Genomic DNA, 144,179 nt, shown 5'->3' on the forward strand with positions numbered 1-144,179 from the left:
TTCCCCATAATTGACTCCTTCAAGGAGGGAATAGTGGTCCTGGGAGGAGACTTGAATGTAGCTTTACAGCCAGCACTAGATACTTCTGCTAAGAAGTCCCAACACTCCCCTAGTTCTCTCAAAAACCTCCGAGATAGTCTCTGGAATCTCCACCTAATTGATGTTTGGAGATTATTCCATCCAAACACCCGTGATTATTCTTTCTTTTCCCCAGTGCATGGTTCTTATCACCGCCTGGATTATCTCTTTATATCGAAGGAACACATCCAGTCATGCAGTCAGGCGTCCATAGGTTCCATGCACCTCTCTGACCATGCCCCAATTTTTCTTTCTATCCTAGCCCCTAATAGTACACCCTCACGTTTCAATTGGAGATTGAATGAATCCTTACTGGGACATCAGCCCACGATTGATCTGGTCTCCAATCATATAAAAGAATACTTTACTATTAACAAGAGTCCCGACCTTTCTGCTAACTTGCTTTGGGATGCACATAAACCCTATATCAGGGGCCACTTCATTAGCATTGGCTCTCACCAGAAAAAGATGAGGGAAAAAGCCATAGACGACGCCTTAAAAAACATCCACAAACTTGAATCCCATCACAAAAGCAACCCCTCAGATGCCCTTCTCCAAGAACTTTCAAAAACAAGAGCAGAACTCAAGACCCTCCTCCAAGCTAAATCGGCCAAATACTATTTGAATTCACAGCATAAATTTTTCGCCCATGGTGACAAGGCCACTAAATTTTTAATGTCTAGGATTAAGAACAGGTGAGCTGCAAATTATATACACCAACTCACTTCCCCTGAGGGTAAGCCCACTTTCTCGGCCACACAGATTGCCGACCAATTTCGAACTTTTTATGAAAACCTCTATAATCTCCCCCCTAAGGCTACCCCTGAAACTCAAACCACTCTTATATCTTCCTTCCTCAACTCCTCCAAGGTTCCCACCATAACACTGGAACAAAAAACGCTCCTAGAAGCTCCTTCTACCCTAGTAGAACTTAATAAAGCTCTAAATCAAATGCCAAAAGGTAAGAGCCCTGGTCTAGACGGTCTACCTGTACAGTACTATAAGACCTTTAGGGAGACCCTCTTACCATACCTTCTTGAGGTCTGTAACCTATCCCTTAAAGGGGTCCCTTTGTCCAGAGATATGACAACAGCTCATATTTCACTTATACCTAAAGAGGGGAAAGACCCCAAACAGTGCTCTAATTACAGGCCTATCTCCCTCCTGAACATAGACCTTAAACTCCTGGCCAAAATGCTGGCCAACAGACTAGCTGCTCTTCTTCCCTCTATTGTTCATAGGGATCAGGTGGGCTTTATCTGCAACAGGGAGGGTAAGGATAACACTGCCAGAGTGATCAATGCTCTTTGCCATGCCAACCGCTATTCCTCTCCCCTGCTTCTTCTCAGCACAGATGCCGAGAAGGCATTTGACAGAGTTAACTGGTTATATTTAAGACATGCCTTGATCAGATTTGGCCTCCCTGATCCCTTTGTTCAAGCTACCTTTGCCATGTATGATCAAGCATCTGCTCGAGTCATGGTTAGTGGGAACCTCTCCTCCTCCTTTGCCATAAAGAACGGGACAAGGCAGGGATGCCCTCTGTCTCCACTCTTGTTCATATTGGCCCTAGAACCGCTATTGTCTACCATCAGGCTGGACAGGAGAATTGGGGGTCTATGTTTGGGAGGCAGAGAACAAAAACTTGCTGCATTTGCAGATGATGTGTTAATGATGACGGTTAACCCCTCAGTCGCTCTCCCTTGTATTCAGTCACATCTCAACCTATATAGCGAGGTCTCTGACTTCAAGATTAATGCCAGCAAGTCCCTAGTTCTTTGCTCAGGTATCAGCTCTGCTACTAAACGGTGCCTCGAGGAAAACTCGCCCTTTAATTGGTCCTCTCCCACCATCTCCTATTTAGGGGTGACACTCAGCTCCAATATAAAAGATTTATTCTCTCTCAATTATGTTCCTCTTAGAGCTTCAATCTTCAAATCCATCGATAGTCTAGCTCAATCCAACCCTACTTTGTCCTGGTTTGGCCGAAAAAATTTGCTTTCTTCTCTATTCCTCCCACGCTTAACTTACCTACAACAGGTCCTCCCAATCCCTGTACCAAAACAATATTATACAGCTTTTCATAAAAAGTTTAGAGCCTTCATCTGGAATGGGAGGAAGGCCAGACTTGCTTTCTCCCTTCTCACTAGGTCTAGGGAAGATGGGGGCATTGGCTTGCCTAACCCAGAACTATATGGCAAAGCTATCCTTTTGGCTCGTGCAGTAGCATGGCTACATCCAAATACGCACTCTTCAGTGGTAGAAATGGAGTTGGAGATTCTGGGGAAGCCACCTAGAGCCCTCCTGTTAGGACACCAAAACGTAATAATGGAACCGCTTTCCTACTACCCTATTGTCAAAGCCACCCTTGAGGCTTGGAAGTGGCTCTCTACATCTCATTGCTCTATACCCTTCCCCTCACCACTTCTCACAGTTAGGGATGTTCTCGGCACAGCCTCCCCAGCTCTGAGATCAACTACCTCTGGAAGGCTGTCATCCTCAAACATAGCCATCTCATCTTTACTGGACCCCGTTGGCAAACCCCTTAGCATAGAGGACATGAAGAGCCTCCTTAACCCTAGCCCTTGTGATATGTTTTCAGTACTCCATCTCAGAGCTTACCTAAACCAACACATTCACTTAGGTACCCTCCAACGTCCCATTGTTTGGCTTGAGTCTGTGATCTCCCTTCCCTTTACCCCCAAGAAACCGGTATCGCAAATTTACAGTAGGCTACGCTCGGCGCCTATGTTGGCTAAACCAGCCTTTGTGAAACAATGGGAAACAGATCTTAACATTACTATCCCTTTCACATCCCTCCCCAAACTTCTTGAATCTCCTCACAAGACTTCCCGTTGTGTTCGTATCCAAGAAAATGGATACAAGATTCTCACAAGATGGTACCGTACTCCCGATAAGACAGCTCTTTATTCCCCCACCGCTACAAACATTTGTTGGAGGTGCCTACAGGAAAAGGGAGACTTCATCCATGTCTGGTGGTCATGCCCCTCCATATCCAAATGGTGGTCCGAAATATTTTCTGTAGCAAACAACATATGCAACACCTCTATTCAACCCTCTCCCCAACTGGCTTTACTATCAATATATTTGGGAACGAACCCTCCACGACTTCCTTTTGTTTTCTCCCAATTGCTACTGGCCGCTCGCCTCGTACTTCCCTGTTACTGGCTGCAAACCCAGATTCCTTCCATAGAAAAGTTGGTTCTTAAAGTAGATCAACTACATAGGTTTGAGGAAATGTCATCATGGGAAGCACGTACACATACTATATTTCTCAAGAAATGGCTCCCATGGTCGATCTATAGAGCCCCTAATAGGGTCATCCCCTCAAGTCCAACACCTCTGACTTTTGGACAAGTCTCTTCTGGCCATTAACCACACTCGTACTGACTCTCCTACAGAAACTACTACACCATCTTTTCGCCACCCCCTCCAACTCAAATTTTGACCTCTTATTTATACCCCTCCACACCACCTGTCCACTTCACAGTGATAACTTTTAGTCTAACGTGGGACATATACCTACCACCCCCTTTTCTTAATTTGTCTTTAACCCATAGGCCTTTACTCTTACTCACGAAATCCCGGCCTATCTGGCTATCATCACTATTCATGCCTAAAAATGCCATGTACTTGTATGTACTTGAATTCTTTGTATGTACTTACTTGGCCTGCGTGCCTGTACCTGTAACCCTGTTACTCCTTGTTCTTTATTGAAAACTAATAAAAAGTTTAAATAAAAAAAAAAAAAACACAAAGCCAGATATAATATTAAATTTCTCCAAACCAGGCTAGCGATGATCAGTCGCCACAGCCCTGGATGCATATGTATCAACACATAATCACATATAGTCACATGTAATTATAATCAATAAGGCATTGGCTCAGTGGTAATCAGGCACAAAAAGCCTAAATATAATACTTAGTTCTCCTTCTCATATGTCGATGAACATAGAACGGGGCTGGCATCCTGAGTGTGGCAGCAGCAAAGTAGGCGTCCACATTGGTGCTTTTTAAAACCAGCCTGGGTCGCAGATTCCGCCCCCTTGTCCGCGTGATTATCCACATGATCGGTCATGTGTTCTGGGTGGGTGACACGTGTGTCACATGACTACTGAGGGATGCGTCATGTGATCCCTGTATACATCCCTCTCGGTTTCAATATAGTGGGGCGAAGAGAGGGCGGGGTGAAGGAGGTGAGTAGGATGTACATCATTCTCAATCTCCACACTTATCAACAATGAACGCAGAAATGGCGTGCACTCCATGGCTGTAAAATGGCAGTCCACGGTGCCCATGGGGCTTAAACTAACAAAGGTGAGAAATTAAATATGGTAGAACATCTCAAGTTATTCTCCAAAATGTATATGTTAAATAGGATATCTCACATTTATTCTCGAAAAATATATACATCAAATAATAAAAAAACAATGTATAGAGACAAAATACAAATGAAAAATTAAAAAAAGGGAAGGAAAAAACCATGAAGAACATGATATATCGCATTTTTCGCCCTATAAGACGCACCTAGGATTTTGAGGAGGAAAATACTGTATTTTTCGCCCCATAAGATGCACTCCCCCCCCCCCCAAAGTGGGGTGGAATGCCCCTGCATCTTATGGGGCGAATGCTGCAATTTTACATCGCAGTTTGCGATGCTGCAGCATCGCAGACTGCAATGTATCAGTTGGAGGGGGTAGGAAGGAGCGGCCGGTGTCATGTAAATGCGGCGGGGACGGTGCGGTTACTGTACACTGGCCCTGCCGCTCAGTCACTTCCTTAATGCCTAAACCTTTTATAATAATAACTTGAATTGAAGTTCCGATCCCCAGCCCCATCTGTACTACTTACTAAATGTCCTGTAGCAGGCAGAGCAGGGCGGGCGGGCGGCTGTAACTCACTGATGTCACGTGCCTGCACCGCCAACTTCATTCATAAAGTAGGCGGCGCAGGCACGTGACATCAGTGAGTTACGGACGGCCGCCCGCCCTGCTCTGCCTGCTACAAGACATTTAGTAAGTAGTACAGATGGGGCTGGGGATCGTAACTTCAATTAAAGTTATTTTTATAAAAGGTTTAGGCATTAAGGAAGTGAGTGAGCGGTGGGGCCGGAGTACAGTGACCGCACTGGCCCCACTGCATTTGCATGTCACTGACCCCACCAACAGGTTTAGTTCCGGTATATTAGGACATCTATGGATGCCACTATTATGGGGTGGGTTATCTGTGGGTGACACATATATAGCAGTTCCATCCACAGATCCACCCCCCATAACAGTGCCATCCACAGATCACCCCCCCCATAACAGTGCCATCCACAGATCACCCCCATAACAGTGCCATCCACAGATCACCCCCCCATAACAGTGCCATCCACAGATCCCCCCTATAACAGTGCCATCCACAGATTACCCCCCATAACAGTTCCATCAACAGATACCCCCCATAACAGTGCCATCTACAGATCCCCCATAATAGTGCCACCCACAGATCCCCCATAACAGTGTCATCCCATAGTAGTGTCATTCACAGACCACCATTAGTTCAAAACCCGCCATAAGCACACCTTTTGGTTGAAAATATATTTTTTCTTAATTTCCTACTCATGGGCCTGTCTTATGGGCCTGTGCGTCTTATTGGGCGAAAAATACAGTAAGAAAACAAATATTTTGAACTAAAAGATGTGCTTTTGGTAGGTTTTGAAATAATGGTGGTCTGTTGAAGACACTAGTGTTGATCGAGCACCAAAGAGGTCCGGTGCTTGGATGCTCTGGCCAAACACATAGGGATGCTTGGTTGCTCTACCGAGCACCCGAATAATATAGAAATCGATGTGAGAACTCGAGCATTAAACCAGGCACCCCCTGCTCTGAAGAGGGGAGTCTGCCTGGTTCATAAGAAAAGGTCAGAAATTGATGGAAACACCACTGAAATGGTTCGGGAACAGCATAGTGAGGATGTCTGGCTGCATCTTGGACTTTCAGGTCGCTGCTGGGAACCATGTTGTCCGAGTAGTACACCAATTTTACAGATTGACAATAGTACATACAAAACTGGAAAAAAATAATCAATTTTAACCCCTTAAGGACACAGCCTTATTACACCTTAGGACCAGGCCATTTTTTGCAAATCTGACCAGTGTCACTTTAAGTGGTGATAACTTTAAAATGCTTTGACTTATCCAGGCCATTCTGAGATTGTTTTTTCATCACATATTGTACTTCATGACACTGGTAAAATGAAGCAAAAAAAATATTTTTTTTCATAAAAAATACCTAATTTACCAAACACTGGCAAAAATTTGCAAATTTCAAAGTTTCAGTTTCTCTACTTCTGTAATACATAGTAATACCCCTAAACATTGTGATGACTTTACATTCCCCATATGTCTACTTCATGTTTGAATTATTTTGGGAATGATATTTTATTTTTTGGGGATGTTACAAGGCTTAGAAATTTAGAAGCAAAACCCAATTTTTAGGGACCACTACAGCTCTGAAATCACTTTGCGAGGCTTACATAATAGAAACCACCCAAAAATGACCCCATTCTATAAACTACACCCCTCAAGGTATTCCAAACTGATTTTAACTGGTTTTCAAACTTCGTTAACCCTTTAGGTGTTGCACAAGAGTTATTGGCAAATGGGGATGAAAGTTGAGAATTTCATTTTTTTTGCCTAATTTTCCATTTCAACCAATTTTTTCCAGTAACAAAGCAAGGGTTAACAGCCAAACAAGACTGTATCTTATTGCCCTGACTCTGCCGTTTACAGAAACACCCCAAATGTGGCCGTAAACTACTGTACGGCCACACAGCGGGGCGTAGAGTGAAAGGTGCGTCGTTTGGTTTTTGGAAAGCAGGTTTTGCTGGACTGATTTTTTTTGACACCATGTCCCATTTGAAGCCCCCCTGATGCAACCCTAGAGTAGAAACTCCATAAAAGTGACCCCATCTAAGAAACTACACCCCTCAAGGTATTCAAAACTGATTTTGCTAACTTTGTTAACCCTTTAGGTGTTACACAAGATTTAATGGAAAATAGAGATACAATTTCAGAATTTCACTTTTTTGGTAGATTTCCTTTTTAATATTTTTTTTCCAGTTACAAAGCAAGGGTTAACAGCCAAACAAAACTCATTATTTATGGCCCTGATTCTGTAGTTTACAGAAACACAACATATGTGGTCGTAAACTGCTGTACGGGCACAACGGGCACACGGCAGGGCGCAGAAGCAAAGGAATGCCATCCGGTTTTTGGAAGGCAGATTTTGCTTTACTGGTTTATTTACACCATGTCACATTTGAAGTCCCACTGATGCACCCCTAGAGTAGAAACTCCAAAAAAGTGACCCCATTTTAGAAACTACGGGATAGGGTGGCAGTTTTGTTGGTACTAGTTTAGGGTACATGATTTTTGGTTGCTCTATATTACACTTTTTGTGCGGCAAGGTAACAAGAAATAGCTTTTTTGGCACCTTTTTTTTCCTGTTATTTACAACATTCATCTGACAGGTTAGATCATGTGGTAATTTTATAGAGCAGGTTGTCACGGACGCGGCAATACCTAATATGTATACAATTTTTTTTATTTATGTAAGTTTTACACAATGAATTCATTTTTAAAACAAAAAAAGTTTTAGTGTCTCCATAGTCTAAGAGCCATAGTTTTTTCAGTTTTTGGGCGATTATCTTAAGTAGGATCTCATTTTTTGCGAGATGAGATGATGGTTTGATTATTTTGGGGTGCAGATGACTTTTTGATTGATTGCTATTACACTTTTTGTGACGTAAGATGACAAAAAATTGCTTTTTTTACACCGTTTTTATTTTTATTTTTTTACGGTGGTCATCTGAGGGGTTAGGTCATGTTATATTTTTATATAGCCGGTCGATACGGACGCGGCAATACCTAATATGTATACTTTTTTTTATTTATGTAAGTTTTACACAATGATTTCATTTTTGAAACAAAAAAAATCATGTTTTAGTGTTTCCATAGTCTAAGAGCCATAGTTTTTTCAGTTTTTGGGCGATTATCTTGGGTAGGGTATGATTTTTGCGGGATGAGATGATGGTTTGATTGACACTATTTTGGCGTACATGCAAATTTTTGATCACTTTTATTACTTTTTTTGGGAAGTAAGGTGGGCAAAATTTCAATTTTCTCATCGTTTTTATTATTTTATTTTTATGGCGTTCACCCTGCGGGGAAAGTAACATGACTGTTTTATAGATCAGGTCGTTAAGGACGCGGCGATACCTAATATGTGTAGTGGATTTTTTTCACTTTTTTTTTTACATTTTTTTGACCCAGACCCACTTGGTTCTTGAAGATCCAGTTCGTCTGATGTCTGTATAATACAGTACAGAACACTATATAGGGTTCTGTACTGTATTTTACTTACACTGAACAGATCTATGCCTTCAGCATAGATCTGTTCAGCACCATGGACAGCAGGACGCCTGAGAAGGCGTCCTGTTGCCATGGGAACCTTCCCCGCCTGCTCAGTTGTAGCCACAACTTCGCAGACAGGGAAGGGTAAGGACGGGGCTCTCTGGGGGCTCTCTTCCTCTCCCAGCAAAGGCACAGCAGCCCCCCGATGGGAGAGGGAGGGTGCTCCCTGAGCTGTTAACCTTTTCCATACAGCGGTCCGTACGGACCACTATATGGAAAGGGTTAAACGGCTGACATCGCATCACCAATGTCAGCTGTTTATACCAGGGTGCCAGCAATGTGCTGGCACCCTGGTATACCCACTGTACACCAACAATTATTCAGTGGTGCACCGCCCGCAACCCTCCCCCTGCACCTCCCACCCGGATAAAATCACTCAGGGGTGCAGGGGGGGGGATAAATGTATTTTTTGTGAATACTAAAGTTTCTGATCCCTGCGGTCAGGGACCGCGGGTATCAGAAACTGCAGAAATCGCAGCAAACTGCAGGTCTGAATTGACCTGCGGTTTGCCACGATCGCCGACATGGGAGGATCACGGGACCCCCCCGCACATTTAGCCATTGAGCAGGCACCGGGTTCCGATCACTGCCAGCCGCACAGCAGTGATCGAAAATACACAGGGCGTACATGTACGCCCTGTGTCCTTAAGCACCAGGGCACAAGGCTGTGTCCTTAAGGGGTTAAAGTAAAAATTTTAAGAAACATTCTTTTCTGTATATTTACTTGTATAAAAAGTGCAAGTGCTGCCAACAATTGCAAGGAAAAGGTACTGTCACGGATGGTGTTGCAGAAAACTAGAAGATACAAATAAAGATCCGACTGACTTGATCCCCAACTAAGGAAAAGCCCTAGAGTAGAGTTGAGCGAACATCTGGTTGTTCGAGAGGTTCGGCCGAACTTCCCGGAAATGTTCGAGTTCGGGATCCGAACTCGACCCGAACTTCGCCCCGAACCACATTGAAGTCAATGGGGACCCAAACTTTTCAGCACTAAAAAGGCTGTAAAATAGCCCAGGAAAGGGCTAGAGGGCTGCAAAAGGCAGCAACATGTAGGTAAATCCCCTGCAAACAAATGTGGATAGGAAAATGAATTAAAATAAAAATAAAATAAATTAAAATTAACCAATATCAATTGGGGAGAGAATCAGGCTTCATGTCACCCACCACTGGAACAGGCCATTGTCAGATATTTTTAGGCCCCGGCACACAGACAGAGGAGAGAGGTCCCATAGCAGAGAATCAGGCTTCATGTCATAGCAGAGAATCAGGCTTCATGTCACCCACCACTGGAACAGGCCATTGTCAGATATTTTTAGGCCCCGGCACCCAGACAGAGGAGAGAGGTCCCATAGCAGAGAATCAGGCTTCATGTCATAGCAGAGAATCAGGCTTCATGTCACCCAACACTGGAACAGGCCACTGTCAGATATTTTTTGGCCCCGGCACCCAGACAGAGGAGAGAGGTCCCATAGCAGAGATTCAGGCTTCATGTCATAGCAGATAATCAGGCTTCATGTCACCCAACATTGGAACAGGCCACTGTCAGATATTTTTAGGCCCCCGCACCCAGACAGAGGAGAGGTTTATTTAACTTTGGGTTGCCCCGTAATATAATGGTAAAATGAAAATAAAAAAAGGATTGAATGAGGAAGTGCCCTGGAGTACAATAATATATGGCTAAGGGGAGGTAGTTATAAGTGTCTAATCTGCACAAGGGATGGACAGGTCCTGTGGGATCCATGCTTGGTTCATTTTTATGAACGTCAGCTTGTCCACATTGGCTGTAGACAGGCGAGTGCGTTTGTCTGTAATGACGCCCCCTGCCGTGCTGAATACACGTTCAGACAAAACGCTGGCCTCCGGGCAGGCCAGCACCTCCAAGGTATAAAAGGCTAGCTCTGGCCACGTGCACAATTTGGAGACCCAGAAGTTGAATGGGGCCGAACCATCAGTCAGTACGTGGAGGGGTGTGCACACGTACTGGTCTACCATGTTAGTGAAATGTTGCCTCCTGCTAACACGTTCCGTATCAGGTGGTGGTGTAGTTAGCTGTGGTGTGGTGACAAAACTTTTCCACATCTCTGCCATGCTAACCCTGCCCTCAGAGGAGCTGGCCGTGACACAGCTGCCTTGGCGACCTCTTGCGCCTCCTCTGCCTTCGCCTTGGGCTTCCACTTGTTCCCCTGTGACATTTGGGAATGCTCTCAGTAGCGCGTCTACCAATGTGCGCTTGTACTCGCGCATCTTCCTATCACGCTCCAGTGCAGGAAGTAAGGTGGGCACATTGTCATTGTACCGGGGATCCAGCAGGATGGCAACCCAGTAGTCCGCGCACGTTAAAATGTGGGCAACTCTGCTGTCATTGCGCAGGCAATGCAGCATGTAGTCGCTCATGTGTGCCAGGCTGTCCAGAGGTAAGGACAAGCTGTCCTCTGTGGGAGGCGTATCGTCATCGTCCTGCGTTTCCCCCCAGCCACGCACCAGTGATGGGCCCGAGCTGCGTTGGGTGCCACCCCGCTGTGAACATGCTTCATCCTCATCCTCCTCCACCTCCTCCTCCTCATCCTCATCTTCCAGTAGTGGGCCCTGGCTGGCCACATTTGTACCTGGCCTCTGCTGTTTCAAAAAACCTCCCTCTGAGTCACTTCGAAGAGACTGGCCTGAAAGTGCTAAAAATGACCCCTCTTCCTCCTCCTCCTCCTGGGCCACCTCCTCTTCCATCATCGCCCTAAGTGTTTTCTCAAGGAGACATAGAAGTGGTATTGTAACGCTGATAACAGCGTCATCACCACTGGCCATGTTGGTGAAGTACTCGAAACAGCGCAACGGGGCACACAGGTCTCACATGGAGGCCCAGTCATTGGTGATGAAGTGGTGCTGTTCCGCAGTGCTACTGACCCGTGCGTGCTGCAGGTGAAACTCCACTATGGCCTGCTGCTGCTCGCACAGTCTGTCCAGCATGTGCAAGGTGGAGTTCCACCTGGTGGGCACGTCGTATATGAGGCGGTGAGCGGGAAGGCCGAAGTTACGCTGTAGCGCAGACAGACGAGCAGCGGCAGGATGTGAACGCCAGAAGCGTGCACAGACGGCCCGCACTTTATGCAGCAGCTCTGACATGTCGGGGTAGTTGTGAATGAACTTCTGCACCATCAAATTCAGCACATGCGCCAGGCAAGGGATGTGCGTCAAACCGGCTAGTCCCAGAGCTGCAACGAGATTTTGCCCATTATCGCACACCACCAGGCCGGGCTTGAGGCTCACCGGCAGCAACCACTCATCGGTCTGTTGTTCAATACTCCGCCACAACTCCTGTGCAATGTAGGACCTGTCCCCCAAACATATGAGTTTCAGAATGGCCTGCTGAGGTTTACCCCGGGCTGTGCTGAAGTTAGTGGTGAAGGTGTGTGGCTGACTGGATGAGCAGGTGGAAGAAGAGGAGGAGGAAGCTGAGTAGGAGGAGGAGGCTACAGGAGGCAAAGAATGTTACCCTGCGATCATTGGCAGTGGAAGGACGTGCGCTAAACAGCTCTCCGCCTGGGGCCCAGCCGCCACTACATTTACCCAGTGTGCAGTTAGGGAGATATAGCGTCCCTGGCCGTGCTTACTGGTCCACGTATCTGTGGTTAGGTGGACCTTGCCACAGATGACGTTGCACAGTGCACACTTGATTTTATCGGATACTTGGTTGTGCAGCGAAGGCACGGCTCTCTTGGAGAAGTAGTGGCGGCTGGGAACAACATACTGTGGGACAGCAAGCGACATGAGCTGTTTGAAGCTGTCTGGGTCCACCAGCCTGAATGACTGCATTTCATAGGCCAGTAGTTTAGAAATGCTGGCATTCAGGGCCAGGGATCGAGGGTGGCTAGTGGGAACTTACGCTTTCTCTCAAATGTTTGTGAAATGGAGAGCTGAACGCTGCCGTGTGACATGGTTGAGATGATTGGTGACAGAGGTGGTGGTGTTGGTGGTACATCCTCTGTTTGCTGGGCGGCAGGTGCCAATGTTCCTCCAGAGGCAGAGGAAGAGACCGAGGCGGCAGCAGCAGAAGAGGTAGCAGGGGGAGTCTGAGTGAGTTCCTTGTTTTTAAGGTGTTTACTCCACTGCAGTTCATGCTTTGCATGCAGGTGCCTGGTCATGCAGGTTGTGCTAAGGTTCAGAACGTTAATGCCTCGCTTCAGGCTCTGATGGCACAGCATGCAAACCACTCGGGTCTTGTCATCAGCACATTGTTTGAAGAACTGCCACGCCAGGGAACTCCTTGAAGCTGCCTTTGTGGTGCTCGGTCCCAGAGGGCAGCGGTCAGTAACAGGCGGAGTCTCTTGGCGGCGGGTGTTCTGCTTTTGCCCACTGCTCCCTCTTTTGCTACGCTGTTGGCTCGGTCTCACCACTGCCTATTCCTCCGAACTCTGAAAGTCAGTGGCACGACCTTCATTCCATGTGGGGTCTAGGACCTCATCGTCCCCTGCATCGTCTTCCACCAAGTCTTCCTCCCTGACCTCCTGTTCAGTCTGCACACTGCAGAAAGAAGCAGCAGTTGGCACCTGTGTTTCATCATCAGAGACGTGCTGAGGTGGTATTCCCATGTCCTCATCATCAGGAAACATAAGTGGTTGTGCGTCAGTGCATTCTATGTCTTCCACCGCTGGGGAAGGGCTAGGTGGATGCCCTTGGGAAACCCTGCCAGCAGAGTCTTCAAACAGCATAAGAGACTGCTGCATAACTTGAGGCTCAGACAGTTTCCCTGATATGCATGGGGGTGATGTGACAGACTGATGGGGTTGGTTTTCAGGCGCCATCTGTGAGCTTTCTGCAGAAGACTTTGTGGGAGAAAATGTGAACGTGCTGGATCCACTGTCGGCCACCCAATTGACTAATGCCTGTACCTGCTCAGGCCTTACCATCCTTAGAACGGCATTGGGCCCCCACCAAATATCGCTGTAAATTCTGGCGTCTACTGGGACCTGAGGTAGTTGGTACACTAGGACGTGTGGCTGTGGCAGAACGGCCATGTCCTCTCCAAGAACCAGAGGGTCCACTAACACCACCACGACCATGTCCGCGTCCGCGTCCCTTACTAGATGTTTTCCTCATTGATACCGATCACAACAATAAGAAAAACATTATTTGGCCCAATGTATTGAATTCAAATTCAGGTCTTTTTTTACAGGCACCTAACACTATCTGGCTATCTATTTAGGTACCGTATAACACTAATACAGGCACAGCAGTAACCACAGATTTAGCTGAATATAAATTATAGGCCTAGTATTTAGGCCCTGGATGACACGTATACGTTTACAGACAGAATTAGACTTGGAAATGCACGGTAGCGTGTGAAGTTATTGAGGATGACGCTGTTCGCACCCTCAGTCTAACATACCCTTTTATGGATCGATTTAAACTTGGCCTGATACAGCAGAAACCACTGATTTAGGGAATTGCTAAGTTGGGAATTGTATTTCAACCTAGAACAAAAACTGTGCTTTGGCGGACACTAAATAAATTGACCAGCCACAGCAGTAACAACAGATTTAGCTGAATATAAATTGTAGGCCTATTATTTAGGCACTGGATGACAAGTATACGTTTAGGGACAGAATTTGACTTGGAGATGCACGGTAACGTGTGAAGTTATTGAGGATGACCCTATCCGCACCTTCAATCTAATATACCCTTTTATGGATCGATTTAAACTTGGCCTGATACAGCAGAAACCACTGATTTAGGGAATTGCTAAGTTGGGAATTGTATTTCAACCCAGAACAAAAACTGTGCTTTGACGGACACCAAATAACTTGACTAGCCACAGCAGTAACGACAGATTTAGCTGAATATAAATTGTAGGCCTAGTATTTAGGCGCTGGATGACAGGTATACGTTTACGGACAGAATTAGACTTGGAAATGAACGGTAGCGTGTGAAGTTATTGTGGATGACCCTATCAGCACCTTCAATCTAATATACCATTTTATGGATAGATTTAAAGTTGGCCTGATACAGCAGAAACCACAGATTTAGGGAATTGCTAAGTTGGGAATTGTATTTCAACCCAGAACAAAAACTATGCTTTGGCGTTACACTAAATGAATTGACCAGCCACAGCAATAAACACAGATTTAGCTGAATATAAATTTTAGGCCTATTATTTAGGCGCTGGATGACAGGTATATGTTTATGGACAGAATTTAACTTGGAAATGCACGGTAGCGTGTGAAGTTATTGAATTGCTAAGTTGGGAATTGTATTTCAACCCAGAACAAAAATATATCCTTTGCCAGACAGCAGAGAGTATTACAATTGGCTAGCCACAGCTGAAACACCAGATTTAGGGTACTGCTATTTTGACAATTGTATTTCACCCCTCAATAAAATAGCAAGCACAGCCAAGCCCCTGATGTAGGATATAGCAAAAAAAAAAAAAAAAAACACACTATTGATGGTTAAATGGACTTGGTGGCAGCTTGTGCTGGCGCACCACAAGACACATAATGGCCACCGATCACCCCAGAAAAAAGTGACTGAAAAACGCTCTGGGCAGCCTAAAAACAGTGAGCAATTCAATAGGAGCAGTTCAATGATCCACAGCTGTAGATCAATCACTGACTTAAGTATTTTGGAGGAGTTAATCACTGCCTAATCTCGCCCTAACAGCAGCAGCTGCATCCTCTCCCTACACTGATCAGAGCAGAGTGACGTGCGGCGCTACGTGACTCCAGCTTAAATAGGGGCTGGGTCACATGCTGCACTGGCTATTCACAGCCATGCCAATAGTAGGCATGGCTGTGATGGCCTCTTGGGGCAAGTAGTATGACGCTTGTTGATTGGCTGCTTTGCAGCCTTTCAAAAAGCGCCAAGAAAGCGCCGAACACCGAACCCGAACCCGGACTTTTACGAAAATGTTCGGGTTCGGGTCCGTGTCACGGACACCCTAAAATTCGGTACAAACCCGAACTATACAGTTCGGGTTCGCTCATCCTTAGCTACTACCCATTCTGACTCTGTGGAAAATGCCTGAGTATTTCATTTTGCACTTTTCTGTTTTCTAGACATTTTATTATGAGGCCAAAATAAATGAAAAGTCAATGGTTACCTATACAGTAAATAAAAAATCTTGGGTTTGATACACACAGATCATTAAATGGTACTAGCAAAATTGCAGTTTTGTTTTCTGTAATTTAAAGACAGGTGTGCAATGAAATGTCCCCCCGCTTCTACAAACATACTACATTTGTATTATCAATTTACTTTTTGCAAATGAATACTTTGCAATGACATTTTTGTACTAAAATGTCTAAACACATTGATACAATAATTTTTCCGCTAACACTGATATAACAATACAGTGCTTGTGGTTAAATGTTTTTTAACTATGCGTTTAATATGACAAGGTCAACAATGACATTTTTGTTCTAGAATGTCTATAAAACACACTGTTTGGTGCAGTAATGAGTCTACTAATCGTTAATTTCTAACAATAATTTGTTTTCCCTTAGTCCTAACAGCAGCACAGATGGGGTTAACTGCCCCCTGTGGACTGGTAGGACCAGCGGAATTTTTAATGAGCCCAAGAACCAATAAACGATCTTCAGCTCCCTGAAAGGGAGGAGATCGTCCCCCAGCCCAACGTGTTTTTAACAAGCATAATGTACTTAGGGTGGGATATTTGTGTGCTGCTGTTAGGACTAAGGGAAAACAAATTATCGTTAGAAATTAACAATTCTCTTACGTCCTATCAGCAGCATAGATGGGGAGATAGCAAGAAGAATCCCCTAGGGAGGGTCCTCATGCCTGGCAGAACTAAGAACTGTCTGCCCGAAGGCCGAAAACTCTGCCATCCTAGCATCTATCCTATAATGGGAGATGAAGGTTGACTCAGAACTCCAGGAAGCCGCCTTACAGATCAACTCTAAGGGGAGAAGTCTTCTCTCCGCAACAGAGGTGGAGACAGCCCTAGTAGAATGGGCTCTCACAAACTCCGGAGGATCTAGGGATTGGGATACGAAGGCCTCCCTGATGGCTTCCTTAATCCAGCGACTAATGGTAGCTTTAGACGCTTTATGGCCTTTAGACTTACAGCAAACAGGATGAGGAGATTCTCGTCTATCCTGAACTCTCTGGATCTATCTACATAGATCTGGAGGCATCTAGAAATGTCCAGCGGGTCTCTAGCTGGAGTATCAGAGGAGGAGGCTGAAAACAAAACTGGTAAAGAGATTACCTGGTTGATATTTTGGAAGGTTGGGACCTTAGGCCTGAAGTAGGGTAAAAACTTCAGGAGTACTCTGTTCTGCAGAAAAATGATATAGGGGTGAATTGCAGAAAAAGCCTGCAATTCAGATATTCTTTTGGCTGAAGCTACAGCCAGAAGAAAAACCATCTTTAAAGTCAAAAATCTGAATTCCACCTCTTCCAATGGCTCAAGGGGGGAGATGCTAACCCCTTGAGCACTACTGAAAGATCCCACTGGGGAATAGGTTTCAGTATAGTAGGCTTTAGTCTTTCAGCTCCCTTAAGGAAGCGTTTGATGAGTGGGTCCCGAGAATGTGGCCTGTTAAGACAGGCCGAGATGGCGCAAATCTGTACCTTCAAGGTAGCTGGGGAAAGACCTTTATCTAATCCATCTTGAAGAAATTATAATATCGCAGGAAGGGGCGGATCTACAGACGCCACCTGTTTGGAATCACACCATGACATGAAGATTCTCATGATCCTGGAGTAGGCCTTCTTCGTAGACTCTGCTCGGGAATGCGACAAAGTTCTCAGGACCGACTCGGAAAGCCCTTCTATGTTGGAAAGGGACTGATCAACCTCCAGGCTGTTAGGTTGAACCTGTGCAGATCTGGGCAGAGGTGAGTGTCCCACGACACCAGGGTCTGCTCCGGGGGGAGTCTCCAGTACTGTCCCCGACTCATCTGAATGAGCTGGGTAAACCAGGATCTCTTGGGCCAGAACGGTATGATGGCAATTACCGAGGCCTGATCCTGACGGATTTTCGTCAATACCCTTGGTATCATGGAAAACGGAGGGAAGATGTAAGCCAGCCTGAACCTCCACGGTATCGACAGAGCATCTATCGCCAGGGGGTTGTCTTCCCTGTATAGGGAACAGAACCTCAGAACCTTGGCGTTGAACCTGGTTGCCATGATATCCACCTCTGGCATACCCCATCTGTGAACTAACTGCCTGAAGATCTCTGGGTGCAGAGACCACTCCATGGTTGGTAATCCTTGACTTAGGCGGTCCGCTATCATATTGAGGGAGCCTTGAATATGAGTGGCAGATAGATGGGAAAGGTTCGACTCTGCCCACCGAAGAATTACCCCGATCTCTGAAAGAAGAGGCAATGATCTTGTGCCTCCCTGCTTGTTTATATAGAGAACCGCAGTCATATTGTCTGACTGGACTTTCAAAGCTTTGCCCCGAATCTGAGGGGCGAAGTGAAGGAGGGCTAGCCGGATAGCTCGCATCTCCCCACCAGCACTGAAGCAAAATAGAGCTGTGAAGAAAAATACCCAAGCGAATCAATATATCTATGATAATATATCAAGCACAGGGAACTCTGGAGCTAGCTTGTGAAAGCGATGCAACCAGAGCACTGAATGACAGGCTCTGGGCATTTAAAAAAGGGAAGCTCCTTGTCTCCCCAAGCTATCCTGACAATTCAATATGTATAAAAGGAGAAAACAACCGAGCGGTGAGAAGAAAACCCCACCGCATCAGAGATAGCAAAAAAAACGGAAGTGATGAAGCGCAGCTGGTGCGCGTCACTTCCGGAAGATGGCGGCGCCCATGGCGCCGCACACATGCGGCAGGGAGAGAACGGGACACTGCAGAGACGCCGAATTTCCTTAGTGTTTAAGAAAACCAGAGCCCCTGCATACTTCAGCTCCCTGAGGGGAGCGACACGCCAGTCCACCTGTCCAGAGGACAGAAAAAAACACGGTGGGCTGGGGGACGATCTCCTCCCTTTCAGGGAGCTGAAGATCGTTTATTGGTTCTTGGGCTCATTAAAAATTCCGCCGGTCCTACCAGTCCACAGGGGGCAGTTAACCCCATCTGAGCTGCTGGTAGGACGTAAGGGAACTCGGATATAACAATGCAGTGTTTGGGTTAAAATGTATTTGAACTATATATATTATATTTCTATAATGCAACTAATTTAATAGCACATATATAGTGCACTGAAAAAGTGCAATTTATCAATGTTTGCATAAGAATGCTATTGGGGTGCTGTGTTGGCAATAAGCTTATGTATAAACTTGAGGCAACTTTTGGGGAAAAAAGCTCTCTCTGATTGGCCGATGAGGCTGTCTTTTAGCCTCTGAGCCAATTAGGATACGCCCCCCACCTTCCTCCCATTGTCATGTAATCCTCCTTTGTCTTCTGCCTCCCTTGCTGTTCACCAACCCCCCAACAGTAAAAAGGCACATTTAATGTTATTCATCCCCAAAAAATCGCAATAGGTTCAGATTTGTTTGGCAAATTTTTGTGAATTGTGTAATGAATCTGATTCAATTAGAATCAATTTACTCATCTCTAATTGATTTAGACAATGGACTTATGAATCCAGAGGTCAGTTCCACTTAGTCATTCTTGTGATACGGACAAAAGGGTCAGGTGACTCACTACATTGACACTTTCATATAAAGCATATTGGTTAGTTTTCCTGTCAGCCATGATGGCATATTGTAGGCAGCATCATATCATTTACATCTATTTTAGATCAGTGTAGTGATTAGTGAGGCTCCACCACCATCTAGAACAGGTTGTTTACAGCCATTTAGCCACTTCACATCCACCCATAGGATATAAACGTCCTATAGGAGGATGTTTAACTCTGAATGGACATTCTGGAGCGTCCATTCAGAGATCACAGCTTAATGCTGATCGTGCAGCTTCAGAGTGGGTTGTCCGCTGTCAGTGACAGCAGGGCAACCCAGAGAGAAGGTATAGTTCCCAGGTGTCTCTGCCTTCTAGATTGTGGTATACACAGCGCTCAACTCATGCGCTTCCTGTCCCGGCCTGGCGGTCATGTGACCGTCAGGGCCGGGAGAGTGCAGGAGCTGTTGGGTCTTCTACAGACCTCGATCAGCCCTGCACTGAGGCTGTACAGTGCTGTATTGCAATGTACAGCCTCTCTGCGGGTGTATTTCCCCTGTAACTGGGGCTACGATGTCAGCCCCAGTTACAGGAGAAATCAATGGTGAAAAAAAAATATGAAGTCAAATGTCCTCCAGAGGTCTTGTATGACCTTATGGGGGACACAAAGTGTAAAATAAAAAAATAAAGTGTAAAATAAAAAAAAAATCCTCAATTAAGTAATAAAAAAATGTAAAATTGGAAAAAAATTAATAAAATAGACATATTTAGTATTGCCACGTCTGTGACAGCCAGCTCTATAAATATATCACATGATCCATTCTGTCCAATAAACACCATAAAAAATAAAAACTGTGTCAAATTTTTTTTTGTCACTTTAAATCTCAAAAAGTGCAACACGAGGTGATCAATAAGGCATATGTCCCACAAAATGGTATCAATAAAGCCGTCACCTCATCCCACAAAAAATTAGCCCCTACATAAGAAAATTGGTAAAAAAATGTAAAAAATATAGCTCTCAGAACATGGAGACATTAAAACATAATTATTATAAACAAAATGCTATTATTGTGTTACAGTAAAATAAATTAAAAGTAGACATATTAAGTATTGCCGCATCCGTAACAACTATCTCTATAAAAATATCACATTATCTAACCCATCAGGTGAACGCTGTAAAAAAAACAGTGCCACAAAAAAGCATTTTTTTGTCACCTTACATTACAAATAATGTAATAGCAAGCGATCAAAAAGTCATATGCACCCCAAAATAGTGCCAATCAAATAGTCATCTCATCCCACAAAAAATTAGACCCTAACTAAGACAATCGCCCAAAAAAATCAAATAAAATATGACTCTCAGAATATGGAGACGCTAAAACATGATTTTTTTTTTGTTTCAAAAATGCTGTTATTATGTAAATCTTAAGTAAATAAAAAAGTATACATATTAGGTATCTCCACGTCTGTAAGAACCTGCTGTATAAAAATATCACATGATCTAACCCATCAGGTGAACGCCGTAAAAAAAACAGTGCCACAAAAAAGCATTTTTTTGTCACCTTACATTACAAATAATGTAATAACAAGCGATCAAAAAGTCATATGCACCCCAGAATAGTACCAATCAAACCGTCATCTCATCCCGCAAAAATTGTACCCTACCTAAGACAATTGCCTAGAAAATAAAAAAAACTATGGCTCACAGACTATAGAGACACTAAAATGTTTTTTTGTTTAAAAAATGATATTATTCTGGTCAAAATAAGGGTAGCACTATGGACCCCCTATTGAAAGGGATAAGAGAGACATGGAAGGAGCTAGGTAAAAAGCTAGCACCCGACCCGTCCCCCCTAATGCCTGCAAACCTCATTCCAGACCTCTTAGGTATCAACGGAGATATCCACCAGGAAATATGGTCGCTTCTAGCTCAGGTCCGGCTAGGGGAGTTAACACCAGACACAGAAATGTCAATTTTAAGCAGGGTTCCAGAACGATTAAAAAACTCTCCTAGCTTTTTTCTCATAAGGGCATATATAGGTGCTGTGTGCGGAGGATTGAGAGAGAAGCTCAACTCAGCGAGGCAACTGACAGAGTTTGAAAAAACGCTCCTATCCACAATTCGTAAACAGAAAAATCTCAGCGATCTACACCTTGGTAGGAGCCGAGGGTGAGGCGAAAAAACCTTATATGTCAGAGAATGGGAAAGGGAGCTTGACGTTATTTTCTCAGAGCAGGAACTTAAAAAGCTCCTAGCTTTCTCGCATGGATCATCGCCGTGCACAAGATTACAGGAGAATCATTTCAAGCTCCTATCCAGATGGTATAGGACCCCTGAGTTCTTATACAAGTGCGGTCTATCCCCGGATCGGGCCTTCTGGAGATGTGGCGAGGGAGAGGGATCTTTGTCCCACATATGGTGGACATGCCCCCTAATCACTCCCTTCTGGGACGATGTTAACAAGACCATAAATAAAGTCTCGCCTATTGAGCTTAAAATTACACATAAGATGGTACTTTTCTCACTCCCAACCGAACTTTACAGACCATCAAAGCACAACCTAATAACCCATCTCATAGCTGCAGCCAAAGCCATCATACCTCTTCACTGGAAAGACACCAACGCTCCCTCAGTAAAAGAATGGATAGCTAAGGTAAACCAAATTTGCCAATTTGAACAAATGACCAGTTGGATTTACCGGAACCACGAGAAATTAATGAAAACCTGGCTCCCTTGGAGGCTGATGGGTGATGGGCAGGGTATAAATTAACCTGGTGACCACATGGCCAATTAATAGTGAATTAGCATCGCCTGACCGGTGCCTCAATTTAGGGGCTTGCCCTTTCACCTACATATAATCTCATTGTGTACTGAAGCTATATGACCATAGCCTATACTAACCCCCAACCCCCCCTCCCCCTCTTCCTCTCTTCTTTAACTAAACCCCCGCTCTCCTTTTCTTTCTCTCTCTTTCTCTGCCTCCTTCTTCTTTCTCTTCTCTCTTATCTTACCTCTATAATGTATTTTATAATTGTGTATATTATCCACGCAGCCTTAGCTTCCTTAGGCGCTCCACTAGACTACTTTCTAGTCAATACTTCACGCCTCTAGGAGCTAAATAGAAGTCTGATCTTGTTCCGATAAAATGAACTACCACATATGGCTGCATGATGTTACCTCAAGTTATTGCTATCTTTTTTGCTTATATACATGTACCATTGGCTTGATGTAATTATTTTTTTTTGTATGTCTGTTTCTTGACTGAAAAACTCTGAAAATAAAGAATTTACAAAAAATGATATTATTGAGTAAAACTTAAATAAATAAAAAATTTTAGATTTTAGGTATTGCAGCCTCCGTATGAACCTGCTGTATAAAAATATTACATTACCTAACCCCTCAGGTGAACACCGTAATTTTTTTTTATAAAACACCTTACTAGAGTTGAGCGAACACCTGGATGTTCGGGTTCGAGAAGTTCGGCCGAACATCCCGGAAATGTTCGGGTTCGGGATCCGAACCCGATCCGAACTTCGTCCCGAACCCGAACCCCATTGAAGTCAATGGGGACCCGAACTTTTCGGCACTAAAAAGGCTGTAAAACAGCCCAGGAAAGAGCTAGAGGGCTGCAAAAGGCAGCAACATGTAGGTAAATCCCCTGCAAACAAATGTGGATAGGGAAATGAATTAAAATAAAAATTAAATAAATAAAAATTAACCAAAATCAATTGGAGAGAGGTTCCATAGCAGAGAATCTGGCTTCCCGTCACCCACCACTGGAACAGTCCATTCTCAGATATTTAGGCCCCGGCACCCAGGCAGAGGAGAGAGGTCCCGTAACAGAGAATCTGTCTTCATGTCAGCAGAGAATTAGTCTGCATGTCATAGCAGAGAATGAGGCTTCACGTCAGCCACCACTGCAACAGTCCATTGGCATATATTTAGGCCCAGCACCCAGGCAGAGGAGGGAGGTCCCGTAACAGAGAATCTGTCTTCATGTCAGCAGAGAATTAGTCTGCATGTCATAGCAGAGAATGAGGCTTCACGTCAGCCACCACTGCAACAGTCCATTGGCATATATTTAGGCCCAGCACACACACAGGCAGAGGAGAGAGGTCCCGTAACAGACAATCTGGCTTCATGTCAGCAGAGAATTAGTCTGCATGTCATAGCAGAGAATGAGGCTTCACGTCAGCCACCACTGCAACAGTCCATTGGCATATATTTAGGCCCAGCACACACACAGGCAGAGGAGAGAGGTCCCGTAACAGAGAATCTGTCTTCATGTCAGCAGAGAATTAGTCTGCATGTCATAGCAGAGAATGAGGCTTCACGTCAGCCACCACTGCAACAGTCCATTGGCATATATTTAGGCCCAGCACACACACAGGCAGAGGAGAGAGGTCCCGTAACAGACAATCTGGCTTCATGTCAGCAGAGAATTAGTCTGCATGTCATAGCAGAGAATGAGGCTTCACGTCAGCCACCACTGCAACAGTCCATTGGCATATATTTAGGCCCAGCACACACACAGGCAGAGGAGAGAGGTCCCGTAACAGAGAATCTGTCTTCATGTCAGCAGAGAATTAGTCTGCATGTCATAGCAGAGAATGAGGCTTCACGTCACCCACCACTGCAACAGTCCATTGGCATATATTTAGGCCCAGCACCCAGGCAGAGGAGGGAGGTCCCGTAACAGAGAATCTGTCTTCATGTCAGCAGAGAATTAGTCTGCATGTCATAGCAGAGAATGAGGCTTCACGTCACCCACCACTGCAACAGTCCATTGGCATATATTTAGGCCCAGCACCCAGGCAGAGGAGGGAGGTCCCGTAACAGAGAATCTGTCTTCATGTCAGCAGAGAATTAGTCTGCATGTCATAGCAGAGAATGAGGCTTCACGTCAGCCACCACTGCAACAGTCCATTGGCATATATTTAGGCCCAGCACACACACAGGCAGAGGAGAGAGGTCCCGTAACAGACAATCTGGCTTCATGTCAGCAGAGAATTAGTCTGCATGTCATAGCAGAGAATGAGGCTTCACGTCAGCCACCACTGCAACAGTCCATTGGCATATATTTAGGCCCAGCACACACACAGGCAGAGGAGAGAGGTCCCGTAACAGAGAATCTGTCTTCATGTCAGCAGAGAATTAGTCTGCATGTCATAGCAGAGAATGAGGCTTCACGTCAGCCACCACTGCAACAGTCCATTGGCATATATTTAGGCCCAGCACACACACAGGCAGAGGAGAGAGGTCCCGTAACAGACAATCTGGCTTCATGTCAGCAGAGAATTAGTCTGCATGTCATAGCAGAGAATGAGGCTTCACGTCAGCCACCACTGCAACAGTCCATTGGCATATATTTAGGCCCAGCACACACACAGGCAGAGGAGAGAGGTCCCGTAACAGAGAATCTGTCTTCATGTCAGCAGAGAATTAGTCTGCATGTCATAGCAGAGAATCAGGCTTCACGTCACCCACCACTGCAACAGTCCATTGGCATATATTTAGGCCCAGCACCCAGGCAGAGGAGGGAGGTCCCGTAACAGAGAATCTGTCTTCATGTCAGCAGAGAATTAGTCTGCATGTCATAGCAGAGAATGAGGCTTCACGTCACCCACCACTGCAACAGTCCATTGGCATATATTTAGGCCTAGCACACAGGCAGAGGAGAGGTTCATTCAACTTTGGGTAGCCTCGCAATATAATGGTAAAATGAAAATAAAAATAGGATTGAATGAGGAAGTGCCCTGGAGTCCAATAATATATGGTTATGGGGAGGTAGTTAATGTCTAATCTGGACAAGGGACGGACAGGTCCTGTGGGATCCATGCCTGGTTCATTTTTATGAACGTCAGCTTGTCCACATTGGCTGTAGACAGGCGGCTGCGTTTGTCTGTAATGACGCCCCCTGCCGTGCTGAATACACGTTCAGACAAAACGCTGGCTGCCGGGCAGGCCAGCACCTCCAAGGCATAAAAGGCTAGCTCTGGCCACGTGGACAATTTAGAGACCCAGAAGTTGAATGGGGCCGAACCATCAGTCAGTACGTGGAGGGGTGTGCACACGTACTGTTCCACCATGTTAGTGAAATGTTGCCTCCTGCTAACACGTTGCGTATCAGGTGGTGGTGCAGTTAGCTGTGGCGTGTTGACAAAAGTTTTCCACATCTCTGCCATGCTAACCCTGCCCTCAGAGGAGCTGGCCGTGACACAGCTGCCTTGGCGACCTCTTGCTCCTCCTCTGCCTTGGCCTTGGGCTTCCACTTGTTCCCCTGTGACATTTGGGAATGCTCTCAGTAGCGCGTCTACCAACGTGCGCTTGTACTCGCGCATCTTCCTATCACGCTCCAGTGCAGGAAGTAAGGTGGGCACATTGTCTTTGTAGCGTGGATCCAGCAGGGTGGCAACCCAGTAGTCCGCACAGGTTAAAATGTGGGCAACTCTGCTGTCGTTGCGCAGGCACTGCAGCATGTAGTGCCAGGCTGCCCAGGGGTAAGGACAAGCTGTCCTCTGTGGGAGGCGTATCGTCATCGTCCTGCCTTTCCCCCCAGCCACGCACCAGTGATGGACCCGAGCTGCGTTGGGTGCCACCCCGCTGTGACCATGCTTCATCCTCATCCTCCTCCACCTCCTCCTCATCCTCGTCCTCCTCGTCCTCCAGTAGTGGGCCCTGGCTGGCCACATTTGTACCTGGCCTCTGCTGTTGCCAAAAACCTCCCTCTGAGTCACTTCGAAGAGACTGGCCTGAAAGTGCTAAAAATGACCCCTCTTCCTCCTCCTCCTCCTCCTCCTGGGCCACCTCCTCTTCCATCATCGCCCTAAGTGTTTTCTCAAGGAGACATAGAAGTGGTATTGTAACGCTGATAACGGTGTCATCGCCACTGGCCATGTTGGTGGAGTACTCGAAACAGCGCAACAGGGCACACAGGTCTCGCATGGAGGCCCAGTCATTGGTGGTGAAGTGGTGCTGTTCTGTAGTGCGACTGACCCGTGCGTGCTGCAGCTGAAACTCCACTATGGCCTGCTGCTGCTCGCACAGTCTGTCCAGCATGTGCAAGGTGGAGTTCCACCTGGTGGGCACGTCGCATATGAGGCGGTGAGCGGGAAGGCCGAAGTTACGCTGTAGCGCAGACAGGCGAGCAGCAGCAGGATGTGAACGCCGGAAGCGCGAACAGACGGCCCGCACTTTATGCAGCAGCTCTGACATGTCGGGGTAGTTGTGAATGAACTTCTGCACCACCAAATTCAGCACATGCGCCAAGCAAGGGATGTGCGTCAAATTGGCTAGTCCCAGAGCTGCAACGAGATTTCGCCCATTATCACACACCACCAGGCCGGGCTTGAGGCTCACCGGCAGCAACCACTCGTCGGTCTGTTGTTCTATACCCCGCCACAACTCCTGTGCGGTGTGGGGCCTGTCCCCCAAACATATGAGTTTCAGAATGGCCTGCTGACGTTTACCCCGGGCTGTGCTGAAGTTGGTGGTGAAGGTGTGTGGCTGACTGGATGAGCAGGTGGAAGAAGAGGAGGAGGAAGCCGAGAAGGAGGAGGTGGCAACAGGAGGCAAAGAATGTTGCCCTGCGATCCTTGGCGGCGGAAGGACGTGCGCCAAACAGCTCTCCGCCTGGGGCCCAGCTGCCACTACATTTACCCAGTGTGCAGTTAGGGAGATATAGCGTCCCTGGCCGTGCTTACTGGTCCACGTATCTGTGGTTAGGTGGACCTTGCCACAGATGGCGTTGCGCAGTGCACACTTGATTTTATCGGATACTTGGTTGTGCAGGGAAGGCACGGCTCTCTTGGAGAAGTAGTGCCGGCTGGGAACAACATACTGTGGGACAGCAAGCGACATGAGCTGTTTGAAGCTGTCTGTGTCCACCAGCCTAAATGACAGCATTTCATAGGCCAGTAGTTTAGAAATGCTGGCATTCAGGGCCAGGGATCGAGGGTGGCTAGGTGGGAATTTACGCTTTCTATCAAATGTTTGTGAGATGGAGAGCTGAACGCTGGCGTGTGACATGGTTGAGACGCTTGGTGACGGAGGTGGTGGTGGTGGTGTTGGTGGTACATCCTCTGTTTGCTGGGCGGCAGGTGCCAACGTTCCTCCAGAGGCGGAGGAAGAGGCCGAGGCGGCAGCAGCAGAATAGGCCGAGGCGGCAGCAGCAGAAGAGGTAGCAGGGGGAGCCTGAGTGACTTCCTTGGTTTTAAGGTGTTTACTCCACTGCAGTTCATGCTTTGCATGCAGGTGCCTGGTCATGCAGGTTGTGCTCAGGTTCAGAACGTTAATGCCTCGCTTCAGGCTCTGATGGCACAGCGTGCAAACCACTCGGGTCTTGTCGTCAGCACATTGTTTGAAGAAGTGCCATGCCAGGGAACTCCTTGAAGCTGCCTTTGGGGTGCTCGGTCCCAGATGGCGGCGGTCAGTAGCAGGCGGAGTCTCTTGGCGGCGGGTGTTCTGCTTTTGCCCACTGCTCCCTCTTTTGCTACGCTGTTGGCTCGGTCTCACCACTGCCTCTTCCTCCGAACTGTGAAAGTCAGTGGCACGACCTTCATTCCATGTGGGGTCTAGGACCTCATCGTCCCCTGCATCGTCTTCCACCCAGTCTTGATCCCTGACCTCCTGTTCAGTCTGCACACTGCAGAAAGACGCAGCAGTTGGCACCTGTGTTTCGTCATCATCAGAGACATGCTGAGGTGGTATTCCCATGTCCTCATCATCAGGAAACATAAGTGGTTGTGCGTCAGTGCATTCTATGTCTTTCACCACTGGGGAAGGGCTAGGTGGATGCCCTTGGGAAACCCTGCCAGCGGAGTCTTCAAACAGCATAAGAGACTGCTGCATAACTTGAGGCTGAGACAGTTTCCCTGGTATGCATGGGGGTGATGTGACAGACTGATGGGGTTGGTTTTCAGGCGCCATCTGTGCGCTTTCTGCAGAAGACTGGGTGGGAGATAATGTGAACGTGCTGGATCCACTGTCGGCCACCCAATTGACTAATGCCTGTACCTGCTCAGGCCTTACCATCCTTAGAACGGCATTGGGCCCCACCATATATCGCTGTAAATTCTGGCGGCTACTGGGACCTGAGGTAGTTGGTACACTAGGACGTGTGGATGTGGCAGAACGGCCACGTCCTCTCCCAGCACCAGAGGGTCCACTAACACCACCACGACCATGTCCACGTCCGCGTCCCTTACTAGATGTTTTTCTCATTGTTATGGTTCACCACAACAACAAATATATTATTTGGCCCAATGTATTGTATTCAAATTCAGCGGGATATAAATTTGAGGCCTAGTATTTAGGCGCTGGGTGACCGGTATGGATTTAGTGACAGAATTAGACTTGGAAATGCACAGAAGCGTGTGTGTGAAGTTATTCTGAATGACCCTATGTGCACCTTCAATATGATCTACCCTTTTAGGGATAGATTTCAAATAGCTCTGATATAGCAGAAACGACTAAATTATGAAATTGCTAAATTGGGAATTGTATTTCAACCCAGAACAAAAAATGTGCTTTGACGGACACTAAATAACTTTCCCAGCCACAACAGGACAGCGGTAACGAGAGATTTAGCGGGATATAAATTTGAGGCCTAGTATTTAGGCGCTGGGTGACAGGTATGGGTTTAGTGACAGAATTAGATTTGGAAATGCACAGTAGCGGGTGTGTGAAGTTATTCTGAATGACCCTATGTGCACCTTGAATATTATATACCCTTTTAGGGATAGATTTCAAATAGCTCTGATATAGCAGAAACCACTAAATTATGAAATTGCTAAATTGGGAATTGTATTTCAACCCAGAACAAGAAATGTGCTTGAACGGACACTAAATAACTCGCCCAGCTACAGCACTAGGGACAGATTTAGCGGGATATAAATTTGAGGCCTAGTATTTAGGCGCTGGGTGACAGGTATGGGTTTAGTGCCAGAATTAGACTTGGAAATACACAGTAGCGGGTGTGTGTGAAGTTATTCTGAATGACCCAATGTGCACCTTGAATATTATATACCCTTTTAGGGATAGATTTCAAATAGCTCTGATATAGCAGAAACCACTAAATTATGAAATTGCTAAATTGGGAATTGTATTTCAACCCAGAACAAGAAATGTGCTTGAACGGACACTAAATAACTCGCCCAGCTACAGCACTAGGGACAGATTTAGCGGGATATAAATTTGAGGCCTAGTATTTAGGCGCTGGGTGACAGGTATGGGTTTAGTGCCAGAATTAGACTTGGAAATACACAGTAGCGGGTGTGTGTGAAGTTATTCTGAATGACCCAATGTGCACCTTGAATATTATATACCCTTTTAGGGATAGATTTCAAATAGCTCTGATATAGCAGAAACCACTAAATTATGAAATTGCTAAATTGGGAATTGTATTTCAACCCAGAACAAGAAATGTGCTTGAACGGACACTAAATAACTCGCCCAGCTACAGCACTAAGGACAGATTTAGCGGGATATAAATTTGAGGCCTAGTATTTAGGCGCTGGGTGACAGGTATGGGTTTAGTGCCAGAATTAGACTTGGAAATACACAGTAGCGGGTGTGTGTGAAGTTATTCTGAATGACCCAATGTGCACCTTGAATATTATATACCCTTTTAGGGATAGATTTCAAATAGCTCTGATATAGCAGAAACCACTAAATTATGAAATTGCTAAATTGGGAATTGTATTTCAACCCAGAACAAGAAATGTGCTTGAACGGACACTAAATAACTCGCCCAGCTACAGCACTAAGGACAGATTTAGCGGGATATAAATTTGAGGCCTAGTATTTAGGCGCTGGGTGACAGGTATGGGTTTAGTGCCAGAATTAGACTTGGAAATACACAGTAGCGGGTGTGTGTGAAGTTATTCTGAATGACCCAATGTGCACCTTGAATATTATATACCCTTTTAGGGATAGATTTCAAATAGCTCTGATATAGCAGAAACCACTAAATTATGAAATTGCTAAATTGGGAATTGTATTTCAACCCAGAACAAGAAATGTGCTTGAACGGACACTAAATAACTCGCCCAGCTACAGCACTAAGGACAGATTTAGCGGGATATAAATTTGAGGCCTAGTATTTAGGCGCTGGGTGACAGGTATGGGTTTAGTGCCAGAATTAGACTTGGAAATACACAGTAGCGGGTGTGTGTGAAGTTATTCTGAATGACCCAATGTGCACCTTGAATATTATATACCCTTTTAGGGATAGATTTCAAATAGCTCTGATATAGCAGAAACCACTAAATTATGAAATTGCTAAATTGGGAATTGTATTTCAACCCAGAACAAGAAATGTGCTTGAACGGACACTAAATAACTCGCCCAGCTACAGCACTAAGGACAGATTTAGCGGGATATAAATTTGAGGCCTAGTATTTAGGAGCTGGGTGACCGGTATGGATTTAGTGACAGAATTAGACTGGGATATGGCCAAAAAATAAACAGACTATTGCTGGTTAAATGCACTTGGTGTGACAGCTTCACCCTGATGTAGGCTTTAGCCAAAAAACAACCACACCATTGAGGGTTAAATGCACTTGGTGACAGGCGCAGCTTGCCCCTGATTTAGTATATGGCCAAAAAATGAACAGACTATTGCTGGTTAAATGCACTTGGTGTGACAGCTTCACCCTGATGTAGGCTTTAGCCAAAAAACAACCACACCATTGAGGGTTAAATGCACTTGGTGACAGGCGCAGCTTGCCCCTGATTTTGTATATGGCCAAAAAATGAACAGACTATTGCTGGTTAAATGCACTTGGTGTGACAGCTTCACCCTGATGTAGGCTTTAGCCAAAAAACAACCACACCATTGAGGGTTAAATGCACTTGGTCGCAGCTTGTGCTGGCGCACCACAAGACACAAAATGGCCGCCGATCACCCCAGAAAAATGTGACTGACAAACGGTCTGGGCAGCCTAAAAACAGTGAGCAATTGAGGATCAGCAGCTCAATGATCCACAGCTGCAGATCGATCAGTTAATCAAGTCCTTTGGAGGAGTTAATCTGCCTAATCTCGCCCTACTGTCGCAGCCGCAACCTCTCCCTACGCTAATCAGAGCAGAGTGACGGGCGGCGCTATGTGACTCCAGCTTAAATAGAGGCTGGGTCACATGGTGCTCTGGCCAATCACAGCCATGCCAATAGTAGGCATGGCTGTGATGGCCTCTTGGGGCAAGTAGTATGACGCTTGTTGATTGGCTGCTTTGCAGCCTTTCAAAAAGCGCCAAGAAAGCGTCACAAAAGCGCGAAGAAAGCGACGAACACCGAACCCGAACCCGGACTTTTACGAAAATGTCCGGGTTCGGGTCCGTGTCACGGACACCCCAAAATTCGGTACGAACCCGAACTATACAGTTCGAGTTCGCTCATCCCTACACCTTACATCACAAAAAGTGCAATACCAAGCAATCAAAAAGTCATATGCATCCTAAAATAGTACCAATCAAACCGTCATCTCATACTGAAAAAAATTAACCCTTAGATAAGACAATCGCCCAAAAAAAATAATATATGGCTTTCAGAATGTGGAGACACAAAAAAAAATGCTTTATTATGTAAAACTGAAACAAACAACAAAAAAAGTAGTCATATTTGGTATTTTTGTGTCAACCTGCTTTATAAAAATACTGCATGATCTAACTTGTCAGCTGAACATTGTAAATAGCAAAAAATAAAAATGGTGCCAAAACAGCAATTTTTTGTTACCTTGCCTCACAAAAAGTGCAATATAGAGCAACCAAAAATCATATATACCCTAAAATAGTACTAACAAAACTGCCACCTTATCCTGTAGTTTCCAAAATGGGGTCACTTTTTTAGAGTTTCTACTCTGGGGTGCATCAGATGGTCTTCAAATGTGACATAGTATCAAAAAACAGTCCAGCAAAATCTGCCTTCCAAAAACCATATGTATTTCAATTCCTTCTGCAGCCTGTTATGTGGCCATACAGCAGTTTACAACCATATATCGGGTGTTTCTGTAAACTACAGAATCAGGGCAATAAATATTGATTTTTTTTTGTCTGTTAACCCTTGCTTTGTTACTGGAAAAAATGGATTAAAATTGAAAATTTTCCAAAAAATAGAAATTCTGAAATTTTCTCTCCATATTCCATTAACTCTTGTGGAACACCTAAAGGGTTACCAATGTTTGTAAAATCCGTTTTGAATGACTTGAGGGGTGTATTTTCCAAAATGGGTCACTATTTTGGAGTTTCTACTCTAGGGGTGCATCAGAGGGGCTTCAAATGGGACATGGTGTCAAAAAAATAGTCCAGCAAAATCTGCCTTCCAAAAACCATATAGCGTTCCTTTCCTTCTGTGCCCTGCCATATGGCCATACAGCAATTTATGACCACATATGGAGTGTTTCTGTAAACTAAAGAATCAGGGCAATAAATATTGAGTTTTGTTTGGCTGTTAACTCTTGCTTTGTTAGCAAAAAAAAAAAAATGATTAAAATGGAAAATCTGCCAAAAAAGTGAAATTCTGAAATTTCATCTGAATATTATATTAATTCTTGTGGAACACCTAAAGGGTTAACAACATTTTTAAAAATCAGTTTTGAATATCTTGAGGGGTGTAGTTTCTAAATTGGGGTCATTTTTGGGTGGTTTCTATTATGTAAGCCTCACAAAGTGACTTCAGACCTGAACAGCTCCTTAAAAAGTGGGTTTTGTAAATTTTCTGAAAAAATTCAAGATTTGCTTCTAAACTTCTAAGCCGTCTAACGTCCAAAAAAAATAAAATGAAATTCACAAAATAATCATGAAGTACAATATGTGACGAGAAAACAATTTCACAATGGCCTGGATAAGTAAAATCATTTTAAAGTTATTACCACATAAAGTGACACATGTCGAATTTGCAAAAATTTGCTCTGTCAGGAAGGGGTGAAGTGGTTAAAATCAAATGATTTTCATATTTTTTTTTTTTATAGTTTCGTTTTTTTACTCCTAGTCTTCCCAAAGCCATACTTTTTTTTCCCCTTCATTCAAATAGCCGTATGAGGGCTTATTTTTTTTGTGGGGCAAGTTGTATTTCCTAATGGCACCATTTACAATGTGCACCATTTTTAAATACCCAAATATCTAGTTAAATTTATGTGAGGCAGTTGGGAATAGATTATTATTATTATTATTATTATTTTATTTTTTTATATAATGCAAAGTTTAGCAACTGAGGAAAAATGTGAGACACAAGAATGGGAGTGTAGTACATTTTTAAATTAAAATAAATAACCTTATTGATTTACGAACTTGAAGGCCAGTGGAAATCTCTAATGGCAAACCTATCTAAAAGTAGGATGGTGATGTTTAAAAATTGCAAGTTGCTGTGATGATTATAGTTATTGGCAATAAGGAAAGGTCAGAAACTTTATTATATTATTGTTGTAAGGTGTTCAACATTGTTATGTGCATTTAATGTTTATATCTATGTTATCAAATTTTTCATTGCAACAGATTTTCATAATACTTAAAGATTTATATTGTATTATAATACAGTATTTTAACCTCTGGTATTTATTACATTTTGTATTACATTCAGTTGTCGCTAGCTGTCAGTATTGATTATAATTACCTGATTTATTTGCTCTGTATTCTACCTCAAAATATTTTCTACATGGTGAAATATGTAGAAAAAAATGTTCCAGAAGGAATAGCTTCAGCAGTTATAACAATAAACCCAGAGAATGACAACAATAATAGCCACTGGCATTCAATGAACAGCAAAATATTGTAAGCATTTTGATGGGAACAAGAATAAAAGAAAATAATAAGGGTAGTTATTTTCCCTTAGGGATGCATGTATTTTATCAGAGTCTGAAAGAACTTGGATTAAAATTAAAATTGGAGTAGTTTTACATACCATGATATCAACATAATATATATATATATATATATATATATATATATATATATACTACATCTTTTTCAGTAAAGAGAGAGTTAATCATAACCGGGTATGTTTATTTGTCTCCTGTCCATCCAAGTAATGCAGGTACCAACATGCATGCCGAGCCCACTCCACACCTCTCCTGGTGCCAAATGGCCACCAAAGAATGCAATGAGAGTCCACACTATACCTCTCCTGGTGCCAAATGGCTTCCATTAGAACTGATTGGACAGTTTTAGAATGCATATGAAGATACTCCCAAACTGGTAATACCCACTTATCGATAGTGGTGAGCGCGAATATTCTAATCGCAATTTTTTATCACGAATATCGTCACTTCGAGAATTTGCAAAGATCTAGAATATATTGCTATATCTTCGTAATAGCAAGTATTCAAGATTTTTTTTAATCATTAGATAAACCTATAATCTTTTTTCACATATTGTATACAACTACTCTAAATCTTTATTATGCTATCTATCATCCATACCTATTTTTTTATAGTTATTATTTTACCTATCATTAATTAACTTTTGTTATAAGTCTTTTCCTACCAAAGTTTCTTGTTTTTTGTTAGATGGCTTGGGGGACCTGTGCACCTAGATCATTATCATTAGGATGACAACAATTTTAAATTTTTCTTTTGGATGCCAGTTAACTCTTCTCTCACTACTTAGGAGGGCTGCCTAAAATTTTTCAGTTTTCTAATTGTCCTAACATTTATATTCATTAACCTTTCTATACTGGTTTGCATTTATATTCAATAACCTCTCTATACTGTTTTGTGATGTAAACTCATTTGCATAAATGGGTATATGGGTATATGGGAAAGACATGCAAATAGTGTTTCAGCTAAAAAACAAGTCAGATTCTGCTAATTTGCATGTCTTTCCCATATGCCCATGTTTATGTAAATGACTTTACATGACAAAACAGTATAGAAAAGTTATTGAATATAAATGTTAGGACAATTATAAAACTGACATTTTTTATGCAGCCCTCCTAAGCAGTTAGAGAATATTTAGCTGGCATAAAAAAAAAAGAAAATGACAATTTTTGTTAATGATAATGATCTAGGTGCACAGGTCCCCCAAGCCATCCAACAAAAGTCAAGTAAATTTAAGGCTCATTGGCTCTCAAGTCTGTGTGGATAGAGAGCTGGTCTGGCCTGGCTGGTTGCGCCTCAGCCTTTTGTCTGACATATCTGGCTTGACCGGACATGGGCAAGGGGTTGTCAGAGCTTCATAGCGATGACGTTGAAGGCGATTACTCAGTTAAAGGATGGCAGTATATAAGCTGAACGTTCGTTTCACAAACCAAGGCAAAATAAGGATCCGAAATTCCATGCAGATGGAAATCTCAAAAGAAGAAGAGAAGAAAGGCGAGCTATTTTTCTTTGTGAATGACATTCTACAAAAGACTTAGAACGTGAACAAGGGAAGCATTCTTGCTCTCAACGATTCAAGAAAAGGTGTGTACATTCTCACATTTGATAATCTTTCGGACTGTCACAAATTGTACGAGCAGCTGAAAATCCATCACGCTGATCCTATTTACATGGACTTAATTTTGTTTTACTCTACTCAACGGGGGAAATTCCACTAATGTACAACATGTACAATCCCTTTGTTTTCTTATGTTACATTTAATTTTTTCTTTCAAGATATTGTTTAAAGGGAGTCTGTCACCTCCATATGGCCATATGCAGTGCTTACATTGCCCTATAGCACACCTATACATGAATGTTATGGTACCTTTGTCTTTACACTTGCAGAAGCTGGAAAAACTAAGTTTGATTGATATGCAAATGAGCACTTGCAAGTGCCCAGGGGCGTCGTTCATTGTGTTGGTGCCCAGGCTGCTCTGCTTTTTTTCATTGTTCCCCCACCCCAGCCTCTGCATATGCCCACCCTCCTATTCCCTTGCGTCATCCTAAGGTCCGGCCGAGATCCCACGACTATGCACTGCCTCGCCGGGCCGGAGCATGCGCACTGCGATGCCCAACACAGTGAACACCGCCCCTGGGCACTTGCAAGTGCTCATTTGCATATCAATCAAAGTTCGTTTTTCCAGCTTCTGCAAGTGTAAAGACAAAGACAAAGGTACCATTACATTCATGCATAGGTGTGCTATAGAGCAATGTAAGCACTGTATATGGCCATATGGAGGTGACAGACTCCGTTAAATTTGACATCTAGCCGGAAGCTTATCAATAAAGCGTACTTATGGACCAAAAAGTATCAATGTTTTGTCACCTTCAGGGAAGACCTTGGAGGAATTTGAGGATTAAATCTTCCCCCATTAAGATTCACAATCGGAAGAGACAGAGGGTACATTTATTATCCAGCGATGCCAGAATTTTGTCGAAAGTGTCATCAATTTAGCCACGTACAAGCCAACTGTAAAGAGGAGGCAGGATTTTGTGGGAAGTGCCAACAAGCAGGGCAAAAAAGCGCCAAATGTCAGAATGTGGTTATGTGCAACCTGTGTAGGATGGAAGGCCATGCCTTTAAAGACTGTCCAAAGCGGGGTAGAGCTCGGTCCTATGCGGATGTTGCCCTAGGCAAGGGACCTACAAAAGAACCTTAGGCCCCCAAAAAGGCTGGAGCTACACCCGCTATTAAAGAACTGGAGAAACCTGAGACTACGAGCGTTCCTGAAACATCCAGAGTGCTGATGAAGGAGAAAATGGTGGATCCTTTGAAGAGTGCTCCTGGAAAATCTTCTCCTGCAAAGATGGCAAGGGGAACCTGCTACTGACGCAGGAGTGAAGCGGACGATCGCAGGAGATGAAGCAATGGATCTACAGACAAAAGAAACAAAAGGAAAAGAGAGTGGTCATGAAGAACAGGTTCTCAGTGTCAAAAGAGCATCCCGTCAAAGTGAAAATGAGAGAGACAGTCACTGTAATGTGACCTCTTATACCCTTTTATCCAGTCACTGTATGGCGGTGTTATCCGGTCACTAGTGATGGATGACCATCGGCCGGAACGTTTCGCGAACGTGTGTTAGCGATCAAATGTTCGCAAACCTCGCATTCACTGCGGGCCCCATTCACTTTAATGGCAGGCAAACCTGAAAAACCCTCAGGTCATATTTGCAGCCACCAAATACAAATTATGAGTGCACAAATAGTCCCACAACATAAATACTGACATACCAGAGAGCGGTCATTGGCAAAAATTTCCCTAAAAAAGATGTATTTTAATCAGGGGCCATTTTTATATGTCTTAAAGGGAAACTAAAAAATGTTATTTCCTATTGGTTTGATGTATACAAATGTGCTGCACTCCACATTTTTGTATCCTGCAGAGTCCAGTAAAAAAATGCATACGTTAACGTCATATTTTTTTCTACCATGGAACTGTATGATGAACAGACGCCACTGTATGGCATGAGTCTGATGCATTAAATGGATGGCAAAAATAGGATTTAAACCCAGCCTTAGTGTCAGAATAAGCACCAGTACACAGCGGAGCAGTGTGGCGGAGAGGGGAGGCCGCCATGTACTGACAGAGAGCTACCTAGTCCTGGTGGTCAGGGATGAGGACTGTTTTACCCAAGGATAATACAATTAGGTGGTTATATATTATATAGAAATACGTCTATATTAGGCGTTTTCTGACACAGATTGTGGCGCAAAGGCCCTTAGCACCACAATATTTTTCCTGCTCATGCCAAGTCTAAAAAAGGAAGGCATGGGCAGGGAAAGAGATACAGTTATGGCCATCTAGTAATTGCATACCATTGCCATACATTGAACAAATAACACCTCTGTACAGTGACCGGATAGCACCGCCATACCGTGACCGGATAAAAGGGTATAAATAGGCACAGTACAGGAAATAACTAGGGGCACTGCACAGGATGTGGTAAGAGGACAAAATGCAGGGTATAAGGGCGCACAGTTCAGAACGAGGGGCACAGTACGGGGGGGGGGCACAGTCACATGAGCCTATGAAATTAGAAGGTCCTTATTGTGACTGCAAATCATACACCATCATATTGGGAGGCAGAGAAGTGAGACAGGGGTGTGATTATGTGACTAGAGATTTTTTTTTAAAACTGTTGGCCAGTACAGGCCCCAAAAATTAGTCAATAGGCATTCACCTGACAGCAAAGAACCTTGGATTCTGTGACTAGAGGTATATTAGGCGGTCACAGGATAAAAATGTAACTGTCGGCCAGTACAGGCCCCAAAAATTTGGCAATAGGCACTCACCTGAAAGCAAAGAACTGTGGATTCTGTGGCTGGAGGTCAGGGGCGTAACTACCATAGTGGCAGACCATGCGACTGCTATGGGGCCCAGGGCAAGATGGGGCCCAGTTGGGATCACCCTCTCTTCTACGGGGGGGGGGGGTGAAACTTGGTCAGGACTCTACCCTCTAAAGGAAGAACTTTTAGCAAATGAGGCAGTGGAAAAATGGCCCACGGGTCATTGAAAAGGGTTTAGGCAGAAACCCTTCTGTCGTGTGCGGGGGGCCTGGTTCGATCCTTGCTATGGGGCCCCTACTTTTCTATGTACGCCACTGCTGGAGGTACAATAGGCGGTCACAGGATAAAAATGTAACTGTCTGCCAGTATAGGCCCCAAAAATTAGCCAATTGGCATTTAATTGACAAACAAAGAACTTTGGATTCTGTGTCTGGAGGCACATTAAGCAGTCACAGGATCAAAATTTAACTGTCGGCCAGTATAGGACCCAAAAATTAGCCAATAGGCATTCACCTGACAGCAAAGAACTTTGGATTCTGTGACTAGAGGTACTTTAGGCGCCACAGGAAAAAATTTAACTGTTGGCCAGTATAGGCCCCAAAAGTTAGGCAATAGGCGTTCACCTGACAGCAAAGAACATTGGATTTTGTGGCTGGAGGTACATTAGGCGGTTACAGAATAAAAATGCAACTGTCAGCTAGTACAGGCCCCAAAAATTAGGCATTGAACCAACATAAAAGGCCTTTTATGCCGCTGTATATGCATAAGGCAAGGACCATTCATTGTTCTGGGTGGTGGCAGATATGTCTGGGCTGGCATGAGGAAATTCAATTACACGTGGTCATCACAGGTGTTGCATTCCTTCAAGATTCATGCCTCATTCATTTTTTGAAATTTGAGGTAGTCCACACTATCGTGAGCTAGGCGAGTGTGCTTATCGGTCATGATCAACCCTGCTGAGCTAAATGTCCTTTCGGACAGGACACTGGACGAGGGACAAGCCAAGAGTTCCATGGCAAATTATGTCAGCTCTGGCCACAGGTCAAGCCTTCACACCCATTAGTCAAGGGGTTCCTCGATTCTCAGAGCACCCATATCGGCCGTTAACCCAATGTATTCGGACACCTGTCGGTCTGAGCGTTCCCTGAGGCTGGATTGGGAGGGAGGCTGTCGATGGGTTGGCTGCAAGAATGATCTCATATCCGAAGTGACCAACACAACTTCAAACTGCCCTCCTCTTGCATGTGCTGATGGATTTGTACCCACAACAGTTTCTCTGTGAGTAAGAATTCCTCTGTCAGCGCCTGCAAAAGTAGAATGCAGCATTTCTCGATGATAGGCCGGGAAGCGCTGCATTCTGACAGCCCTCGGTGATGCTGGTAACATGTCCGCCATTTTGTGTTTGTATTGGGGGTCTAAGTACGTTGCCACCCAGTACTGGTCCTTGCCCTTTATGCTTTTTGTACGGGGATCCCTCTTCAAAAACTGGAGCATGAAGGCCCCCCATTTGCACTAATCTAGGAGTGCTGGTGTGGCCTGGCTCCTGCTCATCATCCAGGATAATGTCATCCTCTGTCTCCTCCCCCCAGCCACGGAAAATCCCAGGGATCCCAGAAACGTTTATAGCATGTTCTTCTTGCTCCTCCTCCACCCCGACACTATACTCCTCTGACTCCTCTTCAGACTCCTGTTGACTTGTCTCAGATGGAGTAGCCCCACCAGAGAATACATCGGCTGTGACTGACCAGATTGGTGATCTCATCAAATGGCCGCAGAAGTCTGCATGCATCGCGCATGACCAGCCACTGGCATGGTGAAAAAGAAACAAGCTCCCCAGAACCTGTCCTGCCGCAGAGTTTGTACAGGTAGTCGTTAACTGCACCTTTCTGCTGGAGCAGCCTAACAAGCATATACAAGGTGGAATTCCAGTGCGTCGGGCAGTCACAAATCAGACGTCTGATTGGCAGGTGGTATCACCGCTGAACATCAGCAATGCGAGCCATGGCCGTGTTAGATCTTCTAAAATGGCCAGAGATTTTCCTGGCCTGCTGCAAGACACCCCGGGGTATTTGGCTACGATTCGCTGCATGACTAATTTCAGGACGTGTGACATGCACTGCATGTGTGTCATTTTGTCCTATTGCAGCGAGCTCAGCAGATTGGCACCGTTGTCGCACCCCACTTTACCAACTATCAAATTGAACGGGGTTAGCCACTGATCGGCCTGGGACTACAAAGCTGAAAGGAGTGCAGGACCGGTGTGGCTCTTAGCTTCCAGGCACAACAGCCACAGCACAGCACGGCAACATCTCACCACACGTCAAATAGGTTCTGGGGAGCTTGGAGGTGCAGCAGTGGAAAAGGAGGAGCCAGCCAAAGAGGAGACAAAGGATGGAGTAGGAGGACATTTAAAAAAAAAAGCCCACACTGTGGAGCCATGTGCCAGCGTCCTGGAAGCGCCAGATGTGACCGTGCATGGTGGATGGCTTGTTCCAGATACATTAGCAGTCTGCTTTTTGCCTCCTGTGCACTGTAAGTTCTGCCTGCTTCTGCTAATTCTCATCCCTATCTGCTGCTCAGTCTCTCCCTCTGAACTCCCCTCCTCTTCCTCTCTTGTGGGCACCCACTTGACATCCATCGACACGTCATCATCATCACTTTTACCACCACTGACATTAGAGATCTCGGAGTAAGGTAAGGTCTTGTAATGGATTGCAAAATAATTCCTCTGACTCGAGCGGAGGGGATGTGGTGGTGGTGGTTTCGTTTAGAGTGCACACAGCAGAGAGTGAAGAGGGTGCAGATAGAGAGTATGAAGAGGGTGGAGAAGGGGAAGGCTGAGTGAGCCCCTCAGCCAAGTCTGGTGCGTCCTTTGACATAGTCGCATGCACCTACTGCAGCTTTCCACTTAGGCTCCGGACTGGTGCATCTTCCTGACCCCTACCACCCCTGCGGAATGGCCTGCCTCTTACTCTGCCTGTCATTTTCTAAATGACCCTGTGACAAAAGTCCCCATAGAAGAGCAGTAGTTGTGGAAGAAGGTATATCACTTCCCTGCTACAGTTTTTTTTTGGGGGGGGGGCAACTGGTATATCACACCAGTAGAAATTATTTGTTCGAAAGGCATTTGTCACTCTATGTAGCTGTGGTAATGCAGCAAAACCGCAAACAAATGCTGCACTACCTAAATGCACTATATAGGAAGTATATTATTTGTATATTACATCCCTGCTTCAATCAGTTTTTTGGGGGGGCAACTGGTATATCACACCAGTAGAAATTATTTGTTCCAAAAGCGTTTGTCACTCTGTGTAGCTGTGGTAATGCAGCAAAACCGCAAACAAATGCTGCACTACCAAAATGTACTATATAGAAAGTATATAATTGGTATATAACACCCCGACTGCAATCAGTTTTTTTTAGGAGGGGCAACTGTTATATCACACCAGTAGAAATTATTTGTTCCAATAGCATTTGGCACTCTGTGTAGCTGAGGTAAAGCAGCAAAAACGCAAACAAATGCTGCACTACCTAAATGCACTATATAGAAAGTATATTATTGGTACGGTATATCACACCCCTGCTTCAATCAATTTGTTTTGGGGGGGCAACTGGTATATCACACCAGTAGAAATCATTTATTCCAAGAGCGTTTGGCACTCTGTGTAGCTGCAATATCGCAGCAGAACCGCACACAACTGCTGCACAATACAAAAGCACTATAATATACTTTCTATGTTAGAAAGTATATTATAAGTATATTACACCCCTCAGTAAGTCACACCTATCGATAGCACACCTATACCAGTGCTTAAAGTGAATTTTGTGGCCCTATTAGTGAGCGTTTGGTGTCCCTAGCACTCTGTCCCTGCTCCACAAAGCAACCTCTCACTACACTGACAAAAGAAAGAATGTAAAATGGCGGCCAGATCGGGTTTATTTATAAGGTAGGGGGTATGTCCATGTGCTGAAACGTCTCAATTGGCTGTTCTGTACCACCCGATGGATGTGTCATGGGTAAAAGTTCACCATAATTTAAAAGAATATGGTGCCGGTGGACAATCTGTATTTTGTAGAAGAAGGTATATAGCACCCCTCAATTAGTATTTGGCAGAATATGGTATATAGCACCCTTCGATCAGTATTTGGTGAAAACAGGTACATAGCACCCCTCAATCAGGATTTTGTAAAAGGAGGTATATGGAACCCCTCAATCAGTATCTGGCAGAAAGAGGTATACCGTATAGCACCTCTCAATCAGTATTTGTCGGAAACAGGTATATGGCACCCCCCCAATCAGTTTTTTGTGGAAGCAGGTGTATCACAGCCCTCAATCAGTATTTGATTGAAGAAGGTATATATCAATAGCACCCCTCAATCAGTATATTGTGGAAGAAGGTATATGGCACCCCTCAATCAGTATTTAGCAGAAACAGGTATATAGCACCCCTCTATCAGAATTTGGCAGAAACAGGTATATAGTACCCCTCAATCAGTATTTAGCGGAAACAGGTATATAGCATTTCTCAATCAGTATTCGGCAGAAACATGTATATGGCACCTCTCAATCAGTATTTTCTGGAAGCAGGTGTATCACAGCCCTCAATCAGTGTTTGGTGATAGAAGCTATATAGCAATAGCACCCCTCAATCAGTATTTAGTGGAATAGGGTATATGCCACCCCTCAATCAGCATTTGGCGGAAACTGGTATATTGCACCCCTCAATCAGTATTTGGCGGAAACATGTATATGGCACCTCTCAATCAGTATTTTGTGGAAGCAGGTGTATCACAGCCCTAAATCAGTATTTGGTGAAAGAAGGTATATAGCAATAGCACCCCTCAATCAGTATTTAGTTAAATAAGGTGTATTCCACCCCTCAATCAGTATTTGGCAGAAACTGGTATATTGCACTCCCTCAATCAGTATTTGGCAGAAACAGGTATATAGCACCCCTTAATTAGGATTTTGTGGAAGCAGATATATGGCAAACCCTTAATAAGTATTTGGCAGAAACAGGTATATGGCACCCTTCAATCAGTATTTGGTTGAAACTTTTATATGGCACCCCTAAATCTGTATTTTTAGAAGCAGGTGTATCGCAGCCCTCAATCAGTATTTGGTGGAAGAAGTTATATAGCACCCCTCAATCAGTATTTGGCTGGAACAGGTATATGGTACCCCTCAATCAGTATTTTGTGGAAATAGGTGTATTGCAGCCCTCAATTAGAGATGACGCGGCCATAAAATTTTCCGTTCGTGAACGGCGAATGCGAATTTCCGCAAATGTTCGCGAACGGGCGAACCGGGCGAACCGCCATAGACTTCAATAGGCAGACACATTTTAAAACCCACAGGGACTCTTTCTGGCCACAATAGTGATGGAAAAGTTGTTTCAAGTGGACTAACACCTGGACTGTGGCATGCCGGAGGGGGATCCATGGCAAAACTCCCATGGAAAATTATGTAGTTGACGCAGAGTCGGGTTTTAATCCATAAAGGGCATAAATCACCTAACATTCCTAAATTATTTGGAATAACGTGCTTTAAAACATCCAGTGCGTGTATTCGATCAGGTATGATGTTGTATCGATCAGGTAGTGTAAAGGTTACGCCCTCTTCACAGTGACAGACCAAACTCTGACAGACCAAACTCCCCGTTTAACGCACCGCAAACAGTCCATTTGCACAACTGCAAACTCTCCATTTGCACAAGGTTGGATACCAAGCTAGCCATGTCCCGTTCCTTGTCCTCACTGATGTAATTGAAGGTTTCTTCCTCCACCCAGCCACGTACAACACCAAGGGTCCCCGAAAGGTGACAACAAGCCCCCTGAAGCCCCCTGGGACGCCTGCTGTGTTTGGTCTTCCACCTCCTCAAAGCCACCTTCCTCCTCTGACTCCTCTTCTTCAGACTCCTCTCTCTGCGTTGCCGCAGGTTCAGCAATCAACGACGACAAGGCTGCTTCTGGTGGTGATGGTGACCACAACTCTTCCTCTTCATGCTCATCTACGGTCTGATCCAGCACTCTTCGCAGGGTTCATATGGATGAGGTCGATGATGTTGCCTTGGGTTTGCATGACCAGGTTTGTCAGCTCCGCAAAAGGATGCATGAGCCTACAGCCATTGTGCATGAGCGTTCAGTAACACGGCCAAAAAATACCCAGCTCCGCAGAGGCTGTCCTCTTTTTTTATAAAAAAAAATCTGTTCTTACCAGTTTAAACTCTGTTTTGTCTCCTATCAGGGGCTGGTGTATGGAATAGTACTATGCCACCAGATATGAGTGGTGTGTTTAAGTAGTACTATTCCTATCAGTTTAATCCCTGTTACGTCCCCTATCAGGGGGCGGTCTATGGAATAGATTTTAGGAACCGGGAGATGGAAAAAGATGCTTGGTCGGTCCTCCTACTCCTCCTTTCAAATTGGGGCACTACGTGTGCGCCGTGCAATGTACTGTGCCACCAGATATGAGTGGTGTGTTAAATAGTACTATTCCTATCAGTTTAATCCCTGTTATGTCTACTAGTATTATTATTATTATTATTATTATTATTATAAGGTGTGCTAAATAGTACTATTTCTATCAGTTTAATCCCTGTTATGTCCCCTATCAGGGGACTTGTATGGAATAGATTTTAGACAACCACAAAGAGTTGCCAATAGTTGACATACTCATGACATAAATTTTATTCCTCTATGCGTCAATCTTGGTGTAGTGATGACTGTGCTCGTGCAGGCAATGGGAGATTGCAGGCAATGTTTTTTTTTCAAAGCCTATGGTCGTGCTGAGGTAGTTCAGTGACAGTTAAGTGACCCAGAAAAGAATAATTCTGCAGTGCGGGCCCATTGTTGGCCTAGTAGGCTTTAATGATCACCTTAGATGATCACAAAGAAAATAAATGTTTTATCTATGCAAAATTATCCAGCCGATCGCTTTTGGTCGGTTCACAATGAAGCAACGACCTTATCATCTGGGGTGTGCCAACATTGCCATTGCCAACACACTCATAGAGGTGGTTGCTTCATTGTAATACGCAAGCCCCTTCACCACAACAAGGTAAAGATCACGAAGGGGAATTGACACATGCAAGTGCCTTTTTTTGTTTGTTTTTTGCAGCCAAAGTGCAGCACCAGAGGCCAGAAAAATTAGGCATGTACACATACCTGAAAAACTGGGTATTGTTGCAGCTGCTGCTACACATACAGCAGCGTGTGGACCATTTTTAGCCCAAGGCAACTCATCTCATCAGGCCTTTTTTAGTTGAATGTATCGCCCACTGTCAGTACCTTCGGGATCCATCCCTCATTCATCTTAATAAAGGTGAAGTAATCTAGACTTTTTTGACTCTTCTCAGTGACAATACCTCCTGCTGCACTGAAGGTCCTTTCTGACAGGACACTTGAAGCGGTATTTGGCAGAAACTAGTATATTGCACCCCTCAATCAGTATTTGGCGGAAACAAGTATATAGCACTTCTCAATCAAGATTTTGTGAAAGAAGATATATCGTAGAACTCAAGCAATTTTTTTGGGGGAAAACAGGTACAGTATATCACACCTGTTGCAATTAGTTACTCCAATAGTGTTTGTCCCTCTATCTAGCTGCGGTATCGCAGCAGAACCGCACACAACTGCTGCACAATACAAATACACTATAATTTCTATGTTACAAAGTATATTTTAAGTATTATACCTATCTATATCACACACAGGTTGCGGTGCTAAGGACCTTTGCACAACAATCTGTGTCAGAAATGCGCCTAATATAGATGTATTTCTATATAATAAATGACCCCCTAATTGCAAACGAGATGTGAACCTACTGGGGGGCGGGGGGTGTACTTAAATTTTCTGTTGGGCCCAGTTAGTTCTAGGTACATCACTGCACAGCTCCTTCTCTCCTCCAGGCCCGTCCCAGCAGTGACGTCATGCAGGGGAAGGCTGGCAGCCTTAGTCCTGGGGCTGTTAAATCCAGTCAAGTGGCCCATTTTTATTTTGCAGACATTTATTTTCTTTTATACAGGAACACATTGCATTTACTGCCCCACAATGCGGCACATGTAGCGTGCTGCACCGATTCTTTTGCCTGGCCATTTTTAAAAGCACTTTGGGAATGGAAAATCACTGAGTGCATAGTGCGCCAGGCATTTTTTAGCCCTGCCCATTATTAAAAGCCCCTCCTACATATAATAGGCCACTCCCAACAAACACTGCGCAGCTGAAATTCTATTGTTGAGGCCTGTCTCTACACATCATATGGAGAGGGGAGGGCGTGTCCTGGCTGCACTGCTGCTTCACATTATACAATAGACAATAGACAACAGCAGGCTACAGCCAGAAAGCTTCTCCGTTGTCCTCCCTCCCCAGATCCTGCTCAAGGCCTGTGGTTCTCCCCCACCATCTGCCACCCGCCCGTGGCCTACTGCCCCCTTTGTCCGTCCTCACCCAGCTCTGAATCCTCCTTCTGCAAATGGCAGGAGGAGGAGCTGGAGCATCTACTCTCCTACATAGCACCACATACCTCTTACATCCAGTGATTTCACCTTTGTTGTAGATGTTCTCCTTCTTTATATTCTACATTCAGACCAGACCGCCATAATGATTTTTTAGCCATCTCCAGTCTCTGCAGAGATTGACAAACAGACATTAGTTTTTCACATTTCCATCATCTTCACATCTTGTGAACACCCTTTTTTGCCACCCCAATACTATACTGCAGAAACAGACCCCCCGTGAATACTACTACCCCACAGATAGTGCCACCTTAAACAATTATTGGCACACAGTGCTCTAAAAAATAACTGCACCCAGACACTCATAGTATAAAGATAATGTCCCCCAAAAAATAATTGTGCTAAGCTGATACTATCCCAGGGTGCCCCACAAAATAACAGTGCTCCCCAAAATCCCTCCAATATAAATAATTCTCTGCCAGAGCACACTTAGTAGTAATAATGCCCCTATAGTGCCCATACTAGTAATCATGTTCCTCATAGCCCCCCAGTAGTAGTAAAGTTCTGCATAATACCCCCTAGTAGTAATAATTCTCCCTATAATATGACAGCACATGAAATACCCCCACTTAGTGCCCGCAGTTGAACTAATGTCCCCACACTGTATGCCAGTATAAAATACCAATATATAGGACCCCCAGTAAATGCCCTCATAGTGCTCCTCTCCCCCTTCCACATAGTGTCTCCATAATATGCCAGTAAAATTGCCTTTTCTTAGTTTAACCAGCAGATGCTCCTATAGTGCTTCTCTACCCCATAATGTGCCAGTAAAAAATGCCTCTTCTTAGTGCCACCAGATGCCCCAATAGTGCTCCACTCCCCAATAGTATCCCAAAATAATGCCTCACCGTGCCACTTTCCCCTATAATGCCTCCCATAATGTGCCAGTAAAAAATGCCCCCTTAGTGCCACAAGATGCCATAGTGCACCCCATAATGTGCCAATAAAAAAGGCCCATTTAGAGCCCCACTTCCCCATAGTGCCCCCAAATAATTCCCAACAGATGCCCCATAGTGTTGCTCTCCCCTATAGTGCCCCCCATAGTGTGCCCCCAGATGCCCCCATAGTGCTCCTCTCCCCCATTGTCCCCCCATAATGTGCCAGTAATAAATGCCCTCCTAGTGCTCACTGCCAAATGGGCTAGAAATAAATGCCCCCCAGAGTGCCACCCCCAAAAAAATGGGCTGTAAGAAATGCCAGATGCCTCCATAGTGCCAGCTCTGCTCTAAAGAAAAAAACTAAAACATTAATACTTACCTCCATCAGAAGTGATGCAATACAGTTCTCTCAGCCCATTACCCTGCTGTGTGCTGCCCGGCTCAGTCGGCGCGGTGATAATGAGCCTGCCGCCGGCAACTAGAACCAGGGCCGAGCTGCCTGTGGTGATCAGCAATGCGGCCCTGAGGAATAAAAAAAAAATATATATATATATATTATTTGTTAAAGACGGCCCAGCAGCCGCATTTAACAAGCTTTAGGACGGCCTGGGGGGCAACTGCATCACTGCCCCTCTTCCCAGCCTGCCCCTGTCTCCTTCTCTCTATTTCTGTGGATCTTGCAGAGATCTGTTAGTCTCAGTGTGTTTATTGGGCCTGAGAGAAGGGAGCATCAGGCAAAAAAAAAATCCTTGCTGAACTCTCACTAATCACCCCCTAACTGAGCTGGGGGCAGATCCTGGTTACCCACCCAACCTCCTGCAAAGGACTAAGCCAGGATTAATAAACCTTGGCTGGGCCATCCATACATGGCTATGCTGGGTTTTAATACATGGAAAACAATACTGTACATACCATAACATTAGATTAAAGAACAAATTATTGCCAGATACCCCCTGCTCTGGGGTATTGCAAGGACAAAGTGACATCACAAACAGTGTCTCAACATGACAGCGGCCATTTTGAATGTAATAATGTACAGACTATAGATAATGAGTTACATTATCTATAGTCTGTACACAGGGGCATAGCTATAGGGGTGCAGAGGTAGCAGTCGCTAACAGGCCCAAGAGCCTGAGGGGCCCAAAGACCCTTGTGCCACATAAGACACTGGCATTATAGAAAGCACATGCTGGTCAATTTACACCTCTGGCTGGAGGGAAGGGGTTAGGTCAAGAATTTGGCATGATGAGGTGCCCTTTCAATGCTTGCCTCAGGCAGCAGGAAGGCTACGTGCTCCCCTGTCCCTTTCCAACAAGCACTGAGGGAGGGGGGCCCAAGCTGAACTCTTGCACTAGGGCCCATGAGCTTTTAGCTACGCCCCTGTCTAACATTATTACATTCAAAATGGCCGCTGTCATGTTGACACACTGTTTGTGATGTCATGATTAGAATGATGGCAGATGACTCTCTTACCTGTGGCATCATAATGGGGGCCACGGCTCATTTTCATATGTCATAAAGGGTGGTGGGTATATATTGAGGTGACAAACTGACCCCAGCCTCAGTCTGCAGGGCTGGCTCTCACCTTTAGGGGCCTCTGATGAGCAGCACAGGACCAGATTGGGTAAGTTTGGCAGTCTTTTTCTTCATGTGTTTGGGAAATGTTTTTGCTGATCAAACAAATTAGTGATTTTATTTTTTATTTTTACCTGTCTACTAGGTATAGCAGTGGTATATCACACCCAAAAATTAGTGAATTTGACCCTAAAATATAACAGACAAATTAGTGCATTTATTTTTTTACCTGTCTACTAGGTATAGTAGTGGTATATCACACACAAAAATTGGTGAATTTCACCCGAAAATGTAACAGACAAATTAGTGTTTTTTTTTTTTTTACCTGTCTAAGGCTGAGTTCACACGAGCGTGACAGATTTGGTCCGGATGCGTTCAGGGTGCGTTCAGTTAAACTCGCACCATTTTGCAAGCAAGTTCAGTCAGTTTTGGCTGCAATTGCGTTTAGTTGTTCAGTTTTTTCCGCGCGGGTGCAATGCGTTTTGATGCTTTTTTCACGCGCGTGATAAAAAACTGAATGTTTACAAACAACATCTCCTAGCAACCATCAGTGAAAAACGCATTGCATCCGCACTTGCTTGCAGATGCAATGCGTTATTAACGCAGCCCCATTCACTTCTATGGAGCCAGGGCTGCGTGAAAAACGCAGAATATAGAACATGCTGCGATTTTAAAGCATTGCAGAAGTGATGCATGAAAAAAAATGCTCATGTGCACAGCCCCATTGAAATGAATGGGTCAGGATTCAGTGCAGGTGCAATGCGTTCACCTACTGCATTGCACCCGCGCGGAAATCTCGCCCGTGTGAACTCAGCCTAATAGTCATAGCAATGGTATATCCATTAGGCATCTTTCACACGGGCGTTGCGGGAAAAGGTGCGGGTGTGTTGCGGGAACATGAGTGATTTTTAACATGGTTATAAGGGAAAATAATATTATTCTGAATACAGAATGCATAGTACAATAGCGCTGGAGGGGTTCAAAAATAAATTAAAAAAATGTAACCACTTGCTCGCGCAGCCCGGCTTCTCTTTTTTGCTGTCTACAGGAAAAGGACCTGTGGTGACGCCACTCCGGTCATCACATGGTCTATCACATGATCTTTTACCATGGTGATGGATCATGGGATGGACCATGTGATGACCGGAGTGACGTCACCACAGGTCCTTTTCCTGTACACAGCAAAGAAGAAGACAGAAGAGAAGCCGGGCTGCGCAAGCAAGTGGATTAAGGTGAGTTAAATTATTATTTTTAACCCCTTTAGCGCTATTGTACTATGCATTCTGTATTCAGAATGCTATTATTTTCCCTTATAACCATGTTATAAGGGAAAATAATAAAGATTGGGTCCCCATCCTGATCGTCACCTAGCAACCGTGTGTAAAAATCACACCGCATCCACACTTGCTTGCGGATGCTTGCGATTTTCACGCAGCCCCATTCACTTCTATGGGGTCTGCGTTACGTGAAAAATGCACAAAATAGAGCTTGCTGCGATTTTCACACAACGCACAAGTGATGCATGAAAATCACCGCTCATGTGAACAGCCCCATAGAAATAAATGGGTCCTGATTCAGTGCGGGTGCAATGCGTTCATCTTACGCATTGCACCCGCGCGGAAAACTCGCCCGTGTGAAAGGGGCCTTAGAGTCTCGGCGGAATTTTTTCTTTTGTTTCCTGCGGTTACATTTTTTAAGGATAGATTTAGGAGTAGACTGGGTATTGGATAGCTTCCACCAATTGTAGACACTGTTCATCCTATAATCTTGTAAGCTATTGATTGCCAGAAAGAAGAGGCAGAACATATAAAATAGGGGTTGCACAACAGAAGGGAATATTGTATTTTATTATTGTTAGATTACAGAAGAGTGGTTTTGCAAGGGGAATGAAGCCTTTGAGTCCATAGGTGAGAGATTAAAGGACATGCAAAATTTAAAGAAGTTGGACACTTTTTGGCTACATGTGACCAATGTGTATGTAAGATGACTATATGGCACTTACCAATATAGGTTATTTCATAATCCATGTCCCTTGTTTGTGTATTTTTTTTTTGTGTGCTGTCTGCATAGAGGTTGGTGCATAAGATGGCTGCTAATAGAGTATCATGTGACCAGACACTTCATTCAGTCTTATTCTAACAGTGCACCTGAATGGAATTCCCAACAAATACAAGTGCACTGTATCTAAATGGAGGAGACATCACATGGAAGGGATTTTCCCGGTCACATGACTCTCCATCAGCAGTCATTTCATGGACAAGACCTCAGTGTGGACATAAAAAAAGACTTGGCAAACAAGGGGGAAGAAAATGGTGCAGAATTTTAAAAAGGCTACATTAGTAAGTGCCATGCAGTTATCATAAGGACACATGAGGCAACAGGTTAATTTTTTCTGATAAAAGATATTATTCCCAATCTTTTGTTAATAAAAAGATTAAAATAACAGGCTATTGTTATATACCAGAACATTAATTAGTGCTAATCAGTTGATCATTTCTGATAAGAGGACATTGCTAAGTGTAGTAAGAATTGTTTCATAAATCGGTTTCCAATCCTTATATATAAGTGCTTACCACTTAGTGAATTTAAAATATACACAGAAATGCTAGATTAAATGAAAATTGGGACATTGCAAATGTGATCTAATTCTCTAAATGGGATAACACATATAATTTCATACAAAAGCTTTGTTATAGTAAAATGACCATTATAATTTTAAGACCCTTTTTTCACCTCAACATAAAATGCAAATGCATGCTAAATCCCATTTGTGAAAAGGTAAAAATCCCATTTAGCCCTGTATTACCAGACCATCATAAACCACCTTCACCTACACCCAATGCTTTTTCATTGACATTCATATAATACATCTTTTTAAAGGCAATATTGAACTTGTAATTTCAGCTTTTTACACTGGACAGCAAATTTTCAAAAATGTATTAATTCTTTTTTATAGAAGATAATTATTTGAAAGATGAGGCAGTTACTTTGTCACTGAGCATACAGGAAACCTCCTGAGTTTAGCAATTACATTTACAATAAATGACTATATTGTCATAAATCTAATGGTCTAAATTGACAGAAATGTTTCTTTTCCAGTAGCTTTTATACTTAACTATTTTATAGTTAATAGCTGGCATAATCTGTACTATAATGTTAGCTATATTTTTCTTTTAAAATGTGAGTGAAACAGAAGGTTTGGAAGAAAAATATTAGGTTTTGTATTAAATATTTTTATTAAAACTCTTGGAGTGTTTCAGTTTTGTTGTTCATTTTGTCAATTATTTAATATTTATGTGAATCAACATCAGTATCATGCCAATATCCTCTATAAATAAAAACATTAACAGTTTTATTGCAAGATAATTAGAATCTAGGACAATCCTTAAAATCACTTAAAAAAAACAAAAACTCACCCCTTTCTCCAGGATGAACACAGAGGTTTCAGAAATATAGCACATTTATTAACAGAGTAGGTGGCTTCACCTTTCCAAAATTCTAAAGGTTTAATGTACTTTACTGGCTATGTCTTAACAGAGTGTTTGCCATTTTAAAGTATGGAAATATTTGTCATGAGTGGTAAACACTGCAGAAAAACAAATTAATATACACAATTCCCCCCCCCCCCCACACACACACATACACACACACACACATACAAACACACATACACACAGTGATAGTCGAACATCTGCCGGGACGGTTCGCGAACACAATTAAATATTTGCGAACCACAAGTTTGTGGCGGGTCACATTCATTTTAATGGCAGGCGAACCTGAAAAACCTTCAGCTCATATTTGCAGCCAAAAAATAATTACTAGAAGTGCACAAATAGTCCCACAACATGGACAGTGACATTCAAATTTGCGATCTCCATTCATAATTTTTTTCAATGCGAAATATCAGCAATATAATTTTCGCGTACGCACATGCGCAAATGCACTATACAGTACCCAAATGCACTATAAAGTATATTGGTATATAACATCTCGCTTCAATCAGTTTTTTTGGAGGGCGACTGGTATATCCCACCAGTAGGAATTAATTGTTCCAATAACGCTTGTCCCTCTATATACCTGCAGTATCGCAGCAGAACTGCACACAACTGCCGCACAATACAAATGCACTATAATATACTTTCTAACAGAAAAAGTATATTATAACATTGTACAAGGAAGGCAATCCATTAGAATATACATAAAGATAAAACGTAACCTTTAATAATGTTACTATGAGGGTCCATTCACACGTCCGTAAGTGTTTTGTGGATTCGCAAAACACGGACACCGGCAATGTGCATTCCGCAATATGCAGACCGCACATCGCTGGCACTATAATAGAAAATGCCTAATCTTGTCTGCAATTGCGGACAAGAATAGGACATGTTCTATTTTTTTTGTGGAAACGGAAGCATGGATGCGTAAGTGCGGATCCGCAAATGTGGATGCAGATCTCAAAATGCGGATGCAGATCTGCAAATGTGGATGCGGACAGCACATTCTGGCCCCAATGAAAATGAATGGGTCTGCACCCGTTCAGCAAAATTGCAGAACGGATGCAGACCCATTTTTGCAAAAAGCATAGCTGTGGTAGGCAATAACAAGTGCTCGGCGGTACTAAATCAATCAGAAACCATATGTCCTACCACAATCTGGGGGGTTTCAGTGCACATCCATGAATCCCGGAGGGAAAGCAAAAAACATCTATCCCTGGGCTAGATGATGATGTGGTATTGAAGGACAGGGTGGGCAAAGAACTGTCCCTGATATTGCCCTACAGGGGGGTGCTATTCTGGCCCTTATAGCCTAACCACAGAGCGAACCCGTCTGGAACCTTACCCCATATAAAAAAGCCTCTAGCCCCTAGGCCCCTGATTTCCAGGTGATCACTATTAAGATCTATGTGTTTTTGACTCATTATAAAAATATACTAGAAAAGCTACAATTTCTGGGGAAATTGTGTGAAGTGTTCTTGCCTCCACCAGTAGCTTACAACTGACCTTTGTCTCACACTGACCCACCCTGCCTAGTTTGGGTGCTGTGGCTTAAATACTGTGAGAATGACAGCTGTTAAAAGGTTTCTTATTGAAGTCAATAGGGAAAATCTGATTGGTTGTTTGTGGCTCCACCCACTTTTTAGCGTCCCCAAAAAATGAGAAATACATTGGCACAGTCCTCCAGTGACCAACTGTGCCAAGTTTCAGAACCCTGCCATTAACAGTCTAAAAGCAGCGGCAGTTTGAATTTTTCCCATTTAAACAAATGGCTGAAATTTGATTTGCCGTTGTAGACCCCGCCCACTTGTTAAATTTTTTTGACCCCAGTCACCCAATGACCTACGGTGCCAAGTTTGGGTATTCTGGCTTGAATACTGTGAGAATGACAGCAATTTAAAGGTTTCTCATTGAAGTCAATAGGAAAAATCTGATTTGTCGTTGTTGACTCCGCCCACTTTTTCAATTTTTGAAGCCAAAGTAATCTATGACCTGATTTCTGAGATTTGAAGCCCCTGACATCAATAATGGCAGGATTTTTCAATTTTCTGCATTTTTCAATTTTCCCAATGAAATCAATCAAAGAAATCTGATTGGTTGTTTTTGGCCCCGCCCACTTTTCTGAATTTTAATCCTAATCCTAAATTGTCCAACTGTACCAAGTTTGGGGATCCAGCCATTAACAGTCTAAGAGCAGCGGCAGTTTTAAATGTCCCCATTAAAATAAATGACTAAAATTTGATTGGCCGTTGTAGACTCCGCCCACTTTTTTATAATTTTTTTGAATCCAGTCACCCAATGACCTACGGTGCCAAGTTTGGGTATTCTGGCTTAAATATTTTGAGAATGACAGCAATTTAAAGGTTTATCATTGAAGTCAATAGGGAAAATCTGATTGGTTGTTTTTGGCCCCGCCTACTTTTCTGAATTTTAATCCTAATCCTGAATTGTCCAACTATACCAAGTTTGGGGATCCTGCCATTAACAGTCTAAGAGCAGCGGCAGTTTTAAATTTTCCCATTAAAACATATAGCTGAAATTTGATTGGCCGATGTAGACTCCGCCCACTTCAAACCATTTGAATTCTAGTTACCTATTAACCGAATATATTAAGTTTAACAACCCTGCCATTAACAATGTTGAAATGGCAGCAATTTAAAATGTTTTCATTGAAGACAATAGGGAAAATCTGATTGGTTGTTTGTAGCTCCGTCCACTTTTTAATGTCCCCAAAATGTGACAGAAATTTTCAGGTTGACCCCATGACTAAGTGACCCAAGTTTGGTGAGTTTCACTTCGAAGCTGTATGAGTGACAAACGTTTGCATTTTTCCAATAAAACTCTATGGGAGAAAAAAAATAGGTTTTCGGGGGCCCGCCCCAGGGGCCCGGAGGGAGGGAGGGATCGGTTAACAAAGCACAAGCAAGATCCTCGGGTATGTGCCGACCAAGAGTGCAAAGTTTGGTATTGATACTCCTAAATCTGTGGGAGGAGTAGGAATTTGAACGTCTCATTGTAGTCAATGGGGAGAATTTGATTGGTTCTGTGTGGCCCCGCCCACATTTTCGGGTCTCTGAAATGTTCTAACAAATTGCGCGTTGACCCCATGACTAAGTGACCCAAGTTTGGTGACTTTAGTTTAAAATCTGTGCGACTGGGAACGATTTGAAAATTTTCCCTGTCAAAGTCAATGGGAAAAACGTGGATTGCTTAGCCGTGGACATTTTTAGTGGCAGCAGGGATAGCTGAACGTTTTGATATAAGATTTGTGTAGGTGGGCCTGAAAATGAGGGAGTGGTGGCAGTTTAGAAATCATGTCCTGAGTTTTCAGCTTTTGCCAGCTCCCACTCTAGCTTTGCCATTCATTCCTATGGGACAACTTTCGCCACAAGAACCACGATATTCCGTGAACCATTCGGCGAAACGTTCCACAAAGTAATAGCAATCCGATCGGGAACAATCTGCACGTTTTGGTAAATTTTTGTCTATGTAGTGTAAAAACTGTGGGAGGAGTTAGGGTGGCAAATTTGGCTATAATAAGAATAAGAATATATATGCGAGATAACAATAAGTGGTCTTGCTATGCAAGAACACTTAATTATAAGTATATCACACCCCTCTGTGTATCACACCCCTCAGTATATCGCACTTATACTAGTCCTTAAAAGGACTTTTGTGGCCCTATTAGCTAGCGTTTGGTGTCCCTAACAGCCTGTCCCTGCTCCACACAGCAACCTCTCCCTACCCTGGCAAAATACTGAATGTAAAATGGCTGCCAAATCAGGTTTATTCATAAGGTAGGGTGTATGTCCATGTGCTGAAACGTCTCAATTGGCTGTCCTGTACCACCTGATGCATGTGTCATGGGTCAAAGTTCTTCACAATGTAAAAGAATATGGCGGGCGCGAATTTCCCCATATGTTCGCATCTTCGGCGAATCGCAAACACGCAAAGTTCGCCGCAAAACGAACGCAAGGCCATCTCTACACACACACACACACACATAAATCCTTAAAGACAGGGACTATTTTCTTATTTCCTTCCCACCTTCCAAGGGCCATATCTTTTAACTTTTCTATTTACATAGCCATATGAGAATATAAAAACGTATTCTAGGTGTAGTTAAATTGAAAAATAAACTACAATTTTGCCTAGGTTTTTAAAGTTTTAATTATTATACATTCACTGGGCATTAAATCTGACAACCTATTTTGAGGATAAGTACAAGTACACTAAGCCTGTCTGATGTCAGCAGAAGTAAAAAAGCTAATTTGCATTAGCTGGACTACAATACCACTTATGCATACTAGGTGGTTTCCCTGATAACAAAAGACAAGCCCCGAGGCCACCAAAGATACCACTTAGCTAACCAGGGCAATATTATCTTGAGATGCACAGTTTTCCCTTGGGATGAGAACTGGCTTGCACATCTCCTTTTTCGATAAGTATTACACATCGGTCTCTCTGTTATTTGCGCAAAATGAAGCACAAGAAAATTGGGATAACTTCTATATCAGTATAATCGATTTGCTCATCTTTCACATAAATAATGTATAACATATAGTGTTTGTGGACCCACTGCACCAAATAAGCAGTTTGACTTTCGGCTAAGCCTAAGGACTAGAGATGGCCTTGCGGTTCCCCTGACGGTCGTTTTGCGGCGAACTTTGCTCGTTTGTGTTTTGCCGAACATGCAAACATATAGCGAAGTCCGCTGGCACCATATTCTTTTACATTGTGAAGAACTTTGACCCATGACACATCCATCAGGTGGTACAGGACAGCCAATTGAGACGTTTCAGCACATGGACATACCCCCTACCTTATAAATAAACCTGATCTGGCTGCCATTTTACATTCAGTGTTTTGCCAGTGTAGGGAGAGGTTGCTGTGTGGGGCAGGGACAGACTGTTAGGGACACTAAACACAAGCTAATAGGGCCACAAAAGTCCTTTTAAGGACTGGTATAGGTGTGCTATCGATAGGTGTTACTTACTGAGGGGTGTAATATACTTATAATATACTTTCTAACATAGAAAGTATATTATAGTGCATTTGCATTGTGCAGCAATTGTGTGCAGTTCTGCTGCGTTACCGCATCTATATAGAGGGACAAACGCCATTGGAACAAATAATTTATACTGATGTGATTTACCAGTTGCCCCACAAAAAAACGGATTAAAGTAGGAGTGTTATATACCAATAATATACTTTCTATATAGTGCTTTTAGGTAGTGCAGCACTATATAGAAAGTATAGGCACTAGACAGCACGGTTTTGCTGTCATTTGTCACAGATGGTGACAAATGACATTGGAACAAATAATTTTAAATGGTGTGATTTACCAGTTGCCCCACCAAAAAAGTTATTGTGGCAGGGGTGTTATATACCAATAATATACTTTCTATATAGTGCATTTGGGTAGTGCTGTATTTGTTTGTGGTTTTGCTGCTGTAAAATTAATATCCAATGACCATGTCATCTACCTCCAGCCACTTACTTGTTCTATTCTCTACTGTAAATGCCTAATAGTTGGGGCCTCGGAGTAATTCAACACCAGCGACGACCACATGCTATCGAATTTCAACTATTATCATTATTTTATTTTTTCAAGAGGTGGATTTCATTAGCCATGTTTTTAATCCAATTTTATATGTTTAGTTATTTTAAATATATGTATTTGACCTATTTTTGTACTGACCTGCAGTAAAATTAATATCCATTGACTATGTAATATACCTCCGGCCACTTAATCACTTGATCTTTTCTGTCCGGTGAATGCCTAATGTTTGGGGCCTGTACTCCACTGGCCTGCAGTAAAAATTGCACATAATGTGCCACATAATCAGAATTTCTTTTATGTCAGGTGAATGCCTAATTTTTAAAGGGGCATTCCCATCTTAATGATCACTGTTAAATCTGTTAATGATTTAACAGTGATCATTTTTATAAATATATTGAATTAACTAATTCCCACCCCTTAGTAGAAAATAAACATATACTTACCTGACTGTTGTCTTCCGTCTCCCCTGGTTACGGCCACTGCTCTTCTCAGGAATCGTGGTGGCCCCGCTTGCGCAGACGACTTCTTCTCTTCTCCCGGCCGGCCGCGCGCAGTCCCCTAAAGAGTATGTGCATATTCCAAATAACAATTGCAAGCTTGTCGCAGGCAAAGACTCGATAGGCAAGGTACTTTACATGGGTAGTTAGATGAGAGATCACACCTTAGCTGGTTACTAGAGACTATAGAACCTCAAAGCTCAGAAGGAAAGGTGGATCCACAGCTTAGCTAAATAGGAAGGTTGATCAGACCCTTAATCAGCATTTGGACTCGGAGCGCTAGGAAAGGATTACAGGAGTATTCTGATTAGATTAAGTGTTCCCCTATTCATGTTCCCCTATTCATAGCATAGGGGATAACTTCTCGATCTGTGGGGTTCTACCACTGGGACTCACACTAATCATGAGAATAGGTACCCCATACCCCCTTCAGCCCCCCTGAAATTAACCACGCAGACGGTAGCACATCTGTTCTTGTGATCGGTGGGGGTCCCAGCAGTAGCACCTCTACCAGTCTAATAGTTATCCTCTATCCTGTGGATAGGTGACATCTTGATTTAACCAGAATACCGGCTTCATTCTCACAGTGCTCAAAGACAGTTCACTGAGCACTAGTCCCAATTCATAAAGGGAGAGTAGAGTGATGTCCACACCTGCCCGAGACAGCAAGACAGTGTCAGGCAGGGACCACCGGCATGACATAATAAATGGTCACATCAGTACAAAGATATCAGGTAATAGCTAGAAAGTATCCCATTAAAATGAAAGAAATTCCAACTAATTGAAACAATCAATACATGAATAAGGTGTGGGATACAAGAAAATAGACATGAATATACTATATATTGTTGCTAAAATATGAGTGAAATCCAAAGACTAATGGGTTTCATACTGAGTAAAGTGTAATGTATACAAGTGCTGATAAATATATATAAATATATATATATATATATATATGAAAAGCAAATATACTTAATAAAGCTACAACCTCTATAGCTTTGTCAAGGGATATTGAAATAATGATTTACGTCCACTATATAGCAACAAAAGGAATACATAATTGAATAGATAAACATCAAAATAACTTACATAATTAATTCGTAATAGTGCCATTGGTGTCCGCAAGAAACTCTCAGCGCATGACCAGTGTATGTCAACATGCCCAACCTTTCTTTTCTCAAACATCTTCCATTGCACCTTAAAGAGTTTGTGCAGCCTGTTTATGTTAATGACCTCTCCTCAGGATAGGTCATTAATATCTGATTGGCGGGGGTCTGACACCCGGGACCCCCACTGATCAGCTGTTTGAAGAGGAGGCGGTGCTCCATGTGAGCACCAATACCTGGTCTTTACATTATGTGTCATCTCCCCTGTAGCGGTGGAGTAGTGTAATTACAAGTTTACACTGCACTTGCACTTCTGAGATGACGGGCAGTGTAATGACGATTAAGCAGTGCTCGCATGGAGCCCCCACCTCCTTTACAAACATCTAATTGAATCCTAAAGTAGGTAATCAATACAAATAGGCTGCACAACCCTTATAAGGACAGGGCCAGGGGACAATATGCCAATTTAGTTGTACGGGGCCCCTTAAAGGAGGGGCCATATCACAAGCCCTTCTTCATCTGCAGTACATAGCTCCATGGACATTGCCCCTCAACATGTCTAGGAGTATGTGTAATACAGTAGCTTGAAGTTACTACACACTTGTGTTATACTTTTTGTATCATTAGCATTAGAGATTAGCGAATCAAAGCTGACTAAGTGGAATTCATTACAAATTTCAGGAAAAATTTGATTTGCACCGAATGTGAATTTCCTCAAGCTTCCTAGTAACAAATCACATTTTTCCTAAAATGGAGGCTGCAGGTGTGAGGACATGGGGAAAGGAAGTATGGGAAGGCGGGCTCACACATACTGACATGCATACAGCCAATCAGCAGCCAGCCAGCCCTGTGATGTCACAGCCATATAAATACAGAAGCCATCTTAGATTCTGCCATTCACCAGCGTACTTAGTGCAGGGAGAGAGGTGTCTGCAGGCGCTAGGGACAGTGATAGAATAATCATCATTGTGCTAAAAAAAATGATTTACAAGTGCAGGGAAAGATTATTCAAGGTGTAGGGAAATGATAGGAAGGAATCAATCCACTGCATTTACTGTATGTTGAACAGGGTTCAGTCAGGAAGGTGACAGCCTGGTTAACAGGAACAATCAGATTACACCTTGCTGCACTGACTGGCGATACAAATTGCCATTATACAGCTTTGTAATTCAAGCAAACCGTTCTTATTAGGGTGCAAGTGCTGTTTGTTACAGGCATTAACAGGGTTCATTACAAGGAAATATTTATAAGTTGTATTTGACCTTGTGCAGTGCAGCTATACAGACGTGGACAAAATTGTTGGTACCCTTTGGTCAATGAAAGAAAAAGTCACAATGGTCACAGAAATAACTTTAATCTGACAAAAGTAATAATAAATTAAAATTCTATAAATGTTAACCAATGAAAGTCAGACATTGTTTTTCAACCATGCTTCAACAGAATTATGTAAAAAAATAAACTCATGAAACAGGCATGGACAAAAATGATGGTACCCCTAACTTAATATTTTGTTGCGCAACCTTTTGAGGCAATCACTGCAATCAAACGCTTCCTGTAACTGTCAATGAGACATCTGCACCTCTCAGCAGGTATTTTGGCCCACTCCTCATGAGCAAACTGCTCCAGTTGTGTCCGGTTTGAAGGGTGCCTTTTCCAGACTGCATGTTTCAGCTCCTTCCAAAGATGCTCAATAGGATTGAGGTCAGGGCTCATAGAAGGCCACTTTAGAATAGTCCAATTTTTTCCTCTTAGCCATTCTTGGGTGTTTTTAGCGGTGTGTTTTGGGTCATTGTCCTGTTGCAAGACCCATGACCTGCGACTGAGACCAAGCTTTCTGACACTGGCTAGTACATTTCTCTCTAGAATTCCTTGATAGTCTTGAGATTTCATTGTACCCTGCACAGATTCAAGACACCCTGTGCCAGACACAGCAAAGCAGCCCCAGAACATAACAGAGCCTCCTCCATGTTTCACAGTAGGGACAGTGTTCTTTTCTTGATATGCTTCATTTTTTCGTCTGTGAACATACAGCTGATGTGCCTTGGCAAAAACTTCGATTTTTGTCTCATCTGTCCACAGGACATTCTCCCAGAAGCTTTGTGGCTTGTCAACATGTAGTTTGGCATATTCCAGTCTTGCTTTTTTATGATTCGTTTTCAACAATGGTGTCCTCCTTGGTCGTCTCCCATGTAGTCCACTTTGGCTCAAACAACGACGGATGGTGCGATCTGACACTGATGTTCCTTGAGCATGAAGTTCACCTTGAATCTCTTTAGAAGTCTTTCTAGGCTCTTTTGTTACCATTCGGATTATCCGTCTCTTAGATTTGTCATCAATTTTCCTCCTGCGGCCACGTCCAGGGAGGTTGGCTACAGTCCCATGGATCTTAAACTTATGAATAATATGTGCAACTGTACTCACAGGAACATCTAGTTGCTTGGAGATGGTCTTATAGCCTTTACCTTTAACATGCTTGTCTATAATTTTCTTTCTGATCTCTTGAGACAGCTCTTTCCTTTGCTTCCTCTGGTCCATGTCGAGTGTGGTACACACCATATCACCAAACAACACAGTGATTACCTGGAGCCATATATATAGGCCCAATGGCTGATTACAAGGTTGTAGACACCTGTGATGCTAATTAGTGGACACACCTTGAATTAACATGTCCCTTTGGTCACATTATGTTCTGTGTTTTCTAGGGGTACCATCATTTTTGTCCATGCCTGTTTCATGAGTTTATTTTTTTACATAATTCTGTTGAAGCATGGTTGAAAAACAATGTCTGACTTTCATTGGTTAACATTTATAGAATTTTAATTTATTATTACTTTTGTCAGATTAAAGTTATTTCTGTGACCATTGTGACTTTTTCTTTCATTGACCAAAGGGTACCAACAATTTTGTCCACGTCTGTATGTTCTAAAGCATTTGTTTGCTTTTATTAGTGGGAAAAAAAGGGCTCATTAGAGTAATAAATTAAGAGTGTATCTCACAATGACATATGCAGCAAAGGCTGCCAAATAAACTTTTTTGCCCAAACAGGTGTTTGTTTAATAACTCAATATGGCAGCAGTATATAACCCAGGAATTTCAAACGTGCATATGCTGCAAGGCTTGAAATATTGTGTATTTTGACCCAAAAAGGGTGTATTATTAATGAAAGAATATAAGCCCTGTATATACAGGGTGTATCTCCCACGGCCTAACCCACAGTAGGCGTGAATTAAAGATTGGTGCACCAAATGGCGGTATTACAAATATCTGAATCAAACCCATATGTATTAAGGGTGCATCTCACAATGACATCTGCCCAAACGAGTGTTTGTTTAACAACTGAATTTGACAGCAGTATATAAGTCTGTAACTTCACACGTGCTGATGCTGCAAGACCTGAAAATACAGTTTTTTGGCAAATAATTTGTGTTTTTAGAAACCCCAGAAAATGATGGGTGTATTTCTAGCTTAAATTGCACAATTACTAATCCAGATGTTGTATATTGCCCAAAAAGTGTTTTTTTTGTAACAGAATATGAAAGTTTTATATATTAAACTTGAGTTTAAAACTTGCAGATCAGGAAAATAGTGTTTTTTGGCAAAAAAAATGTGTGTTTTTAAAACCACAGAAAATGATGGCTGTATTTCTAGCTTAAATTGCAAACTGACTTATCCAGATGTTGTATATTGCCAAAAGAAAATGGATTTTCAATGTCCCAAAAGCTCAGATGCAGTGCTGGTGCACTGAACTTTCATAAAATGGCCGCCGCCGCCCACCTAACTGACTTATTAAAGTAATTTTTCTTTCGGTCACTGGGCTCAGGGCAGGATAAAAAAAAGCGTGCCCTGCACCCACAAAACACAATGTATGTAGATCGCTGAGTTAGATTCTGATTTTGACAAAGAGTCTCTCCTATTCTCTCCCTGAAATCACCAGCAGCATCATCTCCCTACACTAAGCACAGCAGAGTGACGTGCAGCGCTACGTGACTCCAGCTTATATAGAGGCTGGATCACATGCTACACTGGCCAATCACAGCCATGCCATTAGTAGGCATGGCTGTGATGGCTTCTAAGGTCAGACAGTTAAGTGCTTGTTGATTGGTTGCTCTGCAGAATTTCAAAAAGCTCCAAGAAAGCGCCGAACACAGAACCCAAACTTTTACTGAAATGTTCGGGTCCGGGGTCCAAAAATACTAAAGTTTGGTACGAACCCAAACTTTACAGTTCGGGTTCTCTCAACCCTAGTCCTGACTTACATTAAAAGTCAAAGGGGGACTGATCAATTTTCAATTGCACCATATTGTGCTAGTGAAAATTGATCCGTCCCCATTGACTTACATTGTAAGTGAGGACGGACCCGTTTGGCTCTGCATCATCAGGCGGACCACAAAACGCTGCAAGCAGCGTTTTGGTGTCCACCTCCAGAGTGGAATGGAGGTGCAACAGAGACAAACTAATGCATTCTGAACGGATCCTTATCCATTCAGAATGCATTGGGGACTGAACTAATCTGTTTTGGGCCGCTTGTGAGAACCCTAAAACGGATCTCACAAGTGGACACAGAAACGCCAGTGTGAAAGTAGCCTAATATACCTCCAGCCACGTAATCACCTGTTCTTTTATGTCAGGTAAATGCATAATTTTTGGGGCCTGTACTTAATTGGCCTACTGTAAAATTGTTATCCACTGAGAGTCTTATGTACCTCCAGCCATATAATGTAATCACTTGTTCTTTTCTGTGAGGTGAATGCTTAATGTTTGGGGCCTGTAATCCACTGGCCTGCAGTAAAATTGTTATCCACTGATTGCATAATATACCTCCAGTCACATAATTATTTGTTCTTTTCTGTCTGGACAATGATTAATGTATAGGGCCTATACTTCACTGGCCAGCAGTAAAATTGCTATCCAGTGACCGTCCAATATACCTCCAGCCGCATAATCACTTGTTCTTTTCTGTCTTTTCTGTCCAGTGAATGCATCATTTCTGGGGCCTGTACTGCCCTGGCCTACAGTAAAATTGTTATCCACTGGTCTCTTAATATACCTCGAGCCACATAATCACATGTTCTTTTCTATCAGGTGAATGCATATTTTTGGAGGCCTGAACTCCACTAACCTATAGAAAAATTGTTATCCACTGACCGTCTGATATACCTCCAGCCACATAATCACTTGTTCTTTTCTATCAAATGAATGCATATTTTTTTGGGCCTGTACTCCACTGGCATACAGTAAAATTGTTATGCACTGAACGCTTAATTTAACTCCAGCCACATAATAACTTGTTCTTTTATGTCCAATAAATGCATAATTTTTGGTGCCTGTACTCAACTGGCCTACAGTTATCCACTGACAGTCTAATGTTCCTCCAGCCATATAATTATTTGTTATTTTCTGTCCAGGTAAATGCCTAATGTTTGGGGCCTGTACTCCACTAGCTTGCAGTAAAATTCTTATCCACTGATTACCTAATATACCTCCAGCCACATAATCATTTGTTCTTTCTGTCCGGTGAATGCTAATGTGTGGGGCCCATACTCCACTGGCCTGCAGTAAAATTGTTATCCACTGACCATCTAATATACCTCCAGCCACATAATCACTTGTTCTTTACTGTCCAGTGAATGCATAATTTTTGGGGCCTGTACTCCACTTGGCTACAGTAAAATTGTTATCCACTGACCGTCTAATATACCTCCAGCCACATAATAACTTGTTCTGTTGTGTCCGGTGAATGTCTAATGTTTAGGGCCTGTACTCTGTTGGCTTGCAGTAAAATCGTTATCCATTGATTGCCAAATATACCTCCAGCCACATAATAACTAGTTCTTTTCTGTCCAGTGAATGCCTAATGTTTGGGGCCTGTACTCCACTGGCCTGCAGTAAAATTGTTATCCACTGACCATCTAATATATTTCCAGCCACATAATCACTTGTTCTTTACTGTCCAGTGAATGCATAATTTTTGGGGCCTGTACTCCACAGGCCTACAGTAAAATTGTTAGCGACTGGCTGCCTAATATACCTCCAGCCACATAATCACTTATTCTTTTCTGTCAGGTGAATGTATCATTTTTGGGGCCTGTACTCCACTTGGCTACAGTAAAATTGTTATCCACTTACTGTCTAATATACCTCCAGCCACATAATCACTTGATCATTACTGTACGGTGAATGCATCATTTTTGGGGCCTGTAATCTAATTGGCCAACAGAAAAATTGTTATACGGTGACCGCCTAAAGTACTCCACTGGCCTACAGTAAAATTGTTATATACTAACCGTCTAATATACCTTCATCCACATAATCACTTGCTCTTTTCTGACCATTGAATGCATAATTTTTGGGGCCTGTACTGCCCTGGCCTACTGTAAAATTGTTATCCACTGACCACTTAATATACCTCCAGCCACATAATAACTTGTTCTTTTCTGTCAGGTGAATGCATACTTTTTGGGGCCTGCACTCCACTGACCCACAGTAAAATTGTTATCTCCTGACTGTCTCATGTACCTCCAGCCACATAATCACTTTTTTTTTTCTGTGAGATGAATGCATATTTTTTTAGGCCAGTACTGCACTGGCCTACAGTAAAATTGTTATGCACTGACTGCTTAATTTACCTCTAGCCACATAATCACTTGATCTTTTCTGTCCAATGAATGCATAATTTTTGGTGCCTGTACTCCACTGGCCTACAGTAAAATTGTTATCCACTGACCGTCTAATATACCTCCAGCCACATAATCATTTGTTCTTTTTTGTTTGGTGACCGCCTAATATACTTCCAGCCACATAATCACTTGTTCTTTTCTGTCAGGTAAATGCCACATATTTTGGGCCCATATTCCCATGGCCTAAAATACAAATTTTCTAGGCTCCAGCAGGGCACATTTTTGAGAGTTTCCCTTCAAAATGCATAAAAATGGCCCCTGATTAAAATGCATACTTTCTGGGGGATTTTTTTTGCCATTGATCTACTTCTGGTATTTCTGGTACATGTTGTGGGACTATTTGTGCACTTCTAAAAAAAAACCTGAAGGTTTTTCAGGTTCGCCTGCATTGAATTGAATGGGGCCTGCTGAGAACACGCGGTTCCCGAACATTTGATCACGAATGCACGTTCATGAAATATCCCATCATCACTATCCACCATGAACGGTCACTCCTAGCGCACCCAGGATGCCGGCACATGGCTCCGCAGAGTAGGCTTTTTTTAACGCGTCATCTGCTGACAAGAGTGTTGCCATCTGCAGCCTGTGCTATCAACGCATAAGTCGCGTTAAGCCCAACACTGACCTATGGACGACCGCCTAAAGAGGACACCTGGCCTTTCATCACCCAGCCCAGTGGGAGCAACGTTGTCAGAACCCAAAAAGCCACACTCCCAGTGCTCCATATCCTGCCTTTTCTCCTTCTCCTTCTACTTTCGCCTCCCAGTTGTCCTCCCCTCCAATTTTCACTGTGCCATCATCACGTTCATCTGGCAGAAGGCAGGCTTCCCTGGCCCAAATATTCGAGTGTAAAAAGTTAATCACGCCGGCTAACCCTTTTGCCCAACGGCTGACCGCTGGCTTGTCGGAACTGCTAGCCCGCCAACTACTGCCATATAAACTGGTGGACTCGTAGGCCATTAGAAAATTTGGGGCCATTGGCACACCACAATGGAAGGTCCCGGAAGGAAATATTTCTCCCAGAAGGGCACCCCAGAGCTATATGGCCTCAAGTGAATATATCTCTGGCACACAGTGTCGGTGGCAAGAAACATCTGACCACAGACACGTGGTCAAGCAAACACAGGCGGGGAAGGTATATAACTTTCACTGCCAACTGGGTGAACCTTCTGATGGCTGTCAAGCATGTAACCCGTGGCTCCCATGTGGATTTGGTGTTACCACCAAGAATTGCATGCAGGCCTGCCTCTTCTTGTCCTCCTCCTACTCCATCCTCCATCTCCTCCTCGCTGACTCCTCCTTTTCCACTGCTACCACCTCTTCTGCTGCACCCCCCAAGCTCCCCAGAACCTATTTGACGTTCCAGGTGAGACATTGCCATGCTGTGCTGTGGCTGTTGTGCCTGGAAGCCAAGAGCCACCCCGGTCCTGCACTGCTTTCAGATCTGCGGTCACAGGCCGATCAGTAACTAACCTTGCTCAATTTGACAGTTGGAATAGTGGTGTGCGACAACTGTGCCAATCTGCTGAGCGCGCAAAAAACAGGGCAAACTTACACACGTAACGTGCATGGAACACGTCCTGAACTTAGTCGTGATTTGTTGCCAAATACACCGGGGTCCAGGATGTCTTGCGGCAGGCCAGAAAAATCTCTGGCCATTTTAGAAGATCTTACACGGCCATGGCTCGCCTTGCTGACGTTCAGCGGCGACACCACTAGCCCGTCTGATTTTGGACAGCCCGATGCGCTGGAACTCCACCTTGTATATGCTTGATAGGCTGCTCCAACAGCAACGTGCCATTAACGACTACCTGTACAAACTCTGCAGCAGGGCAGGTTCTGGGGAGCTTGGTTTTTTTTCACTGCACCAGTGGCTGCTCATGTGCGATGCATGCAGACTTCTGCGGCCATTTGATGAGATCACCAAACTGGTCAGTCGCAGCCAGGGCGACATAAGTGACCTCGTACCTTACGCCTTCATTTTAGAGAGTGCATTGCGTTGTGTCATTGATGGAAACCATCGAGGAGCAGTAGCTGGAAGATGAGGAAGTCGCAATGCTGAATTAATTCCCAGGGGGGTCTACTTCATCTGAGACAAGTCAGCAGTCTGAAGAGGAGTCAGAGGAGGATGGTGGCTGGGTAGAGGAGGAGGAGCAAGAAGAGCAGGGTTTGATGGGGACTTTAAACTTTTCGGGAATCCCTGGTGATGTCCGTGGATGGGGGAGGAGAACGAGGACAACATTCTCCTGTGCAATGAGCAGCAGCCAGGGCGCTTCACCGTTTCCAATTTAGTGCAAATGGGGGCCTTCTTGCTCCAGTTTTTGAAGAGGGACCACCTTATAAAAATCATAAAGAGCAAGGACCAGTACTGGGTGGCAACGTACTTAGACCCCCGGTACAAACACAAAATGGCGGACATGTTGCCAGCATCACAGAGGGCTGTCAGAATGCAGCATTTCCAGGCTTTGCTGCGAGAGATTATGCAATCTGCTGTTAAAGGGGGCTGGCAGAGGAATTTCCACCCACAGTGAAACAGGTGCGAGTACCAATCCTACCGCGCCTGCAAGAAGAGGGCGGTTTGAAGATGTGTTGGTCACTTTGGATATGAGATCATTTTTGCAGCCAACTGATCGACAGCTGCCCTCCTGATCCAGACTCAGGGAGCATCTAGACTGACAGATGTCCGACAACATCGGGTTAACAGCCGATGTGGACGCTCTGGGAAGCGAGGAACCTCTTGACAACTGGGTGTGCAGGCTTGACCGGTGGCCAGAGCTGGCACAATTTGCTCTGGAACTCTTGGTTTGCCCCTTATGGAGTGTCCTGTCCGAAAGGGCGTTCAGCACAGCAGGGGGGATCGTGACCGATAAGCGCACTCGCCTAGCTCAGGACAGTGTGAACTACCTCACATTTCTAAAAATGAATGAGGTATGGATCTCGGAGGAATTCTACACCTGTGACGACCATGTGTAATTGAATTTCCACATGCCAGCCCACACATAACCGCCACCACCCAGAACAAAGAATGGTCCTTGTCTTGTGTATATCCAGCGGCATAAAAGGCCTTTTCTGTCAGGTGATTGCCAAATTTTTGGGGCCTATACGCCATTGGCCTACAGTAAAATTTTTAGCCAGTGACCGTCTAATATACCTCAAGCTACATAATCACCTGTTCTTTTCTGTCCAGTGAAGGCATACTTTTTGGGGCCTGTACTCCAGTGTCCTACAGTAAAATGTTTAACCAGTGACCGCCTAATGTACTTCCAGCCACATAATCACAAGTTATTTTCTGTGAGGTGAATGCCTAATTTTTGGGCCTGTACTGGCCTACAGTCAAATTTTTATCCAGTGACCGCCTAATGTACCTCTAGCCACATAATTGCAAGTTCTTTTCTGTCAGGGGCCTATACTGGTCTACAGTAAAAATTCATTTTTTAGGTGCATCAGGGGGTCCAGCAAAATCTGCCTTCCAAAAAGCATATGGTGTTCCTCTCCTTTTGCACCCTGCCGTGTGCCCATACAGCAGTTTACGACCACATATGGGATGTTTCTGCAAACAACAGAATCAGGGCAAAAAATAAAGTTTTTTGTTTGGCTGTTAACCCTTGCTTTGTTACTGGAAAAAAATTATTAAAATGGAAAATCTGCCAAAAAAGTGAAATTCTGAAATTTAATCTCTATTTTCCATTAATTCTTGTGGAACACCTAAAGGGTTAGCAAAGTTTGTAAAATAAGTTTTGAATATCTTGAGGGGTGTATTTTCCAAAATGGGTCACTTTTTTGGAGTTTCTACTCTAGGGGTGCATCAGGGGGTCTTCAAATGTGACATGGTGTCAAAAACCAGTCCCACAAAATCTGACTTCCAGAAACCATATGGTGTTCCTTTTCTTCTGAGCCCTGACATGTGCCGATACAACAGTTTACAACCACATATGGGGTGTTTCTGCAAACTACAGAATCAGGGCAAAAAATATTGAGTTTTTTTGGGCTGTTAACCCTTGCTTTGATAGCAGAAAATCTGCCAAAGAAGTGAAATTCTGAAATTTTCTCTTCATTTTCCATGAATTCTTGTGGAACACCTAAAGGGTTAAAAATGTTTGTAAAATCAGTTTTAAATACCTTGAGGGGTGTAGTTTCTAAAATGGGGTAATTTTTGGGTGGTTTCTATTATGTAAGCCTCACAAAGTGACTTCAGACCTGAAGTGGTCCTTAAAAAGTTGGCTTTGGAAATTTTCGGAAAAATTTCAAGATTTGCTTCTAAACTTCTAAGCCTTCTAACGTCCGCAAAAAATAAAATGGCATTCACAAAATGATGCAAATATGAAGTAGTAGACATATGGGGAATGTAAAGTAATAACTATTTTTGGAGTTATTGCTATCTATTATAAAAGTACAGAAATGGAAATTATTATTTATTATGTTGTAAATTCTTTATAAATAAATTATTATTATTTTTACTCAATTTTACCACTGTCATGAAGTACAGCATGTGAAGAGGAGACAGTCTCAGAATGGCCTGGATAAGTAAAAGTATTTTAAAGTTATAAACACATAAAGTGACACGTCAGATTTGCAAAAATCGGCCTGGGATTTAATTTAAGGTGAAAAGTGGATTGGTAGTGAAGGGGTTACATATAATCTGCAGTTTTGCTGGATAGACAAACAAGTACTTAATGTCCTTTTCTTGCAGGCATGTTTTAACCGTCATGAAAGTGCATCTCTCTTCCTGGATCTCTTTAAAAAAAAATCTGGGAAAAAAAGACAATTTACTCCCATTATATAGAATGGTGTACATTCTCTCGCCCTCCTCAGAATCATGTCTCTATCTCGTGAAGCAAGTATCTTTGCCAGAATTATCTGTGGTTGCCTTCCAGGAATTGGTTTGCCCCCTGGAACCTGGTGCACCTTTTCCGCCAAAAATAATGAAGAAAATTTTTATTTTCCAAACTTCTCCAGAATTAAAGTCTGCATCATTTCAGTTGGGCTATTTTCCACAGCGCCTTCAGGTAAGCTCAAAATTCTTACATTAAATCTCCTTAACCTGTCCTTCAAATCCATCACCTTTTTTTTTTTAAAGTGTTTATATCCTTCTTCAACGTGGAGATTTCAGCTTTAGATATTTTAGCTTCATTATCCAAGGCCCCCACAGATTTTTCTATAGTTGTAACTCTGTCCCGTATCTTGGTAAGATTGTCGCTTATCCGGGTCACGTCTATCTGCCCCAAGCTGCGTCGAGATATTCTGTATTAATTCTTCATTATTTTTAACTGCAGCCAAGATTTATTTTAATGGAGAAGATTCCACAATAGACAGATCATTTAAATCTTCCTTCTCTGCTCTGCCCCCCCCCCCGTGATTAAAATTGATCAGTTTTTAAAATCCCCAAATGTAATTACAAGGGCAGGACAAAAATGAATGTCTGATTTAAATATATATATATATATATATATATAAAATATGCTGAATCTAGAGTGGAAGAAGTATTGGATGATTATCCTCAGGATAATGGCTTCTGCACTGTTTTTAAAGACAAGTGGTCCGCTGAACGCCTATTTTGCTTAGAGCCATGACATTATTCTTTGTTTTGGTTTCACTTTGTCATCTCCTTTCCTTCTCCCAGCTGTCACCTATTTACACTAATTGTCTCCCTTTATAGTCCCTCCCATACTGCCTCACTTTGTGGTTTATACTATATCCGTTTGACTATGGGTGACGCTCATGTTGAGGATATGTCATGTTTCGTATTAGGTGAATTACCTACTCCTCTAGTGTTGGGGCTACCCTGGCTCACTAAACATAACCCCACCATTGATTGGCAAGCAAGGCAAATAAATGGTTGGAGTGAGTTTTGCAGAGAGAATTGCCTCACGGCGTCTCTTGACTGTGCCATCTTTTCTCTCAGAATTTTCGGATGTATTTTCTGAGAGTGGTGTCCAGGAGTTGCCCCCGCATCGGGAGTACGAATGCCCTAATAATCTCATCCCAGGAGCCAAACTGGCAAAATCACGTTTATACAATCTCTCCCAACCTGAAAGAGTCGCTATGCGTACTTATATCTCTGAGAGCCTGAGAAAGGGACACATCCGACCCTTGAAGTCACCTGTTGCCGCTGTTTTTTGTTTTGTTAAGAAAAAAGATGATTCTTTAAGATCTTGTCTGGATTTCAGGGAGCTGTATCACGATTCGTGACCCATATCCGCTTCCTCTGATCCTGGACCTGTTTAACCAGATTGTTGGGGCTATGGTTTTTTCTAAGTTGGATTTAAGAGGGGGATACAACCTAGTCAATGTCAGGGAAGGGAACGAGTGGAAGACGGCCTTCAATACCTCTGAGGGTCATTTCAAGAATTTGGTTATGCCTTTTGGTTTGATGAATGCTCCGGCCGTCTTCCAACATTTTGTGAACAGCATTTTTCATCATTTAATGGGGAAATTTGTACTGGTGTATCTGGATGACATTTAGATTTTTTTCTCCTGATTTCAAGACTCGAGACCACCTACGTCAGGTCTTGCTGATTCTGCGTGATAATAAATTGTACGCTAAACTGGAAAAATATGTGTTTGCAGTTCTGGAGATTAAATTTCTTGGTTTTCTTCTCTCCGCTTCTGGTTTTTGCATGGACCCTGAGAAGGTCAGCTCTGTGCTTGATTGGGAGCTTCCTGAGAATCAGAAGGCTCTGATGCGGTTTTTGAGTTTTGCAAATTATTACAGAAAGTTCATTTTAAATTATTCTGCTGTTGTTAAGCCACTCACTGATATGACTAAAAAGCGGGTAGATTTTTCTTCGTGGTCGGTAGATGCGCTTAAAGCCTTTTCTACTATCAAAGAGAGTTTTTGTTCCACTCCCATTTTGGTACAACCTGATGTCTCTCTACCTTTTATTGTTGAGGTGGACGCTTCTGAGGTGGGTGAGGCGCGGTCTTATCTCAGGGTCCCTTTCCTGCCAAATGGCGACCGTGTGCCTTTTCTCAAGGAAACTCTCCTCTGCAGAGAGAAATTACGATGTGGGAGATAGGGAGTTGTTGGCCATCAAATTAGCTTTTGAGGAATGGCGCCATTGGTTAGAGGGAGCCAGACACCATATTACCGTGTTTACAGACCATAAGAATCTGGCCTACTTGGAATTGGCCAAGCGTCTGAACCCGAGACAGGCCAGATGGTCTTTGTTCTTTTCTAGGTTTAATTTTGTTGTTACATTCCGCCATGGGGTTAAAAATGTGAAGGCAGATGCCCTGTCATGTTGTTTTCCGGGAGCGGGGAACTTTGAAGACCCGGGTCCCATTTTGGCTGAAGGGGTGGTCATCTCTGCTCTTTATCCTGATTTGGAGGCAGAGGTTCAGGCAGCCCAGGCAGAGGCTCCTGATCTTTGTCCCCCTGGGAGGTAGTTTGTGCCTCTCGCTTTACGACACAAGGTTTTTAAGCAGCACCACGATACTGTCCTTGCTGGGCACCCGGGGAGCAGAGCCACAGTGGATCTCATTGCTCGGAGATTCTGGTGGCCGGCTCTTCGTAAGATGGTTGAGGATTTTGTGGCAGCCTGCGAGACCTGTGCTCGTGCCAAGGTCCCTCATTCACGGCCATCTGGTTCTCTCCTCCCGTTACCCATTCCTTCCCGTCCTTGGATGCATCTGTCCATGGTTTTCATTACAGACCTGCCTCGTTCCTCGGGGAAGACTGTGATTCTGGTAGTAGTGGACCGTTTTAGCAAAATGGCGCATTTCATTCCCTTTCCTGGGTTACCCAATGCTAAGACGCTGGCGCAAGCGTTTGTTGATCACATTGTTTAATTGCATGGCATTCCTTCAGACATCGTTTCTGATAGGGGCACGCAATTTGTTTCCAGATTCTGGAAGGCCTTCTGTTCTCGCTTGGGGGTTCGGTTGACGTTCTCTTCTGCTTTTCACCCGCAGTCGAATGGTCAGACCGAACGCGTCAATCAGAATCTGGAGACATATCTGCACTGTTCTGTGGCGGAGAATAAGGAGGATTGGTGTTCCTTTTTGTCCCTTGCTGAGTTTGCTTTAAATAACCGTAACCAGGAGTCCTCTGATAAGTCACCATTTTTTGGTGCATATGGGTTTCATCCACAGTTTGGTACATTCTCTGGAGAGGGGTCTTCTGGTTTACCTGATGAGGAGAGATTTTCCTCATCTTTGTCATTTATTTGGCAAAAGATTCAGGGTAATCTGAAGAGGATGAGTGAGAGATATAAGTGTGTGGCGGATAAGAGACGTGTGCCTGGTCTGGACCTGAGTGTGGGTGATCTGGTGTTCTTGTCTACAAAGAATATCAAACTGAAGGTTCCCTCCTGGAAGTTGGGTCCTAAGTTTATTGGTCCTTACAAGATCTTGTCCGTCATCAATCTCGTTGCCTTCCGTCTTGATCTTCCTCAGACTTGACCTTATGTCCAACCACTGTACCCTCCTCTTTGCCTCCTCCTCCGATGGTTGTTGATGATAATCTTGAATTTCAGGATGTGGGTCCCAGTGGTGGACATTAAGGCCACTCGTCTCATCAGGGATTTCCATAGGTCTCATCCTGAGAAGGTGGGCTCTAAATGTCCGGAGTCCACCCGTAGAGGGAGGGGTACTGTCACCACCAGTTCTGTGAGAAGGTCTGTTAGACGTTCTTCTCTACCTCTTGCATGCCGTTTTTTGTTTTGGTTTCACTTTGTCATCTCCTTTCTTTCTCCCAGCTGTTACCTATTTACACTAACTGTCTCCCTTTATATTCCCTCCCATACTGCCTCACTTTGCGGTTTATACTTCTTCCTGGATGAGTTGTTCACTGCTGGATGCTGGTTGTTCACTGCTGGATGCTGCTTCTGCTGATTCCTCAGATAAGTCTGTTTCCATTTTTTGTGTTTCCTTGCTGGCTTGATTCTAGGTGACCCTGACTCCGTCCGTATTAAGTGCAGGGAGCCGGTGGTCGTGTCCCCTCACTATTATAGGGTTTTCAGGTGTCACATAGTTTTAGGTACGTGGGCATGCAATCGTCTACCATAAAGACCTTTGCATGGGCATAGCAGTCAGGGAGAGCTCTAGGGGTTTTATAGGGCTCACCCATATGCTCCTTAGTTTGGGATCAAGCCAGTCGGATGTTTATTTATAAGTTCCAGCTTTCTGCAACACCATCCCTGACATTGGCCTTAGGGCTCTTTGAGCTCTCTCAATAACCACCCCGGAGGCTCTTTCCTGACCCTGAATGTCCTCAGGTACACCTCTAATCCAAATGTTTTTCCTCCGACTTCTTTTTTCTTGATCTTCGAGATGTAGAAAAGCTGTGTTTAACCACCTCCGGACCGCCTAACGCACATGTGCGTTCCGGAGGTGGCAGCGCTGCGCACAGTCACGCATATACGCGTCATCTCGCGAGACGCGAGATGACGCGAATATGCGCGCGCGCATGCGCAGTTCGCGCCGGCATTTCTTCGAGAAGCATTTCGTCAGCAACCTGCCAGCCAATGATCGTGGCTGGCAGGTTGCTGATTTTTAAAAAATCCAATCAAAGTGCCAGATAGCAGATCATATTTGTAAATATGATCTGTTATATGGCTGCCTGCTCCTCTGCTGGTTCTTTTCGTCGGTTGGATCCAGCAGAGGAGCAGGCTTCACAGTGAGTACACCAACACTACACACTTAGCCCCTGATCACCCCCCTGAACCCCAATTAACCCTTTGATCACCTCTTTGATCACCCCCTGTCAATCACAAGTGAAAAGAAAAAAGTGATCAGTGCAAACTGTCACTTTTTTTTTTCACTGTTATTGACCGTTAGGTTTTAGGTATAGTTTAGGTCCCTTGGTTAGGTAGTTAGCGATCAGTTAGCGCCCAGCCCACCGCACCGCAGTCCGTTATTCGCTGATTAGCGTATCGCTAATCAGCATTTGTACTTTTATAGTATCTGAAAGTGATCAAAACTGATCACGGTCAGATCTATAATAGTACTAGTGTCACTTTAGCTCGCCCTCCACCCAAAACGCAGTGTTTGCCCGATCAGGCCTGATCGGTCGCCCACACGTGCGTTCGCCCACACCCGCCCCACCGCAGTGACAAAAATAAATTTTTTTTTTGATCACTGCACATTCACTTTACACGCACTGCGGCGATAAAAAAAATCAGTTTTGATATTTTTTATCAACCGCAGCGGCCTCTGGTACTTCGCTAGGCTCCCCTTTGTAAGACAGGCTTGCTTTTTTTTTCTTGGGTAGTCTCAGGGAATACCCCTAAATTTAGTTGCCCACATGTCAAACAGGGGGTATTCCTCTGAAGAGGCCTACAGGCTTCTGACCCAGTCGGATGAGGAGTGGGAACCCTCATCTGATGAATCCAGCGGGTCAGAATACGAACCTGTAGAAAGCAGTGGCTCTCTGACCCAAAGTTCGGACGAGGAGGCTGAGGTCCCTGATACCACCAGGCGTACCCGGCCCCGTGTCGCTAGACCGCAGGTTGCGCAGGATCCGCTTCAAGAGCAGCAGAGTGGGGCTGGTGCTGTCGGATTACGTGGTGAGGCATACACCAGCAGCCCAGCCCTCCCTGGACCTAGTACCAGCACTGCCGTACAACCTGGTGAAGTAGCGAGCACCAGAAGGGCAGTTGAAGCTGGTACGGTGGCACGTGCAGTAGTGACCCCGTCGCAGCCACCGCAAAGACGTGCCCGTAGAGCCCCTAGAATCCCAGAGGTGCTGGCAAACCCTGATTGGCAGTCCCCAACTTCAGCCGCACCTGTAGTTTTCCCTTTCACTGCCCAGTCTGGAGTTCGGGTTGAGACGGCTCAGATCGGTTCGGCCCTGGGATTTTTTGAGCTGTTCTTGACTGCGGAGCTTTTAGACTTAGTCGTGGCAGAGACAAACCGGTATGCCACACAATTTATCACCGCTAACCCGGGAAGCTTTTATGCCCAGCCTTTCCGGTGGAAACCAGTCCAAGTTTCCGAACTTAAAACTTTTCTGGGCCTCCTCCTCAACATGGGCCTGACAAAAAAACATGAATTGCGGTCATATTGGTCCACGAACCCGATTCATCACATGCCCATGTTCTCTGCTGCCATGTCCAGGGCACGTTTTGAGGCCATCCTGCGGTTCCTGCACTTTAGTGACAACACCGCCTCCCGTCCCAGGGGCCACCCTGCTTTTGACTGGCTCCACAAAATTCGGCCCCTCATAGACCATTTCAACCAGAAATTTGCAGATATTTATACCCCAGAGCAAAACATCTGCATAGACGAGTCCCTGATACATTTTACCGGGCGCCTTGGCTTCAAGCAATACATCCCAAGCAAGCGCGCCCGGTATGGGGTCAAATTGTATAAGCTCTGTGAAAGGGCCACAGGCTATACCCACAAATTTCGGGTCTATGAGGGAAAAGATCAGACCCTGGAGCCGGTCGGTTGCCCTGACTACCTGGGGAGCAGTGGGAAGACAGTTTGGGACTTGGTGTCACCCTTATTCGGCAAGGGGTACCATCTTTATGTGGACAATTTTTACACAAGTGTGGCCCTCTTTAGGCATTTGTTTCTAGAACGGATTGGCGCCTGTGGTACCGCGCGAACTAGTCGCGCGGGCTTCCCCCAACGGCTCGTTACCACCCGTCTTGCAAGGGGGCAGAGGGCCGCACTGTGTAACGAAGAACTGCTCGCGGTGAAATGGAGAGACAAGCGTGACGTTTACATGCTCTCCTCCATTCACGCAGACACGACAATACAAATTGAGCGAGCAACCCGTGTCATTGAAAAGCCCCTCTCAGTCCACGACTATAACCTCCACATGGGAGGGGTCGACTTCAATGACCAGATGTTGTCTCCGTATTTAGTTTCCCGACGCACCAGACGCTGGTATAAGAAGGTGTCTGTATATTTAATTCAATTGGCTCTGTACAATAGTTTTGTTCTCTACAGTAAGGCTGGGAGAACTGGATCCTTCCTCAAATTTCAGGAAGAGATCATTGAGAACCTCCTGTATCCAGGAGGTTCCGTGGCCCCAACCACCAGTGTAGTTAGCCGTCTACACGAGCGACATTTCCCCAATGTCGTTCCTGGTACCTCAACCCAACCGTCACCCCGAAAAAGATGTCGTGTCTGTAGCAGGAGTGGAATAAGGCGTGACACCCGTTATTTCTGTCCTGACTGTCCGGACCACCCTGCCCTATGCTTTGGAGAGTGTTTCCGGAAGTACCACTCACAGGTACACTATTAGCATAGGGATCATCTCACCAGGACAGGCACACAGGGCTATTAGGGCCCATTCACTCACTGCTGCTGCAAACGTCTCCTTTCACATGGGACAAAGTGCATAACGCACTTCGCCACATCTTTGGGCGATTTGCGCTTTGCACATTGACCCATGGGGAAGGAGAGGTTTGTTCTATAAAGGTAAAAAAACAAAAAAAAAACAGGTAAGCAAACAGGTTAATGTTTAGTTCCAAAAGTTAAAGTTACATGTTCTGTTCCAAAGTTAATAAAATTATTGCGTTGTGGCCTGTTTTTTTCTTTTTTTTTTTTTTTGTCTTTTTACCTTCCAGGTGGACCAACCGATCTACTAGCTGCAGCACCGATGTGCATTCTGACAGAAGCATTGCGCTGCTGTCAGATTACACGCAAGTCGGTGTATGCGGCGCTGCAAGACGAGATTTCTACTCTGCAGTGACAGATACGTTTGCCGAGGCATACGAGCTGAGGAGGAGGCGGCGTTCCTATGCTTTGGCAAGCACTTTGTATGTATATATATATATATATATAAAAAAATATATCCCGGCAATGATTTATTCATCCACATCGATTGATGCTAATGGAGAAATCTGGTTTGCCAGGGCATACGAGCTAAGTGGGTATGGATGTAGGGCGGAGCTCCTATGTCCTGGCAGACGCCTTTCCCCTCCATTTTTTTTTTTGGCAGAGATTTTTTCATCCACATTGATCGATGCGAATGAAGAAATCTGTGCCGTTCATTTTTTTCTTTCAGCCCAGAGGCTGAACGGAAAAAAAAAACTCATTACCTGTATGCTCAATATAAGGAGAATAGCAGAAACTCCTAATGCTGGCCATACATGTAATGATTGCGGAGACCCTCAAATGCCAGGGCAGTACAAACACCCCACAACTGACCCCATTTTGGAAAGAAGACACCCCAAGGTATTTGCTGAGGGGCATATTGAGTCCATGAAAGATTGAAATTTTTGTCCTAAGTTAGCGGAAAGTGAGACTTTGTGAGAAAAAACAAAAAAAAATCAATTTCCGCTAACTTATGCGAAAAAAAAAAAAATTCTTTGAACTTGCCAGGCCCCTCATTGGATACCTTGGGGTGTCTTCTTTCCAAAGTGGGGTCACATGTGGGGTATTTATACTGCCCTGGCTTTTTAGGGGCCCTAAAGCGTGAGAAGAAGTCTGGGATCCAAATGTCTAAAAATGCCCTCCTAAAAGGAATTTGGGCCCCTTTGCGCATCTAGGCTGCAAAAAAGTGTGACACATCTGGTATCGCCGTACTCAGGAGAAGTTGGGGAATGTGTTTTGGGGTGTTATTTTACATATACCCATGCTGGGTGAGAAAATATCTTGGTCAAATGCCAACTTTGTACAAAAAAATGGGAAAAGTTGTCGTTTGCCAAGATATTTCTCTCACCCAGCATGGGTATATGTAAAATGACACCCCAAAACACATTCCCCAACTTCTCCTGAGTACGGCGATACCAGATGTGTCACACTTTTTTGCTGCCAAGGTGGGCAAAGGGGCACATATTCCAAAGTGCACCTTTCGGATTTTGCAGGGCATTTTTTACACATTTTGATTGCAAGGTACTTCTCACACATATGGGCCCCTAAATTGCCAGGGCAGTATAACTACGCCACAAGTGACCCCATTTTGGAAAGAAGACACCCTAAGGTATTCCGTGAGGGGCACGGCGAGTTCCTAGAATTTTTTATTTTTTGTCACAAGTTAGCAGAAAATGATGATTTTTTTTTTTTTCTCTTTTTTCCTTACAAAGTCTCATATTCCACTAACTTGCGACAAAAAATAAAAAATTCTAGGAACTCGCCATGCCCCTCACGGAATACCTTGGGGTGTCTTCTTTCCAAAATGGGGTCACTTGTGGCGTAGTTATACTGCCCTGGCAATTTAGGGGCCCAAATGTGTGAGAAGTACCTTGCAATCAAAATGTGTAAAAAATGCCCTGCAAAATCCGAAAGGTGCACTTTGGAATATGTGCCCCTTTGCCCACCTTGGCTGCAAAAAAGTGTGACACATCTGGTATCGCCGTACTCAGGAGAAGTTGGGGAATGTGTTTTGGGGTGTCATTTTACATATACCCATGCTGGGTGAGAGAAATATCTTGGCAAACGACAACTTTTCCCATTTTTTTGTACAAAGTTGGCATTTGACCAAGATATTTTTCTCACCCAGCATGGGTATATGTAAAATGACACCCCAAAACACATTCCCCAACTTCTCCTGAGTACGGCGATACCAGATGTGTGACACTTTTTTGATGCCAAGGTGGGCAAAGGGGCGCATATGCCAAAGTGCACCTTTCGGATTTCACCGGTCATTTTTTACAGATTTTGATTGCAAAGTACTTCTCACACATATGGGCCCCTAAATTGCCAGGGCAGTATAACTACGCCACAAGTGACCCCATTTTGGAAAGAAGACACCCCAAGGTATTCCGTGAGGGGCATGGCGAGTTCCTAGAATTTTTTATTTTTTGTCGCAAGTTAGTGGAATATGAGACTTTGTAAGGAAAAAAGAGAAAAAAAAAAAAATCATCATTTTCTGCTAACTTGTGACAAAAAATAAAAAATTCTAGGAACTCGCCATGCCCCTCACGGAATACCTTGGGGTGTCTTATTTCCAAAATGGGGTCACTTGTGGCGTAGTTATACTGCCCTGGCAATTTAGGGGCCCAAATGTGTGAGAAGTACCTTGCAATCAAAATGTGTAAAAAATGCCCTGCAAAATCCGAAAGGTGCACTTTGGAATATGTGCCCCTTTGCCCACCTTGGCTGCAAAAAAGTGTGACACATCTGGTATCGCCGTACTCAGGAGAAGTTGGGGAATGTGTTTTGGGGTGTCATTTTACATATACCCATGCTGGGTGAGAGAAATATCTTGGCAAACGACAACTTTTCCCATTTTTTTGTACAAAGTTGGCATTTGACCAAGATATTTTTCTCACCCAGCATGGGTATATGTAAAATGACACCCCGAAACACATTCCCCAACTTCTCCTGAGTACGGCGATACCACATGTGTGACACTTTTTTGCTGCCAAGGTGGGCAAAGGGGCACATATTCCAAAGTGCACCTTTCGGATTTCACCGGTCATTTCTTACACATTTTGATTGCAAGGTACTTCTCACACATTTGGGCCCCTAAATTGCCAGGGCAGTATAACTACCCCACAAGTGACCCCATTTTGGAAAGAAGACACCCCAAGGTATTCTGTGAGGGGCATGGTGAGTTCCTAGAATTTTTTATTTTTTGTCGCAAGTTAGTGGAATATGAGACTTTGTAAGAAAAAAAAAAAATAATAAAATCATCATCATTTTCCGCTAACTTGTGACAAAAAATAAAAAGTTCTATGAACTCACTATGCCCATCAGCGAATACCTTAGGGTGTCTACTTTCCGAAATGGGGTCATTTGTGGGGTAGTTATACTGTTTGGGCATTGTAGAACCTCAGGAAACATGACAGGTGCTCAGAAAATCAGAGCCGTTTCAAAAAGCGGAAATTCACATTTTTGTACCATAGTTTGTAAATGCTATAACTTTTACCCAAACCATTTTTTTTTTTGCCCAAACATTTTTTTTTAAATCAAAGACATGTAGAACTATAAATTTAGCGAAAAATTTATATATGGATGTCGTTTTTTTTGCAAAATTTCACAGCTGAAAGTGAAAAATGTCATTTTTTTGCAAAAAAGTCGTTATATTTTGATTAATAACAAATAAAGTAAAAATGTCAGCAGCAATAAAATACCACCAAATGAAAGCTCCATTAGTGAGAAGAAAAGGAGGTAAAATTCATTTGGGTGGTAAGTTGCATGACCGAGCGATAAACGGTGAAAGGAGTGTAGTGCCGAAGTGTAAAAAGTGGCCTGGTCATGAAGGGGGTTTCACCTAGCGGGGCTGAAGTGGTTAAGGCCTCATGCACACGACAGTATTTTTTCTCGGTCCGCAAAACGGGGTTCCGTTGTTCCGTGATCCGTGTCCGTTTTTTCTTCCGTTGTGTTTCCGTGTGTCCGTGTTTCCGTATTTTTTTGCGGACCGTCATTAAAGAAGGAATGGTGAAAAAAATGAAATTTTAATAACTCCACCCAGGATACTGGTATAAATGAAGGGCACCTGAGTTTGGTTTTGTGGACATTTTCTGTAGTCTTCACAGAGTACAGAGGTTATTTTACTGGTCGTAGTGTTTTGCTCATAGCCCCTAATTTTTGTTGTTAATTTTTGGATAAGTCCACAATGGACATAGGGTGTTTCAAATCTTATCTTGTGTACAACATTATACTTCATTCATGTATCTGATGTTCCCTTTGATTTGCTGGTGTCTGATTTTATTTCTTTCCATTTTTCAACAGATTCCTTGCAACGGGGAACTCATTTGCATCCCTGCATTTTGCGTTTCTTTTAGGAACCTTGACGATCTCTCGGATTGTACGTCACACTTGCCAGGTCATCTGGCAGCAACTCCGAGAGACGGTGATGCCGCAGCCCAAGGTGGACGATTGGCTTTGGATCGCTGAGGGCTTCCAAATTTCTGTGCAGTTTCCAAACTGCATCGGGGCAATGGATGGCAAGCACATCCGTGTGAAGAAGCCTCCTCACTCAGGGTCCCGATTCTTCAATTATAAACAATATTTTTCGGTAGTGCTGATGGCTGTTGCTGACAGTAACTACCGGTTTATAATGGTTGATATTGGGGCCTATGGAAGCACTGCTGATGCGCGCATCTTTAGTTCTTCTAGAATGTGTGATCGGCTTCGTGCCAACCAGCTTGCCCTGCCCGAGTCCAGAAGACTGCCCGGATCTGCTGGTCCGCCGGCTCCATTTGTTATCGTGGCGGATGAAGGGTTTGCATTAGCTCACCATGTTATGCGGTCCTTTCCAAAGCGTTGTTTGGATGTCAATGAGGTGTATTTTCAACTACCGGTTGACTCGTGCCCGTCGGTATGTTGAGTTGTCATCCATACAGATGGATCCGGAGAATGCTACCCTGGTGATTCAAGCTTGTGTTGTTCTACACAACTTCACCAGGATTCACAAGGCTTCCTCTTCTGTTGACATGGAAGACTTGCCCGCGTCATCAGGTTTGGGCTTGGATCGGACCCTGCATAGACGACCTGGGACTGCAGGCATTGCAGTTTGAGAACTCTATGCAGACTACTTTTTTAAGCCCAGAGGGGTCCTTGCCATGGCAGAGGGAAGCAATTCGTGGCAGTGTTTGATTTCTTCTGTGCTCGCTAGTTTTTTTTTTGTTTTCCAGATAGCTTCTGTAATTTCAGACATAGTTGAGTGTAGGGACTCGCAAGACAATGAGGACCCTTGACGTGGGCTTGCGGGCTGAGGTTTTTTAGAACTAAAAGCAAATCAATCTATTTTTTCCCAAAAAATATGTTTTGGTTTTCAATTTTGGAAACATCATTAATGGATTTGCTATATGTTTCTAAAAACCTTCTAATACCTCTATAATTCTTTTTTAATAAGTGGACCTCACCATGTAAAATAAACTTGGTTTACTACTACAAGTATTGTTTGTGTCTTTTGGAAGTGTCTTATTAAATTTTAATGTTATATATTAATTTAGCAATTAACACTATCACATTCTACATGCATTCCTGAAACATGATATGCTTTTTTGGCACCTGAAGACTCAATAGTAAGTGTTGTTAGGTGAAAATACACATAGCCAATAGGTTTTCAGTACAAACATTAGGATGATCTTATATTTCTCACCCACCCAAATTTTATAAAAAGGTAGGTTTGTGCATTTGTGCCTTCTACTCTCATCTATTATTAGTTTCCATTGCTCCCCATACAAACAGATGTTGGTACCAACACCAATTAAAAAGGTCTATATCAGTGATGGCTAACCTTGGCACTCCAGCTGTGTTAAAACTACAACTCCAAAGATGCCCCCCTTGCTTTGTTGATTTCAAAACACAATAGAAATAAATGGAGCATGCTGGGAGTTGCAATTCGATCACAGCTGGAGTGCCAAGGTTAGCCATCACTGCCCTATTGAATTTGTATTGCTACTTCTCCATCCAAAAATGGTTGAGAAGGTTGTAAAGCCACATCCCATAGTTATTTAGGTTTTGGTTGCAGTCACATATTTTTTTTTGCTATTTTAATAAATCCAAGACACATTTTGTTGTACTATTTTTTTAAATAACGAAACCCAAGGTCTCAAAAAAAATTATACAAAAAGTATGATGGCACAAATAAGCCAATGAAACTATAAAATAAATAACATAAAGTTTAGCAGGAAAACCACTAAAAGGCTACTGTGTATTTATCTGAAGGCTACCATTTGGGAAATCCCTACACTATGTATTATAGAAGTAGAGAAATTGAAACTTAGAAATTTGCAAATTTTCCCAAACTTTTCCAAATTTGGTATTGTTTTATAAATAAAAATGAGTTTTTTAAACTCCATTTTACCAGTGTCATGAAGTACAATATGAGATGCAAAACTGTCTCAGAATGGCCTGGATAAGTAAAAGCACTTTAAAGTTATTCACACATAAAGTGACACTTGTCAGATTTGCAAAAAATGGCCTGGTCCTTAAGGTGAAAATTAGCCCGGTCCATAAAGGGTTAAGGCCTTTCAGGGGTTGAACAGTTAATTTTATTTTATTGTACTTCCATTTGAGCGCAAAGAGGCCACCATGACCATCTTACTTCAATATCCAGTGAAAAATCTTGCGTTACGTCATCACACTGCCTGTCGTGGTTATGTCCTTCGGCACTGTGCACAAGATTTCACGAGGAATCTTAAAGCAAGATGGCTGCAGCTGTTTAAAATGAATGAAGTATGATTTTTTTATTTTATTTACTGCTCTTTCAGGGAAAATTGATATGTTACTACGAAACATGAGGAAATTCTGCTGTGTAACAAATTGAGTTTTCCCTGAAATTCGGATCGATGTCCACTTTGGATACTTTGAGTTACTCAACACTAGTTCTCAGTCGATTACTAATGGGTTGTTCGGTAGAGATGGCCTTGCGGTTCACCCTGCGGTCGTTTTGTGGCAAACTTTGCGCATTCGCGATTCGCTGAACATGCGAACATATTGCAATATTCACATATGCCATATTCTTTTGCATTTCTCCAAACTTTGACCCAAGACACATCTATAAGGTGGGACAGGACAGCCAACTGAGACGTTTCAGCACATGGACACACCCCCAACACTATAACAGTACCCGATCTGGCAGCCATTTTACATTATGTCTTTTGCCAATGTAGGGGGAGGTTGTATTTTGAAGCAGGGACAGACTGTTAGGAACTTAGGGACACTAAATGCCAGCTCATAGGGCCACAACAGTCTTTTTAAGGACTGGTAACGTTTTGCTATGAATGTGTGATACACGGAGGGGTGTGATATACATAAAATATACTTTCTAACATAGAAAGTATATAATAGTGCATTTAGTGCACTGGAACTACTCCTGGTATATGCTTGAAAGGCTGCTTCAGCAGAAACGTGCCGTTAACGACTACCTGTACGAACTCTGCGGCAGGACAGGTTCTGGGGAGCTTGGTTTCTTTTCACCGTGCCAGTGGCTGCTCATGAATGAATGTGCAATGTACTAGAGTATTATGTACATATTCACCAACTTTTTATTAGGGCACTCGTGCATATCAATACATACATATGACATACAGGACCGCGCGCCCGCGCCCCATAACCCGTGCAGACATATACCTTTTATGATCACATCGCCATAATGGTGCCAATATAATCCATGTAGCTATACACCATTGTTTGTGATCATATTGCCTCTATATCATGGTGCCTTTATACCATGGTGCTGATATAGTCCATGCATGTACATAACCCTTTGCCCTCTAGGCTGTGCGGCTACAAATTATTACCCCTGACACATAACCTCATTTTAATAATGCCATTTCCTATTTAGGCTATCCCACATATGTATTTCTCATCCACCATGCAATTTTTTTTCAAGTCACGCGAGTCTATTCATATTAGCCTCCAATATATGAGTAAACTTTCCCTACTTCAAGATGGCCGCCTTCTGTCCTCCGTCTCTTACGCGCATGCGCGCAGACATAGATGTACTCACAAGTCATTTGACCAGGCCGGCGCTCCGCAGTGACATACTCGCAATATTGCAAGATTTCGAGCGCCAGCCGATTACATGGCACCAAACCGCCTATTTAAAGAGCGGGCACTAGTGCCCACATTATGTCGGCCATCCACAACCTCATGTGCATCCTACTAGGTAAGCAACGTCACTTTGCACACAGCGTACAGTGACTCTCTTCCTGACCTTTACTTAACTATTATCGCCTGGTTCCCCTTCCCTTTTCTGACAGCGCCTCACCTTCCTTCATTTATCTCCAATATGATGAGAAGGTTCTGCCTCCCCCAATATGTACACCATACTTTTTTGTGTACATATTTAGTGCCCCCGTTTTTACTAGCTTTTTTCACTCTATCTGCTGTATACTTTTACTTAGTGGTCCTATTTTCCTGATGTTTAATGCATTTGATGTATCTAAGCTGATGCATGTTTCCTTCAATATGCAATCCTTTGTATCATGAACTTAAATTGCCATATTTAGATATTGTATCAGGAACTTAAATAGTCATATTTAGATATATTTGTCCCATGGAGTATATGGGATTAATGATTAATTTATTTATTTTTTTCCTGATAATCATGTATCTTATTAATTTTCATGAGAATCATGCATCCATTATTAATTTTCTTATTCATTTTCATATTTTCATGCGAATCATGTATCCAATTATAATTTTTTCATAAGAACTATGTATCATAAGAAGCATGTATCTACATACATTTCTCTCTCTTTCTCCTGTTGTTATCCTGTATTACAAAAATCATGTATTACACAAATCATGTATTTACAAATGTTTATTTATTATTTTTCACATCAGTCTGATGAAGGGCATCCTTTCTGTCTGAAACGTTGTAAAAATAAGGACCACTATGTCCGGCTAATACAAATAAAAACCACTTAAGCATAATCTGGAGTGCTGTCTAACTTGTTGAATACATGAATGAACGTGCAATGTACATGTCAGTGATATTTCTATGCTGTCCTTACGTACATGTACATGCTACAGACATAGTGCTGTGATGTTGCAACAATATTTAGTGCACCAATCAGTAATATCTACTAAGAACTGATAAAAAGTGAAGTTGTAGTTATGGCGAAAAAAGATATTCGCATCATAAGTGGCTACTTTAGCAATTGTGAATATTTTATAACACTCTATCTGCATATAAAGCGATTGGTGTGACATGCATGTGAAATGTAATCAAATACACTGGTGTAATGTGAAATTACTTACAGTTATCAGGAGTTCTTCCTTACTGTCGCAAAATTTGCTTCTAACCATCTTTTCCAATGGCAACAAACTTTGGGTAGTTCAAAACAGTTTTTTAAACATGCGCATTACACAAAATTTAACTATGCGATTTTCGCATAAAAAAAAAAAATAACAGAGATAGCTGCACATTTGTATACTTCAAACCAAATGGAAATAAAATTTTTCTAGGTTCCAGCAGGGCACATTTTTTAGAGTTTCCCTTTAAGAAGCATAAAAATGGCCCCTGATTAAATACATATATTTTGGTGGGAATTTTTGCCAATGATCCCCCTCTGGTATGTCACTGTCCATGTTGTAGAACTATTTCTGCACTCATAGTTTGAATTTGGTCGCTGCAAATATGACCTGAAGGTTTTCCAGGTTCCCCTGCTATTAAAGTCAATGGGCACAATGCGAACGCGTGGTTCGCAAACATTTGAACATTTGATGTTTATCCATTACTATTGTTGGGTTTTCAGCAGATTGAGATATCTAATTGTTTGTAGTGAAAGTAAGCTTCTTTGCCTATTATTTAAAAGACAAGAAAAGAAACATGCAATTTTAACCTCTTTCTCTAGTCACTCAAAACTTCTTACATGTTTAGCGAAAAATCTAAAATTTTGCAAGCATTATATCACTTCATAACACTGGAAATAATTTTTCTTGTTATAAAAAGTTGTTATGAACACATCTTCACACTTTTTTTGGCTGTATATGTGCGAACTGTTCTGAAAATAGGTATCTAGGGAATACAAAGCTTGGCAAGATTTTTATAAAATGATTTGCATGGGTCGTTTTATGAAGATTTCCAGCTTTCAATTTACACCGAATAGCATCTTTCATATATGTCACGCTTCTGCATGAAATGCATTCACTGTAGCTGGAGAAGTTTTTGTGCTGGCTGGATGTGTTTTAAGTGCAAATTTATGAAACATGGCCAAATAAATCAAGGATCCTGAGGGGTGAATACACAGGGGAGGTGTTGAGAATAAATATATGTACGTAGAAAATTTGGTAACTCAGCATCTTACAAACACAGTTGACTGATTATTTCAGCGTTCCACAGTGAAGTTTGCTTCTTGTTAAAATCATGATTAGCCTATTGCTGTAAGACTTTTGACATGTCATTGTATTCTCAGAAGCTGCAATAAAACTGATTTATACTGTATGTAACTTCAGGGTGACAAAAGGTATTAATGAGTCATCACAAATTAATCCAAACAATAACTGTTATACATGGCTCCTTATTATAACACAGAAAGATAATGAGTCACATTCTTACTCATTAAGGGTCGGTTCACATCTGTGTTCTGGATTCTATTATGGCTTTCCATTATAACATGATTATAACGGAAAATAACGGAATACATAAGACGGAAGGATGGATACGTTATACTGCCCATAGACTTGTAATATGATGGAATGCAAAACGGAAGCCTTTATAAGGCATTCCGCCTTAATAGAAGTCTATAGGAATTATAACGGATCCGTCCCATTTCCGTTCTGCAGAACAGAGAAAAAAGTCCTGTCTACAAGATCTGTTATGATTCCCATAGACTTCTATGAAGACGGATCAAAACGGAATGCCTCTTAAAGGCTTCGGTTTTTACTTCCGTCTTATGGATTCCGCTATTTTCCGTTATAGCCATGTTATAACGGAAAGCCATAACGGAATCCAGAACACAGATGTGAACCCACCCTTACACAGTTAGAATCCTATTGTAAACGTTTTAGCGCAATGTATTTGATCTTCATGTTTGTGCTTCAGTTTTATAATGAGATATGTACACTGTAGTGTCAATAGTTGCTTTTTGGTATAATATTTCATGTATACAGTACCTCTTTGTTCAGATACAGTTTGAAATCTGGCGGGTTTCTACATCAAAATGTGTTCTCCACCCAAGAAAAGCAGAGTTGTTGGCAACATCAAATGTCTGCTGGATATTGCAAGGAGTCTGGAAAATAAAGGGAGGGACAGACAGAATTTTAATGACAGACATACAGTAGATTATGATGTAATGATAATGTAAGAAATATGCAGGGTTATACTGTATTTAGAAAGGACAGAAATTATACAAAGGAAAGGGGTTTGTAAAATTGAATCTAAAGGAATTGTGTCATCAGAAAATGACCTATTGCTGAAATTTCTATATTTAACATATTTTAAAATAATTTTTGATGATATTTATATTTATATTTTTCCGTGTCAATGTCTATATTAAAACAAAAAACATTAAATCCTGCAGTTTTTGCACTGGTCACTAAGTCTAATAATACACAGGTCTGAGTCTAAAAAGCTGTTTGACTATTTTCATCTAATTTCTGTGTATTTTGGTGTGCTGAAAACAAATAAAATATTGAAAAAACTCCTAGACCTCATGATTTGCCACAAAATACAAAATTGTCTTCAAATTTATAATTTTTCTTTTAATTTTTGGTATTTTATATATTATGGGTTTTTAACCAAATTTAAAGTCCAAATTACTATTCTGCCCCCCCCCCCCCCCCCTGGGTGAATACAAGTGCTGCTCTGAGTGACATGTCTGACTACTGGGATACTCAGCAGCATGCTGTATGTGTAAGCTTCAGCCTTGAGTCTGTGCTTCTAATGGTGGAAGGGGTTAATCTTTCCTGAAGAATCTGACTTTGAAGATGATACAAGACCAAAATTGCTTTCTCAGGAGGAGATGAATGATTTGGTAAGAGACTTGAATCTTCCCAAAGATGCCGCTGAGTTGTTGCCAGGCGTGACATCTTCATGGTAACAATTCGTAAAATCACTTTCAAAAAAGAAGGGTGGATTGCATTTAAAGAAGTCATACAGAAATTTTTAGGCAATAACAAAGATCCTCATTACAAAAACATCGTCGGACGAATGCTGAAAGCATTTGAAGCTTTAGGTAGCCTGATGAGTTTTAAAATGCACTTTCTTCAGTCCCACCTTGACTACTTTCCTGAAAATTTGGGAGCTGTGATTGAGGAACAAGGTGAACAATTCCAAGACATTAAAGAGATGGAAAGGAGATACCAAGGAAAATGGAGCATTACAATGATGGCAGACCACTGTTGGATGCTTCAGAGAGACATTCCAGATGCTACTCACAAGCGTAAATGTACCAAGAGGAGCCTCACAGGGTAGAAGAATCGAGTTTAGTGTGTGTAGGTGAGATCATTTCAGTTCAAAAAAAGATTTTCATGAATCATGTAATAAAATTTTAATTTATTTAAATTAAGTCTCTTTCCATTTATTTGGAGGTATTGTCTTAAATAACATAGTCACCTAAATTGTCAGGAAACTTGATGTCCTATGACAAAATAGAGGTCATTTTCGGATTCAGCGCACCAAAAAACATAAAGATTACGTGGGATAACCAAAACAGCTCTTGAAAAAAAAAATGTTTTGCAGAGCTTCTTGGTCTGTACAATAGGTGATTGTCAAAGCTTATCTATTATTTCCTTGTACAATAACTTCTGCACAGGTAACAGGGCATGCCTCAAAAACCATCTTCTAGAAGTCAATGAGGTCCCCTTCAGATTATTGTGCCTATGGACCAAGTGGCTGCCATAAAGCAATTTTCTTAATGCTTTCTAAATGCTGTTAAGAAAAGCTCAGGCAAGATGGCAGCCCCATAATCATATTCAGGAAATAGAAGAAAAAAAATCTGTGATCAGAAAATAAAAATATTAGAAAAATGGATACATGTTTCTATTCGGTTTTAACTGGCAGAAAATAAAAATTTCCTTTAAGATAAGCGCTCAATAACAGAACTAGGTAAAGCTCTCATAGTGTGGGGTCCTTATAATGTAGGTTTTCAACTATCCCGACATTACTTGAGACATTGTCCCTGATTTGTCATGCCTTCATTGCAGAATTCTTGATTCAAAAAGTTGCAAAAGGGGGCCCTTTGACTTTTTGGGATCCCATGTGGGAAAAGTACTTAACTGTTCTGCCGGAACTGGGCTCGGACTGAAGTGGAAGGGGGAGGGCTGATTTAGCTGCTGATGTCTCCTGAACAGTAGCAGCTAGAAGCATGTAATTGGTCTTGTTTGAAAGCTGGCATTCATACTGGCTTTCATATAAGACCAAAATGACAGCATTAGTCCAAGCAACAGAGGAGATATCACTGTTAGAAATCTAGTCGGGAATAATCACAGGTAAACCTGCTTTTACTTTCACTTTTAGGTATATTTACTGCATCTCAAATTCTAACAGTGATATTGATGTCATACTGGTATTGTTTAGAAGCTCATACCTCTAGCTGGTATCAAACCAGATATATGAGCAACTAAAGCAGACACCCCTCCACTTTTATTCTGGAGGGGGATGATGAGCAGTTGCAGAGCTGACAGCCTGCAAGAGGAAAGGAAAAACAATTAAAAAAATATATAGAAATGTGGCATTATCATCATTGTAGTGGCCCACATAATAAAATGATGTTATTTTTACCACACAGTGAACACCTTAAATAAATAATTCTACAAAATAATGTTAAAAATGCTGTTTTTATTTTTCCTATTAAAAATAAAATTATAAGGGGTGGAGCCAGCGCCAGACCGACATGGACGTGTGCCTGAGCTCCGTTAGGAAGACGCAATTTTACAGCAGCTCACATCAGCTCTCGAACAAAAAAATGGGCAAGATTGGTCAGCAAAAGACCTCCACAAATAGAGGGGATATGGATCGCTTCATCAAGAAAGCAGCCGCTATATGCGCAGCTAAGGAGCCCAAGATGGCGCCGGTCCCCGACAGGGAGACAGAAGAAAACGATCCAGACATACAGGACAACACAAGCGATACTGAGGGTGCCAAAAGCCGTGAATACCTTCCGATATCGAAGAAATACCTGGATTAGATCGTCCAGAAAGCACTGGATCCACTGGTGGGTGAGATCTCTTCCTTAAGACAGGACATTAGACACGTGGGAGGCAGGGTAGAGGCCTTGGAAGACACGCAGGCCGCCATGCTGGACTTTCAGGCCGTGGCCTCTATTAGCATACAGAAATGCCAGACCCACCTAAATGCAGTGTTTACCACCTTGGAAGATCAAGAAAACCGCGGCAGAAGAAATAACTTGCGGTTCAGAGGCGTCCCTGAATCGGACCCCGCACATGAGATCTCGGACATCGTCAGAGCCATATGTTCAGATCTTCTAGGCCCAGATCGTTCTGATCCCATAATCATCGAAAGAGCCCACCGCGCTCGGAGGATCGCTGATCCGCCACCTAGATACCCCTAGTCTTCTATTTATCATCCTTTTTTGGGGACCCCAGATCTGAGAAGGAAACTCACGGAACACTTAAATCATCCATTCCATGAAACCACGAATATGGAATGTTCCAGTCGTCTTGCGATCTACCGCCTAGATGCCCGGAGAGTTTCCTTATCTCATATGTTTCATAAATTTCAGGAACATTCGAGACTCCCCTAGGTCAATTACAACACCCCTTGTCACATAACTCCAGTTTATTAGGTTTTCTTTAGACCCTTCCTCTTGATTATTTTAAATTGAGAACCGTGCCTGCATTTTCTCCCCACCCTTCCTCCTCCACCTATCCTCCCCCTCCTTACATGCCCCCTAATACTCCTAACCCCCCGTCCCCGTCCACCCACCTTCACTCTCCTTGTACTTCTATGGGCCCATACTAGTCCGACTTAGGCCAATAGATAGTTATTATCTTTTACACTATTTTCTATAGGCCTAATAAGCCAATCTTCTGGCCATCTCCCCCCTTCCTTCCTCTATGGGCATTACCGTGCCACTTTTCCACTCTTGTTTTCATGTTACCTTTGTTTATTGTGTTTTTCTTATGTTCTTTACTTTTTGGTCTTCCAACAGGTCGCACTGTCTTCGTCTGAGGCGGGTCGGTCTTCTCTGGCGCCGACATCGTGAGCTTCGTCTTGGTCCTTTGAAGGATGAGTATCACCAGGGGTTCTCCCTACATGTCTATCTCACCAGGGTCTTAATACAGCCTGTTGCTACCTCTAGAAATCCATATGATGGCTCTTAAGGTGGCCTCATTTATCGTGAGGGGTTGTAACTCACCGTCAAAGAGGAGCCATATTTTTGGGGTCCTGAAGAGGGACAAAGTGAATGTTGTCTTCCTTCAGGAAACCTATTTTAAACTCAACAATTTCTCTAACCTTTCCTTTCCCTTATTCCCCAAATGGTTCCATAGTGGATCCCTAAAAATGTCATAGGGATCGGGATTGGGAGGGCTCAAAATATGTATATAAACTTGGGAAGGGTCATCATTTGAAATGATGCCACTTTACCCACCCAGGATAATGCTTTCATAGAAAAGCTGCTAAGGTCTCTCGGCATGGTATCTAGAAGTGGAAGGTAGTTTCTACTCTAAAGCAAGGAGCAAAGAGAGGTAATCTTAACACCCAAGTATGGGATCTCTGAAGTTTGCCAGTCTAAGTCATGGGAGGATTTCAAAGAGGCTACCTCAGCTAGCGGAATGTTGATAGGTAAAGCTTGAGACTTGGCACTATTGATTTTATAGTAGGAAAGAAACCCATAGTGTGAGATAATAGTAAGAGCAGCGTCTAGCGAATTACTGGGGTTGGTTAACGTGAGAATGATATCATCCACATAGAGTGTAATCTTATGGGATCTACTCCCTATTTCCATTCCGGTTATTAAAGGCAAATTTCTTATGGACTGTGCCAGGGGTTCCAATGCCAGGATAAACAATAGAGGAGATAAGGGGCAACCCTGCCTGGATCCATTAGTAATTTCAAACGGATCCGACACCACACCATTAACCCAGGCCTTCGCGGATGGAGAGGAATATAAGCTGTGGATAGTCTGAAGTATTTGCCCCGAGAAACCCATTTGGCGGAGAGTAGAAAATGTGTAATCCCAATGCAGGTATTCAAATGCTTTTTCCGCATCTAGTGTGATCGCAAGCATTGGGAGGTTACAATCCATCTAGTATTGTCAGACGCTAGTCGGCCAGTCACAAACCCAGTTTGGTCAGGGTGGATCAGAGAGGAGAGGAGTGGAGCCAATCTATTGGCGATAATTTTGCCAAAAAATTTTATGTCGGAATTGAGCAGCGAAATAGGGCGGAAGTTCTGGGGTACATCAGGGACTTTGCCAGGTTTTGGGATAGTGACTATTAGTGCTTCCAATATATCTGGGGGAAAAAGATGACCGTCCTGTACTAACTTAAACATGTCAAGCATGTAAGGAGCAAGAATTCTCTGGAAGTGGCGAAAGTATTCATTGGAGAGTCCATCAGGACCTGGGGATTTACCCATCTGGAGAGACCTGATAACCTTATTAATTTGAACAAGTGAGAATGGTGCATTAAGGGACTGCAATTGTGTCCGAGAGAGAGCAGGGAGAGACGCCTGTGTGAGGAAGTTCTCCACCGAGGTAGAGTAATCGCCAGGGAGAGGGGTAGTCTCTTTCAGGTTATAAAGCGACTGGTAATATAATTTAAATTGGTTGGTGATCTCACGGGGATCCGTCAGTTTTGCTTTATTCCCGGGGTACAACAGGTGTGGAATTTTTGATTTTGATTGTTGAGTTTTTAGTTGTTGCGCAAAAAGTCTACCCGCTTTGTTGCCCTGATAATAGTATTTGGAACGAAGCCTTAAGAGAGACTTATGGTATGTAACGGACCGTTTCAGCAGACAAGGGGTTACGATCCGTTCAGGCGATATGCCCCTTTCCGAGATACAGGCACAGCTACTGCAGAACACCAACCTCCCGAACTGGATACAAAATAGCACTCCAAACTGGAACCTCGCGGATAGCTGCCAGCAGACGAACAGGAAAAGCATTCAGTCAGCTTACACTCCTGGCAATCAGTCTCCAACAGCATACAGGGAATCCCCCCAATAACGAGACAAGGCTCCGTGTTGAGGGTCAAGCAGTGGTCTCTTGTGCTGGCACACCCAGCCTGGTTTTTATTACAGTTTTGCAAATACAGAACAGATACAACATATCCACACAATGCATCATGGTTTCCTCCCCTCTGTCCCGGAGACAACCGAAGACAATCCAATTATCTCTCAGGACAAAAGGGAGATCGCCAATACACATGTGGAGACAACAGGACAGACATCACCATTTAAACACACAATGGGACAATAGAAACACACTCACACAAAATCCTCCCCTCTGCCGATGATGACCATTGAGCACAATGACGAATATAATTATCAAAGGCAGAGAAATACAGTTTTATAAAACATATCACAGGAACCCCAAAACATGCAATAACCCCATAACCAATATATCCTCGGAACCGGGGGATCTGGGTGAACCACATATCCAAAATTCACCCACATCCGTTCAGTAGTTTGGAAGATACAGTTTTATGCCAGTTACACTGAAAATATACAAGTTATACAGAAAATAGTCACTAATAAATGTGTCCCCTGTTTGGTAGTTTCAAACTACTGAATGATGTCTCTGTGCACCAAATACAGGCAAGATAGCACCGTGATGAAAAGTCAGAACAGTGTCTGTGAGTTAAAATGGCCGCTATCTATTGTTCTCACCATGTGCTCCATCCAAGCAAGTAAGGCAAATGATGCAATCCAGGGACAGAGGGCTCAGTCCCAAGTGCCTTAAGACCCAATAACTTAAGGGACCATAATCCCAGGGCAGGAGGCTGGTAAACAGCCCCCTCCAAAACACAGTGGCGAGGTTGGTTTCGCCACATGGTAGTTTTGGAGAAGTAGGCTACTAAGCTTATTTTGTGCTTCCCTAAGCAAATTGGAACATTGATAGGTTAGAGCCGACTTATTAGTTGCCTCCAATCTAGCAATGCGCTCCAAGGTTTGTGTAATGTCTCGTTCTCTGAGCCTTCTTACAACAGAATTCAGTTTGATCAGAGAGCCTTGCATATACGCTTTGTGGGCCTGCCACAAGACACATTTATTGGAAACTGAACCACTGTTAAACTGGAAGTATTCATTCAATTGTGCAGAAAGCTCAGATACATGTTTTGGGTTATTAAAGAGAAATGTGTTATTCCTCCAAATAGGGGGTCTAGTTGACTGAAACTGCTCCTCTACGGTAATAGTAATCGGGGCATGGTCAGACCACTTAATGAGGCCAATGTCAGTGGAAAGAGTATGAAGCAAAGCTGTGTGATCCACCATAAACATGTCGATTCGTGAATAGGACAGATGTATCGGGGAGAAGAAGGTAAAGTCTCTCTCAAGGCTGTGCTGTGCTCTCCACACATCCGCGAGGCCCTCAGAGTGCAGGAAGGTGGCAACTCCCGCATCTGAACTAGAATAATATATCGACCTTGTGAGTCAATTTTGGACTTAATAGGAGTGTAGGCGACAGTGTTTTTTACCGCAATCAGGGTACCTCTCTTTTTCTTGTCACAATGCGAATGCGGGATAGCAGGAAACAGGCGGTGGCACACTCTGTCAGCATCTGCTTGCAGTAGATGAGTTTCCTGAATACACAGAACATCAACGTTAGCTGCCAGAGCTTCTTTCCACATTTAAGACCTCTTCTGAGGGAAGTTAAGGCTTTTAACATTAAGGGACATGATCTTGAGACCCATGATGTTAAGAGGAAACTGCTAGTTTAACCCTTGGAGCGGGTGAAGAAACACAGTATTAGGATTCAATATCAATAAGACAGAGATTGCAGGCACTTATGGTTCTACAGTAGGGAAGAGAGGGAGGAGAGAGGGAGTTAGGGAGGGAGGGAAGAATAACAATCAAACAAATAAGACTTAAATATCCGTCTAAGACTCAGTAGGTGCTGAACAGGACGGATATAACCGTCTAGGTAGAGACAGGGCGAAAGTTCAATGCTAGATTGGAATAAACCAAGAGGGTAATGGTGACAGAGGGACCTGCACCTAAACATTTACATTGCTGTTTCAACGCCCGAATATGAAACACAGGGAGTCCCAATATGGTAGACAGAGCTATTCAGCGCCACTGCAGAAGTCCCTGTTTGTTAGTCATCGCTTGCAGGGGATCAGCCCTCCGATGTAAGTGGGGCATCAGGAACTACAGTGATGGGGTCAGCGCCCACGTTGCTGGAGGACAGTGGAATCTGCCAGAGGTGTAGTAATTGCTTCCCTTTTTCCAGGGTCTTGATGGCGTGTGTTTGTCATTCTTGCGGATGAGGATCTTTAGAGGATAGCCCCATTTGTATGGGAAGTCGTTATCTCTGAGGGCAGTTGTGATAGGCTGTAGAGCTCTGCGCCGTCGGAGGGTGACCATGGAGAGGTCTGTGTAAAGTTTAATCTTCTGGTACGGAGCAGGTAATGCAGTCTTGTTCCTTGCTGCAGCCATAATTGCCTCTTTGGTATGAAAGAAATGAATACGCGCTAGAGGCCCAGGCCACCAGAATCTCCGGGAAATAAGATCTACAGTGGATCTACTTCCAGGATGTCCCACAAGGACAGTATCATGATGTTCCTTGAAGACTTTGTACCGCAGTTCAGAAGGAACAAACAACTTGCCTGGAGGACAAGAATCAGGTGCCTCCTCTTGAGCCCCCAACACTTCCATCTCCATCTCGGGGTAAAGAGCGGAAACCACCACCCCATTAGCCAAAAACAGAGTGGGATCCTCTGAATCTCCCCCTCTGGAAAGCTACGTGACAGTGCTTCCGCTTTGACATTTTTAATCCCAGGGCGATAGGTGACCACAAAATTGAACCTGGTAAAAAACAATGACCATCTAGCCTGCCTAGGATTTAAACGTTTTGCAGATTGCAGGTATGTAGGCCAGGATCTTATGGTCAGTAAATAACGTAATCGGATGGGTAGCCCCTTCCAGCCAATGGCGCCACTCTTTAAAGGCCAATTTGATGGCCAACAACTCTCTATTCCCAACATCATAATTTCTCTCAGCAGCCAAAAGTTTCTTGGAGAAAAAAGCACACGGGCGCCATTTGCTAGGAGAGGGACCATGCAACAAGACTGCTCCGACTCCCACTTATGATGCGCCAACCTCCACAATGAAGGGTTGAGATACATCAGGTTGCATCAGAATGGGCGCAGAAGCAAAACTTTTCTTAATAGCAAAAAAAAGCCTGTAATGCCTCATCTGACCAGATAGAGAAGTCGGCGCCCTTCCTAGTCATATCTGTCAAAGGTTTGACAATGGTGGAATAATTCAGGATGAATTTTCTGTAGTAATTAGTAAATCCTAAAAACCGCATCAGGGCTTTCTGATTCTCCGGCCGATCCCATTCCAGTATTGCACGGACCTTTTCGGGAACCATACGAAAACCGGAGGCAGAAGGCAAGTACCCCAGAAACGGCAGCTCCTGAACAGCAAACACACATTTTTCTAACGTAGCATACTATTTATTCTCCAGAAGAATCAATAACACTTGTCTCAAATGATCCTGATGAGTCTTCATATCGGGAGAGTTAATTAGTATGTCATCAAGGTAAATAACCACAAACCTCCCCACCAAATGATGAAAAATGTCATTGATAAAGCACTGAAAGACTGCTGGAGCATTAGTTAAACCAAAGGGCATGACTAGTTTCTCAAAGTTACCCTCGGGGGTATTGAAGGCCGTTTTCCACTCATTTCCTTCCCTGATTCTGATCAGATTATAAGCTCCTCTTAAATCCAACTTAGAAAACACCTTAGCACCAACAATCTGATAAAAAAGATCTGGAATCAAGGGAAGGGGATAAGGATCACAGACTGTAATGAGAATCTTTTCCCGGAAATCTAATGGATCCGTCTTTCTTCTTTACCAGATGGTCTATTATGTCCCTTTGCCAAACTCTCGGCAATGTACTCCCGCATAGCTACTCTTTCGGGTTGAGAAAGATTATATAACCGAGATTTTGGCAATTTTGCTCCGGGAATAAGATTGACAATCATACTCCCGGTGAGGGGGCAACTCCTGAGCTACACCCTTCGAGAATACGTCCAAAGAATCGGAAATAAACTGAGGCAACACCTTAGTGACCACCCCCAAAATAGAGGCACTAAGACAGTTGTCTATACAAAATTCACTGATTTGTCTTGTATACCAGTCAATGGTAGGGTTATGTTTTATGAACCATGGTAAACCCAGAACCATCGGAGCAGGCAAACCTTTCATAACAAAACAAGAAATGAACTCAACATGAGAATCACCCACCCTCAAATGAATATCCTGAACAATATGAGCTAGACATCTTTGCGAGAGGGGGGCGGAGTCTATAGCAAACACAGGTATCTCTTTGCTTAATGCGGTAGTTTTAAAACCATGACTCTGAACAAACTGAAAATCAATAAGATTATCCCCTGCACAAATGTCAACAAATACCTTTAACTCAAGTCTAGCGCCACCATCGCTGGCAGGAGATATCGGGTACTGCAGGTAGGATACAAATATGCCTGCTCTGACTCCCGATTCAAACTACCAAGAGTAAGGGAGTATTTTTTTTTCTTTGAAGGGATCCCCTATTTGTTTTTCATTACTTCAAGGTTTAATAAAAGGGCACACATTAACGAAATGATCTTCTTTACCAAAGAAGTAACACAATCTATTCAGCTTCCTAAAATTCCTATTACCAGAGCAAGAAGTAACCTGACTGAATTGCATAGGCTCCTTTCCAACCCATAATTCAGGTGTCAGAGACAGGAGGGACTGATTCCCCACCAGACAGAACTGACTACGGAGTGCAGGATCATTCCACTCCGAGTCAGTTGCCCATCTTCTAAATTCAGCACAATACATCCCAGCAGTACGTTCTGCCTGGCACAAGCTGCGCAACATAGATTCAGTCATGGAGACCCGGTCAGAGTCATCATAAATCAGGCCCAGGGCTCCAAAAACTTTATCCACCAACCAGAGGGACTAAGAACTGGTCAGCAGAGAAAAAGCTCGATTGAGCATCACCTTTTAACAGAGAAATAATAATCCCAACTCTCTGGTTATCATCTTCAGATGAAATCGGACGTAGACGAAAATACAATATACAAGAATCCCTGAACTGGACACAGTTATCACTTGCACCGGAAAACCTATCAGGGAGAACGACCTTAGGTTCCAGGCAGACCTGGTTTTCCCCGGCGGTACCAGACGCCAAATTACTCTGACACTGTGCAACCGAATTGCGGAAGTCAGCTACCTCCAAAGACAATCCCTGCATGCAATCAACCAAAGCACTAATTGTCTCTATTTCCCCCAAATTACGGTAGGTGGGTTATAATGACACGGTAGTTAAGATAAGGGAAGGAAACAGGATACGGCAAAGCAAACAAAACAACTGACAAAGGGATCACCTCCTAGCAATCCCTAAAAGACTTTCCCTATGCTGCTATGCCCATGTGCATATCTCGATGGTAGTGTCACCGCCTGCTCTGTGAGAAGATCTGGCAGACGTTCTTCTCTACCTGTTGTATGATGTTCTTTGTTTTGGTTTCACTTTCTATCTCCTTTTCTTCTCACAGCTGTCACCTATTTGCACTGATTGTCTCCCTTTATATTCCCTTCCATACTGCCTCACTTTGCGGTTCATAATTCTTCCTGGATTGTCTTCACTGCTGGAGGCTGCTTCTCCTGATTCCTCAGATAAGCCTGTTTCCTTGATTTGTGTTTTCTTGCTGGCTTTATTGTAGGTGACCCTGACTCCGTCCGTATTAAGTGCAGGGAGCCGGTGGTCGTGTCCCCTCACTATTGTAGGGTTTTCAGGTGTCACATAGTATAAGGTACGAGGGCATGCAATTGTCTACTATAAAGATCTTTGCATGGGCATAGCAGTCAGGGAGAGCTCTAGGGGTTTTATAGGGCTCACCCATATGCTCCTTAGTTTGGGATGTTTATTTATAAGTTCCAGCTTTCTGCAACTCCATCAGTGACAGGTAGATATGCACATGTCCACAAACCTAAAGCTGTAACACACTGGACCAAACCCTCAGCAGTAGGAAAATGGGAAAGAGACTACCAGCTCCTTCAACCACCGAAGTAGCTAGCATCACACTAGGGGCCTAGTAAAAACAGACACAAAAGGAAAAGGGACTTATCTATAGACGAGTTGGAGCAGACGATCCACCAAAACTTCCAGCGCTCAAACAAGGAAGAACTATAACCCGCAAAGGCTATAGGGAGAGGGATGAATAAATAGCCTCCCCAATGACCAAGCAAACCACACCTGATAGGAGGTCAGGATTTTGTTCAAACCCAAAACAAACTGTCAGATCGAGTCACGTGCAGCAACTGACAGATCGTCTCAGAACACCGACAGTGCAGGGCATGACAGAAATTTGCTCATCCCTAACTGAGGCAATTTCAAAAAGACAACAGTATGCATGCAATCAGCTGAACATTCACCTAGCCAAGTTGATAGTGCTACAGTCCCTCAATTTCCATGTAGTTGACTCTGCACATTTCAAAGAACTCATGGCTTGTGAGTACCCAAGCAGGAAAGCTGACAAAACTTTTCTAAAAAAGATGTACCAGCCCTGCACACGTATGTTGAGCAGAAGGTGGCCAGTCCTTGGTAGAGTTCACACCAGCACTGATGTATGGAGTTATAACTATGGTCAGGGACAATATATGTAATTCACAGCCCACTGCGTAAATTTGGTTCCAGACCAGGCACACCAACATCTTGGCCAGGTGATGGCAATGCTGCTTCAGCATTGTAATGCTGAGATTTCTGCGCCAGTGTCCTCCTCTGCTTCCTATGCAGAGCTAGGCGTTGTCATGTGGTTCTGCACCTGCTCAGCGTCATCAATAGGAAATAGAACAATGGCTATCTCCTCGCCAATTGGAGATAGGAACTGTGGTTACTGACAACGGTAAGATTATTTTGTCTTTGCTGCATCATGGAGGGCTGATTGATCCGCCCAGCATGGCGCACTACTTCAATCTCTTTATCACACAGTTCCTCAAGTCTTCCACGGAACTGCAAGAGCTGTTAAAAATGTCCAGGAAACTTTGCATGCACTTCAACCATTCTTGCTGTGCAAAATGGGATTAAAAAACAAATTACGGGAAAAATAATTAATTTGCGGCCTTGTCTGGGCAAAATACTTAATTTGTGGCCTTATCTGCATCTGTACGTGTGAAATTCAAGCATTGTATACTGGTGCCATATTCTGTTATTAAAAAAAAAAAACATCCTTTTTGGGCAAAGTACTTAATATTGCAGTCTTTGCTGCATCTGTTATTGTTAAAACAAGCTGGAAATACTTCAATAATTTTCTAGGTTTTAAAAAACACCCATTTTTGGCAATACCCTCCATCTGGGGCCTCTGCCACAATAGTCAGTGTGCTATTTCAGCTAGAAATGCAGCTATAATTTTCTGGGTTTTAAAAAACACCCTTTTTGGTAAAAAAAAATCTAAATTTTACAATCCTTGCTGCATCTGATCATGTGAAATTCAAGCGTTATATACTGCTGTCATATTCTGTTATTCAAAAAACACCGTTTTTGGGCAAAGTACCTAATATTGCAGTCTTTTTGCTGCATATGTTATTGTTAAAACAAGCTTGAAATACTTCAATAATTTTCTGGGTTTTAAGAAAAAAAATCAATTTTTTTTGCAATACCCTCCATCTGGGGCCTCTGCCACATTAGTCAGTGTGCAATTTAAGCTAGAAATACAGCTATAATTTTCTGGGTTTTAAAAAAACACCCATTTAGGGCAAAATACTTAATTTGCGGCATTGTCTGCATCTGTACGTGTGAAATACAGGCTTTAGATACTGGTGTGCTATTCTGGTATTAAAAAAACAAAAATTTTTGGCAAAAATCTTATATTGCGGCCTTGTGTGCATCTGTACGTGAGAGATGCACGCTTTAGATACTGCTACGCTATTCTGGTATTAAAAAAAACACCCATTTTGGGCAAAAATCTTAATTTGCGGCCTTGTCTGCATCTGTACGTGAGAGATACACGCTTTAGATACTGCTGTGCTATTCTGGTATTAAAAAACAACCATTTAGGGCAAAAATCTTAATTTGCGGCCTTGTCTGCATCTGTCATTGTGAGATACACCCTTTAGATACTGTTGTTCTATTCTGCTATAAAAAAAAACTACTATATTTAGGGCAAAAATCTAAATTTTTCAGCCTTTTCTGCATCTGTCATTGCGAGATACACGCATTAGATACTGTTGTTCTTTTTGTTATAAAAAAAACACCCATGTTGGGCAAGATCCTAAATTTGAGAAATATAATGAGAGTTTCAATTAAGAGAGGTGGCCCCAGTCGAGGTGCTGCTGGTGGAGCAACTGTTTCAGGGAGAGGATGAAAAAACTTCCTCAAGTGCGAGTAGGCGACAGAACCTTCAGAGGTATTTGGTCGGGCCTAAATGGTGAGGCCAGAACAAGTACAGGCAGTAAAGTTGATTGGGTTGCTGACAGTGCCTCCAGTTCCTTTACATTGTCTCCCACCAAGTCTACTGCTGAAAGACCACAGTTGTCATCTGCAGCCAGTGTTCAACAGTTTTTCACCTCACCCCGTGGCAAATCAGCCAAGCAGTTTGAGCCCCAAGTCATGCAGCAGTCTCTTCTGCTTTTTAAAGACTCTACTAGCAGGGTTTTACAGGGCCATCCAACTAGCCCTGCCCCAGAAGTGGAAAAGATTGAGTGCACCGATGACCAACCACTTATGTTTCAAGATGAGGACCACCGCAGCAAGTCTCGGATGATGACAAAACACAGGTGCCCACTGCTGTGGCTTTCAAAAGTGTGCAGACCGACAAGGATGGCAGGGGAGAAGACTGGGTGGAAGATGATGTGTAGGGCGATGAGGTCCTGGACCCCACATGGAATCAAGGTCATGGGAGTGACCTGTGTAGTTCAGAGGAAGAGCCGGTGGTCACACAGAGCAACCAGCACAGCAGAAGAGGAAGCAGGGTGCAAAAGCTGAGCGGCCGTCCCCTAGACCGTACGCCTGCTACTGCCCACCGCAGCAAGTGACTGAGCACACCAAAGCCAGCTCCAAGGAGTTCCAAGGCATGGCAGTTCTTCAGACAATGTGCTGATGACAAGACATGAGTGGTTTGCACGCTGTGCAATCAGAGCCTGAAGCGAGGCATAAACGTTCTCAACCTGAGCACAACCTGCATGAACAGGCATCTAAGTACAAAGCACGAGCTACAGTCCAGTAGACACATCAAAAACCAAGAAAGGTCTCTGGCTCCTCCTTCTTCCTCTTCTGCTGCAGTCTTGGCCTCTTCATCCACCTCTGGAGTGACAGTGCCACCTACCACCCCGCAAACAGAGGATCTGCCAGCAACAGCACCACCTGGGTCACCAAGCATCTCCACAATGTCCCACGGAAGCATTCAGCTCTCCATCCTCCAAACACTGGAGCAGAAGAGGAACAAAAATCAGGTGTGCACTGCGCAACGCCATCTGTGGCAAGGTCCACCTAAGTACGGTTACGTGGACCAGTAAGCACAGTCAGCGATGTTATATCTCCATAACAGCACACTGGGTAAATGCAGTGGAGGCTGGGCCTGAGGCGGATAGCAGTTTGGTGCATGTCTTTCCACTACCGAGGATTGCAGTGCGCTTCAATTTGCCTCCTGTTGCTTCCTCCTGCTACTCCGCTTCCTCATCCTCTACCAGCTCCTCTTTCGGTCAGCATAACACCTTCACCACCAACTTCAGCACAACCAGGGGTAAATGACAGCAGGCAGTTTTAAAACTTATCTGTTTGGGGGACAAACCCCACACCGCGCAGGAGCTGTGGACGGGCCTTGAAAAACAGATGAGTGGTTGGTGCCAGTGAGCCTAAAGCCCGGCCTGGTGGTGTGCGATAATGGGCAAAATCTCGTGTAGCGGTTCTGGGACTAGTCGGTTTGATGCACATCCCTTGCCTGGTGCATGTGCTGAATTTTGGAGTGCAGAAGATCCTTAAAATTTACCCTGATATGCATAAAGTGCAGGCCGTCTGGCCATGCTTCGGCGTTCTCACCCTGCTGCTGTTCTCCTGTAAGCTCTGCAGCGTAACTTCGGCCTCCCCGCTCACCGCCTCATATGCGACGTGTAGGGTTGAGCGAACCAGAACTGTAAAGTTCGAGTTCGTACCGAACTTTAGGATTTTTGAACCCCAGACCCGAACCCGAACATTTCAGTAAAAGTTTGGGTTCAATGTTCGGTTCTTTCTTGGCGCTTTTTGAAAGGCTGCAGAGCAGCCAATCAACAAGCGGTTAACTGTCTGTCCTTAGAAGCTATCACAGCCATGCCTACTAATGACATAGCTGTGATTGGCCAGTGTAGCATGTGACCCAGCCTCTATTTAAGCTGGAGTCACGTAGCGCTGCATGTCACTCTGCTGTGCTTAGTGTAGGGAGAGGATGCTGCTAGTGATTTCATGGAGAGAATAGGACTGAATTTTTGCTCAAAATCTGAATCTAACTCAGCGATCTACATACATTGTGTTTTGTGGGTGCAGGGCACAATTTTTTTCCTGCCCTGAGCCCAGTGACCGAAAAAAAAATAACTTTAATAAGTCAGTTAGGTGGGCGCCGCCGGCCATTTTATGCAAGCTCAGTGCACTAGCACTGCATCTGAGCTTTTGGGACATTAATCCTATTTTTTGGGGCAATTTACAACATCTGGTGCATTTGCAGGCTTAGTCAGTGTGCAATTTAAGCTAGAAATACAGCCATCATTTTCTGGGTTTTTAAAAACACACTTTTTGTGCCAAAAAACACTATTTTCCAGATCTGCAAGTGTTAAATTCAAGTTTTATATATACAGCTTTCATATTCTGTTACAAAAAAAATAAAATAAAAAACTTTTTGGGTAATATACAACATCTGGATTAGTCAGTGTGCAATTTAAGCTAGAAATACAGCCATCATTTTCTGGGTTTTTAAAAACACACTTTTTGTGCCAAAAAACACTATTTTCCAGATCTGCAAGTGTTAAATTCAAGTTTAATATATACAGCTTTCATATTCTGTTACCAAAAAAAACACTTTAGGCAATATGCAACATCTGGATAAGTCAGTGTGCAATTTAAGTTAGGAGGAGGAGCATGCATGCGGACACCCGCAGGTGACATGTGCACCCCCTTCCTGCGTTCGCGCTCCCGGCCCAATGTGTACCAAGCTCTGATGCTGCTCCGACCATCACCTTGAGGCCGCCCTAGTTATCGCTTTGAAGCCGCTCCAGCTATCATACTGGGGCTGCCCCGGATATTGCCCTGAAGCCGTTTCTGTTACTGCTTTGGTGTCGCGTTGTTTACTGCTATCTGGCTGAATATCATCTTGCCGCACGTTGATGCCCTGCCGCCCGCTGGCTGCCTTCCCCCTCTGCACGTGGGTTAAGCATGCGAGGGGCTCTCCGGCTTCAGGATATCGGGATCTGATGAATCTGCACATAAGACTTAGGAGCGACAGCAGGTGATTTGGCTCGACGAGCGTAAGTGTTCCCTTTCCTCCCTCTGATCCTTGGCAACGTGTCCTCTTTCTTGATCGGAACTGTGCCACTTAAAAGTAGACACAACAGCAAGTGAGGGTGCGGGCTGGGGAGGGTGCCATGATAGCAGGTCCTAAAGTGTATATGTGGGATTTGAGTGGTCCCCCCACATCTATAGCAGGCATCTAGAATCTAGACCACAGCATAGGTGGAGGAATGCTATTGACTGTGGACTTCGGGCTATAAGGATTAAGCAGAGGCTGTGTTGCCTGTTCTGAGGCTCATGGCTGGGGAGTCTATAACTGGCGGGCCAAAGAATAAGGTGGGCTAATTAGGCCGGACATATACGACTCTGACTGTATGTACCCGGAATATTTGGAATAGTTGGAATTCCAATTGGAATAGTTGGCGGTACATAAAGGGTAAACTGCTAATCCAATTTACATAAGGGAAAGCTGCTAATCCACTTTATGGGCTAATCCCCAATGTACCTGGGGAAAATCGAGACAATTAACTGGTAATTGAAATTGATATAGCATGTGAGCGCCGCTAGTGGAATTGCAATGTCATATAAGAATGTGTGGGGACACTGGTAATAACGAACTAACATGAACTAATCCAAATAATACAACTAATTAAGGGATTGCCAGTGACCCTTGTGATACCAACTATCTGAAACTGTCAGCTTTATTAACTTCAGAGCTTCTAATCGACTAATTGTACTATACCACTAAAAGCAAAGATGAACAGGCTTCATGTCATAGCAGAGAATCATGCTTCACGTCACCCAAAACTGGAACAGTTCATTGTCAGATATTTAGGCCCCGGCACCCAAACAGAGGAGAGAGGTCCCATAACAGAGATTCAGGCTTCATGTCAGCAGTGAATCAGTCTTCATGTCATAGCAGAGAATCAGGCTTCACGTCAGCCAAAACTGGAACAGTCCATTGTCATATATTTAGGCCCCAGCACCCAGACAGAGGAGAGAGGTCCCATAACAGAGATTCAGTCTTCATGTCAGCAGAGAATCAGTCTTCATGTCATAGCAGAGAATCAGGCTTCACGTCAGCCAAAACTGGAACAGTCCATTGTCATATATTTAGGCCCCGGCACCCAGACAGAGGAGAGAGGTCCCATAGCAGAGATTCAGGCTTCATGTCATAGCAGAGAATCATGCTTCACGTCACCCAACACTCGAACGGTCCATTGTCAGATATTTAGGCCCCGGCACCCAGACACAGGAGAGAGGTCCCATCACAGAGATTCAGGCTTCATGTCAGCAGAGAATCAGTCTTCATGTCATAGCAGAGAATCAGGCTTCACATCAGCCAAAACTGGAACAGTCCATTGTCATATATTTAGGCCCTGGCACACAGACAGAGGTGAGAGGTCCCATAGCAGAGATTCAGGCTTCATGTCATAGCAGATAATCATGCTTCACGTCACCCAACACTGGAACAGGCCACTGTCAGATATTTTTAGGCCTCGGCACCCAGACAGAGGAGAGGTTCATTCAACTTTGGGTTGCCCCGCAATATAATGGTAAAATGAAAATAAAAATAGGATTGAATGAGGAAGTGCCCTGGAGTACAATAATATATGGTTAAGGGGAGGTAGTTAATATCTAATCTGCACAAGGCATGGACAGGTCCTGTGGGATCCATGCCTGGTTCATTTTTATGAACGTCAGCTTGTCCACATTGGCTGTAGACAGGCGGCTGCGTTTGTCAGTAATGAGTCTGACGCCCCCTGCCGTGCTGAATACACGTTCAGACAAAACGCTGGCCGCCGGGCAGGCCAGCACCTTCCAGGCATAAAAGGCTAGCTCTCGCCACGTGGACAATTTGGAGACCCAGAAGTTGAATGGGGCCGAAGCATCAGTCAGTACGTGGAGGGGTGTGCACACGTACTGTTCCACCATGTTAGTGAAATGTTGCCTCCTGCTAACACGTTCCGTATCAGGTGGTGGTGCAGTTAGCTGTGGCGTGTTGACAAAACGTTTCCACATCTCTGCCATACTAACCCTGCCCTCAGAGGAGCTGGCCGTGACACAGCTGCGTTGGCGACCTCTTGCTCCTCCTCTGCCTTCGCCTTGGGCTTCCACTTGTTCCCCTGTGACATTTGGGAATGCTCTCAGTAGCGCATCTACCAATGTGCACTTGTACTCGCGCATCTTCCTATCACGCTCCAGTGCAGGAAGTAAGGTGGGCACATTGTCTTTGTACCGGGGATCCAGCAGGGTGGCAACCAAGTAGTCCGCACACGTTAAAATGTGGGAAACTCTGCTGTCGTTGTGCAGGCACTGCAGCATGTAGTCGCTCATGTGTGCCAGGCTGCCCAGAGGTAAGGACAAGCTGTCCTCTGTGGGAGGCGTATCGTTATCGTCCTGCGTTTCCCCCCAGCCACGCACCAGTGATGGGCCCGAGCTGCGTTGGGTGCCACCCCGCTGTGAACATGCTTCATCCTCATCCTCCTCCACCTCCTCCTCATCCTCGTCCTCCTCGTCCTCCAGTAGTGGGCCCTGGCTGGCCACATTTGTACCTGGCCTCTGCTGTTGCAAAAAACCTCCCTCTGAGTCACTTCGAAGAGACTGGCCTGAAAGTGCTAAAAATGACCCCTCTTCCTCCTCCGCCTCCTCCTCCTGGGCCACCTCCTCTTCCATCATCGCCCTAAGTGTTTTCTCAAGGAGACATAGAAGTGGTATTGTAACGCTGATAACAGCGTCATCGCCACTGGCCATGTTGGTGGAGTACTCGAAACAGCGCAACAGGGCACACAGGTCTCGCATGGAGGCCCAGTCATTGGTGCTGAAGTGGTGCTGTTCCGTAGTGCGACTGACCCGTGCGTGCTGCAGCTGAAACTCCACTATGGCCTGCTGCTGCTCGCACAGTCTGTCCAGCATGTGCAAGGTGGAGTTCCACCTTGTGGGTACGTCGCATATGTGGCGGTGAGCGGAAAGGCCAAAGTTACGCTGTAGCTCAGAAAGGCGAGCAGCGGCAGGATGTGAACGCCGGAAGCGCTAACAGACGGCCCGCACTTTATGCAGCAGCTCTGACATGTCGGGGTAGTTGTGAATGAACTTCTGCACCACCAAATTCAGCACATGCGCCAAGCAAGGGATGTGCGTCAAACCGGCTAGTCCCAGAGCTGCAACGAGATTTCGCTCATTATCGCACACCACCAGGCCGAGCTTGAGGCTCACCGGCAGCAACCACTCGTCGGTCTGTTGTTCTATACCCCGCCACAACTCCTTTGCGGTGTGGGGCCTGTCCCCCAAACATATGAGTTTCAGAATGGCCTGCTGACGTTTACCCTGGGCTGTGCTGAAGTTGGTGGTGAAGGTGTGTGGCTGACTGGATGAGCAGGTGGAAGAAGAGGAGGAAGCCGAATAGGAGGAGGAGGCAACAGGAGGCAAAGAATGCTGCCCTGCGATCCTTGGTGGCGGAAGGATGTGCACCAAACAGCTCTCCGCCTGGGGCCCAGCCGCCACTACATTTACCCAGTGTGCAGTTAGGGAGATATAGCGTCCCTGGCCGTGCCTACTGGTCCACGTATCTGTGGTTAGGTGGACCTTGCCACAGATGGCGTTGCGCAGTGCACACTTGATTTTATCGGATACTTGGTTGTGCAGGGAAGGCACAGCTCTCTTGGAGAAGTAGTGGCGGCTGGGAACAACATACTGTGGGACAGCGAGTGACATGAGCTGTTTGAAGCTGTCTGTGTCCACCAGCCTGAATGACAGCATTTCATAGGCCAGTAGTTTAGAATGCTGGCATTCAGGGCCAGGGATCGAGGGTGGCTAGGTGGGAATTTACGCTTTCTCTCAAATGTTTGTGAGATGGAGAGCTGAACGCTGCCGTGTGACATGGTTGAGATGCTTGGTGACGGAGGTGGTGGTGTTGGTGGTACATCCCCTGTTTGCTGGGCGGCAGGTGCCAACGTTCCTCCAGAGGCGGAGGAAGAGGCCGAGGCAGCAGCAGAAGAGGTAGCAGGGGGATCCTGAGTGACTTCCTTGTTTTTAAGGTGTTTACTCCACTGCAGTTCATGCTTTGCATGCAGGTGCCTGGTCATGCAGGTTGTGCTAAGGTTCAGAACGTTAATGCCTCGCTTCAGGCTCTGATGGCACAGCGTGCAAACCACTTGGGTCTTGTCATCAGCACATTGTTTGAAGAAGTGCCATGCCAGGGAACTCCTTGAAGCTGCCTTTGGGGTGCTCGGTCCCAGATGGCGGCGGTCAATAGCAGGCGGAGTCTCTTGGCGGTGGGTGTTCTGCTTTTGCCCACTGCTCCCTCTTTTGCTACGCTGTTGGCTCGGTCTCACCACTGCCTCTTCCTCCGAACTGTGAAAGTCAGTGGCACGACCTTCATTCCATGTGGGGTCAAGGACCTTATCGTCCCCTGCATCGTCTTCATCCCTGACCTCCTGTTCAGTCTGCACACTGCAGAAAGACGCAGCAGTTGGCACCTGTGTTTCGTTATCATCAGAGACGTGCTGAGGTGGTATTCCCATGTCCTCATCATCAGGAAACATAAGTGGTTGTGCGTCAGTGCAGTCTATGTCTTCCACCGCTGGGGAAGGGCTAGGTGGATGCCCTTGGGAAACCCTGCCAGCAGAGTCTTCAAACAGCATAAGAGACTGCTGCATAACTTGAGGCTCAGACAGTTTCCCTGATATGCATGGGGGTGATGTGACAGACTGATGGGCTTGGTTTTCAGGCGCGATCTGTGCGCTTTCTGCAGAAAACTGGGTGGGAGATAATGTGAACGTGCTGGATCCACTGTGGGCCACCCAATTGACTAATGCCTGTACCTGCTCAGGCCTTACCATCCTTAGAACGGCATTGGGCCCCACCAAATATCGCTGTAAATTCTGGCGGCTACTGGGACCTGAGGTAGTTGGTTCACTACGACATGTGGCTGTGGCAGAATGGCCATGTCCTCTCACAGCACCAGAGGGTCCACTAACACCACCACGACCATGTCCGCGTCCCTTACTAGATGTTTTCCTCATTGTTACAGTTCACCACAATAAGAAAATAATTATTTGGCCCAATGTATTGAATTCAAATGCAGGCCTTTTTTTACAGACACCTAACACTATCTGGCTATCTATTTAGGTACCGTATTACACTAATACAGGCACAGCAGTAACAACAGAGTTAGCTGAATATAAATTGTAGGCCTAGTATTTAGGCCCTGGATGACAGGTATACATTTATGGACAGAATTAGACTTGGAAATGCACGGTAGCGTGTGAAGTTATTGAGAATGACCCTATCCGCACCTTCAATCTAATATACCCTTTTATGGATAGATTTAAAGTAGGCCTGATACAGCAGAAACCACTGATTTAGGGATTTGCTAAGTTGGGAATTGTATTTCAACCCAGAACAAAAACGGTGCTTTGGCGGACACTAAATGAATTGACCAGCCTCAGCAATAAACACAGATTTAGCTGATATAAATGTAAGGCCTATTATTTAGGCGCTGTGTGACAGGTATAAGTTTTACGGACAGAATTAGACTTGGAAATGCACGGTAGCGTGTGAAGTTATTGAGAATGACCCTATCCGCACCTTCAATCTAATATACCCTTTTATGGATAGATTTAAAGTAGGCCTGATACAGCAGAAACCACTGATTTAGGGATTTGCTAAGTTGGGAATTGTATTTCAACCCAGAACAAAAACGGTGCTTTGGCGGACACTAAATGAATTGACCAGCCTCAGCAATAAACACAGATTTAGCTGATATAAATTTAAGGCCTATTATTTAGGCGCTGTGTGACAGGTATAAGTTTTACGGACAGAATTAGACTTGGAAATGCACGGTAGCGTGTGTGAAGTTATTGAGAATGACCCTATTCGCACCTTCAATCTAATATACCCTTTTATGGATAGATTTAAAGTAGGCCTGATACAGCAGAAACCACTGATTTAGGGAATTGCTAAGTTGGGAATTGTATTTCAACCCAGAACAAAAACTGTGCTTTGACGGACACTAAATAACTTGACCAGCCCCAGCAATAACCACAGATTTAGATGAATATAAATTTTAGGCCTATTATTTAGGCGCTGGGTGACAGATATACGTTTAGGAACAGAATTAAACTTGGAAATGCACGGTAGCGTGTGAAGTTATTGAGGATGACACTATCCGCACCGTCAATCTAATATACCCTTTTATGGATATATTTAAAGTAGGTCTGATACAGCAGAAACCACTGATTTAGGGAATTGCTAAGTTGGGAATTGTATTTTCAACCCAGAACAAAAACTGTGCTTTGGCGGACACTAAATGAATTGACCAGCCTCAGCAATAAACACAGATTTAGCTGAATATAAATTTGAGGCCTATTATTTAGGCGCTGGGTGACAGGTATACGTTTACGGACAGAATTAAACTTGGAAATACACGGTAGCGTGTGTGTGAAGTTATTGAGAATGACCCTATCCGCACCTTCAATCTAATATACCCTTTTATGGATAGATTTAAAGTAGGCCTGATACAGCAGAAACCACTGATTTAGGGAATTGCTAAGTTGGGAATTGTATTTCAACCCAGAACAAAAATATATCCTTTGCCAGACAGCAGACAGTATTACAATTGGCTGGCCACAGCTGAAACACCAGATTTAGGGTACTGCTATTTTGGCAATTGTATTTCACCCCTCAATAAAATAGCAAGCACAGCTAAGCCCCTGATGTAGGATATAGCAAAACAATAACCACACTATTGATGGTTAAATGGACTTGGTGGCAGCTTGTGCTGGCGCACCACAAGACACAAAATGGCCGCCAATCACCCCAGAAAAAAGTGACTGAAAAACGCTCTGGGCAGCCTAAAAACAGTGAGCAATTAAATAGCAGCAGTTCAATGATCCACAGCTGTAGATCGATCACTGAATTAAGTGTTTTTGATGAGTTAATCACTTCCTAATCTCGCCCTAACAGTCGCAGCTGCAACTTCTCCCTACACTGATCAGAGCAGAGTGACGTGTGGCGCTACGTGACTCCAGCTTAAATAGAGGCTGGGTCACATGCTGCACTGGCCAATCACAGCAATGCCAATAGTAGGCATGGCTGTGACGGCCTCTTGGGGCAAGTAGTAGGACGCTTGTTGATTGGCTGCTTTGCAGCCTTTCCAAAAGCGCCAAGAAAGCGACGAACACCGAACCCAAACCCGGACTTTTACGAAAATGTGCAGGTTCGGGTCCGTGTCACGGACACCCCAAAATTTGTTACGAACCCGAACTATACAGTTCGGGTTCGCTTATGCCTAGTATATACCACCACCCTTTAAAATCGATGTTCTACTAAAAATACACTATTTTGCACTTATTGTGGGGATAAGCCACTTTTAGTTATGGGAGACTTTAACCACTACAGGACCGCCGCACGCTGGATTGCATCCTGGCGGCGGCCCTGTAATTCCTCCTGGAATATACCTGCTACCTGGTCCTCTGGTGGTCCCTTTTGCTTGGATCGACCACCAGAGGACACAGGCAGCTCTGTAAGTAGCACCAAACACCACTACACTACCCCTGTCACTTATTAACCCCTTGTTAACCCCCTGATCACCCCATATAGACTCCCTGATCACCCCCTGTCATTGATCACCCCCCTGTAAGGCTCCATTCAGACATCCGTATGTGTTTTTCGGATCCGCGGATCCGCAAAACACATACGGACGTCCGAATGGAGCCTTACAGGGGGGTGATCAATGACAGGGGGGTGGTCACCCCATATAGACTCCCTGATCACCCCCCTGTAAGGCTTCATTCAGACGTCCGTATGTGTTTTGTGGATCCGCGAATCTACGGATCCGCAAAACCCGGACACCGCGGATCCGCAAAACACAGACACCGGCAATGTGCTTTCCGCAAGAAAAGGACATGTTCTATAGGCTCTACAAAAAACACAGTGTTCACCGGATCAGGCCTGATCTTGCGCGTTTAGTCCGGCCCACCACAGTGACGGAATTATTTTTTTTCTGATCACTGCAAAAACACCGTAAAATCGCTGCGGCTCTATAAAAAGATCACTTTTGAGGGGCATGGCGAGTTCATAAAAGATTTTTTTTTTTGGGCACAAGTTAGCGGAAATTATTATTATTTTTTTTTCTTACAAAGTCTCATATTCCACTAACTTGTGACAAAAAATAAAATTTCACATGAACTCACCATACCCCTCACGGAATCCAAATGCGTAAAAATTTTAAGGAAATTTATATTACTGTCTGTGCATTGTAGAACCTCAGGAAACATGACAGGTGCTCAGAAAGTCAGAGCTGCTTCAAAATGCAGAAATTCACATTTTTGTACCATAGTTTGTAAACGCTATAACTTTTACCAAATCAATAAATATACACTTATTGCATTTTTTTTTATCATAGACATGTAGAACAATACATTTTGAGAAAAATGTATATAGAAATGTAGTTTAAAATATATATATATTGCAACCGAAAGTAAAAAATGTCATTTTTTTGCAAAAATGTCAGTACATTTTGATTAATATCAAAAAAAGTTAAAATGTCAGCAGCAATGAAATACCACCAAATGAAAGCTCTATTAGTGAGAAGAAAGGGAGGTAAAATTCATTTGGGTGGTAAGTTGTATGACCGAGTAATAAACCGTGAAAGTAGTGTAGTGCAGAATTGTAAAAAGGTTAATAACATAATGGATGGAAGAATGGATAGATGTAGAATAGGTAATACCCAAGTTTTTTGCACGGGATCTAACTTAAAAAAAAATATAGAAGAAATGGGTTGGATTGATATTTGAAGGGTAATGTATCCAAAATTAAGGAAATACTCATGTTTTTCAAAGACTCACAGGAGTCTATCACGGATTGATTTTGTTTTCACAAATACTAAAGGTGCACTAGAAATTAAAAGGGTTAAATATGGACAACGTTGAATTTCAGATCACAACTCAATTAATACAAACATAAAAAAAGAGGGATGAATATAAATATAGGATGGATAAATATAATGGGCATATATGATAAGTTATTGAAAGAGATTATGGAGTTTTTTTTACACGAATGACGGTTCTGCAGGAATCAATACGGTATGGGAGGCTACAAAGTCTTTTATAAGAGGGATTATTACAAAATATACAAATAAAGGTATAAGAAAGGAATCAGGGAAAAAATAATAAAAATGGAAAAAGATGTGGAAAAAAATGAAAAAAAAAAATTATATAGAAAACCCCACAGAGCAAAATTCTAAAATGCGGATAGAGAAAGCCTCTAAATTAGAGGACAAATTGTTCTTACTGGCAAAACATCAAAAAGAAAACTATGTAAGAGACAATTACATTTACGCACATACTGTATACCGGGTAAAAAGCTAGGAGCTTTGGTAGCGGCCCAAATAAAAAAAATAACTATATCCACTGTTTGGTTGATAAATTGGGAAATAAAATTATGAAACACGGCTAAAATAGAACTGTTTAAAGAATATTTTGAAGATATATATAGTAGTAAGATAAATAAGAACTTGGAGAAAATACAACAGTTTTTGGATGAAATTATTATTTCTAGACTAACAGCAGATCAATGTGAGAGCCTGGAAGTTCCCTTAACCTCTCTAGAAGTGGATGGTTTACTATCCAGGATAACAAAAAAATAAGGCCCCAGAAATAGATGGTATTCTGTTTGAGGCTTATGCTCAGTATAAGGAAATATTAACACCAAAATTGCTTACAATGTTGGAAGCCCCGAGAAAGGTAGGCAAATTGCCAGACTCACTGCGAGAAGCTTTAATTACACTCATCCTCAAACCTGGAAAGGATTCCGCCTTCCCAGACTCATATCGTCCTATTTCATTGATCAATACTGATAATGAAATATTGGCTAAGGTCTTGGCAGTTAGACTTAGGAGTGTGGTCCCAGTGCTTGTTCATAAGGATCAGACAGGATTCATGTCAGGAAAGACTACAACTGATAATGTCATGAGATACTTTGTGAACACTCAACTTGAACCTACAAACAGCAGTGAACGCATGATTGTAACTATAGATGCCTCTAAGGCTTTTGATACTGTAGAGTGACCCTTCTTAATTAGAAAAGAAGAAAATGTGCTTATTATCTGGCCTGAATTATATCTTGTGGAATACACCGGTGATAATTAGTGTTGATCACGAATATTTGAATTTCAAATTTTTAGCACAAATATAGTGATATATATTCGTAATTTTGAATATTCGTTTTTTTTTTTATCAGTACATATGATCCCTTCCTGCTTAGGAGTAGCGTTGTTTGCGAATTTTCGTAATGCGAATTTTCGTAATGCGAATTTTTATTGCAAATTTTTCAACTTACAACTATTAGACAAAGAAGATTATAGCACTATATTAGCTAAATTGCTCTATATTCGTTTTTTTTCAGAATATTTGCTATATTGCTATAACTTTGTCTTTTCGAATATTCGTAATATTCTAAAGCAAGAATATATAGCAATATAGTGAATATTCGAAAAAAACGAATATAGAGCAATTTAGCTAATATAGTGCTATAATCTGCTTTGTCTAATAGTTGTAATTTTTTTCTCATCTGAAGTTCAGATTGGAAAAAAATTACAACTATATAAAAAAAGATTATAGCACTTTAATAGCTAAATTGCTCTATATTCGTTTTTTTCGAATATTTGCTATATTGCTATATATTCTTGTTTTAGATTAGAATATTACGAATATTCGAAAATACAAAGTTATAGCAATATAGCGAATATTCGAAAAAAAAAATGAATATAGAGCAATATAGCTAATATAGTGCTATAATCTTTTTTTTAATAGTTGCAATTTTTTTCCAATCTGAACTCCAGATGAGAAAAAAATGACAACTATTAAACAAAGAAGATTATAGCACTATATTAGCTAAATTGCTCTATATTCATTTTTTTTTTTCGAATATTCGCTATATTGCTATATATTCTTGTTTTAGAATATTACAAATATTTGAAAAACAAAGTTATAGCAATATAGTGAATATTCAAAAAAAAAAAAAAATAATATAGAGCAATTTAGCTAATACACAGCTATAATCTTCTTTGTCTAATAGTTGTAAGTTGAAAAATTTGCAATAAAATTCACATTATGAAAATTCGCATATTACCCGATCATTACCTTGCCAATTTTTCGAGTAAAAGAAATCGTAGAATATAACGAATATTCGAATTTGCAAATATTCTAATATTCTACAAAATATTCACGAAATATTGCAAATTCGAATATGACCCCTGCCGCTCATCACTAGTGATAATCCCTAAAAGAGTTTTTAAAATAATAACTAGTTTATTAACGGATTTAATATGGCGAGGGAAAAAACTGAGGATAAAGGCACAAATGCTGTGCATTCATGAGAAAGAGGATGGATTATCAGTACCGGACTTGGAACTTTATTTTATTTCTGGCCATATAAAAAATATGTTAATATGGAGCAATACGGAAAGATACAAGAACAAGATAGTGGGGATTAATAAAAGATTGGAAAAATGCAATATTTGTCAAATATTGGAGGCAGGTACTATGGTGCAACAGGAACTTAAAAAAGATACCATTATTCGATTTAATAGCCAGAGTTTGGAAGGAAGCAAGAGAATTGTGGCCCCATACTGGGTTCCATGTTGACACCATACTGTGGGATAATATTTATCTCACAGAGCTAAAGTCAATTGAACAGAAAGTCTGGTGGAAACATGGAATATATAAACTGGGACAGGTTTGGGCAAAGGGGGATATAATTCTTTATGAAGAGCTCAAAGATAAATATTGTCTGAATAATATCGAGCTGAGGTTCTACTTACAATTAAAACAAGCACTGTGAAAGGTGCTAGGAAAAGGCACACAAATTGTCAACTTAACGTTGTCACTAGTCAATATTACGAAATTAACACCAGGGAGGAAATTAGTTTCCAAAATATATGAAGGCCTGATGCACCAAAAGACTAAGAGAATAGCAGTTAAAAGTTTAATGTATAAATGGCAAGGGGTCTAAAAATCCCAGCAGGAAGAGTTTTGGGAACTGGCCATACAGGCAAAAAACAGGGCCTCAAAGAACTTTTCCCATAGAATTATTCAATTTAATATATTGTATCGTCTCTACTACTCTCCCAAGACTTTAATAAAGTGCAATAAATCAAAAGTTTTTAGTTGTCAAAAATGTGGAGAGATAGGAGTGGATGATACACATATACTTTGGACATGTGTAAAAAAATTTGGGAAAAGGTCAAGGAGAAAATAGAGGAATGCCATTGGTTCAAAGAACCTAGGCAATTTGAAAATTGCATTTTGGGAGTGATGGACAGAGTAGACACCATGAGATAGCACTTAGACTCTTATTCCAGGCCAGGAGATGTATTGTTCGACACTGGGGGGGCAGTGCTGTCCCCACGGTTAATGAATGGGAGAATCTCACCAGAGTCTTGCTTGCCAGAGAGGAATTTCAGCTGGTAAATATTAAGAAAAAATACAGATTTACCAGACTATGGCAAAAATGGTTAAAATAAAACTAGATGTTCTTGAGGGAGGAGAGTGGGGACGGGGGGGACGGGGGGGAGGGGGAGGGATAGGAGGGAGGTCTGCAGGAGGAGTGGGGGAAGAGGAGAAATGTATTATTTATACATACATTTTTTTATAATATATATAATTTTTTTTTTTTTTTTTAGGAGCAAGCAGTGGGCAAAGGGAGGGAGGGGGGTGATGGAACGGTATGCAATGAAATTAAAATTGAAGGTTGAAGTACTTGTAAGATGTTTGTAAAAGATTTAAAAAGATTTATATTATATATATATATATATATATATATATATATATACACTCACCTAAAGAATTATTAGGAACACCTGTTCTATTTCTCATTAATGCGATTATCTAGTCAACCAATCACATGGCAGTTGCTTCAATGCATGTAGGGTTGTGGTCCTGGTCAAGACAATCTCCCAAACTGAATGTCAGAATGGGAAAGAAAGGTGATTTAAGCAATTTTGAACGTGGCATGGTTGTTGGTGCCAGACGGGCCGGTCTGAGTATTTCACATTCTGCTCAGTTACTAGGATTTTCACGCACAACCATTTCTAGGGTTTACAAAGTATGGTGTGAAAAATGAAAAACATCCAGTATGCGGCAGTCCTGTGGGCGAAAATGCCTTGTTGAGGCTAGAGGTCAGAGGAGAATGGGCCGACTGATTCAAGCTGATAGAAGAGCAACGTTGACTGAAATAACCACTCGTTACAACCGAGGTATGCAGCAAAGCATTTGTGAAGCCACAACACGCACAACCTTGAGGCGCATGGGCTACAACAGCAGAAGACCCCACCGGGTACCACTCAGCTCCACTACAAATAGGAAAAAGAGGCTACAATTTGCACGAGCTTACCAAAATTGGACTGTTGAAGACTGGAAAAATGTTGCCTGGTCGGATGAGTCTCGATTTCTGTTGAAACATTCAAATGGTAGAGTCCAAATTTGGGGTAAACAGAATGAGAACATGTATCCATCATGCCTTGTTACCACTGTGCAAGCTGGTGGTGGTAGTGTAATGGTGTGGTGGATGTTTTCTGGGCACACTTTAGGCCCCTTAGTGACAATTGGCCATCGTTTAAATGCCACGGGCTATCTGAGCATTGTTTCTGACCATGTCCATCCTTTCATGACCACCATGTACCCATCCTCTGATGGCTACTTCCAGCAGGATAATGCACCATGTCACAAAGCTCGAATCATTTCAAATTGGTTTCTTGAACATGACAATAAGTTCACTGTACTAAAATGGCCCCCACAGTCACCAGATCTCAACCCAATAGAGCATCTCTGGGATGTGGTGGAACGGGAGCTTCGTGCCCTGGATGTGTATCCCTCAAATCTCCATCAACTGCAAGATGCTATCCTATCAATATGGGCCAACATTTCTAAAGAATGCTATCAGCACCTTGTTGAATCAATGCCACGTAGAATTAAGGCAGTTCTGAAGACAAAAGGGGGTCCAACACCGTATTAGTATTGTGTTCCTAATAATTCTTTAGGTGAGTGTATATATATATACAGCTTTTATTTTCCGTTACCAAAAATCAGTGTGCAATTTAAGCTATAAATACAGCCATCATTTTCTGGGGTTTTAAAAACACACTCTTTTTTCCAAAAAAACACTATTTTCCTGATCTGCAAGTGTTAAATTCAAGTTTAATATATACAGCTTTCATATTCTGTTACCAAAAAACTGTTTTTTGGCAATATACAACATCTGGATTAGTCAGTGTGCAATTTAAGCTAGAAATACAGCCACCATTTTCTTGATTAAAAAAAAACAAAACACTTTTTGCCATATTCCACTATTTCTCAGGCCTTTAAAACACCCTTTTTGGGGCAAAATACACAATATTTCAGGCCTTGCAGCATCTTGACGTTTGAAATTCCTGGGTTATATACTGCAAACAAACACAGTTATTAAACAAACACTCATTTGGGCAAAAAAAAGTTTATTTGGCAGCTTTTGCTGCATATGTCATGGTGAGATACAACCTTTATACATTTGTGTTATATTCAGATATTTGAAATACCGCCATTTCATGCACAAATCTTTAATTCAGGCCTACTGTGCGTCAGGCCGTGTGAGATACACCCTGTATATACAGGGCTTATATTCTTATATTATATAAACACCCTTTTTGGGGCAAAGTACACAATATTTCAGGCCTTGCAGAATCTTGACGTTTGAAATTCCTGGAATATATACTGCTGGTATATTCAGTTATTAAACAAACACCCGTTTGGGCAAAAAAAGTTTATTTGGCATCCTTTGCTGCATATGTCATTGTGAGATACACCCTTTATACATTTGAGTTATATTCAGATAATTGAAATACCACCATTTGGTGCACAAATCTTTAAATGAGGCCTACTGTGGGTCAGGCCATGTGAGATACACCCTTTAAATACAGGTGTTTGATTCAGGTATTTGAAATACAGCCATTTTGGGCAAGCAAATCTTTAATTGAGGCTTAGTCTGGTTCAGGCCGTGTGAGATACACCCTTTACATACTGTCGTTCTATTCTTCTATTCTACTATTAATTAAACACCTATTTAGGGAAACATCCTAAATTCGAGAAATATGAGGAGAGCGTCAAATAAGGGACCCAGGTCGTGGTGCAGCTGGTGGAGCTCCTGTAGCAGGGAGAGGACGTGGTCGATCTGTACCAGCTACACGCACAAATGAAAACCATTCCTCAGGTACGAGTAGGCGACAGAACCTGCAGCGGTATTTGGTCGGGCCTAATGCAGCTCTACAAATGGTGAGGCCTGAACAAGTACAGGTGATAGTAGATTGGGTTGCTGACAGTGGCTCCAGTTCATTCACATTGTCTCCCACCCAGTCTCCTGCTGAAAGACCACAGTTGGCACCTGCAGCCGATGTCCATCAGTTTTTCACCTTACCCCCTTGCAAATCAGCCAAGCAGTCTGAGCCCTGAGTCATGCAGCAGTCTCTTCTGCTTTTAATGACTCTATTAGCAGGGTTTCCCACGGTCACCCACCTAGCCCTGCCCCAGAAGTGGAAGAGATTGAGTGCACCGATGCCCAACCACTTATCTTTCAAGATGAGTACATGGGAGGACCATCGCAGCATGTCTCGGATAATGATGAAACATAGGTACCAAATTCTGGGGCTTTCGAAAGTGTGCAGACCAACATGGAAGGCAGGGGTGAAGACTGGGTGGAAGATGATGTGGAGGACGATGAGGTCCTCAACCTTACATGGAATCAAGGTCATGCGAGTGACCTATGTAGTTCAAAGGAAGAGAAGGTGGTCGCACTGAGCCACCAGCTGTCACGGATGGTGTAACAGAAAACAATAAGTTACAAAAAAGGATCCGACTGGCTTGATCCGAAACTAAGGAACAAAAGGTTGAGCCCTATTTAAGCCCTGAAACTCTCCCTGTCTTCTCAGCCCATGCAAAGATCTCAATGATAGAAAATTGCATGCCCTCGTGCCTCGAATGTATGACACCTGAACACCCTATAATAGTGAGGGGACACGACCACCGGCTCCCTACACTTAATACGGAGGGAGTCAGGGTCACCTAGGATCAAGCAAACAGGAAAACACAAATCAATGAACAGACTTATCTGTAGAAGGATCAGTTGTAGCATCCAGCATGTACATACTCCAGGAAGTGATGCAGTATGGGAAGGGATTTAAAGGGATGCAATCAGTGCAACTACTGGACAGCTGAGAGAGGCTAACGAGATGACAAAACAAAAGCAAAACAAAAGAACCTCAAGCAGGAGGTTCTGAAGAACGTCTGTCAGAGCTTCTCAGATGTCTGGTGGTGACACCAGCACAGCAGAAGAGGAAGCAGGGTGCAAAAGCGGAGCGGCCGTCCACTAGACAGTATGCCTGCTACTGCCCACCACAGCAAGGGAACAAGCACACTAAAGCCAGCTCCAAGGAGTTCCCTCGCGTGGCAGTTCTTCAGACAATGTGCTGACGACAAGACACGAGTGGTTTGCACGCTGTGCAATCAGACCCTGAAGCAAGGCACAAACGTTCTCAACCTGAGCATAACCTGCATGATCCGGCATTTAAAGGGATTCTGTCACCAGGATTTCACTTACTGAGCTGTTAACATGACCACATCAGTCTTCACGATTTATACTACAATCTACTAGTATTACTGCGCTGTGTCTTGTAATTTGTCTGTAAAATCGCTTTCATTAATATGCAAATTACCTAAATAAGGAGCCCAAGGGGCTGTCCCTCTGTCAAATGGAGCCCAGCCACACACCTTCTCCTTGAGCCCAGCACCGCCCCACTGCTAATTTATTCACTCATCGCCGACCTCATATGCCTGGTGCGTAATCTCGTGCATGTGCCGTGGATAGACCTGTCAGCGCCCGCGCGGTGTCCTTGCATCGACCTCACAGAACACATTGTGCATGCGCTGACTGTGCTGAATGTGCTAAAATGTTATTAAAAATATTTATCTGCAACAGACTTGATGTGCCCAATCTTGAAAGTTCTATCAGTCAGAGGAATGTGTCGTGTCGTGTGTAGCTAATTTTGTACTTCTTTTTCTTGTTGTTTAAAAAAATTATTATTTAAACAAAAATTTTAGAAAGTCAAATAATGTAATTTTTTTCATGTTAGCCCATTCCTGCTGCACACTTACAACATGATGCTGTCAGAGGTGTCTTGGTTTATTTTCGGTGTTGTCCTGGTCTGGTAGGGGCCCATTCCTGGGAACAAATTCCTGCTGCACACTTTGAACATGCTGCTGGCTGTCATGCTGAGTTAGGCCGAGCTATGTGTAGCCCTTATACTGGACCCTTAGCATCTAGCTGGTGCTAATGCTGAAGTCTGTCCTGACCCTGATGACTTATATGTGGGCCTTATACTCCACCGTTACCGATACTTGCTGTTGTAGGTCCTGACACTGCTGAGTTATGTGTGGGGTGCATACTACAGTGTTACCATGTACCTAATGCTGTCTGTTCTGTTGTCTGTCCTGACCCTGGAATAAAGGGGCCTTACAACAAATTTCTAAAATTACACCGTAACATTACATAAAAAAAAAAAAAGCACGTTATCAAACTGAAAAAATGTATTTCTAACAAAAATAAGAAAGCAAGCCTCTAGGGCAACGTTTTTAGCTCCAATAATATTTTGTCAATTTTTGGAGCTGGTGAATGTGTTTTTACTCCATTTGACAAAACCTCTTATTGAAACAATCCTGCATTTTTTTAAGCTCCACAACATCATTGAGGAATTCCTTTTTTATTACCTCCAATTCCTTTATGGCCTTGTTCACTACTGGAAAAATATATATATATATATTAAAATTAGGGTTACTTACAAGACAATTAGTGCATTGTGTGTAGTATGAGTTTAAACACTGCAGATTTACATCTAAATACAATAAATATTGATATTTGCGTTAATTATATTTAGGTTTTCTTAGTGATAGTTATTTATTTTGTTAGTTAATAGTTTTTCGGTAGTTTATAACACTAGTTTCTGTTGTCCCCTCATTGTTACCACTTTTAACCACTTCATGGCTGGCCATTAAGAGTAGGCCTCAGCGAGACGTGACTTGATGCAGAGTGACAGTCTATTACGGACCAACAAACACCCTGCCCCCAGGCATAAACGTTTGTGAACCGGGGTGCAAATGCAACTCAGCTAAAAAGGCAGCCATGTTAACTAAGGGTTGCTATTTTTTAGATTAATTACACATGTGCATTACAGCTCCAGAGATGCAGGGTGGTGTGGGGATCTTGGGATGCTTGTGAATATGTTATGTATATCAAATTATAGTAATGTGTGCACATATTTACCCTCCCGATGGGGGGTGTAGACCACCTCTTTCTCCTCTTCTGGAGCTGGGGGGGCGGAATCAGGTAGCTGGGAAGGTCCGGCGTCCTCCTCAGTCGCCTCTGCCTTGCCAACATCTGGGAGTGAAGTGGTCTCCACATTTTCTCTCTCCTCCTCCATGGGTGCCTCCACATTTTCTCCCTCCTCCTCCATGTGTGCCATCTTTTTTTTTTTTTTTTATGGTGGCGGACCGAGGGAACAGGTAATAATGACACAATGTTAAAAATTTACACAAACAACTCATAAATCATAACAAAGGTAAAGATCAAGAAATTCCTATATGGTGGAATCTACATGGGATTATGAATTATACCAATAGTGTATTTACCTTATAAAAAAAAAATATGGGTTATAGATGGGTAAAAACTAGTCTAAGTTACAAGGTAGGATGAGGTAACATGGGATTTATTAGGAAGGTGCCCTATAGGGTATTGTGACTGGGTAATGGATGCTTAGGTAAACCAAACAACAGTTCAGAAATTAGATAAGAGGTTATTGGATGGTGTTATGTTGGGTATATAATTTGTTGTGGCTGACAGCATTAGACTGTCTGCCAAGCCGCATTTTGAAGATCTGCTGCCAACCCACCCTCCCTCCCTGTTGATTTAGTTGTCACGGTAACTTTATAATTACAAACCGGATTCCAAAAAAGTTGGGACACTAAACAAATTGTGAATAAAAACTGAATGCAATGATGTGGAGATGGCAAATGTCAATATTTTATTTGTAATAGAACGTAGATGACAGATCAAACGTTTAATCCGAGTAAATGTATCATTTTAAAGGAAAAATACAGTGATTCAAATTTTCACGGTGTCAACAAATCCCCAAAAAGTTGGGACAAGTAGCAATAAGAGGCTGGAAAAAGTAAATTTGAGCATAACGAAGAGCTGGAAGACCAATTAACACTAATTAGGTCAATTGGCAACATGATTGGGTATAAAAAGAGCTTCTCAGAGTGGCAGTGTCTCTCAGAAGTAGAGTTGAGCGAACACCTGGATGTTCGGGTTCGAGAAGTTCGGCCGAACATCCCGGAAATGTTCGGGTTCGGGATCCGAACCCGATCCGAACTTCGTCCCGAACCCGAACCCCATTGAAGTCAATGGGGACCCGAACTTTTCGGCACTAAAACGGCTGTAAAACAGCCCAGGAAAGGGCTAGAGGGCTGCAAAAGGCAGCAACATGTAGGTAAATCCCCTGCAAACAAATGTGGATAGGCAAATTAATTAAAATAAAAATTAAATAAATAAAAATTAACCAAAATCAATTGGAGAGAGGTTCCATAGCAGAGAATCTGGCTTCCCGTCACCCACCACTGGAACAGTCCATTCTCAGATATTTAGGCCCCGGCACCCAGGCAGAGGAGAGAGGTCCCGTAACAGACAATCTGGCTTCATGTCAGCAGAGAATCAGTCTTCATGTCATAGCAGAGAATCAGGCTTCACGTCACCCACCACTGTAATAGTCCATTTTCATAAATTTAGGCCCAGCACCCAGGCAGAGGAGAGAGGTCCCGTAACAGACAATCTGGCTTCATGTCAGCAGAGAATCAGTCTTCATATCATAGCAGAGAATCTGGCTTCCCGTTACCCACCACTGGAACAGTCCATTCTCAGATATTTAGGCCCCGGCACCCAGGCAGAGGAGAGAGGTCCCGTAACAGACAATCTGGCTTCATGTCAGCAGAGAATCAGTCTTCATATCATAGCAGAGAATCAGGCTTCACGTCAGCCACCACTGCAACAGTCCATTGGCATATATTTAGGCCTAGCACACAGGCAGAGGAGAGAGGTCCCGTAACAGACAATCTGGCTTCATGTCAGCAGAGAATCAGTCTGCATGTCATAGCAGAGAATGAGGCTTCACGTCACCCACCACTGCAACAGTCCATTTTCATAAATTTAGGCCCAGCACCCAGGCAGAGGAGAGAGGTCCCGTAACAGAGGATCTGGCTTCATGTCACCAGAGAATCAGTCTGCATGTCATAGCAGAGAATCAGGCTTCACGTCAGCCACCACTGCAACAATCCATTGGCATATATTTAGGCCTAGCACACAGGCAGAGGAGAGAGGTCCCGTAACAGACAATCTGGCTTCATGTCAGCAGAGAATCAGTCTTCATATCATAGCAGAGAATCAGGCTTCACGTCAGCCACCAATGCAACAGTCCATTGTCAGATATTTAGGCCCAGCACCCAGGCAGAGGAGAGAGGTCCCGTAACAGAGGATCTGGCTTCATGTCAGCAGAGAATCAGTCTTCATGTCATAGCAGAGAATGAGGCTTCACGTCACCCACCACTGCAACAGTCCATTTTCATAAATTTAGGCCCAGCACCCAGGCAGAGGAGAGAGGTCCCGTAACAGAGGATCTGGCTTCATGTCACCAGAGAATCAGTCTGCATGTCATAGCAGAGAATCAGGCTTCACGTCAGCCACCACTGCAACAATCCATTGGCATATATTTAGGCCTAGCACACAGGCAGAGGAGAGAGGTCCCGTAACAGACAATCTGGCTTCATGTCAGCAGAGAATCAGTCTTCATATCATAGCAGAGAATCAGGCTTCACGTCAGCCACCAATGCAACAGTCCATTGTCAGATATTTAGGCCCAGCACCCAGGCAGAGGAGAGAGGTCCCGTAACAGAGGATCTGGCTTCATGTCACCAGAGAATCAGTCTGCATGTCATAGCAGAGAATCAGGCTTCACGTCAGCCACCACTGCAACAATCCATTGGCATATATTTAGGCCTAGCACACAGGCAGAGGAGAGAGGTCCCGTAACAGACAATCTGGCTTCATGTCAGCAGAGAATCAGTCTGCATGTCATAGCAGAGAATGAGGCTTCACGTCACCCACCACTGCAACAGTCCATTTTCATAAATTTAGGCCCAGCACCCAGGCAGAGGAGAGAGGTCCCGTAACAGAGGATCTGGCTTCATGTCACCAGAGAATCAGTCTGCATGTCATAGCAGAGAATCAGGCTTCACGTCAGCCACCACTGCAACAATCCATTGGCATATATTTAGGCCTAGCACACAGGCAGAGGAGAGAGGTCCCGTAACAGACAATCTGGCTTCATGTCAGCAGAGAATCAGTCTTCATATCATAGCAGAGAATCAGGCTTCACGTCAGCCACCAATGCAACAGTCCATTGTCAGATATTTAGGCCCAGCACCCAGGCAGAGGAGAGAGGTCCCGTAACAGAGGATCTGGCTTCATGTCAGCAGAGAATCAGTCTTCATGTCATAGCAGAGAATGAGGCTTCACGTCACCCACCACTGCAACAGTCCATTTTCATAAATTTAGGCCCAGCACCCAGGCAGAGAAGAGAGGTCCCGTAACAGAGGATCTGGCTTCATGTCACCAGAGAATCAGTCTGCATGTCATAGCAGAGAATCAGGCTTCACGTCACCCACCACTGCAACAGTCCATTGTCATAAATTCAGGCCCAGCACCCAGGCAGAGGAGAGAGGTCCCGTAACAGACAATCTGGCTTCATGTCACCAGAGAATCAGTCTGCATGTCATAGCAGAGAATGAGGCTTCACGTCAGCCACCACTGCAACAATCCATTGGCATATATTTAGGCCTAGCACACAGGCAGAGGAGAGGTTCATTCAACTTTGGGTAGCCTTGCAATATAATGGTAAAATGAAAATAAAAATAGGATTGAATGAGGAAGTGCCCTGGAGTCCAATAATATATGGTTATGGGGAGGTAGTTAATGTCTAATCTGGACAAGGGACGGACAGGTCCTGTGGGATCCATGCCTGGTTCATTTTTATGAACGTCAGCTTGTCCACATTGGCTGTAGACAGGCGGCTGCGTTTGTCTGTAATGACGCCCCCTGCCGTGCTGAATACACGTTCAGACAAAACGCTGGCTGCCGGGCAGGCCAGCACCTCCAAGGCATAAAAGGCTAGCTCTGGCCACGTGGACAATTTAGAGACCCAGAAGTTGAATGGGGCCGAACCATCAGTCAGTACGTGGAGGGGTGTGCACACGTACTGTTCCACCATGTTAGTGAAATGTTGCCTCCTGCTAACTCGTTGCGTATCAGGTGGTGGTGCAGTTAGCTGTGGCGTGTTGACAAAAGTTTTCCACATCTCTGCCATGCTAACCCTGCCCTCAGAGGAGCTGGCCGTGACACAGCTGCCTTGGCGACCTCTTGCTCCTCCTCTGCCTTGGCCTTGGGCTTCCACTTGTTCCCCTGTGACATTTGGGAATGCTCTCAGTAGCGCGTCTACCAACGTGCGCTTGTACTCGCGCATCTTCCTATCACGCTCCAGTGCAGGAAGTAAGGTGGGCACATTGTCTTTGTAGCGTGGATCCAGCAGGGTGGCAACCCAGTAGTCCGCACAGGTTAAAATGTGGGCAACTCTGCTGTCGTTGCGCAGGCACTGCAGCATGTAGTCGCTCATGTGTGCCAGGCTGCCCAGGGATAAGGACAAGCTGTCCTCTGTGGGAGGCGTATCGTCATCGTCCTGCCTTTCCCCCCAGCCACGCACCAGTGATGGACCCGAGCTGCGTTGGGTGCCACCCCGCTGTGACCATGCTTCATCCTCATCCTCCTCCACCTCCTCCTCATCCTCGTCCTCCTCGTCCTCCAGTAGTGGGCCCTGGCTGGCCACATTTGTACCTGGCCTCTGCTGTTGCCAAAAACCTCCCTCTGAGTCACTTCGAAGAGACTGGCCTGAAAGTGCTAAAAATGACCCCTCTTCCTCCTCCTCCTCCTCCTCCTCCTCCTGGGCCACCTCCTCTTCCATCATCGCCCTAAGTGTTTTCTCAAGGAGACATAGAAGTGGTATTGTAACGCTGATAACGGTGTCATCGCCACTGGCCATGTTGGTGGAGTACTCGAAACAGCGCAACAGGGCACACAGGTCTCTCATGGAGGCCCAGTCATTGGTGGTGAAGTGGTGCTGTTCTGTAGTGCGACTGACCCGTGCGTGCTGCAGCTGAAACTCCACTATGGCCTGCTGCTGCTCGCACAGTCTGTCCAGCATGTGCAAGGTGGAGTTCCACCTGGTGGGCACGTCGCATATGAGGCGGTGAGCGGGAAGGCCGAAGTTACGCTGTAGCGCAGACAGGCGAGCAGCAGCAGGATGTGAACGCCGGAAGCGCGAACAGACGGCCCGCACTTTATGCAGCAGCTCTGACATGTCGGGGTAGTTGTGAATGAACTTCTGCACCACCAAATTCAGCACATGCGCCAAGCAAGGGATGTGCGTCAAATTGGCTAGTCCCAGAGCTGCAACGAGATTTCGCCCATTATCACACACCACCAGGCCGGGCTTGAGGCTCACCGGCAGCAACCACTCGTCGGTCTGTTGTTCTATACCCCGCCACAACTCCTGTGCGGTGTGGGGCCTGTCCCCCAAACATATGAGTTTCAGAATGGCCTGCTGACGTTTACCCAGGGCTGTGCTGAAGTTGGTGGTGAAGGTGTGTGGCTGACTGGATGAGCAGGTGGAAGAAGAGGAGGAGGAAGCCGAGAAGGAGGAGGTGGCAACAGGAGGCAAAGAATGTTGCCCTGCGATCCTTGGCGGCGGAAGGACGTGCGCCAAACAGCTCTCCGCCTGGGGCCCAGCTGCCACTACATTTACCCAGTGTGCAGTTAGGGAGATATAGCGTCCCTGGCCGTGCTTACTGGTCCACGTATCTGTGGTTAGGTGGACCTTGCCACAGATGGCGTTGCGCAGTGCACACTTGATTTTATCGGATACTTGGTTGTGCAGGGAAGGCACGGCTCTCTTGGAGAAGTAGTGCCGGCTGGGAACAACATACTGTGGGACAGCAAGCGACATGAGCTGTTTGAAGCTGTCTGTGTCCACCAGCCTAAATGACAGCATTTCATAGGCCAGTAGTTTAGAAATGCTGGCATTCAGGGCCAGGGATCGAGGGTGGCTAGGTGGGAATTTACGCTTTCTATCAAATGTTTGTGAGATGGAGAGCTGAACGCTGGCGTGTGACATGGTTGAGACGCTTGGTGACGGAGGTGGTGGTGGTGGTGTTGGTGGTACATCCCCTGTTTGCTGGGCGGCAGGTGCCAACGTTCCTCCAGAGGCGGAGGAAGAGGCCGAGGCGGCAGCAGCAGAATAGGCCGAGGTGGCAGCAGCAGAAGAGGTAGCAGGGGGAGCCTGAGTGACTTCCTTGGTTTTAAGGTGTTTACTCCACTGCAGTTCATGCTTTGCATGCAGGTGCCTGGTCATGCAGGTTGTGCTCAGGTTCAGAACGTTAATGCCTCGCTTCAGGCTCTGATGGCACAGCGTGCAAACCACTCGGGTCTTGTCGTCAGCACATTGTTTGAAGAAGTGCCATGCCAGGGAACTCCTTGAAGCTGCCTTTGGGGTGCTCGGTCCCAGATGGCGGCGGTCAGTAGCAGGCGGAGTCTCTTGGCGGCGGGTGTTCTGCTTTTGCCCACTGCTCCCTCTTTTGCTACGCTGTTGGCTCGGTCTCACCACTGCCTCTTCCTCCGAACTGTGAAAGTCAGTGGCACGACCTTCATTCCATGTGGGGTCTAGGACCTCATCGTCCCCTGCATCGTCTTCCACCCAGTCTTGATCCCTGACCTCCTGTTCAGTCTGCACACTGCAGAAAGACGCAGCAGTTGGCACCTGTGTTTCGTCATCATCAGAGACATGCTGAGGTGGTATTCCCATGTCCTCATCATCAGGAAACATAAGTGGTTGTGCGTCAGTGCATTCTATGTCTTTCACCGCTGGGGAAGGGCTAGGTGGATGCCCTTGGGAAACCCTGCCAGCGGAGTCTTCAAACAGCATAAGAGACTGCTGCATAACTTGAGGCTGAGACAGTTTCCCTGGTATGCATGGGGGTGATGTGACAGACTGATGGGGTTGGTTTTCAGGCGCCATCTGTGCGCTTTCTGCAGAAGACTGGGTGGGAGATAATGTGAACGTGCTGGATCCACTGTCGGCCACCCAATTGACTAATGCCTGTACCTGCTCAGGCCTTACCATCCTTAGAACGGCATTGGGCCCCACCATATATCGCTGTAAATTCTGGCGGCTACTGGGACCTGAGGTAGTTGGTACACTAGGACGTGTGGATGTGGCAGAACGGCCACGTCCTCTCCCAGCACCAGAGGGTCCACTAACACCACCACGACCATGTCCACGTCCGCGTCCCTTACTAGATGTTTTTCTCATTGTTATGGTTCACCACAACAACAAATATATTATTTGGCCCAATGTATTGTATTCAAATTCAGCGGGATATAAATTTGAGGCCTAGTATTTAGGCGCTGGGTGACCGGTATGGATTTAGTGACAGAATTAGACTTGGAAATGCACAGAAGCGTGTGTGTGAAGTTATTCTGAATGACCCTATGTGCACCTTCAATATGATCTACCCTTTTAGGGATAGATTTCAAATAGCTCTGATATAGCAGAAACGACTAAATTATGAAATTGCTAAATTGGGAATTGTATTTCAACCCAGAACAAAAAATGTGCTTTGACGGACACTAAATAACTTTCCCAGCCACAACAGGACAGCGGTAACGAGAGATTTAGCGGGATATAAATTTGAGGCCTAGTATTTAGGCGCTGGGTGACAGGTATGGGTTTAGTGACAGAATTAGATTTGGAAATGCACAGTAGCGGGTGTGTGAAGTTATTCTGAATGACCCTATGTGCACCTTGAATATTATATACCCTTTTAGGGATAGATTTCAAATAGCTCTGATATAGCAGAAACCACTAAATTATGAAATTGCTAAATTGGGAATTGTATTTCAACCCAGAACAAGAAATGTGCTTGAACGGACACTAAATAACTCGCCCAGCTACAGCACTAGGGACAGATTTAGCGGGATATAAATTTGAGGCCTAGTATTTAGGCGCTGGGTGACAGGTATGGGTTTAGTGACAGAATTAGACTTGGAAATACACAGTAGCGGGTGTGTGTGAAGTTATTCTGAATGACCCAATGTGCACCTTGAATATTATATACCCTTTTAGGGATAGATTTCAAATAGCTCTGATATAGCAGAAACCACTAAATTATGAAATTGCTAAATTGGGAATTGTATTTCAACCCAGAACAAAAAATGTGCTTTGACGGACACTAAATATCTTGCCCAGCAACAACAGTACAGCGGTAACGAGAGATTTAGCAGGATATAAATTTGAGGCCTAGTATTTAGGCGCTGGGTGACAGGTATGGGTTTAGTGACAGAATTAGACTTGAAAATACACAGTAGCGGGTGTGTGTGAAGTTATTCTGAATGACCCAATGTGCACCTTGAATATTATATACCCTTTTAGGGATAGATTTCAAATAGCTCTGATATAGCAGAAACCACTAAATTATGAAATTGCTAAATTGGGAATTGTATTTCAACCCAGAACAAAAAATGTGCTTTGACGGACACTAAATATCTTGCCCAGCAACAACAGTACAGCGGTAACGAGAGATTTAGCAGGATATAAATTTGAGGCCTAGTATTTAGGCGCTGGGTGACAGGTATGGGTTTAGTGACAGAATTAGACTTGAAAATACACAGTAGCGGGTGTGTGTGAAGTTATTCTGAATGACCCAATGTGCACCTTGAATATTATATACCCTTTTAGGGATAGATTTCAAATAGCTCTGATATAGCAGAAACCACTAAATTATGAAATTGCTAAATTGGGAATTGTACTTCAACCCAGAACAAAAAATGTGCTTTGACGGACACTAAATATCTTTCCAAGCAACAACAGTACAGCGGTAACGAGAGATTTAGCAGGATATAAATTTGAGGCCTAGTATTTAGGCGCTGGGTGACAGGTATGGGTTTAGTGACAGAATTAGACTTGGAAATACACAGTAGCGGGTGTGTGTGAAGTTATTCTGAATGACCCAATGTGCACCTTGAATATTATATACCCTTTTAGGGATAGATTTCAAATAGCTCTGATATAGCAGAAACCACTAAATTATGAAATTGCTAAATTGGGAATTGTACTTCAACCCAGAACAAAAAATGTGCTTTGACGGACACTAAATATCTTTCCAAGCAACAACAGTACAGCGGTAACGAGAGATTTAGCAGGATATAAATTTGAGGCCTAGTATTTAGGCGCTGGGTGACAGGTATGGGTTTAGTGACAGAATTAGACTTGGAAATACACAGTAGCGGGTGTGTGTGAAGTTATTCTGAATGACCCAATGTGCACCTTGAATATTATATACCCTTTTAGGGATAGATTTCAAATAGCTCTGATATAGCAGAAACCACTAAATTATGAAATTGCTAAATTGGGAATTGTACTTCAACCCAGAACAAAAAATGTGCTTTGACGGACACTAAATAACTTTCCCAGCTACAACAGGACAGCGGTAACGAGAGATTTAGCGGGATATAAATTTGAGGCCTAGTATTTAGGCGCTGGGTGACAGGTATGGGTTTAGTGACAGAATTAGACTTGAAAATACACAGTAGCGGGTGTGTGTGAAGTTATTCTGAATGACCCTATGTGCACCTTCAATATGATCTACCCTTTTAGGGATAGATTTCAAATAGCTCTGATATAGCAGAAACCACTAAATTATGAAATTGCTAAATTGGGAATTGTATTTCAACCCAGAACAAAAAATGTGCTTTGACGGACACTAAATAACTTTCCCAGCTACAACAGGACAGCGGTAACGAGAGATTTAGCAGGATATAAATTTGAGGCCTAGTATTTAGGCGCTGGGTGACAGGTATGGGTTTAGTGACAGAATTAGACTTGAAATACACAGTAGCGGGTGTGTGTGAAGTTATTCTGAATGACCCAATGTGCACCTTGAATATTATATACCCTTTTAGGGATAGATTTCAAATAGCTCTGATATAGCAGAAACCACTAAATTATGAAATTGCTAAATTGGGAATTGTATTTCAACCCAGAACAAAAAATGTGCTTTGACGGACACTAAATATCTTGCCCAGCAACAACAGTACAGCGGTAACGAGAGATTTAGCAGGATATAAATTTGAGGCCTAGTATTTAGGCGCTGGGTGACAGGTATGGGTTTAGTGACAGAATTAGACTTGAAAATACACAGTAGCGGGTGTGTGTGAAGTTATTCTGAATGACCCTATGTGCACCTTCAATATGATCTACCCTTTTAGGGATAGATTTCAAATAGCTCTGATATAGCAGAAACCACTAAATTATGAAATTGCTAAATTGGGAATTGTATTTCAACCCAGAACAAAAAATGTGCTTTGACGGACACTAAATAACTTTCCCAGCTACAACAGGACAGCGGTAACGAGAGATTTAGCAGGATATAAATTTGAGGCCTAGTATTTAGGCGCTGGGTGACAGGTATGGGTTTAGTGACAGAATTAGACTTGAAAATACACAGTAGCGGGTGTGTGTGAAGTTATTCTGAATGACCCAATGTGCACCTTGAATATTATATACCCTTTTAGGGATAGATTTCAAATAGCTCTGATATAGCAGAAACCACTAAATTATGAAATTGCTAAATTGGGAATTGTATTTCAACCCAGAACAAAAAATGTGCTTTGACGGACACTAAATATCTTGCCCAGCAACAACAGTACAGCGGTAACGAGAGATTTAGCAGGATATAAATTTGAGGCCTAGTATTTAGGCGCTGGGTGACAGGTATGGGTTTAGTGACAGAATTAGACTTGAAAATACACAGTAGCGGGTGTGTGTGAAGTTATTCTGAATGACCCAATGTGCACCTTGAATATTATATACCCTTTTAGGGATAGATTTCAAATAGCTCTGATATAGCAGAAACCACTAAATTATGAAATTGCTAAATTGGGAATTGTACTTCAACCCAGAACAAAAAATGTGCTTTGACGGACACTAAATATCTTTCCAAGCAACAACAGTACAGCGGTAACGAGAGATTTAGCAGGATATAAATTTGAGGCCTAGTATTTAGGCGCTGGGTGACAGGTATGGGTTTAGTGACAGAATTAGACTTGGAAATACACAGTAGCGGGTGTGTGTGAAGTTATTCTGAATGACCCAATGTGCACCTTGAATATTATATACCCTTTTAGGGATAGATTTCAAATAGCTCTGATATAGCAGAAACCACTAAATTATGAAATTGCTAAATTGGGAATTGTACTTCAACCCAGAACAAAAAATGTGCTTTGACGGACACTAAATAACTTTCCCAGCTACAACAGGACAGCGGTAACGAGAGATTTAGCGGGATATAAATTTGAGGCCTAGTATTTAGGCGCTGGGTGACAGGTATGGGTTTAGTGACAGAATTAGACTTGGAAATACACAGTAGCGGGTGTGTGTGAAGTTATTCTGAATGACCCTATGTGCACCTTCAATATGATCTACCCTTTTAGGGATAGATTTCAAATAGCTCTGATATAGCAGAAACCACTAAATTATGAAATTGCTAAATTGGGAATTGTATTTCAACCCAGAACAAAAAATGTGCTTTGACGGACACTAAATAACTTTCCCAGCTACAACAGGACAGCGGTAACGAGAGATTTAGCAGGATATAAATTTGAGGCCTAGTATTTAGGCGCTGGGTGACAGGTATGGGTTTAGTGACAGAATTAGACTTGAAATACACAGTAGCGGGTGTGTGTGAAGTTATTCTGAATGACCCAATGTGCACCTTGAATATTATATACCCTTTTAGGGATAGATTTCAAATAGCTCTGATATAGCAGAAACCACTAAATTATGAAATTGCTAAATTGGGAATTGTACTTCAACCCAGAACAAAAAATGTGCTTTGACGGACACTAAATAACTTTCCCAGCTACAACAGGACAGCGGTAACGAGAGATTTAGCAGGATATAAATTTGAGGCCTAGTATTTAGGCGCTGGGTGACAGGTATGGGTTTAGTGACAGAATTAGACTTGAAATACACAGTAGCGGGTGTGTGTGAAGTTATTCTGAATGACCCAATGTGCACCTTGAATATTATATACCCTTTTAGGGATAGATTTCAAATAGCTCTGATATAGCAGAAACCACTAAATTATGAAATTGCTAAATTGGGAATTGTACTTCAACCCAGAACAAAAAATGTGCTTTGACGGACACTAAATAACTTTCCCAGCTACAACAGGACAGCGGTAACGAGAGATTTAGCGGGATATAAATTTGAGGCCTAGTATTTAGGCGCTGGGTGACAGGTATGGGTTTAGTGACAGAATTAGACTTGGAAATACACAGTAGCGGGTGTGTGTGAAGTTATTCTGAATGACCCTATGTGCACCTTCAATATGATCTACCCTTTTAGGGATAGATTTCAAATAGCTCTGATATAGCAGAAACCACTAAATTATGAAATTGCTAAATTGGGAATTGTATTTCAACCCAGAACAAAAAATGTGCTTTGACGGACACTAAATAACTTTCCCAGCTACAACAGGACAGCGGTAACGAGAGATTTAGCAGGATATAAATTTGAGGCCTAGTATTTAGGCGCTGGGTGACAGGTATGGGTTTAGTGACAGAATTAGACTTGAAAATACACAGTAGCGGGTGTGTGTGAAGTTATTCTGAATGACCCAATGTGCACCTTGAATATTATATACCCTTTTAGGGATAGATTTCAAATAGCTCTGATATAGCAGAAACCACTAAATTATGAAATTGCTAAATTGGGAATTGTACTTCAACCCAGAACAAAAAATGTGCTTTGACGGACACTAAATATCTTGCCCAGCAACAACAGTACAGCGGTAACGAGAGATTTAGCAGGATATAAATTTGAGGCCTAGTATTTAGGCGCTGGGTGACAGGTATGGGTTTAGTGACAGAATTAGACTTGAAATACACAGTAGCGGGTGTGTGTGAAGTTATTCTGAATGACCCTATGTGCACCTTCAATATTATCTACCCTTTTAGGGATAGATTTCAAATAGCTCTGATATAGCAGAAACCACTAAATTATGAAATTGCTAAATTGGGAATTGTATTTCAACCCAGAACAAAAAATGTGCTTTGACGGACACTAAATAACTTTCCCAGCTACAACAGGACAGCGGTAACGAGAGATTTAGCAGGATATAAATTTGAGGCCTAGTATTTAGGCGCTGGGTGACAGGTATGGGTTTAGTGACAGAATTAGACTTGAAATACACAGTAGCGGGTGTGTGTGAAGTTATTCTGAATGACCCAATGTGCACCTTGAATATTATATACCCTTTTAGGGATAGATTTCAAATAGCTCTGATATAGCAGAAACCACTAAATTATGAAATTGCTAAATTGGGAATTGTATTTCAACCCAGAACAAAAAATGTGCTTTGACGGACACTAAATATCTTGCCCAGCAACAACAGTACAGCGGTAACGAGAGATTTAGCAGGATATAAATTTGAGGCCTAGTATTTAGGCGCTGGGTGACAGGTATGGGTTTAGTGACAGAATTAGACTTGAAAATACACAGTAGCGGGTGTGTGTGAAGTTATTCTGAATGACCCAATGTGCACCTTGAATATTATATACCCTTTTAGGGATAGATTTCAAATAGCTCTGATATAGCAGAAACCACTAAATTATGAAATTGCTAAATTGGGAATTGTACTTCAACCCAGAACAAAAAATGTGCTTTGACGGACACTAAATATCTTTCCAAGCAACAACAGTACAGCGGTAACGAGAGATTTAGCAGGATATAAATTTGAGGCCTAGTATTTAGGCGCTGGGTGACAGGTATGGGTTTAGTGACAGAATTAGACTTGGAAATACACAGTAGCGGGTGTGTGTGAAGTTATTCTGAATGACCCAATGTGCACCTTGAATATTATATACCCTTTTAGGGATAGATTTCAAATAGCTCTGATATAGCAGAAACCACTAAATTATGAAATTGCTAAATTGGGAATTGTACTTCAACCCAGAACAAAAAATGTGCTTTGACGGACACTAAATAACTTTCCCAGCTACAACAGGACAGCGGTAACGAGAGATTTAGCGGGATATAAATTTGAGGCCTAGTATTTAGGCGCTGGGTGACAGGTATGGGTTTAGTGACAGAATTAGACTTGGAAATACACAGTAGCGGGTGTGTGTGAAGTTATTCTGAATGACCCTATGTGCACCTTCAATATGATCTACCCTTTTAGGGATAGATTTCAAATAGCTCTGATATAGCAGAAACCACTAAATTATGAAATTGCTAAATTGGGAATTGTATTTCAACCCAGAACAAAAAATGTGCTTTGACGGACACTAAATAACTTTCCCAGCTACAACAGGACAGCGGTAACGAGAGATTTAGCAGGATATAAATTTGAGGCCTAGTATTTAGGCGCTGGGTGACAGGTATGGGTTTAGTGACAGAATTAGACTTGAAAATACACAGTAGCGGGTGTGTGTGAAGTTATTCTGAATGACCCAATGTGCACCTTGAATATTATATACCCTTTTAGGGATAGATTTCAAATAGCTCTGATATAGCAGAAACCACTAAATTATGAAATTGCTAAATTGGGAATTGTACTTCAACCCAGAACAAAAAATGTGCTTTGACGGACACTAAATAACTTTCCCAGCTACAACAGGACAGCGGTAACGAGAGATTTAGCAGGATATAAATTTGAGGCCTAGTATTTAGGCGCTGGGTGACAGGTATGGGTTTAGTGACAGAATTAGACTTGAAAATACACAGTAGCGGGTGTGTGTGAAGTTATTCTGAATGACCCAATGTGCACCTTGAATATTATATACCCTTTTAGGGATAGATTTCAAATAGCTCTGATATAGCAGAAACCACTAAATTATGAAATTGCTAAATTGGGAATTGTACTTCAACCCAGAACAAAAAATGTGCTTTGACGGACACTAAATAACTTTCCCAGCTACAACAGGACAGCGGTAACGAGAGATTTAGCGGGATATAAATTTGAGGCCTAGTATTTAGGCGCTGGGTGACCGGTATGGATTTAGTGACAGAATTAGACTGGGATATGGCCAAAAAATAACCACACTATTGCTGGTTAAATGCACTTGGTGACGGGCGCAGCTTGCCCCTGATGTAGTATATGGCCAAAAAATGAACAGACTATTGCTGGTTAAATGCACTTGGTGTCACAGCTTGACCAACCACACTACTGAGGGTTAAATGCACTTGGTGACGGGCGCAGCTTGCCCCTGATGTAGTATATGGCCAAAAAATAAACAGACTATTGCTGGTTAAATGCACTTGGTGTGACAGCTTCACCCTGATGTAGGCTTTAGCCAGAAAACAACCACACCATTGAGGGTTAAATGCACTTGGTGACAGGCGCAGCTTGCCCCTGATTTTGTATATGGCCAAAAAATGAACAGACTATTGCTGGTTAAATGCACTTGGTGTGACAGCTTCACCCTGATGTAGGCTTTAGCCAAAAAACAACCACACCATTGAGGGTTAAATGCACTTGGTGACAGGCGCAGCTTGCCCCTGATTTTGTATATGGCCAAAAAATGAACAGACTATTGCTGGTTAAATGAACTTGGTGTGACAGCTTCACCCTGATGTAGGCTTTAGCCAAAAAACAACCACACCATTGAGGGTTAAATGCACTTGGTGACAGGCGCAGCTTGCCCCTGATTTTGTATATGGCCAAAAAATGAACAGACTATTGCTGGTTAAATGCACTTGGTGTGACAGCTTCACCCTGATGTAGGCTTTAGCCAAAAAACAACCACACCATTGAGGGTTAAATGCACTTGGTGACAGGCGCAGCTTGCCCCTGATTTTGTATATGGCCAAAAAATGAACAGACTATTGCTGGTTAAATGCACTTGGTGTGACAGCTTCACCCTGATGTAGGCTTTAGCCAAAAAACAACCACACCATTGAGGGTTAAATGCACTTGGTCGCAGCTTGTGCTGGCGCACCACAAGACACAAAATGGCCGCCGATCACCCCAGAAAAATGTGACTGACAAACGGTCTGGGCAGCCTAAAAACAGTGAGCAATTGAGGATCAGCAGCTCAATGATCCACAGCTGCAGATCGATCAGTTAATCAAGTCCTTTGGAGGAGTTAATCTGCCTAATCTCGCCCTACTGTCGCAGCCGCAACCTCTCCCTACGCTAATCAGAGCAGAGTGACGGGCGGCGCTATGTGACTCCAGCTTAAATAGAGGCTGGGTCACATGGTGCTCTGGCCAATCACAGCCATGCCAATAGTAGGCATGGCTGTGATGGCCTCTTGGGGCAAGTAGTATGACGCTTGTTGATTGGCTGCTTTGCAGCCTTTCAAAAAGCGCCAAGAAAGCGTCACAAAAGCGCCAAGAAAGCGACGAACACCGAACCCGAACCCGGACTTTTACGAAAATGTCCGGGTTCGGGTCCGTGTCACGGACACCCCAAAATTCGGTACGAACCCGAACTATACAGTTCGAGTTCGCTCATCCCTACTCAGAAGCCAAGATGGGTAGAGGATCACCATTTCCCACAATGTTGCGCAGAAAGATAGTGGAGCAATATCAGAAAGGTGTTACCCAGCGAAAAATTGCAAAGACTTTGCATCTATCATCATCAACTGTGCATAACATCATCCGAAGATTCAGAGAATCTGGAACAATCTCTGTGCGTAAGGGTCTAGGCCGTAAAATCATACTGGATGCCAGTGATCTCCGGGCCCTTAAACGACACTGCACCACAAACAGGAATGTAAAGGAAATCACAGAATGGGCTCAGGAATACTTCCAGAAACCATTGTCAGTGAACACAATCCACCGTGCCATCCGCCGTTGCCAGCTGAAACTCTACAGTGCAAAGAAGAAGCCATTTCTAAGCAAGATCCACAAGCTCAGGCGTTTTCACTGGGCCAAGGATCATTTAAAATGGAGTGTGGCAAAATGGAAGATTGTTCTGTGGTCAGACGAGTCACGATTCAAAGTTCTTTTTGGAAATCTGGGACGCCATGTCATCCGGACCAAAGAGGACAAGGACAACCCAAGTTGTTATCAACGCTCAGTTCAGAAGCCTGCATCTCTGATGGTATGGGGTTGCATGAGTGCGTGTGGCATGGGCAGCTTGCATGTCTGGATAGGCACCATCAATGCAGAAAAATATATTCAGGTTCTAGAACAACATATGCTCCCATCCAGACGTCATCTCTTTCAGGGAAGACCCTGCATTTTCAACAAGATAATGCCAGACCACATTCTGCATCAATCACAACATCATGGCTGCTTAGGAGAAGGATCCGGGTACTGAAATGGCCAGTCTGCAGTCCAGATCTTTCACCTATAGAGAACATTTGGCGCATCATGAAGAGGAAGGTGCAACAAAGAAGGCCCAAGATGATTGAAAAGTTAGAGGCCTGTATTAGACAAGAATGGGAGAGCATTCCTATCTCTAAACTTGAGAAACTGGTCTCCTCGGTCCCCAGACGTCTGTTGAGTGTTGTAAGAAGAAGGGGAGATGCCACACAGTGGTGAAAATGGTCTTGTCCCAACTTTTTGGGGATTTGTTGACACCATGAAATTCTGATTCAACATATTTTTCCCTTAAAATGGTACATTTTCTCAGTTTAAACTTTTGTTCCGTGATTTATGTTCTATTCTGAATAAAATATTAGAAGTTGGCACCTCCACATCATTGCATTCAGTTTTTATTCACGATTTGTATAGTGTCCCAACTTTTTTGGAATCCGGTGTTTAGAAGGAGGCTTAAAGTCTCCCCTTTAACTGTCACTTTGATGGTGACGCCCCTTTAACATTGAATTGGATGGTGATCGGCCCTTTCACAGTGACTTTCATGGTGAACGCCCCTTTAACTGTGAACTCCACAGCTCCCGTCAAATGGCAGTTAGGATTTAAGTGAAAGGCTGGCAGGCTTGTATTGGATAATACAGACCATTTTTTGGGGAATATCTCATGAACGGTACGTCGTAGAGAGCTGAGACCCACACAAGATTTCTTTCCAGGTAGCAAGGGATGTGTATACCAAGTTTCATTGAAATTGATGGTTGCGTTTTATATATATACATATATAAATATAATCTTGAATCCCATGCAAATTAGGTGGAGGATGTATGTAATGGTTGGGGACTTTGACCGGAATACTGAATGATGTTTGCAGTTTATGTAGATATAAACATGTGAAAAGTATGAAATCATCCGGTGACATAATACATCAGTACCGCGCTGTGTCTATAACAATATATATACAATCTCAGCGAGGAAGAGATGTATGATGAAACCGGAAGATTTTGTACATGTCGCAACAGGTATTAAGTAATCATTTGAAAAGGGATGAAATACAGATGTAGTAGAGTTAACACACATGCTTTATGAGACGTGTTATCTAAACTTAATGCAATTAAA

This window comes from Bufo gargarizans, chromosome 3, assembly GCF_014858855.1.
Source record: "Bufo gargarizans isolate SCDJY-AF-19 chromosome 3, ASM1485885v1, whole genome shotgun sequence".
Taxonomy (NCBI): Eukaryota; Metazoa; Chordata; class Amphibia; order Anura; family Bufonidae; genus Bufo; species Bufo gargarizans.